Source organism: Schistocerca serialis, chromosome 6 (assembly GCF_023864345.2).
Source record: "Schistocerca serialis cubense isolate TAMUIC-IGC-003099 chromosome 6, iqSchSeri2.2, whole genome shotgun sequence".
In the NCBI taxonomy this organism is placed as follows: Eukaryota; Metazoa; Arthropoda; class Insecta; order Orthoptera; family Acrididae; genus Schistocerca; species Schistocerca serialis.
The window spans coordinates 704,329,265-704,473,443 of NC_064643.1; positions in this window are offsets into that span (position 1 = coordinate 704,329,265).

Here is a 144,179-nt window from a genome sequence, read left to right on the forward strand (position 1 = left end):
CTTGTCAGTGTTTCCCATAATTCCTTTCCTCACTGCTTCTGCCGTGAGCCATCTAATTTTCAGCATTCGTATGTAGCACTATATCTAAAAAGCTTAGATTCTCTTGTGATCTGATTTTCCCACGGTCCATATACAGGGAAACGTATACGAACTGGCTCTCAAGTAAGGAATGTAACGACCATTAGGATAGTGATGTGAGCCACTGTACGAAGTTCCGAAGTCGTAAGAGCAAATAAACAGGTGATATAAAGCAGTCAATTTTACCAGAGGCATTAATAAGTTAATGGATATTCACCATGGTTATTTCCCAAGTAGAAGAATAGATTAAGCTCCCACACAATCGACAGGGGTCTCCACTCTGAGATAATCAGCCCCAGAGGATGAAATTCTTGTCAAGAACTGCTCTGTTTGTGCTTTTAAAGCAAATCTGGAGGACTTGCATGAACTGGCACCAATAGCTGCAACCAGAGTGTCAAAATTAAACCCCAACCTGTAAATTCATTGCATACAGGGTGTTACAAAAAGGTACGGCCAAACTTTCAGGAAACATTCCTCACACACAAATAAAGAAAAGATGTTATGTGGACATGTTTCCGGAAACGCTTAATTTCCATGTTAGAGCTCATTTTAGTTTCGTCAGTATGTACTGTACTTCCTCGATTCACCGCCAGTTGGCCCAATTGGAGGAAGGTAATGTTGACTTCGGTGCTTGTGTTGACATGCGACTCATTGCTCTACAGTACTAGCATCAACCACATCAGTACGTAGCATCAACAGGTTAGTGTTCATCACGAACGTGGTTTTGCAGTCAGTGCAATGTTTACAAATGCGGAGTTGGCAGATGCCCATTTGTTGTATGGATTAGCACGGGGCAATACCCGTGGCGCGGTACGTTTGTATCGAGACAGATTTCCAGAACGAAGGTGTCCGGACAGGAAGACGTTCGAAGCAATTGATCGGCGTCTTAGGGAGCACGGAACGTTCCAGCCTACGACTCGCGACTGGGGAAGACCTAGAACGACGAGGACACCTGCAATCGACGAGGCAATTCTTAGTGCAGTTGACGATAATACTAATGTCAGTGTCAGAGAAGTTGCTGCTGTACAAGGTAACATTGACCACGTCACTCTATGGAGAGTGCTACGGGAGAACCAGTTGTTTCCGTACCATGTACAGCGTGAGCAGGCACTATCAGCAGCTGATTGGCCTCCACTGGTACACTTCTGCGAATGGTTCATCCAACAATGTGTCAATCCTCATTTCAGTGCAAATGTTCTCTTTACGGATGAGGCTTCATTCCAACGTGATCAAATCGTAAATTTTCACAATCAACATGTGTGGGCTGACGAGAATCCGGACGCAATTGTGCAATCACGTCATCAACACAGATTTTCTGTAAACGTTTGGGCAGGCATTGTTGGTGATGTCTTGATTGGGCCCCGTGTTCTTCCACCTACACTCAATGGAGCACTTTATCATGATTTCATACGGGATACTCTACCTGTGCTGCCAGAACATGTGCCTTTACAAGTACGACACAACATGTGGTTCATGCACGATGGGGTTCCTGTACATTTCAGTCGAAGTGTTCGTACACTTCTCAACAACAGATTCGGTGACCGATGGATTGATAGAGGCGGACCAATTCCATGGCCTCCACGCTCTCCTGGCCTCAACCCTCTTGACTTTCATTTATGGGGGCATTTGAAAGCTCTTGTCTACGCAACCCCGGTACCAAATGTAGAGACTCTTCGTGCTCGTATTGTGGACGGCTGTGATACAATATGCCGTTCTCCAGGGCTGCATCAGCGCATCAGGGATTCCGTGCGATGGAGGGTGGATGCATGTATCCTCGCTAACGGAGGACATTTTGAACATTTCCTGTAACAAAGTGTTTCAAGTCACGCTGGTACGTTCTGTTGCTGTGTGTTTCCATTCCACGATTAATCTGATTTGAAGAGAAGTAATAAAATGACCTCTAACATGGAAAGTAAGCGTTTCTGGACACATGTCCACATAACATATTTTCTTTCTTTGTCTGTGAGGAATGTTTCCTGAATGTTTGGCCGTACCTTTTGTAACACCCTGCATACAGCGTGACTCTCCTATGAGTCATCAGCTGCATTTCCTCTGGTGCTTCAGCAGATATTTGCAATTTAGATTCTGTGAGGTGTAGTAGGAGTCAGCCCAAACAAATAGTGCTCATTACGTCTTTCATGTGACATCCAGTTTCGACAGAAGGCGTCGGTCTACTTCCCACTGTAAACCAAAGGTTCTTTAAATCAAAATTTTACATGCCTGTTAGACAGAGCAGTCGCAGACCAGTTTAGCTCGATGTTCTTTGTATCAACAGGTATTAACAGGAGCAGTAAAACGCGAAGGATTGCCAGTGTTGCAGCAGCGGCAGCACGTGCTGTCACCTGCCACCATGCAAGCAGCTCTGCTCAGTCGCTGCTGCAGATTAGCGCGTTCTCCGAGTTTTAATTCCTCTGCTAATGCATATTGAGATAACAGATATCGCAATAAACTAATCTGCGACCTCTCTAGGGGATGTTGTTGTTGTGGTCTTCAGTCCTGAGACTGGTTTGATGCAGCTCTCCATGCTAATCTATCCTGTGCAAGCTCCTTCATCTCCCAGTACCTACTACAACCTACATCCTTCTAAATATGCTTAGTGTATTCATCTCTTGGTCTCCCTCTACGATTTTTACCCTCCACGCTGCCCTCCAATACTAAATTGGTGATCCCTTGATGCCTCAGGACATGTCCTACCAACCGGTCCCTTCTTCTAGTCAAGTTGTGCCACAAACTCCTCTTCTCCCCAATTATATTCATTACCTCCTCATTAGTTATGTAGTTTACCCATCTAATCTTCAGCATTCTTCTGTAGCACCAAACTGCGAAAGCTTCTATTCTCTTCTTGTTCAAACTACTTGTCGTCCACGTTTCACTTCCAAACATGGCTACACTCCATACAAATACTTTTAGAAACGACTTCCTCACACTTAAATCTATACTCGATGTTAACAAATTTCTCTTCTTCAGAAACGCTTTCCTTGCCATTGCCAGTCTACATTTTATATCCTCTCTACGTCGACCATCATAAGTATTTTTCTCCCCAAATAGCAAAACTCCTTTACTACTTTAAGTGTCTCATTTCCTAATCTAATTCCCTCAGCATTTCCCGACTTAATTCGTCTACATTCCATTATCCTCGTTTTGCTTTTGTTGATGTTCATCTTATATCCTCCTTTCAAGACACTATCCATTCCGTTCAACTGCTCTTCCAAGTCCTTTGCTGTCTCTGACAAAATTACAATGTCATCGGCGAACCTCAAATTTTTTATTCCTTCTCCATGGATATTAATACCTACTCCGAATTTTTCTTTTGTTTCCTTTACTGCTTGCTCAATACACAGATTGAATAACATCGGGGAGAGGCTACAACCATGTCTCACTCCCTTCCCAACCACTGCTTCCCTTTCATGTCCATCGACTCTTATAATTGCCATCTGGTTTCTGTACAAATTGTAAATAGCCTTTCGCTCCCTGTATTTTACCCCTGCTACCTTCAGAATTTGAAAGAGAGTATTCCAGTCAATATTGTCAAAAGCTTTCTCTAAGAGTACAAATGCTAGAAACGTAGGTTTGCCTTTCCTTAATCTTTCTTCCAAGATAAGTCGTAAGGTCACTATTGCCTCACGTGTTCCAACTTTTCTATGGAATCCAAACTGATCTTCCCCAAGGTCGGCTTCTACCAATATTTCCATTTCTCTGTAAAGAATTCGCGTTAGTATTTTGCAGCTGTGACTTATTAAACTGATAGTTCAGCAATATTCACATCTGTCAACAGCTGCTTTCTTTGGCATTGGAATTATTATATTCTTCTTGAAGTATGAGGGTATTTCGCTTGTCTCATACATCTTGCTCGCCAGATGGTAGAGTTTTGTCAGGACAGGCTCTCCCAAGGCCATCAGTAGTTCTAATGGAATGTTGTCTACTCCCGGGGCCTTGTTTCTGGGGGACGGGCACGCAAAATTCCGATTTGAAAATCATTCTGTTTCCAACGGGAACAAAACCGAAACTTTACGTCGAAACACGGTATCACAAGAAAGACGTAATGAGCAGCATTTGTTTGGACTGGTGCCCACTGCTTACCAAAAGAACGATACCGCAGATACGCCCGAAACACGAGAGAAAAAGGGCCTGAAGACTCGTGGAAGAGAAACCCACTTTATGGAAACACCAAAAGCAAAATGCATTCGTATACGCAATACGGTGTAGGAAAATCATTGGCATCCAAAATAGCTTTCATTCGTCTTGAAATGGATAGATACAGATCCTCTACGGTTTTCAAGGGAGTGTTATACGATTCTTCTTGCAAAATCGTGGCAAGTCCAGGTAACGACGATGGAGATGCGTAGCCAACAGGAACTCTTTTCACCAAAGTAGACCACAAGGTTAAATAATATTGAGATATGGAGACTGTGGTGGCCAGAGGAGATGCAACAATTCATCCTCGTGGCTCAAATATCCAGTCCCGGACGATGCGAACTGTGAGAACTGGGGCGCTGTCGTTTTGGAACACAGAATAAACGCTGCGGAACAAACATTTACCATAGGATGAACCTGATCGACCAAAAATGTTCTCATGATCTTTGGCAGTAATCCCACCTTGCAGAATAATGATGGGGATCATGGAATACTACGATATGGCTGCCCAGTTCATCACCGAACCTCCGCCATTTTCTTTCTTAGGACGTAAACTCGTAGTTGGTAACAGTGCGAAGCAATACTCATCCCACCAAATGATATTCCATGAGCCGAAAGTCCGGGTCTTATAGCTTCGGAAGCACGTTTTCCTGTTAGGGGCCTTTGAAATACTGATGAGTGATCGTTGAAATCTGCTCGCCCTGCATTGCCCTGTTTATCGATTTCCGTTCTTGTTGTTTTAGTGGTGACTAGCTTCGCGAGTGCGACATTCAGTTCTGCAGTGATTTTCGCACCTGTCTTCCTCTGAGTTTTCATCACAGTCCACTTCACTGACTTTGAACACACACTTTCGTCCTCATTTTGATTTAGCGAATGATGTTATTCCTCTTTCCCTTATGCGGTATAAATCTTCGATACGTTACATCTTAAAACACAAAACCCTTCGGCTGTCTGGTTTACAAAAGCATCATTTTCTAAATCCTCATCCCCGACATAACGAGCACACAACTACTCAGAACACTTTTCAGACCACTACGTAACTTGTAGTGTACCGAGAATATTGCATTGTGTCTTTCTTGTCATATGAAATAGCGCAGTCTGCAGGGTCGGCTAGCATCAGCACTTACCTTCAAGCACACGTTTCTCCCCATTTTTCCATAGTTTTGTCCAACACCTGTAGGTGTGTATTTTGTGTAACTGTGTTCAGTAACAGTATCAATAATAATGATAATAATAATAATAATAATGAAGACTATTCCTTTGCCTCCTCTGCTGTTCAGATTCTTCCCTATTCGGTCAACGAAGCTGCTGATTTCATATCACACTCGATTGGTGTCCTTATTGGATATTATAGTCTGGATCTAGACAAACTTTTGACAGTCTTTTGCGGACTGGACTCCTATACCTCCCTTATACTTTAATCGTACTTCGAACAAGTTGGAGAAGGAGGAGAGTTAGTTTGACTGACATATTAAACACTCGGAGACGAAAAGACTCGGTCAAATTTAGGAACATAGATTAAGAGTTAAAATTTTATGACAGCGTAAAACGACTACGACACATCATGCAGATCATACAGGAGAGAAGATTAAGAGTTTGAGGGCGCATGGTGAGGATGGATTACAAAATGTTGACTACGACGATATGGATGTCATATATTTAACCGTTGAGAATTGGATGAAAGAAGTCAGGATGGATTAGAAGGGATTGGTGGGGAAAAATCACCACACGGTAGTGCAAGGTAGGTGCAGACTCCAGGAAGATGATGGAATATCATACATTCATTTCAGCATCAAAGCCAGGAGAAAAGAAATAGAGGAAACACGAGGAGCGAGAGAATGAAGTAGTCAGAATAAAGAAGACTTGATGAGCAGGTCACTTGTGATCCTAACCAATTAAAAAATACTGATAACATTCATCGTAAATTATGTGTCAACGAATATTGTAATTTGTTATCGCAAACTGACAACACTGTGGCCACGTTTGTTGCTGTTTTATTCATTTGTGTCATTACAAAGTTTCATCATGAAAGATTCGTGTATGTGTAATATGTGTGTAGCTTCGGCAGTGATCTACCGTTTTACTGCATCAGCCTCGAATGGGAAGTCGTGGTTTATTTTTGCTGACCGCTCTTAATTGGTCGCATCCGTAAACAGTAACTCGTCGTGTTCCCGCGCTTATGCAGCGGAAAATGCCAGGCGGGTATTGCTCGCTGATAAACAAACCGGTCAATCGATTAATGCTCTCCCGGCAAAAACAGGAAGGGAAAAAACTCACAGCCTATCAAAATTCTCGCTTATCTGTCGTTGTACTGCCATTTAACCCTGTGATTTGTTGCTAATGAAAAACTTTTGCCTCTCTTTATTTGGCACGATTTGCGATGCAAGCTACGAGTTTTCAGTGCAACCACCCTTTATCAAATAACACTGAATTAATGTGGTATATACCCAATTTTACTTTCATGATTTTCGCTAAATGGAAGGAGGCTGTACTATTGCGGCATACTAAATTAATTTTCAAAATTCTGTCACATATAGTATTGCGATAAAAAACTTAGCTTCAGACGGGAAATTATAAAAACATTTCTAAAGGGCTTCAGGATGTATTGGTGACCGTCTTTAATTTACTCATGTTTATACGGTAGCGGTTCACTTTCTTCTTAGCATTCATTAACAACTACAGTGGTGTGCAAAATTTAAGGACTGAGCTAGTTTTACCATGATGTGTCAGTGCCAAGTACCACAGCTTGACGAAATTTAAAAGTGAACAGTCGAGATCGCAATTACATTTCTTTATTAACCGGTTCCGGCTTATCTACAAGCCATCTTCAGAATTTTTTGGCCCTGCAAAGGTAGGAACAACAAAGTTGCAAACTGTACTATTACGTATGGTCTTAAAATAAGATATAGAAAAACTGTGCTAAAATTTTACAGGCAGTGTTATTGTGTAAGGCGTTAAAAACAGAGGAATGTTACAGCGTTTACGCCTGCGGTTGGTGCTGGCGGCTCCTCGGATTTTTCGTGACACCACGATCGTACACAGAATGACGACTGTGCAGCCTCGGGTTAAATAGAGTGCAATTCGCGCACCGACTATAGCTTACGTCATCGCCAGCCTATGGCAAACGCTTCACTAGAACTGTATGCAGTTTGCACAGTAAGTTTGCGTAGCCACATACGAGTACATAAGATGTGAAAAAATCTCCAAGCATGAGGCAATTAATAATTTAGAATAAAATAAGTAAACCTACAAAACAACACAAGAAGTAGTGTAATCTATTGACACTCATGTGAACGACAAACACGTCGTTCTTACAATGTTTTGTCGATAAACGAATAAAGAAGAGAGTGGTAATTATACCCACATAGATATTACGTAAATAGATAATGAGAGCTAAAAATATATTAAAAGGTACAACCATTAAAATATATACACGCCGTATACAGGGTGGTCCATTGATCGTGACTGGGCCAAATATCTCACGAAATAAGTGTCAAACGAAAAAACTACACAGAACGAAACTTGCCCACCTTGAAGGGGAAACTAGATGGCGCTATGGTTGGCCCACTTGATGGCGTTGACATAGGCCAAACGGATACCAACTGCATTTTTTTAAATACGAACCCCAATTTTTTATTACATATTCGTATAGTACGTAATGAAATATGAATGTTTTAGTTGGACCACTTTTTTCGCTTTGTGATAGGTTGCGCTGTAATAGTCATAAACATATGGATCACAATTTTAGACGAACAGTTGGTAACAAGTAGGGTTTTTAAATTAAAATACAGAACATACGTACGTTTGAACATTTTATTTCGGTTGTTTCAATGTGATACATGTACCTTTGTGAACTTTTCATTTCTGAGAACGCATGCTGTTACGGCGTGATTACCTGTAAATACCACATTAATGCAATAAATGCTCAAAATTATGTCCGTCAACCTCAATGCATTTGGCAATACGTGTAACGACATTCCTCTCAACAGCGAGTAGTTCGCCTTCCGTAATCTTCGCACATGGATTGACAATGCTTGACGCTTGTTGTCAGGCGTTGTCGGTGGATGACGACAGCAAATATCCTTAATCTTTCACCACCGAAAGAAATCCGGGGACGTCAGATCTGGTGAACGTGCGGGCCATGGTATGGTGCTTCGACGACCAACCCACCTGTCATGAAATATGCTATTTAATGCCGCTTCAATCGCACGCGAGCTATATGCCGGACTTCCATCATGTTGGAAGTACATCGCCATTCTGTCATGCGTTGAAAGATCTTGTAGTAACATCGGTAGAACATTATGTAGGAAATCAGCATACATTGCACCATTTAGATTGCCAACGACAAAATGGGGGCCAATTATCCTTCCTCCCATAATGCCGCACCATACATTAACCCGCCAAGGTCGCTGATGTTTCATTTGTCGCAGCCATCGTGGATTTTCCGTCGCCCAGTAGTCCATATTATGCCGGTTTACGTTACCGCTGTTGGTGAATGACGCTTCGTCGCTAAATAGAACGCATGCAAAAAATCTGTCATCGTCCCGTAAGTTCTCTTGTGCGCAGTGGCAGAACTGTACACGACGTTCAAAGTCGTCGCCATGCAATTTCTGGTGCATAGAAATATGGTGCGGGTGGAATCGATGTTGATGTAGCATTCTCAACACGTTTTTGAGATTCCCGATTCTCGCGCAATTTGTCTGCTACTGATGTGCGGATTAGCCGTGACAGCTGCTAAAACACCTACTTGGGCATCATCATTTGTTGCAGGTCGTGGTTGACGTTTCACATGTGGCTGAACACTTCCTGTTTCCTTAAATAACGTAACTATCCCGCAAATGGCCCGGACACTTGGATGATGTCGTCCTGGATACGGAGTAGCATAAATAGCACACGCCCGTTGGGCATTTTGATCACAATAGCGATACATAAATACGATATAGACCTTTTCCGCAGTTGGTAAACGATCCATTGTAACACGGGTAATGTATCACGAAGCAAATAACGTCCGCACTACCGGAATGTTACCTAATACCACGTACTCATACGTTTGTGGCTATTACAGCGCCATCTCTCACAAAACGAAAAAGGTGGTCCAACTAAAACATTCATATTTCCTTTTGCACTACACGAATAAGTAGCAAAGAATGGGGGTTCATGTTTAAAAACACGCGGTTGATATCCGTTTGACCAATGGCAGCGCCATCTAGCGGGCCAACCATAGCGCCATCTGGTTTTCCCCTTCAAGCTAGACGAGTTTCGTTGTTTGTAGTTTTTTTGTTTGATGCTTATTTCATTTACTGGGTGGTGCCCTCTGGTAGGAAATTAAAACGACGCAGTTGCCTAGGCAACGTGAAGGTTGAGATAGCCGCCATGATATCATAGAAGTGCGTACTGAAAAAAGACGCCGTTGTCGTGGTAACGTAATGGCCTAAGTGGCAGCTGAGAAACCAAAGAAGTACGCTTGGGGATGCCGACTGTGATCGAGTTATCGTTTCAGGTCGATATCTTCAAAGACGTTTCTGCCAACGACTCTTAAATAAACACTGTAGAAAAGTTACGTAATATTTTCCAGCGCCATTATTGAGACTAAATATGGTGACACAAGAACCACGAGGCAGGGCTTCTAAAAACTTGAATATATATGTGACATTCTGTCGTTAGTAATATGATGATAGAAGGCTACACAGGTTTTAATAGTATTAGGACACATGAATTTTATTCTGTTAATTTACAGAAATGGAAATACAAAACATTAAACAGACAGATATGCACCAGTAGACTTTAACTTAGATGGACGCAAAGTACACTATAAAATGAATACTATGTGAAATAAGACGCTTGTTCATAACAAAGTGGCGCTGACATTCATGTGAGACCTGAATAAAAAGAAATAAAATGATTAACTTTCCTAAAACCAAGATAAGATAGGACGTATGGCATCAGTTGCAAATTAAAAGAGGGAAAAAACAGACCAAAAAATATTCTGTAGATGGTTTGTAGATAAGTCGAAACCGGTTAATAAAGAAATAGTATTGCGATCTTGACTGTTCATTTTTAATTATAGCATCGGGTCGCTGTTCGCCATGGACTATGTTGTCAAAATTTATGAGCTCGATGAAACTTGATTCATTCGTAGGAAGACCTGCTGCGGTATGGTACAGTACAGTGAAACTTCTTTCTTTAAAAGTGTGAATCTGTACTTAAATTGCTAAATGACTGAGAAGATGAAACTTCTACGTTATCTGATTCTGAAACAGCTGAGTAAAACTGAACGCACTGAGCGTACTTTCTCTTTACTTTTTCTTATCACGTCAACACTGACTCTCAATATTCTAGCGCAACGCAGTCTGACTGCTGAAAAAAATATTACAACCTGACTTCAAATAATTAATACAAAAGAATGGCCCTGAATAAGAAGCAGTCCTGACAATAACCTATACATTTCATTAGGCACTTACCTCACAAAAATCTTCATTACGCGAACTACTGCAATACAGCGAGCGTCAATACTGCCAGCAAATAAAAGATTCGAACTACTAAAGTCACTAACTACTAATAGGCACGTAGTTAGCCAAGGAAAGGTTTTGTTGCAAGCCAAATAATATATTTTGTACCTTAATAATGCGACATCCAGTTCAAACACGAATGTAAATCGTCACTGACATCCAGTACAAAGATATATAAACATGCAGATCGTTAGCTTACGCTAACACTTCAGAACTCTACCCTCCATCAATGCAACATTCTCACATTTAACATCCATCACTGCTGGCTGTTCACCTCCAACTGCCCAACAGTATTTCCATCACTGCAGGCGACTAATTTCCTACTGCCCGACGGCCGCGGGGGTCTCGCGGTTCTAGGTGCTACACTCTCGAACCGCGCGACTGCTACGGTCGCAGGTTCGAATCCTGCCTCGGGCATGGATGTGTGTGATGTCTTTAGGTTAGTTAGGTTTAAGTAGTTCTATGTTCTAGGGGACTGATGACCACAGCTGTTAAGTCCCATAGTGCTCAGAGCCATTTTCCTACTGCCCAACACTGCTGGCGATTAACTTGTAACAACGAGTCCAACCAGCCATAGAGTCTCTTACAAAGAAAGCGCAGTCAGAGATCCAATGCAAAGCGCTACACAGTGCTGCCAACGCAGAAGCAGCCCATGAATCAGCCCACTTACATCAGTACAGTACAGTACAGAAGGTAACAGACTGATAAATTCATTGAGAGGAACTGGAAACACACTTTTGCGCAAAGTCAATAATTACACTGAAGTCAGTGCTATTTATGATGGTCGCTCGGGCATTACAAACGACGAAACTTGGTTCTTAATAAGGCATGTCGTCACCACAGAGGTCAGTGCATGGTCTGCAACGTGCTCCCATGCCTTCCACGAGGATGGGAGGTTGTGGTAGGGTGTTCCACTCCCCAACCAACGCCTTTGACAACTGCTGGGTGGTCGCTGATGCTCGTGCACGTGGTGCAATGCGTCTCCTCGCGTGCCTTATAAGATACGAGGGGCGTTCAGAAAGTAAGATCCGATCGGTCTCGAAATGGAAACGACTATGAAAATCCGATAAAGCTTTGCACAGATGTGTTGGGTAGTGTCTCTAGTATAACCCCAGTTAGCATCACGTCGCTCTTCTCATTTCTGAGCTCGCAGTGAGTGCGTAAAGATGTCTAGAAAATAGTGTCTGCCGCCAAGTACGAGGGCCTGGTGAGAAATTTCGCCTGAAGCTATGCAGCTAACATTACATAACTGTCGTGCTGTTTCGTCTTCACGACAATTCTCAGCCGCATTCTGCAGGGGCAATGAAGCTGCTCCTGCATCGTTTTCAAATGGAAATGTGAGATTACCCACAATACAGTCCGCAATTGTCTCCCCCTGAGTTTCATCTCTGGTCACATGAACCGCTGTCTTTGAAGACAACATTTTGACACAGACAACGAGGTGTAGGCCACCGTGGAGAATTGGCGGAAAGCACTGGCGGCTGCCTTCTATGATGAGGCTATTGAAAAGTTGGTACAACGCTATGACAAAAGTCTAAGTCAGAACGGCGACTACGTAGAGAAGTAGCTAAAAGGTGTAGCTAATTGTTACAAGTAAAACATTTCTGATGTTCACTGTGGTTTCAATTTGGCAATCAATCGGAGCTTACTTTCTGAACAGGCCTCGTATTAGACGGGGGAGCTGGCAGTTATGTTTGGTGTTCTAGCTATGGAAACCCCTGGCAGTCCAATCCTAACAAAAAAATGTTCAAATGTGTGTGAAATCTTATGGGACTTAACTACTAAGGTCATCAGTCCCTAAGCTTATACACTATTTAACCTGAATTATCCTAAGGACTAACACGCACACCCATGCCCGAGGGAGGACTCGAACCTCCGCCGGGACTAGCCGCACAGTCCAAGACTGCAGCGCTTCAGACCGCTGGGCTAATCCCGCGCTGCCCAATCCTAACAAAAACCGTCATGGACAGTTTTGGTAATCACATCTCGGAAAACCCCACTCTCTTCCAAGACTGGATACCAGTTTGGTGATGCGCTATGGTTATGGACGGATACTAAAATACAACATCGAATAGTCCTCAAGCAGCTAAATTCTAAACACAACAGTATGAAATGTACCATATAATTTGGGGCTAGCTCCATAAATTATTTACACCTAATCATGTGCATCAAGGATCACATTCGTTCTTTCAAGATTTACAGGAAGCCTGCTGCCACTGACATTATAATACCTGACAATTTTCAGCACCCAGCGATCCACAAACATGCTGCCTTTCATTCAGTGATGCATCGTTTAATGCTCAGAGTTCTCTTGCGAGCCACTTCTGACTGTAGATACTGCTCATAATAGCATCGAGACCGCTTTGTAAGTTACACTATCTAGTCCCATGCTCCATTTTCCCTTATCTCAGTTATTGTAGTTTCACTGGCAACATTAAAATTTCATTTATGTAATTACAGTTGTTTTCCTTACCTTTTTAGCCTCGCTTGTTATATCGCACTTCTTTGTAATACTGGATCTTTATCTTGTTCTGTCGGCCTCTCGGCCAATTTTACTAAATATGTTTCAAATCATTTCTTCCCTCAGAACGGTTGTTATAATTTGACATGTAATTCATTATTCAATGTGTCACGTGCTTTTTCTGACGTAGGTATTTTTAGAGCACATTTTTCACTGAAATGATCCCTCTTCTTTTAATCCTAAATTAAACATTTACGATTGTCATCTTTCGAAATCTACTAAGACATTCTGCAGTTATAATATCTTAAAATCCTTGGACCCACAAAAATTTGAAAGCCGCACGTATTTCTTTGAGTACCCAACGATGGCGTAATAGCCGGAAACTGGTTTGTAAAATAATAAATATTGTTGATTATTACAACAGAGTCGCCTGTTTTTTAAATCTTAGCAGATTCTTTAAGTAAGTCATTGGAGTGGATACGGAGCGTTCAACCGAACCTAGGCAAAGAGTGTCTGCTCTCTGCATCAGAAACACACCATGCAATCCCACGTGCGGGACCTGCGTAGCAGGGATACTTCTTTGCCCATTTGCAATCTCAAGGCTGAGAGAAGACTCTCTTGATTCCGTGTTGCTTAATTGCCAAGAGACGTTTCCTTTTTATTATCCGTGCGTGTGGTAACCTGCACCATTTTTCCAGTTACTCGTGTTCAACGCTCTCACACGTGTTTCTCATCTCGCTCAGACCGTCGGTGGCCTCCAGCTGTGCCTTTAGAGTTTTTGATCCAAGTGCATTCTAACTCAGGTGACCTGACAATCAATCTTTCAATTCCAGATTTTCAGTCTGGCTTCTACGTTCACAAAGTGCTCGTGGTTCTACTGTCTCATGCGAACGAGTTATTCCGCGCTCTCTCCATTCCCCTGCTTTGCCTCTGCCAGCTGCACGGCAGTGGCAGCGTTCAGTTAATTACTCTGAGATACTTTCTAATATCCAGGGGACTCTGGCTCTGTACACTCTCCATAGACGCGCGAGCACGAGGTCCCGGGTTCGATTCCCAGCGGGGTCCGGGATTTTCAACTGCCTCGAGATGACTGGTCGTTTGTGTTGTCCTCACCATTTACTCATGATTCAAGTGGCGAGTTTGGACAGAGCAAAGGTTTGGAATTTGTACAGGCGCTGATAATAGCGCAGTTGAGCGCCCCACAAACCAAAAATCATCATCATTATCTCCATAGATGTGCCAAGTGCTTCCACACAAATTGTCGAACTTGCCTCGTTCGACAAGTCGACTTGCATGGTTATTAACTCTCCATATCTCAGGTGCATAAGGACCGTGAACACAAAACGAAACTGCTCTACAGAATGTAGTGACAGAAACAAAACAACGCCGATATCAGTGTCGATAGCAGCATAAACAACGATGGAGACATAAAACAGAACACTAACACCGCAATAGATACACATCCTAGTCGTAGGTATAAGGTTACGTCACAAATTCATGGGATGTTATGTACAATAACTTTATCTACATCTACTGTATACTGTTTTTTCCCAATGAACACACACACGCCGCGAGGGATTAGCCGAGCGATCTGAGGCGCTGCAGTCAGGGACTATGCGGCTGGTCCCGGCGGAGGTTCGAGTCCTCCCTCGAGCATGGGTGTGTGTGTTTGTCCTTAGGATAATTTAGGTAAAGTAGTGTGTAAGCTTAGGGACTGATGACCTTAGCGGTTAAGTCCCATAAGATTAAAAAAAAAAAAAAAAAAAAAAAACACTGCTGATATACATGACCCTAACACTGCATACAAATATTTTAACATATTCCATACGGCTATGCGAGGTTAACTTTTCTCGAATAGTGTCTAATAATTTCAAAACCCTCAAAGTCATAATGAAGGCAGCGAGCAATGAAATCGAAGCCCCACTCTCAGCGCTAACTAAAATTAATACAGGAATAAGGTCGCTCCAAGCTGGGCACAAAAATGTAGTGAATGAATCCCACATCAACATCTACGTATTAACTCTTCAATTCACGCTCAAGTGCCTGAAGTGTATCTGGGATGTTGTTGTTGTTGTTGTTGTTGTTGTTGTGGTCTTCAGTACTGAGACTGGTTTGATGCAGCTCTCCATGCTACCCTACCCTGTGCAAGCTTCTTCATCTCCCAGTACAGTACCTACTGCAACCTACATCCTTCTCAATCTGCTTAGTGTATTCATCTCTTGGTCTTCCTTTACGATTTTTACCTTCCATGCTGCCCTCCAATCCTAAATTTGTGATCCCTTGATGCCTCAGAATATGTCCTACTAACCGGTCCCTTCTTTTTGTCAAGTTGTGCCACAAACTACTCTTCTTCCCAATTCTATTCAATATTTCATCATTAGTTATGTGATCTACCAATCTAATCTTCAGCATTCTTCTGTAGCACCACATTTCGAAAGCTTCTATTCTCTTCTTGTCCAAACTATTTATCGTCAATGTTTCACTTCCATGCATGGCTACACTCCATACAAATACTTTCAGAAACGACTTCTTGACGCTTAAATCTATACTCGATGTTAACAAATTTCTCTTCTTCAGAAACTCTTTCCTTGCCATTGCCAGTCTACATTTTATATCTTCTCTACTTCGACCATCATCAGTTATTTTGCTCCCCAAATAGCAAAACTCCTTTACTACTTTAAGTGTCTCATTTCCTAATCTAATTCCCTCAGCATCACAAGACTTAATTCGACTACATTCCATTATCATCGTTTTGCTTTTGTTGATGTTCATCTTATATTCTCCTTTCAAGACACTGTCCATTCCGTTCAACTGTTCTTCCAAGTCCTTTGCTGTCTCTGATAGAATTACAATGTCATCGGCGAACCTTAAAGTTTTTATTTCTTCTACATGGATTTTAATACCTACTCCGAATTTTTCTTTTGTTTCCTTTACTGCTTGCTCAATATACAGATTGAATAACATCGGGGAGAGGCTACAACCCTGTCTTACTCCATTCCCAACCACTGCTTCCCTTTCATGACCCTCGACTCTTGTAACTGCCATCTGGTTTCTGTACAAATTGTAAATAGCCTTTCGCTCCCTGTATTTAACCCCTGCCACCTTTAGAATTTGAAAGAGAGTATTCCAGTCAACATTTTCAAAAGCTTTCTCTAAGTCTACAAATGCTAGAAACGAGGGTTTGCCTTTCCTCAATCTTTCTTCTTAGATAAGTCGTAAGGTCAGTATTGCCTCGCGTGTTCCAATATTTCTACGGAATACGAACTGATCTTCCCCGAGGTCGGCTTCTACCAGTTGTTCCATTCGTCTGTAAAGAATTCGTGTTAGTATTTTGCAGCTGTGACTTATTAAACTGATAGTTCAGTAATTTTCACATCTGTCAACACCTGCTTTCTTTGGGACCGGAATTGTTATATTCTTCTTGAAGTCTGAGGGTATTTCGCCTGTCTCATACATCTTGCACACCAGATGGTAGAGTTTTGTCAGGTCTGGCTCTCCCAAGGCCGTCAGTAATTCTAATGAAATGTAGTCTACTCCTGGGGCCTTGTTTCGACTCAGGTCTTTCAGTGCTCTGTCAAACTCTTCACGCAGTATCGTATCTCCCATTTCATCTTCATCTACATCCTCTTCCATTTCCATAATATTGTCCTCAAGTACATCGCCCTTGTATAGATCCTGCTAATTCCCCGATGTGAGCAATATTTTCCACCCTTGTTAGCATATATGTGTTATATTCAGTCTCTGTGGGGAAAGAATATGACTAGTTGCACTCAATACCAAGTCGGAATGCGTACATGACAGTATTTTGGATATATACCTTCGCAATCACAATACGAAGTGTGTCAGTTCTTGTATTGATATTCAAAGAACGCGGAGGTCGCAAATGACTGCTTGTGATGCCCGGGCACGTTTCTGATGGCGGCCGGCCGAAGTGGCCGTGCAGTTCTAGGCGCTGCAGTCTGGAACCGCGAGACCGCTACGGCGCACGTTCGAATCCTGCCTCGGGCATGGATGTGTGTGATGTCCTTAGGTTACTTAGGTTTAACTAGTTCTAAGTTGTTGGGGACTAATGAGTTGAGTCCCATAGTGCTCAGAGCCATTTGAACCATTTGTTTCTGATGGCACTCTCAAGAGACAAGTAATTATTTTAGTGAGATCTAGACCACCAGTTTTGAATGTAAGAGTATTGCTTGTTGAAACTACCTTCGCCCGGAACTTACAAACTTTTGAACTTGAGTTCACAGTCAGTTCAGTAAACTGCTTTATGTGATAACCCCTATCCATTGAGCCGATTTTTCTCTTCACTACCGAGAAGTCCCTAGCACAGGGTAAAAATGACTGTCCATGTATAGGGAAATAATGATTAATAGTGAGGAATGGCACTGAGTCTGCCAAAGCGAGGAAAAACCTTACACTGGTACGATTCTTATTTTGCCCGGTGCAACTACCTGGAAAGACAAGTAAATGTTTAATGTTTTTTGCGATGTTGTTTATGAAGAAATCTAATAAGGACGAACACAATTCATTGGCTGTCTTCTCTGGCGTTCTTTCATAGTAAACGTAGAATTGTGATTCACTGATCTTCAGGTAGTGTATATTAAATACATTCACAGTATGCTGACGATAGTAGAAGAACTCTTGAACCGGTATACTTGGTAGGCATAAATTCTGCATGAAGTCAGTAACAATTCCTGCTACTTGCTCGTCATCACTGCTTTTCCCCTCATTTTCACTAAAAGAAAACTTAACTGTCCGTCTCTTGTGCAGAAAGAGTTCTGCAGTAGCCCACTCGTTTCTCTATGGCATTAAGCGCTGTATTTTTCATTTTAGTTGACAGTTTCTCGCATTCGCCTGAAAATACTCATATTTTATTGCCATTTCGGCATCCTTCACTTGAAACTGTTCATACGTAATTTTTACATTAAGCTGCTCGTGCAGATAAGGGTGCTCTCGAGAGCCATAGTGTGTCATTTTTTGCGGGTACGAGTTATGTGTTCAACAACAGCATTTATCTTTCCACCAATTTTCCCACTGACTGAACGATTTTTACCTCATTGGTCGGTAGATGACCAGCTGAATGCGAGTAGTTCGCTAATCTTTCGTGCTCTCACGTTCGGCACGCCATGCATTCTTAGGAATGCTTGCTTACGTAACTCCACTTTTCCGATACTAGAATCCACAGAAGTTTTGCTCTAGAGTTCTTAGTGGAATCATTTTTCTCTTTTCGCGAACACCTTCTTCCAATACCTTCGACAGTACTCACCCCTTGGACATAGCAGTTTTGAGCATCATTTGAGTTCGTATCATAAAAACTTTTGAAGATCTCTATCCTGGTGTTTTCATTAATTTTCTCAAAGTACCGTCGAGAACATCTGTAGAGTGAGATAAATATTCTGTGTGAACCAGCATTTTGCTGACTACTGACGACTGCGGAAACTGTACATACCAATGTACGAGGGTTGGACCTGTCACTGTCCTTCAAAGTAGTCACCAGCGTTGTGTAGAACACGTTGCCAGCGATGGGGAAGGCGTAGTATACCGTTAACAGAGCCTATTCTGTTGATGGTGCAAATGGAATGGTCTACTGCCTGTCGAATCTCTGGAACAGTTCTGAACCGAATGCCACGAAATGGATCCTTCATCTTCGGAATCAAATCAAGTTCACAAGAACTTAATTCCGGGTAGTATGGTGGATGGTACAGTACTTCCCAGTCCCATCGACCGAACAGAGCAGCCACAGCTTGCACTGTATGCGCCCTTGCATTGTCGTGCAAAATGATGGGTAGGTTGCGCAGAAAGTGTCGCCGCTTCTTTTGCAATGCTGGTCGCAGGTGATGCTCCAAAAACGAAAAGTAATACTGTTCGTTGACGGTCTGCCGTGGAGGAACGTAATGCGTTAGGATAACACCATCACAGTCGTACTCGAGAATCACCCTAACTTTATAGCGCTCCATCCTGTGCTCACTATAAATTGTGCCGGTAAATAATTCCCACATCGAGTGCGGGACAAGTGCTATTTCTATTACCAACCGATAGAACTCTCCTCACAGAACAGGCTGCACTCTTAAATCAAAACCGACAATTTCTGGACAAGTGTTGCTTCTGAAATTAGCGATTCACTCACATTTCATAGCACAAGGTTAGTGTAAAAAACAGTTCACAGATTAATATATCCCTCCATTGTCCGAACGTCGTATCTTTCATGCTATTTTCTGAGATACGAGTCTATGACAAAGAGCACTATAACAGACCTGTTGATTTAGTTCACAGTCCGAGCTGTGCAGTATATAATTACTGTCTCTGCTGCTTCTGCACGCGTAGCAGACAATATGTCTCACTACTTCCTCACTTACATTGTCGTCGATTATTACAACTACTTAACGATACAATACTAGTCTCTCTCTCTCTCCTCTCTCTCTCTCTCTCTCTCTCTCTCAGAACGCTAACGAAATTCAAACTTTTTAAACTTTTACCTACCCGCATGTATTTCAAAACACATGCAACCACTCGCAAGGTCATGCACTACATACGAACACAACGAACATACACTTAGTTTCATTTTTTCCTTGCGACAGTGGAAAACGTTGTTCGAAAAGTACATTAAAGTAGCTGTGATACCTTCGTTCCAACTAAAGATTTTGGGAGGCACTCCTTGATTGTCACGTAAATGCCAGAACTGATAACCCCTTCGCATTCATTCCCAATTGGGAACCATTCAGTTCCACCAACAGCGTGTCTGGTAACGCTCTGGAAACAGTGTGAAGCTGTAATGGGCGGCATCTAAAGCATTCCGGTGTGCTCCTTAGAGTGGAGAACGAAAAGTGCGAACAAAAAAACAGTTTAGATATATACGTACAATACATTACAGCACAGGTGCGAGTCCGCACATACATACACACACACACACACACACATATATATATATATATATATATATATATATATATATATATATATATATATATACTGTTCGTAATCACGTTTCCGGGAGATCTACGTGAGCTTTTAGGCAATTCTGCGGAACAGGTTTATCACTCTTACATACTCATTAGCAACCCGTATGGTGATTACCTGAAAGTTATTAGGGCTCTACACGGAATTGAAAAGAACGTTTTTCTGCTTGAAAATAAAAAAAATGTGGTGCCATATCTTCAGGCTTTTATACAAGCAGAAAATTGTTACTCAAAAATAAAATTTCTTAAACGTGATTAAGAAAGGAATTTTGGATTACTATTCGCTGCTGGTGCGGCTGTTGAGGTATTTGCGGGATGAAAGTTGGGGAGCGGAGGGTGGTCGGCCTGAAACTAATTGATGTCCAGTGATGTCTTCTGCTTGTGTGGAGCTGTGTCTCGCTTTTTATTATGGGTGACACAACGGACTGTAAAGGATGCCGATAGATTTGCATTTCTGACCAATCACTGGCCCCCATTCCTCCCTCCAAATACCCCAACAGCGATACTAGAAGCAAACGATAAACAAATAATACTCATTGGTAACAGAAAATAGAAATAAGTAATTCAGAGATTGCATTTGTATCATTTCATCCCATTGAATCTTCAGGGGTTTCACCCGTATCACCAACTCCTGTAATTTTAGTGCAGTTAATTAAGTCTTGGCGTAAAAAATAAGAATAATGCAATTTTATTGCCCTGTTTCACGAAAAAACGAGCACCGAGGATTACGCAGTCCTGGAGGATCCCAGATTTTGTCATGCGCGCAGTCGTGTCTTGGTAGGGAGACCTACAAAAAGATACGTGTTGGAAGCAAATGTTTCACACTTGCAAAGTGGATCTCGGTGGCGTTCGGCGCTGGCGAGTGGAGTTCTTGCCGCGCAGAGAAGAGTGGCGGAGGAACGGCGGGCGGCTGTCTGTCTGCCTGGGGCGTGGCCCGGTTGTGTGCGTGGGCGGAAGGGCGGATGGAGCCCTTTGAAGGGAGATTCGGCCGCAGCCCTCGCGGTCGGCCGTTGCCCGCACGTGGCGGGCGCCAGCCGCCGAGTTTGGAAACGGCGAGCTCAGCAGCTCGCGTATACCTTTGTGAGGATGCAGATAATACAACCGCTCGCGGAGGGCGGCGAGAATTGGATTCAGACAGAACAACGCTGCGGCTTACGACGCCTTACAGTTCTGCGGTTTTGCAGCGCGCACGGATATCGGCAATATTTCGACACCTAAGGTAATGTTATGCGTGCTCTGCATTGTGCCACCACTCACCACTGCAGTTAATACTTAAGACAGTGGTCGTCGAACTGCGGACCGCGGACCGCGTGCAGAGCGTATCAAGTATTCGGGTGGTACGGGGTTCTAAGCCGGATCTTTTAATGATACGCACATAGTAACTAACAACACAAATGAAAAAAAACATCAAATAACGTTACAAGTTTCTTAAGAGTGTAGTTTTCGTGCCCGATAACAAACACAGGTACTTAGACAGTAATATATTGCGATGTGCCTGAGTTTGACGTTGGTGAATTGACTAGTGAGCGAAGTGAAGTAGGTCGGTTATATCAGGGGTAAGTTGCGTTGCCATTGCGTGGTTAGAGTTGTGAGAGGGGTAATGTTTTACCGTTTGTCTTCCAGTACTAACAATTCACTGGCAGCTAAAAATTTGCTTGACGCGTTCCTGAGAGACAATCTACACTCCTTCAGAGCTAACTATGTAAGCCTAGGCCATATGCGACTGAAGGCAAAGAAATAGTATCGACAGCAACTGAGAGATGTACATCTACATCTACATCTACATACATACTCCGCAATCCACCATACGGTGCGTGGCGGAGGGTATCTCGTACCACAACTAGCATCTTCTCTCCCTGTTCCATTCCCTAACAGAACGAGGCAAAAATGACTGTCTATATGCCTCTGTACGAGCCCTAATCTCGCGTATCTTATCTTTGTGGTCTTTCCGCGAAATGTAAGTTGGCGGCAGTAAAATTGTACTCCAGTCAGCCTGAAATGCTGGTTCTCTAAATCTCCTCAGCAGCGATTCACGAAAAGAACGCATCCTTTCCTCTAGAGACTCCCACCCGAGTTCCTGAAGCATTTCCATTACACTCGCGTGATGATCAAACCTACCAGTAACCAATCTAGCAGCCCGCCTCTGAATTTCTTCTACGCTCTCCCTCAATCCGACCTGATAGGGATCCCAAACGCTCCAGCAGTACTCGAGAATAGGTCGTATTAGTGTTTTATGAGCGGTCTCCTTTACAGTTGAACCACACCTTCGCAAAGTTCTACTAATGAACCGATTATTATTATTATTATTATTATTAGTGTTTTAGGGCGCACAACAGCGAGGTTATCAGCGCCCGCAATGAACCGAAGACGACTATACGCCTTCCCCACAACTGCCATTACATGCTTGTCCCACTTCGTATAGCTCTGCAATGTTACGCCCAAATATTTAACCGACGTGACTGTGTCAAGCGCTCCATTACTGATGGAGTATTCAAACATTACAGGATTCTTTTTCCTATTCATCTGCATTAATTAACATTTATCTGTAATTAGAGTTAGCTGCCATTCTTTACACCAATCACAAATCCTGTCCAAGTCTTGTATCCTCCTACAGTCACTCAACGACGACACCTATCCCGTACACCACATAATCATCAGTAAAACAAGCCCCACAATGCTATCCACCCTATCCAAAAGATCATTTATGTAGATAGAAAACAACAGTGGACCTACCACACTTCCCTGGGGCACTCCAGATGTATACCAAATATATTAACAAATGGCGGCTTTGATCCCCGCTGGTACACCATACAGGTCAGAACATTGTTGTAGAAACAAAAAAATAAAACAAAATAAAAAAATGAGCACGTCAAATTCAAACGAACGCAATACCCCAAGATTGGCTATCATTTACAGAAGCTCGAAATTTAGCCCGAACTTCAAGGCGATATGCATATAACAGTTTCCAGAACGAAACATTGTCTCGAAACCTGGCAGAAAATCCAAAGAGATTCTGGTAATACGTAAAGTATGCTAGCGGAAAGACACAGTCAATGCCTTCTCTGTGCGATAGCGATGTAAGTACTATCGACGACATAGTTACGAAACCTGAGTTACTAAACACAGCCTTTCGAAATTCCTTCACCAAAGAAGAGTAACTAAAAATTCCAGAATTCGAATCAAGAGCAGCTGCCAACATCGGTAGTGAAGCAACTTAAATCACTTAATAAAAGCAAGTCTACTGGTCCAGAGTGTGTACTAATTACATGCCTTTCACAGTATGCTGATGCATGCTCCTAACAATCATAGACAATCGGTGGCACGACGAAAGATCTATATCCAAAGACTGCAAAGTTGCACAGGTCACACCAGTATTCAAGAAAGGCTGTAGGAATAATCCAATAAATAACATGTTCAAATGGTTCAAATGGCTTTGAGCACTATGGGACTGAACATCCAAGGTCATCAGTGCCTTAGAACGTAGAACTACTTAAACCTAACTAACCTAAGGACATCACACACATCCATACCCGAGGCAGGATTCGAACCTGCGACCGTAGGGGCCGCGCGGTTCCAGACTGAAGCGCCTAGGACTGCTCGGCCACACCGGCCGGCAAAATAATGGGTCCACACTATTAACGTATATATGTAGTAGAGTTTTGAAACATATATTGTATTAAAACACTATGAATTACTTCAAAGCCGGCAGGAGTGGCCGTGCGGTTCTGGGCGCTACAGTCTGGAACCGAGCGACCGCTACGGTCGTAGGTTCGAATCCTGCCTCGGGCATGGATATGTGTGATGTCCTTAGGTTAGTTAGGTTTAATTAGGTCTAAGTTCTAGGCGACTGATGACCTCAGAAGCTAAGTCGCATAGTGCTCAGAGCCATTGGAACCAATTACTTCAAATAGAACTGTCTATTGACACAATGTCAGCAAGGATTTAGCAAAGATCATTGTTGTGAAATACCAACAGGCTCTTTACTCAAATGAGGCGTTGAGTGCTGACGACATGCGATTTCAAAAATGGTTCAAATGGCTGTGAGCACTGTGGGACTTAGAATCGCTCGGCCACGTCGGTCGGCCATGGGATTTCAAATTGATTCCGTATTTCTGGATTTCCAGAAGGCTCTTAACACTGTACCTCACAAGTGGCTTATAATCAAATTGCGTGTTTATGGAATATCGTCTCAGTTATGCGACTGGATTCGTAATTTCTTGCTAGAATGGCCGCAGTTCCTAGTAACTGACGAAAAGTCATCGACTAAAACAGAAGTGATTTCTGGTGTTCCCCAAGGTAGTGTTGTAGGCTCTCTGCTTTTTCCTTAATTATATAAACGATTTAGAAGACAATCTGAGCGGCCGTCTTAGATTTTTTGCAGATGATGCTGTCGTTTGCCGCCTAGTGAAGTCATGAGAAGAGCATAACAAATTGAAAAACGATTTACCAAAGAAAACCGTATGGTGCGAAAATTGACAATTGACCCCCAGTAATGAATAGTGTGAGGTCATCCATATGAGCGCTAAAGGGAATCCGTTAAATGTCGGTTACATGATAAATCAGTCAAATCTAAAGGCCGTAAATTCAAGCAAATACCTAGGAATTAGAATTACGAACAACTCAAATTGCAAAGAAAACATAGAAAATGTTGTGGAGTAGGCGAACAAAAGACTGGATTTTATTGGGACACTACTTAGTAGATGCAATAAATATTCTAAAGAGTCTGCTTATGCTACGCTTGTCAGTCCTCTTTTGAAGTACTGCTGCGCGGTGTGGGTTTCTTATCAGATAGGATTAACAGAGTACATTGACAAAATTGAAAGATATTATCGAGAAACAGGGTAGAGTGCCATGGCCATTATACAGGATATGGGGTGGACATCATTAAAACAAAGGCGTTTCTCATTGCGGCGGGATCATCTCGCAATTTTTCAATCACTAGCTTTCTCCTCTGAATGCGAAAATATTTTGTTGATACCGACCTACAAAGTGAGAAACGATCACCATAGTAAAACAAGGAAAATCAGAGCTCGCACGGAAAGACATAGGTGGTCGTTTTTCCGCGCGCTTTTCGAAATTGGAATAACAGAAAATTATTGTGAAGGTGGTTCCATGAACGCCTCCCTTGCATTTAAGTATGATTTGGAGAGTATCCACGTAGGTGTAGATGTAGATGTGTGTCTTGCATTGATCAGCTGCTATGGTATAAATTTCAAATGGGAGCAACAGGAATTCATGAATGCGGACCATAGAGATGGTCATCTTCAAATGCAGTACTGTCTTGTAGCAAGGATTATGAAATTAAATGAAAGCTATTTTAATAAAAGGTAATGAGTAGAAGGGAAAAGACGTTAAAACATTTGTAAACGTTTACAGTCCTGTCTCACACTGCATAAAGTATTTAAATATGAGTACAGCTACCCTTATAATCAATTAATCACCCTCTCACACACACAACACTTCATCAGGCAATCACAGTTTCATTGATTTGGACTCGCTGAGGGTGTTAGCAATCCGAAACAGAAAACAGTAGACAAGAAGTGTTCCGAAGGTGCCGACTTCAAATGATTCGTGGTATCGCGCCCTTGCCGGCCGGAGTGGCCGTGCGGTTCTAGGCGCTACAGTCTGGAGCCGAGCGACCGCTCCGGTAGCAGGTTCCTAGGTTCTAGGCGACTGATGACCTCAGAAGTTAAGTCGCATAGTGCTCAGAGCCATTTGAACCATTTTTTTATCGCGCCCTTACTATGGCGACTTGGGATCTCGTAACACGTCGGTTAATAACGAGATCGGCAATATTCGCCCCGGGGTGCGGCTCCACAGTGTCTGTATTGTCTCTGGAGGAAAAAAGAAAGCTTGACTTCGGCTGCTTTAACATACACTCGTATAAAACTTCAGCTGAGCTGCTGTTATGAGTTTAATATCCGCAACAGGTTACATTAGTTGGTTATCTTTGGGTGACCTATATATAAGAAAGACGCAGAGACACACACCACCAAAAGCAGTTGTCGTCACAGGAAAAGAGCATTTGGGAAACTGTTACTACCATGTTCATAGGAGTCTACGACTTTGCGAGTGTTTACAGAACTAAGCACCTTCCGAACAGGCCATTAAGGCCAAACGGTACCGACCGCCCGCCGTATCATCCTCAGCCCACAGACATCACTGGATGCGGATATGGAGGGGCACGTGGTCAGCACACCGCTCTCCCCTCAGAAGAGCTGAGTGCACCCCGCTTGCCAACAACGCTCGGCAGACCGGACGGTCACCCATCCAAATGCTCAAAAATGGTTCAAATGGCTCTGAGCACTATGGGACTTAACATCTGAGGTCATCAGTCCCCTAGACTTAGAACTACTTAAACCTAACTAACCTAAGGACATCACACACATCCATGCCCGAGGCAGGATTCGAGCCCCCGACCGTAGCGGTCGCGCGGTACCCGACTGAAGTGCCTAGAACCGCTCGGCCACACCGGCGGGCCATCCAAGTGCTAGCCCAGACAATAGCCCTTAACTTCGGTGATCTGACGGGAACCGGTGTTACAACTGCGGAAAGGCTGTTGGCTTACGAGTGCATTGGTAAACACGAAAACAGTGTACCTTCTCTTCATTGTTATTTCAGCGGATAAAACTGATCTTTACAGCCGAAGTTTGTGTGTAATTAACCTTTTTACGGTCAAAATTTATGTAGAATATAATTGAAAAATAAAAGGTCAAAACTGGTCTTCCTTTGTCTCACCAAATGTTTCCCATGAACCTAACTAGATCGATGTTTTCACGTGGATCAGATTGCAGTGTTTAATTTTTGAACGATTTCATTACGATGTAAGTAATAGGATAAAGTACAACAAACCAGTACCGAAATTCATTTAGTCTTCTGACTGCGAAAAACACGAAGTATGGCACACATGTTTTCAACTTAACATTTAAAGATAGCTTTGACATACTAAACATCAAAATTCTCTACACTCTATGACGTCTTCTAGGGCATACATATGACCCACTACATTATGTACAACTAGCAGAATTACTATGATAAATAACAAAATTAAATTAGTTACTTCAGACACTCTTGGAATGTCGAAGACAGTGGTTTGATGTGTAATTTCTGAAACATACACACTATAAACACATGGCGCCCCATTTTATCGTTCACAGCCTTCTATATATCCACTCCATGTTGCGTCGTGTATCTCCCCAAGTTCCAAAAGCATCTCACTACTTGCTAGCACTAGACGTCCCTCGCCCAAAACTCCGTATTTGTAGGGGGACGTAGACATCCCATCAGTCAGGAAGGGTCAACGGAAGTTTCCATGTACACAGTGAAACAAAACTCCACCGACAACGGTCCAGAGATTGTTCATGGGTACCCATTGAGTATTTGGGTATAAGGCCCCTTGTACCTCTGTATCTTCATTGCACTGAATACACTGATGAGCCAGGACATTATAACCGCCGACCAGCTATCGATATAAACCCGTCCAGGCGATACCAGTGTCACCTGGCGAGGAATGACTGCTAGTCAGACACACGCACGGTGCATTGCAGGATCAGTGAGCGTGCTGTCCGCACGTAGAATGGGGAAGGCGAGCGATCTATCTGAGTTTGACCGAGGACAGATTGTGATGGCCCTGAGGCTCGGCACGAGCATTTCGGAAACTGCACGACTTGTCGGGTGTTCGAGGAGTGCTGTAGTGAGTGTCTTCGACACGTGGTGAAACCAGCGTGAACAGACGTCCAGACATCTGAGGTTGGGCAGTATACTACTATCCGAATTGTGTGGTGTTATTGTCAATGTTCGTGTAGAACAAGGAATAATTAAATTGGTTCAAATGGCTCTGAGCACTATGGGACTCAACTGCTGAGGTCATTAGTCCCCTAGAACTTAGAACTAGTGAAACCTAACTAACCTAAGGACATCACAAACATCCATGCTCGAGGCAGGATTCGAACCTGCGACCGTAGCGGTCTTGCGGTTCCAGACTGCAGCGCCTTTAACCGCACGGCCACTTCGGCCGGCAGGAATAATTAAGATGACTTATTCTCAATGCCAATGGTAAATGCAGTTGTAAATGCAGAATACTCAATTCTACTATAGTCCGTGAGACGAGTGATTGGTACTGACAGTTCCGGCGGGCAGACGGCACTGTTGCATAACGTGGCTCACAGCACGCGGCGCCCTGTCTGCTACACGCATTCTCTAGCAGCAGAAATAAAAGCGAGACAAAATACAAGTCGTATTGGTACGCGTGAATTTATTTAAAGTTGATGCTTGAAATATATTAACTCGAAAACTGATAAGGGCTATTTAGTACAAGTATCTAAGATGCTGAAACATAATAAAGTTATTTGTTAAACTTCACAACTGAAATGAAAACTATTTTCGAAAGTTGTTGAACATTAGCAGTTTTGGTTTCCATTGTTAAGTATTAGCATTATTAATTTGTTCTACTACAAGCTACAAAATAATTGGTCAGTGTATTAAGAGTTATAATCTGAAGAAAGTACTCACAATATGATGATCTGGTTGTAGATCGATAGCAAACTCCCTCCTTACATTCCTGAATACGTTGTAGTTACTGTAATGGAAAAACACCACTCACATCACTGTCATTATCTGATTTGACATTGTCTTCCTCAGCACTACTCGAACTATCACTGCTCTCTCCCAGATTTATAATTAAATTTTCGATGTATTCTTCCACAACCCCTTCGGTTTTGGCCGCCTCTCTGATGGCACTTGCAGTGCTGTTTACAATTTTAGCCCACGTCTCGCTTGTCACTTTATTGATATCTGCTGGAAGAAGAGTTTCCACTTCAGAGATCGTGAATTTTTTATTGTTTGCAGCAATGTAATTTTTTATCTGCGCCCACACTCCTTCAATTGCATTGAAGTGACAGTGGTATGGAGGAAGCCGAACGATTTCATGCCCGTGCCTTTTAGCAATCTAGTCAATTACATATGTTGGAAATTGCGGTTTCTTTTGTGCCACAATTTCGAGCAGTTCCGCCTTCCTTAAATCTTCTCTGAAATCTACTTTTCGCACCGTTTCAACCACTGAATGATATGGTCTTTTTTTGTTGCCAAGGATGGTGCCTTATCGTGAACAACGGAATGATAAGGCGCATTGTCCATAACAATCGCTGATGGACTTGTCAGATTCGTCATAAGCGATGTCTCGAACCATTCTTGAAATACTACAATGTTCATTTCTTCATGGTAAGCTCCCGTCTTTTTTGACCGAAACATTTTCAAGCAGTTTGGCACAAAACCTTTCGATGTTCCTGCATGTAAGACAATAATACGCTCTCCTTTGCCAACAGGCACTGCCATTGTCTCCTCGGGCGTTCCATCATTCCAGCCTCTACGTGAAGAAGGGCTGGCATTGACCCAAGTTTCATCTAACCACACTATACTTTCGAATTCCACACCCATGATCCTGCGCAGAAATCTGCACCGCCATGCAACTACATCTGTCCTTTCCATTGATATTTTGCGTCCGTTAAACAGTGAATAGCTGAAGCCTATGTCTTTCAACACTGTACGCAATGAAAATTTGCTCCCTTTAAAAAGATCGTCTTTGTGAAGCGACACCTGTAATTTAGATAGAGTGGGATGTTCCCTTCTCTTATAATAGCTGTATATATGACGACGAATAGCGTCTTTCTGAAAATCGTCCAAAGCTGTCACCTGCTTATTTCTCGGTCGCTACTTTCCTGGTGTGTGCAGCTTTGTTGTGCCACTCTCGTCACAATCTACACAATACTGATCTTTCCCTATCTTTACAACAGTGTTCTTACTCATTTTCAATGCTGCTGCAGTTCTCTTCACAACCTGAACAACAGAAATTAAGGGTCCACCTTTGTCCTTTTCTTTCTCAAAGTAATCCCTCACAGAGCACACGAATTCACGGGCCTGGGTGTGTAGCACACTTTTCTTCCTCCGTTTCACTTCTTGTGTTGGGCTGGTACTACCCGCCGCACTAGACATTGTTTACAACGAAACATAAACAAAGAAACACTAAAAACAACAAAAACGAAATAAACTGCGAATTCAACTTCAGACAAACGACGAACGACCGCACCGCCTGCACGCGAGACACTGGTAAGTTTCATAAGCGCGCGCGACCGGGTTTCAGAGCGGCAACGTGGCCCTTGCTACCCGCTCCAAGTCAGGCCGTCATTGGCTGCCTGCCTGCGGTCGCTAGGCAATGGACAGACGCTACCGAGCTGTCAATACCAAAGACTCGTCTCCCAGACTATAACACGTAATCATATTCTCTGATATGAAAGGTTGCAAATTAGAAAGTGCTACACTATTATAGCCACCTTAATGGAGCTTTGCTATTTTCAATAAAAATAAATGTACTTTTCATGGGCGCCTTAGCCCCAGACACTTTAGTTTTTTGAGGGCCTGTCGTTATTAGTATATTATGTACCTTATGTACCTTTCGTCATTTGCCGACGCGCAGGTCCGCTCTGAAACATTAAGCTGAAATGCTGTGTTTAAGTGCAGCAAAATCTTGACGGTTATGTGAAAGGCTTTGATTGTCGTGCGAGTAATGTTAATTTCTTTTCAACTGCGAGTTTAAGCAGTCTAGCATGTTTGTGTTTAACGTATTAGACACGAAATGTAGCAAAGCTAAATGTCGCGCACATCAAAATCCGAGCAACTTCATTGTTTCTGTGAGGTTCACATTGAAATCTTGTTATAGAACTGATTAAAATTCCTTGCAAGCTATGTTCTATTTACATCTGAATTACCTTTGTTATTTATCTAGTGAATCGTGTGAGACGTGATCCATGGTGGCTGGTTCAGGCTAACACAAAAAGTGTTTCTGCAATGAAATATTAATTCACTTTCAAGTGAAACACTTAAGCAGATAATTCTCAGCGAGTGAGTTCCTATTTTTAAGCCGTGTGGCGTAATGAAACAACTTAAAATTATGTTCTCGCCCGTAATGGGGTCTTTGAAACAAAATCAGCTTAGTATATGGAACTGCAGATTATTCAGTAATAATTATATGATGCGTTTCCCTAGGGTATTGAAAGGAAAATACAACTTTACGCATTTATAGAATTAATTACTCTTATCGAAAGAATGATTTTTTTACAGTATTAGTAACAAACACATACCATTCTCATCACGAAACGTCAATGACGTCCTTCTACAATCAAGAACCAAACAAAGAGCAGATAGTTTTTCCTCTTTCTTCCTCATTAGAGGACTGTCTATTCATTTTTATCTTTTTTTTCAGATTATTCTTGAAATACATAGTTTTCGTATTAATAGTAATTTTCATTGTTCTTTTTCTGTACATTTTACAATATTTCACTGCAATAATCACAACACATTGTCTTTATGGCTTTTATCAATATTTTCGTTATAACGACTTTTGTTTATATCGCCGCACTAGTTTCCTAAATTTTCACAATAACGTCATGGGGATGGCAAAGCAGCCACCCTTCATTTCAAATGTCTGATTTCGTAGACTGGGAAGACTGATAAAATAGGACAGGCGGTGAAATGTGGCGGAACCAGTGTAAGATGTTAATGGTGGGCTGAGTACAAGCGTGTTTGAGCACACAGATCACTGAACATTCGTTGCGATAGGCGTCTGCAGCCGACGACCGACGTGTGTGCCAATGTTAACATCATGAAGTCGGAAACTGCGACTGAAATGGCCACCTGACCATAGATACTGGACGTTGGTGCAGTGGCAGAACATTGCATGGTGTGATGACTCTCGATACCTTCAGCTTCATGCCGATGGGAGGGCGCGAATCCGTCGGCTTCCAGGGAACACCCGTAGACGCCTGTGCTGTAGAACGGGGACAAGCTGACGGCGGCTCCATGAAGCTCTGGGGAACATTCACGTGGGCATCAGTGGGTCCAATGGATCTCGTGCAATGCACCATGATTTCCAAGAAGTATCGTACACTGGTTTTAGACCACGTACATCCCTTCACGACGACCAGTTTTCCCGACGGCAGTGGCACATTTCAGCAAGATAATGCGCAATGACGCAAGGTCAGGAGTGTGATGGAGTAGTTTGAGGAAAACAGTGACGCTTTTCAAATGATGTGTTGGTTCCCAAATGCGGCCGATGTGCACACGATCGAACACATCAGTGATTGAACGTGGTGTCAGAGCTTATCAGTCCCCCGCCAGAAATTTACGGGAATGAGGTGACTTGTGAGTGCAGATGCGGTGCCAGCTCTCTACAGCGACCTACCAGGGCCTCATCGCTTCAATGCCAAGACGCATCGCCGCTGTTATCCATGCCAAAGTCGGACAAACCTGCTATTAGGTAGATGGTCATAATGTTTTCTCCGGTCAGTGTATAGTGTACAATAGAGCAAATGTCAGTGGCATGCACTGTGTGTCTTATTCCCATTCTTTCAAGATACCTACTGTGCCCATTTTGCTTTCCGCATTGAACCCAGCATTGAGCAGCGCTCTATTCTGTCTCGTGTTTGTTTCCCGGCAGTGTTAGTTGTGCATTAACAATGATACCCAGCTGAGTGAACTGGTTTGTTAATGTAGAGTTGACCGATATGCATCTCGTGTATGGGTTCAATGCATGCAAAGAAAGAGCGGAACAACGACGTGTACAGCTAAGTACTTCAGTCGAAAATTTCATGATCGCGGCTGCAAACCGCAATTCTAAAACCACCACGAACGTTCAGCAAGACTTAATAAGCAATTTTGAAGAAGAATTATTAGCACTGTGTATTATGAGTAACCCGCATGTATTGCAAATTATAACGGCAATAGTGGTAGAAAACAGAAAAAAACATCATTGCAACGTATCTTTGTTGCGACATTTGTGTCAAGAGGCAGTTATCTCCAATTAAAGTATTCCGTAGGTGAGGTCCCGGTGGTTTACGAAACGATTGAGACACTAATTTTCTTTTACTGTACCTCATTTATGTCTCCTCCTATCTTAACATTTCGGTTTTCTTTGGAACAGAGGACTGGAAATCCACAGGCTTGTCACGTAACTAAAATATGTATACATACAGGACCAGAATTAGAATACGGATAGTCGTACACACTTACATAGAACACCACGGTCGGTGCACTGCCACGTCATTTTGCAGCATACTGTAAATGCTAAAATCCGAAAAAAACCTATGTTTCTGTTGTGTAACAGCATAGAGTAATCAGCTGGGAAGTAGGTGCTTCAGTATTTTGCGTTTCTAACGATATCATAGGACCACATCAGTCACATTTCTTAGATTTGTAGGCCTTAAATACGACAGATCGGTGTTTAAGAGAGAGAGAGAAGATGTGTGGCAGACTGTTCGTGGCTTAAACGTCCTGCTGGAAATTTACAGCCGTCTACGAATGAGCGTGAATGTTCTGGGAGTGCGTATTAGCCGCTGCTGGTTGAGGAGAAACGACGCCAGTCGTCCTGGTGTTATCACGTGATTTCAGCTGCCAGCTAATTAGTCTACGCCCTGAAGAAACGCCTTTGCAGTGCGGACCAAACGTCAATTGTTTTAGTACTTGAGCATTTCAAGTATTTCATAAGAGGACGCCTCAATACACTCAATAGGATTCAAATGAGAACAGGTATTAATGCAAGATACGCCAATAGTGAAGAACACATAGTGCTCGAAATGTCGACTGTTAAGATATCAAACGTTATGTAAAATATTATATTGTTAAGAAATGAAATAATAATTTGCCTCAGTATCTGTTGATAAATGCAAGTTGATACCCGAGGGAAACTTCACACCGCACCCACTCAGATTTAGTGGTAAGATGACCCAGATGACCGTCGCAAAAAAGCTGAACACAGATCGAGCATGAAAACAGGAAGGTGTACTGAATTGTGAAAAAAAAAGTAAAATAGAAACAGTGAACGGCCCAAGCTTAACTAGTCCAATATTGAGCGAAAACGAACTGTCGCGGCGTCGTGGTTAAAAGTGGTTACGGTGTTGGACTGCAAAGCGAACGAGCCATATTCAAAACTCCCTCGTGCCATTATTTTAATTTATTTTTTTCACAACACTGTGAACTGTCCGTCCCGTCATTCAAATCTTTGTTCTCTTTCTGTAGCCTTGGCAGCTGGCAGACTACAAATTGTTCGTGGAGTATGCGTCTGGTGGTAAGGATACGTTACAGTCGCAAGTAAAAGTGATGAATAGTGAGAAGAGCAGGCGAGGTACAGCACAGAAGTCTCACAGAAATGAAAACAAGTTATAAACGGGTGTGAACTGTGTTACAACAAAGGAAAAATCCGGGATGGTATGTAACAATGTGTGGTTTCAGTTGCCTGAGCCTGCAATAGCTTGTGTGTGTTGCGTGTCTGTTGTCCGTTTTTGACGAAGCCCTTACTGGCCCAAAGCTTTATTTGTGACAGTCTTTTAGTTGTGACTATTTGCGACTCAGCATCACCGCTATATGGTGGGGTAGCAACTTAATAATGTTACAACAAAGGAACTCAAGAGTCAAAACTTCGAAAACGGAACGCAGCTTTAAAAACGTTAAAAACATATTTTGACAGAACAGAGAGAAAATGTGTGATAGGGAAACTGTTACGTTCATTTGCTGCAGCAGACGTGGAAAAGCTATTATATTTTCATCATTTCCTTGAGAGCGATCACATTCTCATCACATTCATACGAGCACCTATATCGGGCAAGGAGGCACATCTCACTCACTTACCAGACACACAAATGAGGTGCGTCGATAAGAGATTCATATCATACTCGTATGACACACGTCATCATCATCATCTTGGACAGTTTCCAGCCTGTGGCCGGGTCTGTGTGGAACATAGGCCTCTCCATCGTCTTCTGTCTTGCCACCATCTCTCCATTTTCACCTTCCTTCTGGACGCATTCCTCTACTCCTTTCAGCCATCTATCTCTCGGTCTTCCTCTTGGTCTCTTTCCTTCCAGTTTCATCTCGTGTATCCTCTTGGATATCCTTTTCTCTTCCATTCTCTTAACGTGTCCATACCATCTCCGCCTTGATTTCTCTATCTCCTCCTGCGGTGGCTCCACCTTCATTTGTGAACCTCTCATTTCTTAACATGTCTATCTTTGTCACTCCAATACAGTTTCTCAAGAATTTCATCTCACTAGCTGGTACGTTGCTTGTCTTTCTTCCTTTCGTAACCCAGGTTTCTGCTGCATATGTCAGGATCAGGGCATAGTAGGAGCGGTATATAACCTTTTTACTGATTAGGGGTACATCCTTGCTCCATATCAGACTTCCGTCACTTTCTAAATGCTTCTGCTTTTCTCCCCTGCTCGTTTATTTTTGCGTCGTTTTATCCATCTTCCTGTATCAGGCTTCCCAGATATTTGAAACTCTCAGCTCTCCTTAGTAGTTCCCCACCAGTTGTTATTCCAGTTGTTCCTCTCTCCTTCTTTCTTGTTGTGATAATCATCTCATTCTTACTTATACTAAATTTCTTCCCATATTCTTTAACTGTTCATTCTCATACGTCCAACTGCTCTTGTACTTCCTCCTCCTTATTCCCCCAAATCATCAGATCATCTGCAAACACCATAGCTATCATCTTCCTTTCACCAGTTACTTTTGCTACTGTACTCATTGTACCATCCATTACCACAATGAAAGGTAATGGTGAAAGTGCACTTCCCTGCCTCAAGATATTCTCCTATACAGTCCAAGCTGATCTCTCTCATTCCACATTCATACAGCTGACACTTCCATGCTACATTTCCCTTGTCCTCCAAATAATCTGCTTTGCTACTCCTGTCCACACTTTGCTTCTACGTACACTATCGTACGTTTTTTCAATGTCCAGAATTGTCATTAGTAGATCTATTCCATATTCAAAGTGCTGTTTCTGCAGTTGTCTTACAACTGACACATGAACTTTCACTAATTCCGCGTATGGCAAACCAGATGTGTTTACCTGAGGAGGATTCGGTTGACTTGTCGCCTTGTCATCAACGTTTGCGATTCCCATTCGAAAGCCACTTACTTTCGGCTGCTAATAGAGCAGTTGTGCAGAATCAACTGTCAGTATAAGTCCCTTTCTTACTCCTCGCTATTGCGAGCGAACGTTACACCACGACATAGACCAAAATTTGAATACAGCGGAAACAAGTAAAATAGAAAAAAAACTGCCTCCAGGGAGATTTGAACACGGGTCACCGCTTTGCTGCCTAGCACTGTGACCACTATACCAAGACGCCGGTGCTCTTCCAGGCCTTTTTGCGTTGTAATTCTTGTTACTGGATCGTTCACTGTTTCTGTTTTGCTTTCTTTCACAGTTCAGTACACTATCTTCCTGTTTCCATGCTTGATCTGTGTGCTGATTGCCACTAAATCTGAGGGGGTGAGATGGGGAGTATTCCTTGCCAGTCAGTATACATGAAAACGATTAACAAGTTTTTCATTACGAACTAAAAACAAATTGAATTCGCGTAATAAATGGGTCGTTGAATGTGAAAGGAACCGCTGCTGTCAGCTTCTGCAGCTACAGACAGCTGAGAACCCAGCCGACGCGAAGCTAGCTGCAGGATAGGAGTGGGGAAGCTGCTTCCGCTAGCAGAACGACCGGCTGTCTACTTGCCACGCGGCATTCTGCCGACGGAGGACATTCCGCAGAAGGCGTGCAGTGCGCCATCGCCGTAAAGGGGACCGCTAAGCTGGTACTACCACGTCCCTGGGCTGCATTTCGTTTGCAAAGTGTCTGGCATCTGCGCACTGCAGGGAGCAATAAAGGAAGGAATCCTTTCCAGAGGGAAGTAGGGAATAACACGTCTCAAACCGCCTCGATACACTGACTTGGCATTCTGCTATTGACCCCCATTTCAGACTTCAGAAATATTCTGAATCAAATTACAAATGTATTCCAAGTCATGGTCTGCCACTGGGTTGAAGAAGACGTCACGAAAGATGTCAGATTCATTAAATTTTAGCATGTTTGATTTGGTTACAATCTTTTAGACAGTGGCTTACCTCCACCATCAGAGTTTCTACTGACGTGATATTTTTTTCGTGATTCTCTGCTCATAATTGCAGTGCATTCACAGCAGTGAGAACAACTTTCAAGAGCTGTAAATGGGCCCAAAGGATCGTTGTTGTTGTGGTCTCTAGTCCAGAGACTGGTCTGATGCAATACTTCATGCTACTCTATCTTGTGCGAGCTTCTTCATCTTGAACTAGCTACTGCAACCTACATCCTTCTGAATCTGCTTAGTGTATTCATATCTTGGTCTCCATCTTCGATTTTTACTCTCCACGCAACCCTCCAATACGCATTTGGTGATCCTTGATGCCTCAGAATACGTCATACCAACCGATCCCTTCTTCTAGTCAAGTCGTGCCACAAATTTCTCTTCCCCCAAATTCTGTTCAGTACCTCCTCATTAGTTACATGATCTACCTATGTAATTTTCAACAAGGATATAAAAAAAACAATTGCTCAAAAGAAGAACACAAGCACAGTGATCCGTGGTGGGGTTGCTGGCGTCGCCTTTCGAGTTCCTGGCGCCACAAGCTCTATCTGTCGTGTTATGTCCCTCTGGTTTGAGGCCATTAAGATCATTGCTCGAGGTTGTTGATGGGGGACGGAGCGAGTTGGGGGAGTCGTAACGCAGTGAGGAGGACGGTGTAACAGGTCCGCCCGGAGCCCAGGAGGGCCTCTCACACCATGCGCAAGCAGTTAAGCAAGCGTCTACGGTACGGAGTCCGGCGCGCAGTTGCTGGGCATGTTTGTGGGCCGATTTCAATTCGTGGCTGACTTCGAGTGCCGCCTTCGTGTGTAGCCTGGCCAAACAGCTCTGGGACGTGGCACTCCGATAGAGTTGAAGCAAGTTTCTCTATGCTAGTACTAATGAAAACCTGCCATGAACTTAGGTCATTAACTGCACTATTTGAAACAGAGTCAGTGTTGCACGCAACATCCTTTACTACCAAGCTAGTGTCATCAGCAAACAGAAATATTTAGGTTACCGATAATACTAGAGGGCTTATCATTTATATAAATAAGGAACATAGTGGCCCCAACACTGATCCCTGGGGAACCCCGCAGTTGACTGTACCCTACTCAGAGCCCACATGACAGTCATTGTCAACACTGTGAATAATGACTTTTTGCTATCTGTTGCTAAAGTAAGAGTTGAACCTATTGTGAGCTACTCCCCGTATTCCATAATGGTCCACCTTCTGGAGCACTATTTTGTGATCAACACAATCGAATGCCTTAGTTAAATAAAAAAATATGCCTAGCGATCGAAACCTTTGGTTTAACCCATCCAATACGTCACAGAGGAAAGAGAATACATTATTTTCAGTTGTTAAACGACTTCTATAGCCTAACTGTACATTTGATAGGAAATTGTGTGATATAAAATGATAAATTATCCTTACACACACAGCCTTTCCAATAACTTTACCACTGATGGCATACAAACAGGTCTAAAATTGTCTACATTATTCTTTCCTCCCTTTTTATAAAGTGGCTTTACTACTGAATACTTTAATCGTTCAGGAAACTGACCATTCCCACATAAAAAATTGCAAATATCGCCAAATACATGGCTAACATGTGCAGCACAGTACTTTAATATTCTGCTAGACACTGTAGCATAACCATGAGAGTTCTTAGTCTTCAGTGATTTAAGTATTGACTCAATCTCCTCCATGTCTGTACTACACAGGAGTATTTCAGACATCAATCTCGGAAAGGCATTTGCCAAGGAAGTTAGATGATTCCCTGTTGTAAGATGGCAAGAACTATGCCCCTTACATGAATTCATTAAAGATCACCTAACTCACGTTGAGCGAACACTAGGGCTCAACAAAAATGACTGACAAGGCACAATGCACCTTGGAGAGGTGGACGTATTGGAATAATTAATGTCGGTTGATGGTTTTAAAGTAATTCACACGACATGAAAACTTTGTGGAAACGCGTCGATTTACTGGAGGCTAGTTTACCCCAGGGAAGTACTCAGAATTTACCGTGGCCGCCGGGGGAGCGGCTAAGGGAAGCGACAATAGGCAGCTTAGGGCGGCTCAAGCTCTGAGAAAGCGGCAACACTGGCAGAAGTCTCAGTAGAGGTCTTCCGTTTCCAGCTTGCCTAGAGTGCGGACGTGGCGTTCTTGATTCAGCTTGCCTGAGAAAGAGTGAGCATCTCTGCAGTTTAGGACTTAGCAAAGGGAACGATTGAGCTTGGAGATAGGAAGTTTTGGTTCAGCTATGTACTGAGCAAGGAGTGAATAGACGAGCGCAGCCTTGCAGCACCACGAGGTCGGCCGACGTCCACACAACAACGTCACGCTGAATTCGATGATATTGCGCCCGCTCCGGCCACTGATTAATTTGTTGGATCACGTCGGCAAAGTTTCCATGAGGGTTTCATGGGCCATGTATCGTAGAATTCTTCTCGCACTTCGCATTACGCCTGGGTCAGTCGATAGGAATTATTTTTGATTTATCGCGCTTTACTCCACACAAACGCAATTTATTACCACTGCCGGCCGGAGTGGCCGAGCGGTTAAAGGCGCTACAGTCTGGAACCGCAGGACCGCTACGGTCGCAGGTTCGAATCCTGCCTCGGGCATGGATGTGTGTGATGTCCGTAGGTTAGTTAGGTTTAAGTAGTTCTAAGTTCTAGGGGACTTATGACCACAGCAGTTGAGTCCCTTAGTGCTCAGAGCCATTTGAACCATTTTTTTTATTACCACTGCCTGTTAGGAGAGTCATGTAATGTGATGATTGAAGGTCGTGAGTTAAAATAAATCTGTGCTAATCGACTGCATATGTTTTCAATCAAGTAGTTGAAATCCCAAGTCACTTTCTTAATTAATTTTATGTTCAACATTTGCATCTGGTGTTCAATAGCTGAATATAACATCAATGTCCACCCCTTTTAATTAAAAGGGATCAATTCTGAATCAATTAACGTCAACACTGCCACCGCAGTTCAATCAGGAGTCACAGCGCCTTATTACTTTCTTTGCATTATCCGACATTGTGGCAGTTTTGCACTCTCTGTTGATCTGTTAGTCAATTACCTGGGGTGAGCACACACCAAAGCCAGATAAGTGACGGCTGGGGTGTTACACTGTAGAAACTAAATTTTTATTTGATTCACCTGAAATGTTCAGAAAATGATTTTTAAATACCGTGTATATACCTGATTTATCAGTAAAAGAAATATTTTTGCTAGGAAATGACCTTAAATCGTCGAACTTATGCTGTTGACCACACACTTCCTTCACAGCTGATCATATGGTTTTAATTTTATCCTTTGAATTAGCTATTCTATTTGAATATCACTTACTCTTTGCCGTCTTAATAACATTTTTAAGCACCTTACGATTCTGCTTGTAATTGGCTGCTGTAGCATGTTTGTGACTACTTCTAATATTTTGATACTATTCCCACTTTGTTGTACATGATATTTTTATCCCACTAGTCAGCCACCCACCTGTGCTGACTATTACCGCTAGTACCCAGTTTAGAACTTTATAATGGAAAGCAACTCTCAGAGAGCATGATAAATGTGTTAGGAAAGCATTATATTTATCATGTATGTTATCGGCGCAATAAACATCCTGCCACTCCTGTTCCTTGACAAGGTTTAAAAAACTATATTGTAACAAATAAGCCCTTGGTCACAAATATTAAGTCAAAATTAACCTGCTTTCGACGCTACTATGAGCGTCGTCTTCAAAATTAGACTAACTGTACTAAAACGTTAGGTATATAGTACACTCCTGGAAATGGAAAAAAGAACACATTGACACCGGTGTGTCAGACCCACCATACTTGCTCCGGACACTGCGAGAGGGCTGTACAAGCAATGATCACACGCACGGCACAGCGGACACACCAGGAACCGCGGTGTTGGCCGTCGAATGGCGCTAGCTGCGCAGCATTTGTGCACTGCCGCCGTCAGTGTCAGCCAGTTTGCCGTGGCATACGGAGCTCCATCGCAGTCTTTAACACTGGTAGCATGCCGCGACAGCGTGGACGTGAACCGTATGTGCAGTTGACGGACTTTGAGCGAGGGCGTATAGTGGGCATGCGGGAGGCCGGGTGGACGTACCGCCGAATTGCTCAACACGTGGGGCGTGAGGTCTCCACAGTACATCGATGTTGTCGCCAGTGGTCGGCGGAAGGTGCACGTGCCCGTCGACCTGGGACCGGACCGCAGCGACGCACGGATGCATGCCAAGACCGTAGGATCCTACGCAGTGCCGTAGGGGACCGCACCGCCACTTCCTAGCAAATTAGGGACACTGTTGCCCCTGGGGTATCGGCGAGGACCATTCGCAACCGTCTCCATGAAGCTGGGCTACGGTCCCGCACACCGTTAGGCCGTCTTCCGCTCACGCCCCAACATCGTGCAGCCCGCCTCCAGTGGTGTCGCGACAGGCGTGAATGGAGGGACGAATGGAGACGTGTCGTCTTCAGCGTTGAGAGTCGCTTCTGCCTTGGTGCCAGTGATGGTCGTATGCGTGTTTGGCGCCGTGCAGGTGAGCGCCACAATCAGGACTGCATACGACCGAGGCACACAGGCCCAACACCCGGCATCATGGTGTGGGGAGCGATCTCCTTCACTGGCCGTACACCACTGGTGATCGTCGAGGGGACACTGAATAGTGCACGGTACATCCAAACCGTCATCGAACCCATCGTTCTACCATTCCTAGACCGGCAAGGGAACTTGCTGTTCCAACAGGACAATTCACGTCCGCATGAATCCCGTGCCACCCAACGTCCTCTAGAAGGTGTAAGTCAACTACCCTGGCCAGCAAGATCTCCGGATCTGTCCCCCATTGAGCATGTTTGGGACTGGATGAAGCGTCGTCTCACGCGGTCTGCACGTCCAGCACGAACGCTGGTCCAACTGGGGCGCCAGGTGGAAATGGCATGGCAAGCCGTTCCACAGGACTACATCCAGCATCTCTACGATCGTCTCCATGGGAGAATAGCTGCCTGCATTGCTGCGAAAGGTGGATATACTCTGTACTAGTGCCGACATTGTGCATGCTCTGTTGCCTGTGTCTATGTGCCTGTGGTTCTGTCAGTGTGATCATGTGATGTATCTGACCCCAGGAATGTGTCAATAAAGTTTCCCCTTCCTGGGACAATGAATTCATGGTGTTCTTATTTCAATTTCCAGGAGTGTACATTAATAAAATTAAAGTTTGTACTGACTCGAAAAGATGCAGTACTTACAAGTCACATATTAAAAAAACTTTCTATTGCTATTGGATTAACTTTCCTACATAGTTAGTAATCACATGTGACATTTGTTTGAGTACAGAAGCGTTTTAGTGTTAAAATTAGTGCATCATGGCTGAAAGACAATTCACCCTTTTACTGACAGAATGCCCATCTAGTAATGAAGAATGAATAAAAATATTGTCTATGGCTGTGCTACTTTTCCCCTGCACACCAGTTAGAAAAAACACAGAATGCATCAGATCATATGAATTTAGGAGATCTACCAACATCCTTTTCCTTGCACTGTCATATACAAAATTTACTTTGAAGTTACCACATATAACTTCCTACAAAGCGAATCAAGAACTCTTTCTAGCTTGAGCAGAAATGCTCTGAAGTCAGGATTAGGGGACCTATAATCAACAACAATTAGAAGTTTAATTTCACTAAATTCAACTGCCCCTGTACAACGTTCCAATACCTGTTCAGCGTAGTGCCGTGATACGTCTATGGACTCAAATGGAATACTGTTTTTTATGTACATACCCACTCCCCCATCCCTCAAGGGATTCATTGAAAAACAACCAGCTAATCTGTATCCTGGTAAAAGAAGCCTCTGAATTGTCAAATTATTTAAGTGGTGTTCCGACATACCAATCATTTCAGAGTTAACATTTACAAGCAGTTCACTAGCTTTATCTCTAATACCTCTTATATTTTCATGAAATATGCTAATTCCTTATGTACTAGGAAACGTGACATCCTCTGAAGGTGAGCCCTTAGAGGGACTTCCTTTAAGCGGGTATACCTATCACCTGACTTCAATCTAAGACAGGTGCAGCTCTAACACCAACTACTACAGGGATTTTCCCATGAGTGATCCCACCACCACGCACTACACTGTCACCTATGAGCTTTGCCAGCCCCCCCTTTCCATATCCATTGAGGTGCAGGCCATGCCTAGTGAAATCCGATAGACCCAACTGGTACCACTGAAAAGTGACCCATACCCTCTGCCATCAGCGCCCTCTCCAGCCCCATATAAACGCACCTAACAGCCGTATTAAGATGAGGCCGATCGTGACGCTTAAACAGTTGCACGAAATGCACGTTAGGGCCACCAGTTAGAGTGGTTACCATTACCAGGGCACCAGCTACATCATATTCCCCGTCCCTATCAAGACTGATCCCCGCCCCACTCAGCATCACTACCTGATCCTCCTCCGTAAAATTCCTACATAATTCCCCTATGCCGTCAGTCATCTGAGCCAACCCTGCACCAGGCTTCACATAGCTAGTGACCTGGTACTCTCTTCCCAACACTTGCTGCAACTGCTGGTCCACACCTCTACTGTGCGAACTACATAACAGCAGAACCTTCTTCTTTCTGTTAGACTTTGCAACTGACCTAGGCCTCCTAAATGCTGAGGACTGCTGCATGTTCCCTACATATACAGATACAAGAGGCTCCTCTGCACTCAGCTCTGACAGTTTGTCAAATCTATTGCATATTAACAAAGTATAACTGCCTGAATACCCCCTCCTCCTAGCTTCCTTCTTGCCAGCTGCCAGTTCCCATTCCCCACCACCCTTCACACTCTTCAACCTATTTAATTCCTCCTTTGCGCGTTGTAACTGCACCTGAAGGGCACAGATCTTACGCTTCTGCACCACTATCAGCTTATTTCTACGACAGATTCTGCATTTACAGGAGAGGATCTGGCTAGAATACCCACTAGTTTCCCCACTGCATTCCCCCCAATGAAAATGCTTTGAAAAAATCCCACACAGTAACCCACTACTCACAAACCTACGACAGAGCCCACACTTCTCGCTCATGGTAAAATATTACAATTACTGAAAAAACTATACGTCTACGTTACCTAAGTTCGGTTACACCTGTAGAAATATTTATAGTTACAATATCGGTCTCGCCAAAAGCCTACCTGTATCAGAGGTATTTATGTCAATAAGGTAGTAACGGGAAATGACACGTGATGGTACATTACACATGATGGCACCTTTCGCCTTATATCACTTTATCCATATTTGTAGGTTTCACACATTAACCTGCCTGACATCAGGAGCAAAACGAACAAAGAAATATATTCTTGTCGTATGTGTTAAGGAATAACTTTGTGAAAAACTAGAAAATATTTGAGTAATGAATGGACTCACATTAAAATTTGCAAAAAACAGAGATAATTCAGACAAATATATCAAGAAAACAAAATAACTTTTAGCGGAAAGAAAACTAGACATTTTTAAAATTCAGACATTTTAAAGGAAACAATTAAATTTGTTTTAAGATTTATTGTGCTAAATTTAATAATTCTGAAATTAATCCTATAAACGTACACAAAATTAATGTGTCGATACGTTGACTACTCCTCGATGGAAAAAATACAGTTTATTCCCACGGTAATAAACCTCCCGAAGACAGATTTTTCTGCTTGTACCCTCTCGAGATTTTGTTAACATACACTCCTGGAAATGGAAAAAAGAACACATTGACACCGATGTGTCAGACCCACCATACTTGCTCCGGACACTGCGAGAGGGCTGTACAAGCAATGATCACACGCACGGCACAGCGGACACACCAGGAACCGCGGTGTTGGCCGTCGAATGGCGCTAGCTGCGCAGCATTTGTGCACCGCCACCGTCAGTGTCAGCCAGTTTGCCGTGGCATACGGAGCTCCATCGCAGTCTTTAACACTGGTAGCATGCCGCGACAGCGGGACGTGAACCGTATGTGCAGTTGACGGACTTTGAGCGAGGGCGTATAGTGGGCATGCGGGAGGCCGGGTGGACGTACCGTTGAATTGCTCAACACGTGGGGCGTGAGGTCTCCACAGTACATCAATGTTGTCGCCAGTGGTCGGCGGTAGGTGCACGTGCCCGTCGTCCTGGGACCGGACCGCAGCGATGCACGGATGCACGCCAAGACCGTAGGATCCTACGCAGTGCCGTAGGGGACCGCACCGCCACTTCCTAGCAAATTAGGGACACTGTTGCCCCTGGGATATCGGCGAGGACCATTCGCAACCGTCTCCATGAAGCTGGGCTACGGTCCCGCACACCGTTAGGCCGTCTTCCGCTCACGCCCCAACATCGTGCAGCCCGCCTCCAGTGGTGTCGCGACAGGCGTGAATGGAGGGACGAATGGAGATGAGAGTCGCTTCTGCCTTGGTGCCAATGATGGTCGTATGCGTGTTTGGCGCCGTGCAGGTGAGCGCCACAATCAGGACTGCATACGACCGAGGCACACAGGGCCAACACCCGGCATCATGGTGTGGGGAGCGATCTCCTACACTGGCCGTACACCACTGGTGATCGTCGAGGGGACACTGAATAGTGCACGGTACATCCAAACCGTCATCGAACCAATCGTTCTACCATTCCTAGACCGGCAAGGGGACTTGCTGTTCCAACAGGACAATGCACGTCCGCATGTATCCCGTGCCACCCAACTTGCTCTAGAAGGTGTACGTCAACTACCCTGGCCAGCAAGATCTCCGGATCTGTCCCCCATTGAGCATGTTTGGGACTGGATGAAGCGTCGTCTCACGCGGTCTGCACGTCCAGCACGAACGCTGGTCCAACTGGGGCGCCAGGTGGAAATGGCATGGCAAGCCGTTCCACAGGACTACATCCGGCATCTCTACGATCGTCTCCATGGGAGAATAGCTGCCTGCATTGCTGCGAAAGGTGGATATACACTGTACTAGTGCCGACATTGTGCATGCTCTGTTGCCTGTGTCTATGTGCCTGTGGTTCTGTCAGTGTGATCATGTGATGTATCTGACCCCAGGAATGTGTCAATAAAGTTTCCCCTTCCTGGGACAATGAATTCACGGTGTTCTTATTTCAATTTCCAGGAGTGTAGAACTGCCGCCGAATGGAAACATTGGCGTGGACTAAGTCACCATACACTCAGTTCCGAAACTCACAAGTGCTGATCCGCAATTACTACGTCAAATCAGCCGCCGTAAAACAATGCGGCTTTACTGAAATGGTAAAGTTCGTAAGGCAGACTTCTACCGGCCGGTAACACACCGCGACGACGTCTGCGAGCATCTGTGAGCGTCCCTGCAACATCACTACCTGGAAGCAACTCCTAAAACTTATATGCGTTTAGACTTCTTAGCCAATTAGGCTGTACTTACAAAATCCTTACTTTTTTCTCACCCACATGAATTCATGATGGTCCAGTTCCCTCTGCAATTAACAAAGCGACACTGGTAGCGAGACGCGGCAGATCGTGGGAAATAATTTCAACAGTCTATGCTGTTACAGCATTCCCAATTGTTACAGTGGACTAGTATTTCCGAGAAATCTGCCCAATCCCCCAACCGCTGTTAACGAAGGGAATAATCACAACTGCCCCTATTGTCTCGGCCCCGCCTTACCTATTACCTCGGTCTGCCGCACCACAATAAAGGTATAATAGATCTTTGGGTTAACATCCAGGTCAAATAATTACACTGTCTACAATCCGTAATGGGAGGAAGAAAAGAAAAATTTAGTCTAACTTCCTTTCGTCAACAAGGTAATAGAGACGGAGCACACGCTGAGAGCAGTGAAAGGTGGGGATGGAAACCGGCGCAGCACTTTCAAACAGACCTTCCCGACATTGAACTGGAGTGATTTAATGATATCGCTGTAAACTATGTACGGAAGGACGAGGATTTAAATCGTCGTACTGCCAAATACGGATCCACAGTGCTAACAACAGCGCGACCTCCCTCAGTATATAATCCGTGCCGTTTCGCATTTGAAAATATACGTCACCCCATCAAGCACCCCAGGACATCTGCACCTGCCAGATTTTGGCTTGGCAACATCAATTTCTATGAGAGCACCAATGTACACAAGAGAGCAGGAACGGTATTTATGTCGCGAACACACCGGTAACTACCACTCGAAGATGTACTGGGATAGCCGTACGTCTCCGTTCACTATCACCCACGATATGACATCTGCGCACCTGCCCCACTTCATCGGGTGAAATGCGCGACACTGTCATCGACTTCGGAGACCGAACAATGAGTTACCGCGATGTACGCGTTTCGCCCTTACGTGTAAATTGTAGAAGGAAGACGAGTAACACCTAAAATGCAGCCGGCCGCGGTGGTCTCGCGCTTCCAGGCGCGCAGTCCGGAACCGCGCGACTGCTACGGTCGCAGGTTCGAATCCTGCCTCGGGCATGGATTAGTGTGATGTCCTTAGGTTAGTTCGGTTTAAGTAGTTCTAAGTTCTAGGGGACTGATGACCACAGCTGTTAAGTCCCATAGTGCTCAGAGCCATTTGAACCATTTGAACCTAAAATGCAGACAAATAATTTTTTGCACCATCCAAAATTTTTCGGCATGTAATTAATATCCGTTGATAACGTGTACTGTACTTCTAATTTTCAGTTTGTAAGCTTTATTACAGAAATTTTATTTAATATGTAATGGATGTAATAATATACTTATTTGTGAATATATATAGTTGATTACAATTATAATGTAAAACTGTACATCGCTGGGCAATAGCTAAGGAAACTTTTTTTTAATGTATTCATAGCAACGAAGAAATCGCTCTATCTTTGCCGTTGTTGATGTTTGCGTATGGAGAGTCTCTGTCGCGCTTCAGCTTGAGTCGTGAAAGAGTGCCGGAAGTGTTTGTTGGGCGCTCCCGCCGCCGCGGTGGGCAGCTACGCTCTCGCCAGCGTAGACGCGCCTGATTAGTTAACCCGCGAGTATTGAGAGAGCGGAAGGAGTGGACAGGCCGAAGAAGCTGCAATTCCAAGTGTTGCCCGTCCCATAATTATTTGTGGTTCTGGAGACTACTCAGGGATCTTCTCATCGAATAGCAGCAGCAGTAGCAACAACGGCAGCTCAGCATTGTCGTCGACTACATTCTTCGTCGTCCGCACAGCTACAACATCGTAAGACTGTTAAGAGTCAAAACATAACTAATATTGTGGAGCCACTACCCAGTGGCGTTTTTTTCTTAAATTATGGCTAACCTGAGTAATAATCAGCAATAGCTATAGCTTGTAGGGCACCTGTGTTGCCATTGTCCTCAGACATCATTACCAAGCAGAGTCCCTTTCCTTTCCATGAAATCACCAAGTGTAGTGGAAATATGGAAATTAATTAATTATTTAATGATAGTTTTCTTTGTTTGCTAATGACAAGTTTCAGTCGAAGTTTTCTGCCTCAGTAGCTGTTCATTCTAGTATTGCATAACAGAGGCTTAACTAATTGTCAACTTTTGAGTATTTTGAGTAACATAAAGTTTCACAGGCCAAATTAATAACTAGAGATACACCACAGCGCAGTTTCATTTATTCTGTATGTAGCTTAGCGAGTGATTTCTGCCATCACGGTATGTATTTCATTATTGTCACATTAAAAGTAAAATCAGTTACTTCTCTCCTTGAAGTAAATTTAATTCAGTCTTTGCACTGAGGTTACTGAAACTCAGTATTTGCATAACATAATTTTAGCTACAGTCAGTCATTTATTTAGCCAGCAAATTCATTTAACTTTACTTTCAAAATTTAGTCTTTCAGAATAAGTAACTGCAAATTCAGTGCTTTCAGGTTCATTGATTCTCTGTTACCAAGAAGTGATTATTTGCTCAGTTTTATTTAACGTCAACTTTCTTAAGATAGTGGAGATTCATTGCTCTAGGGGGCAGGCGATAGTTTAAATCCTTTTTTTTAGCTAATCAGTATTTTTTTGTAATATCAGTATTTTTGTACTAAATTTTATGTAATACCCCTTCCTCCCATGTGTGGTTCGTGAACGACTGCACTATATTCCACCAATTTCCAAATTATGGTCAGTATTTAGATTAGTATAGAATAGATTCTGCCTTCAGAATGGTCTTTCGCCCACTTTTCTACGACTAACGGGTGTTATTTTCCTTCGGTAACAATAGCCCTACTCACTGTAAAATTTCATTAGGCACAAGCGATCTCAGTCAGCTATATCGCTGTCCAGTAGGCCGATTAGGAAGGGGGAGGCTACAGACGGACAACACTCCCCAACGGGCAGCGCCTTCGGTGTCGGAAGTGTGAAGCACGGCTGCCGTGGCCCTGTCAGCACCCTGAGATACTCGTTGTGGCGTTCGCTGTGTTATTCAGTGGTTTGGTATTTAACTAATTTGTAAATGAAAATGATAATCTTATTTCATTACATTGAGTAATGACTAAATAATTTTTTCTCCTGGCTAAATATTTGGTCAAGTTGCTAAAGAAATCCAAGTTCACGTTGTGTTAAAGTGTTGTCTGTAAGCTGTGGAAATGTCACTAAATCACAGTTCATACAACAGATTCTATACAACTGTTCATTATGATTGATACAGTTATCTTCAGCAAAATGATCATTAAAACCACCGATTATCAGCCGCGCACAACACTGACGTATGTTAGCTGAAACAATATTCTTCGCAACTCGTGCGTAATTAATTTCGGCTCCATACATCAGCAAGAAAAAGTTTGTTATATGGATCGTGCTATGAGCTCTGTTTCTATAGAACCAATCTGATTCGAACTATTTCTATTAAAATGAGTTCGGGACCACCGGTGCACATTTATTTTTACACATTTTTATTACCTTCGGCATTTATGTGTGCAGAATTGCGTAATTTGAATTTGACGCTGAGATAATTGTTAATATGATGGCAGACAATTGATAGAGACTTTATATAGTTAGATCAACTTTCCTTTTAACATGATAGGCATTTGAAATGCTTATTAAACTTTACTTTCATATTGTGCACTATTTAGACTAATTTTCATAAAGCAAACCTTTGACTTTTTTCATTAGAAAAACAGATAAAAACGCGATGAAAACTGCTATCATCAATCGCTTCGCTTCTTGCAGCGGAAAAAACAATTAAGGCAGATAATGCTTGTTGAAAGAGGAATTAAAGTTACAAATAATTATTCACTCATATTTACAATAATAACTAACTCTATTCTCAGGTAATAATTTACAAATAATTACAATTTCTTAACAGACAATAGTTTCATATGCGTCTTGCGTCCACAACCTATAAAAGCCAACCAACAAAAGGTGAAAACAAAGGAAGAGAAACGCAGATCATAAAAGGAATTTACAATTATCATTGTCTTTGTATGATACACATTGATATGTCCAATTACATCATAAAATATTATATAAATAATTAATATTTATTTCACTGTTTTTTTTTCATATGTCGGATAGATAATGATTATAACTGTTAGAGGCATAATTTCCTCTCGTCGCACTGTAGATAAAATTTATCTCCTGGATGTTACATCGTGATAAGGATGGGGGAGTGCATGAGCTGTCTGAGGTTTCCCGCCATTCGTAGCTCCGTGGACACTTCGATAATGGACTCCCAAAAGGACATCAGATTACAGAAAATTTTTGTTATGTCATATTGCATCTTATGTTGGCCGACACTAGACGTCACAGACCGTGAAAAGTTCAAAGGCCTCTTTGGGCTGCAAGGCAGAATGTTGAGCAACGCCGGTGACCACACATCAGAGGGAACCACGAAGGACCGTCCAACAAGCCAGGGGGCTGGATTTGACGGAATGCCCGATAACAACACTTTCCTGGCCGAACAATGGAGCTGCAACACGCCTCTGTCTGTGTGCCATACAGCAGTAAAACTCTTGGTTTTAGCCAATTGTTAATTTTCTCCAGTAAATGATCGGTACTGTGATAAAAAATAAAGGAGATTTCATTCCGTGTATTTCTGTAGTCATAGCGTCGAGCCGCGCACATCTGCTTTCATGCCACACAGCTAATTCGCTGCAAATAATAATCTGCAGCTGTGATCCTGTAGTAAAATAGTCTGTGAATTGGCCAGAACTGCGAATTAATGAAAGACGCAGAATTAGAAAATAAAAATTAAATGAATAATTTAATAACTTAAGGTTTGTAACTGATATAAAAGACAGAGAACTATGTCCAACACCGTTTCTCCAAGAAAGGACATCTCAAATAAACTGGAAGTGCTCCTACGATACTCATTCAAAATACGAGTACATACAGAAAATACCACCATCAAATGCAGTAAAGTTACGTTGAGAGCGTTATGAGAATGGTAGCAAAATCCCCAAGATAAATTCTAATCAAAGGTACGCAAAAGCTAAATCCATATCCTAATCAAAATAGGTGAAACATTCACTAGCTCGAAACAGTTTAGAGTCTGTAAAGACATTGCTTTCCTTTTTCTTTTGTGCATTACCTTGTCATAGTACGCATGTAACATTTATTTCTACTACTCTTTATTTGTTAATACGTGCCATTGTTTCTTCATTAATTTTGCTACTATTCTATATTTTATATTGTACGAATAAGAATGTTGTGGTTTTATATGCTTTGTAAATCTTTGGTTAGGCTAGGAGGAGTACTGCGTCAGAGAGGGAGCGAAGACTATCGATAGAGAGCGTGCGAGTTGTTGTGGTATCGTGGCCGGTTCCCGGGTGGAGAAACGTTACAAAGTGCGGCGTGGAAGACTGTGATGCTTGGAGGAACAATGAATTACAGTACGTCCGCTGTGTTAATATGAGATTGTGCGCTATTAAGTGAACAGTAAAACCTGAAAAGTATATCGAGTGTTTGCGGTGACGATTATACATACTGTGTGAACTTGTGACAATTAGCCGTGAACCAGACACCATTGTCGTATGGGGACACTAACTGTTAGAATTGCGTGAAAGTGGAGCAAACCAAAATGTTAAGTAAAATAATAGTGCTGTGGTTTGATCAAGAAACATTTATTATATCATCCAAACTGTCTTAAAGACGACGACGTAAATTGAACTGATGTTTAACGAACTGTTATAGTGATAAACACATGTGACTGTTTTCCTGTGACAACACGGTGAAAGAACTGTGCGAAGTATTGACATTAACCGGCTATATATCGTAAATACTAAAGACATTGCATAAATCCGACCTACCCGCACCGCGTGATTAATAAACTTTTAATAATAAAACGTCGCGCGCGTAACGACAACGCACGCACTGGAACTACACTCCTAGAAATTGAAATAAGAACACCGTGAATTCATTGTCCCAGGAAGGGGAAACTTTATTGACACATTCCTGGGGTCAGATACATCACATGATCACTCTGACAGAACCACAGGCACATAGACACAGGCAACATAGCATGCACAATGTCGGCACTAGTACAGTGTATATCCACCTTTCGCAGCAATGCAGGCTGCTATTCTCCCATGGAGCCGACCGTAGAGATGCTGGATGTAGTCCTGTGGAACGGCTTGCCATGCCATTTCCACCTGGCGCCTCAGTTGGACCAGCGTTCGTGCTGGACGTGCAGACCGCGTGAGACGACGCTTCATCCAGTCCCAAACATGCTCAATGGGGGACAGATCCGGAGATCTTGCTGGCCAGGGTAGTTGACTTACACCTTCTAGAGCACGTTGGGTGGCACGGGATACATGCGGACGTGCATTGTCCTGTTGGAACAGCAAGTTCCCTTGCCGGCCTCGGAATGGTAGAACGATGGGTTCGATGACGGTTTGGATGTACCGTGTACTATTCAGTGTCCCCTCGACGATCACCAGTGGTGTACGGCCAGTGTAGGAGATCGCTCCCCACACCATGATGCCAGGTGTTGGCCCTGTGTGCCTCGGTCGTATGCAGTCCAGATTGTGGCGCTCACCTGCACGGCGCCAAACACGCATACGACCATCATTGGCACCAAGGCAGAAGCGACTCTCATCGCTGAAGACGACACGTCTCCATTCGTCCCTCCATTCACGCCTGTCGCGACACCACTGGAGGCGGGCTGCACGATGTTGGGGCGTGAGCGGAAGACGGCCTAACGGTGTGCGGGACCGTAGCCCAGCTTCATGGAGACGGTTGCGAATGGTCCTCGCCGATACCCCAGGAGCAACAGTGTCCCTAATATGCTGGGAAGTGGCGGTGCGGTCCCCTACGGCACTGCGTAGGATCCTACGGTCTTGGCGTGCATCCGTGCGTCGCTGCGGTCCGGTCCCAGGTCGACGGGCACGTGCACCTTCCGCCGACCACTGGCGACAACATCGATGTATTGTGGAGACCTCACGCCCCACGTGTTGAGCAATTCGGCGGTACGTCCACCCGGCCTCCCGCATGCCCACTATACGCCCTCGCTCAAAGTCCGTCAACTGCACATACGGTTCACGTCCACGCTTTCGCGGCATGGTACCAGTGTTAAAGACTGCGATGGAGCTCCGTATGCCACGGCAAACTGGCTGACACTGACGGCGGCGGTGCACAAATGCTGCGCAGCTAGCGCCATTCGACGGCCAACACCGCGGTTCCTGGTGTGTCCGCTGTGCCGTGCGTGTGATCATTGCTTGTACAGCCCTCTCGCAGTGTCCGGAGCAAGTATGGTGGGTCTGACACACCAGTGTCAATGTGTTCTTTTTTCCATTTCCAGGAGTGTATTATCATCGCGCCAGTGCTGCCAGCTGATTCGACTACAACGGAGACGTGGACCACCGCCGTAACTGGAATATTAATGAAACAGGAGGATCCATCATTATCTTCACACCACAAACCAGGATTAGCTTCACACATCGTCCGCGCGGACCACCGCTGACGTCATGGCATTGCCTGCAGCAACAGTTAGGACATCATCATCATCATTTAAGACTGATTATGCCTTTCAGCGTTCCGTCTGGAGCATAGCCCCCTTATAAAATTCCTCCATGATCCCCTATTCTATGCTAACATTCGTGCCTCTTCTGATGTTAAACCTATTACTTCAAAATCATTCTTAACCGAATCCAGGTACCTGCTCCTTGGTCTGCTCCGACTGCTCCTACCCTCTACTGCTGAACCCATGAGTCTCTTGGGTAACCTTGCTTCTCCCATGCGTGTAACATGGCCCCACCATCTAAGCCTGTTCGCCCTGACTGCTACATCTGTAGAGTTCATTCCCAGTTTTTCTTTGATTTCCTCATTGTGGACACACTCCTGCCATTGTTCCCATCTACTAGTACCTGCAATCATCGCTCATATCCGTAACCTCAACCTCGTTGATAAGGTAACCTGAATCCACCCAGCTTTCGATCCCATACAACAAAGTTGGTCGAAATATTGAACAGTGCACAGATAACTTATTCTTGGTACTGACTTCCTTCTTGCAGAAGAGAGTAGATCGTAGCTGAGCGCTCACTGCATTAGCTTTGCTACACCTCGCTTCCAGTTCTTTCACTATGTTGCCATCCTGTGAGAATATGCATCCTAAGTACTTGAAACCGTCCACCTGTTCTAACTTTGTTCCTCCTATTTGGCACTCAATCCGTTTATATTTCTTTCCCGCTGACATTACTTTCGTTTTGGAGATGCTAATCTTCATACCATAGTCCTTACATTTCTGATCTAGCATTCAAATAGCACTTTGCAAACTTTCAATCGAATCTGACATCACAACTAAGTCATCCACATATGCAAGACTGCTTATTTTGTCTTCACATATCTTGATCTCACCCAGCCAGTCTATTGTTTTCAACATATGATCCATAAATAATATGAACAACAGTGGAGACAGGTTGCAGCCTTGACTCACCCCCGAAAGTACTCTGAACCATGAACAAAATTTACCGTCAACTCTAACTGCTGCCTGACTATCCATGTAAAGACCTTTAATTGCTTGCAAAAGTTTGCCTCCTATTCCATAATCTCGTAGAACAGACAATAACTTCCTCCTAGGAACCTGGTCATATGCCGTTTCTAGATCTATAAAGCATAGATACAATTCCCTCTTTCACTCATAACACTTCTCCATTATTTGCCGTAAGCTAAAGATCTGGTCCTGACAACGTCTAAGAGGCCTAAACACACACTGATTTTCATCCAATTGGTCCTCAACTAATACTCGCGCTTTACTTTCAACAATACCTGAGAAGATTTTTCCCACAACGCTGATTAAAGAGATACCTCTGTAGTTGTTACAATCTTTTCTGTTTCCATGTTTAAAGATTGGTGTGATTACTGCTTTTGTCCAGTCTGATGGAACCTGTCCCGACTCTCAGGCCATTTCAATTATCCTGTGTAGCCATTTAAGACCTGACATTCCACTGTATTTGATGAGTTCCGACTTAATTTCATCCACCCCAGCTGCTTTATTGCACTCCAATCTATTGACAATTTTCTCCACTTCCTCAACTGTGGTACTACTTCCATCATCATTCCTATCTCATTCTACCACGAAATCTGAAACATTGCTTATCGTATTTTCACCTACATTGAGCAACTCTTCAAAATATTCCCTCCATCTGCCCAAGGCATCCACAGGATTCACCAGCAGTTTTCCTGACCTGTCCAAAATACTTGTCATTTCATTCTTACCTCCCTTTCTAAGACTGCTAATTACACTCCAGAATGGTTTTCCAGCAGCTTCACCCATAGTCTCCAACCTGTCTCCAAAGTCTTCCCAAGATTTCTTCTTGGATGCTGCAATTATCTGTTTGGCTTTGTTTCTTTCTTCAACATAACTTTCTCTGTCTACCTGAGTTCTAGTATGTAGCCATTTTTGATACGCCTTCTTTTTCCTTTTACAGGCTGCCTTGACTGTGTCATTCCACCAAGCTGTTTGCTTCATCCTACTTTTACACACTACTGTTCCAAGGCATTCTTTAGCCACTTCTAGTACTGTGTCCCTGTACCTTGTCCATTCCTTTTCCAATGACTGTAACTGACTACATTAAACTAACTGGTACCTTTCTGAGATCGCTGTTATGTACTTGTGCCTGATTTCCTTATCCTGAAGTTTCTCCACTCTTATCCTCCTACATATGAACCTGACCTCCTGCACTTTCGGCCTCACAATCGCAATTTCACTGCAGATTAAATAATGATCAGTGTCATCAAAGAATCCCCTGAATATACGTGTATCCCTCTCAGCCTTCCTGAATTCCTGATCTCTTATTATATAGTCAATGACAGATCTGGTTCCCCTGCCTTCCCAAGTATACCGGTGAATGTTCTTATGTTTAAAAAAGGAGTTTGTGATTACTAAGCCCATATTGGCACAGAAATCCAAGAGTTGTTTCCCGTTCCTGTTGGCCTTCATATCCTCTCCAAATTTACCCATAACCTTTTCATACCCTTCAGTTCGATTTCCAATCCTGGCATTAAAATCACCCATGAGCAGAACACTGTCCTTGTCCTTTACTCTAACAACTACATCACTGAGTGCCTCATAAAAACTATCCATCTTATCTTGATCTGTCCCATCACAATGCGAATATACTGACACAATCCTAAATTTGTTGCTAGACACTGTCAAATCTATCCACATCAGTCGTTCGTTTACATACTTTACTGCAGCTACGCTGGGTTCCATTTCTTTCCTGATGTAAAGCCCTACACCCCATTGTGCTGTTCCTGCTTTGACTCCTGACAGGTAGACCTTGTATTCTCCCACTTCTTCTTCTTTCTCACCCCTTACCCGAATGTTGCTAACAGCTAAAACGTCCAGCCTCATCCTACTTGCAGCCTCCGCCAGCTCTGCTTTCTTCCCAGAGTAGCCCCCCATTGATATTAATGGCTCCCCATCTCATTACCATTTGTTTGCCAAGTCGTATCTTAGGAGTCCTTGTTTGTCAGTTAAAGGTGGGACTCCGTCACCTCCACAGGTCCGAGGCATTTTACTCTGATTGTTGCCAGCATCATATTTAAAGTACCAGGGAAGCAGGTTGCTAGCCTTACTTGCCCCGAGTCCCATTGAGTTTTACCCCTAACGGTTGAGGGACTAACCGGTGGATTTGGTAGTCTTTGCCGTATGAGCACAAAGGTGACCACGACTCAGAATATGTCCGAGATGCCCAGCCTTATTCCAAAGTAGCTGGTATCACGACTGTCGGGATTCATGGTGTGAGTTAGGACATTAAAAGAAAATTATTACGCTCTCTCTCATTTCAAAATTAAAGACAATTGCAGTTAAATTATCTACTTTAAAAATACTGTCACGCTATCAAGGTTCAATTTTGTTTCGTTCCAATAAATATTCTTTCCATTACTTCGTCTTGTTGACAGCGTTGAAAACCGCCAAATTAAAGTTCAATTAATAATTTTCTTTCAAAATTCTTCTCAGATACTTTGCTGCTCATCGTAATTTTATTTTAATGTTTGTTTGTAACTTCTTTTGGAGGGAGTAAATATTTTATTTTTTGTGCAGTAAAATTAGCTACCGTAAAATTACGTATATTACCAGTTGATGCGGTCCGCCATTACTGCTTGAAAACTGACCAATAGTATTTTTGCACCTATTTTCTCATTGGTTGTCAGCTTCAAAACAAAAATACGTATTTCGTGGACATCTAGCAGATGCGCGATTTCTATCTAGGCTCCTACAATAATTTTTTTTTTTTTTACTTTTGCAGGTTTACTGGAATTATATTGAATTTAATCTTTCATTTGGCCCCCGTTAAAGTGATTTAGTTATTTATCACATCTATATAATAATTGTACTGAATTACCTAATTTATTTTTTTTATAATGTAAACATTGGCATACCATATTTAGATTAAAAATGACGTCTTATTGGCTCCCACATAAGATTCTGAACGTTCTGACAAAGACTGGCAATTTTTTTTTCGTCCATGACTAACAAGGGTAGTCAGATTCCTTGTATAGGTCATGTTTTATTATTTAAAGGTTTTTATTTTTAGAACTAGAGAACCAGGTTCTTTACAAGTCCAACAAGATGATTTATCAAATACTCACTCACTGTACAAAGAATAGTAGCTCATACCCTGTCTATTCTCATTTCCGCAAATCAAGCAGAAAAGCCCTACACTGGAGCACGTTCAAACTTTAAGAAGTATGAAGTGCCTTCAGAAGTTAACCAGTCACCCATACCACTGAACCATTCAGTTATGTCTTCTTCAAGAACTCGACATAAAGCGTCCAGAATCACTCCCTTGAGCTCTTCACTCGGAAGGTCCCAGTCTCCACTTGAGTCCTGTCGTGTTCCTCTACTGTCTGCTTTTCCTTTGGCTGATGGTCGTCCCCACCAAAAATACATCGTTCTCTAGCTCTACAGATATGACTTGACTCAACATGACAACTTCCTGGTCTAAAATAATATATTACAAAAATATTTATATGTAGAAATACTATAAACGTTCAGTCACACTCAGTAAAGAAATATGTATAGGTTTTTCGATAAGTACATAAGCCAGAATTCTTGCACAAGTGTCCTCACGATAAATGACAACCGATTATCGCTAAATACTGTAGATATTGCTTACACAGTTGTTTGGGTCTGCTTGTCAAAAGCGCCTTTTGACACTCTTTTACAAAGGTGATATCAGCTAACACATGCGACTGAACACTTCTTAAATTACTGTGACTTTGTATTATGAATTGTAATTAATATTTAAACTAGATTATTGGCGAAACAGTAAACTGTTCACTAAATAAATACACAAGTATGGCGAATCTTGAGTTACTCAAGCTGTATGCATTCTTTATGTAATTGTTGAGGATACGATGTTCTGACAAACAATTGCAAAAAGATATAAAAGACGTGATAAGTCAACAAATAAAATAGATATAGATGAGTGGTTTCCTGTGATGGCAGCTGTAGTGCAATGCAGTCATCTGAGATATTGCATGTTGAAATCGCTTCAGGTGTTTAAAAGTTGTTAATTCACAGGTTCGGTGTGAAAATATTTATTCACTGTGAAATATTAACTTCTGTAACTTCAAAGACATTGAAATATAGTTTTGTCACTGGAAGTGCCTTATTCTTCTTAGTTCGAAAACGTATTCAGATTTGCTTTAATACCTGAGTATGAATTATCATACATTCTTGTAGAGCTGTAAGAAGCCATCAATCAGCTTGTCTCACAGTCCACCAATCTGGTAGTTTCTCATTCTGCTAAGCGATGCAAACATCGTCGAAATTCCCAGGTTATGGATTTATCCATTTCTAACCACACTGTTTGTGTTTGTACTTCGATTCGCCCCTACTGGTCACCTATCAGAACACTGGAACACCCCCAGCGCGGTTTGAACTCTGGTCCTGCAAACGTTCAGTAATGTAACAGTTACATCTTACCTCGTACGAACACTGGATGGCCAGTTAGGTTGCCTACGTACATGTTACATTAGATGCTAGAGCGATTAATAATTTTTCCGTCTGTGGTCAGCTCTGTTACAGAATTCCTACTGTTTCTTAATACAGTGTGTTTTATTCAGTGCAGTTGTGCAATAGTACTCAGTGAGCTGAGTACATTATTGTACCTGTAACCAGGTCATGTGGACACGCATAATTGGAACATTTGCTTGACATGCACTCTTCTAGCGTTCTCGTATTACTGCTCTGTTTTCTTTTGCAACAACTGTGTAGAAATCTTGCTTTTTCTTGTCAGAGTGAGTGCCATTAATTCGCTTTGAATACAAGGTTTAAACTATTGTAAGACTTTTCTGAAAGCATTTGTTTATTTTGTGGTTACTTCAGATTGTCTTGATGCTTGTTATAACAGATTATATGCCAGTCGATTATAACTGTGTTGACTGATGGACTCTCAGCGTCCTTATTTATAAGAAGCTTTTATGTAAGGGTTGTAACGGCTATAGCAAGCATGCATGTGGTACTCTGGACTAGTGTGTTATGTTTTATGAATATTTTTTAATTGTACCTATTTTGATGGCCAGCCCTCTTTAATTTAATTATTCCAGTTGTTTTACCTGTCTTCAAATTTTGCCTGGTTGAGAGTGTATCAGTTTGCAGATGAGTGTTTTTCCGTTTTGCAACAGTGCCCCTTTAACCGTTGACATTGTACGTAAAATTATTTTTCTGATACATTAATAAATAAAAATATTAGCTATTATGACCACTCACGGCTCAGTCGTGTCCTACCACTCCCTATTACGTCGCTTTACGTCGGATGGATGTACAGCACTCAGTTAAAGCAGCTAAGACAGAGCAGCGGCCAAGACAGAGGAGCAACAGGGAAGTAAACTATTTTGTGACATATTACTAGGTCACATCGAGGAGCGAAGTATATAGTTTCATCTATGTGTTTTGTTACTTTAGTTCTGGAATCTCCGCACGCTAATTAAATATTCAATAGACACAGTTCTGCCGTTTTCGTTTGTGTCGGAAAATAAACAGACTCTGCGACATTTTGCAGGTTTTTAACCAGGAGAGAGTTATTTAGTCACAGCTGTGTGCTTTTCTGTTTTAGTTTTTGAATTTCCGTGTATTGATGTTATTTATTAGACATTGTTCTTGCGTTGTCGTCACAGTCTACAGAAGAGTTACGTAGCGCGTGTCGATAGTCCTTTTCAGTGTAATGTAGTTTTCCAAGGTCCTTAGTATGGATAGGCACTGTGACTGCTGCGTGCAGATGCGAGCCATGTTGGTGACACTTCGTTCTCAGCTCTAGGCTGCACTGGCTTTGAATACACAGCTTGAGGCTGCAGCGGATGGGCATCACTGTTGTGGGCCGGCTGTAGGGATCCAACAGACGTCCAGCACGACTCACCAGTCCGCCGACTGGTCCGCACGGGTCGCCAGCCCAATTACCGCTCGCACCGAGGTTGACCCCTCATCTGTGGTCTAGTGGGTGCTTTCGGCGGGATGTGGCAATCTGTGAATCACTTCCCAGGAGGCCGAACATAAGGCCTCGTTTAGTCTGACAAACAGGTTCCATGTACTGTCCGTGGCTGACTGTCACTCAGACAGAAGCAGTTGCCTGTCCTGTTTCGGAGGAACCTCTCAGCCTGCAAGATCCGAGCAATCACAGAGGGTGGGATTACTGATAGTTAGGAGCTTCAATGTTACGCGCTTTATGGGGCTTTTAGGGACATGGCTGACAAGTAGGGGAAGAAAGCCAATGGGCACTCTGTGTGCATGCCGGCTGTAGACATTCCAGACGTGGAACGAGTTCTCCCGGATGCAATGAAGAGCACAGGCTGCAGCCAATTGCAGTCGGTGGTTCTCTCCAGTACCAATGATGTGTGCCACTTTGGGTCGGAAGAGATGCTCTCTGGTTTCGAGCGGCTATGAAAAGTGGAACAGGCTTCCAGTCTTGCTTGCGAAATGAAAGCAGAGCTCACCAATTGCAGCACAGTCGACAAGATCGATTGCGGATAGCTAGTACAGAGCCGAGTGGAGGCTCTGATTTAGGTGCCAGACAGTTATAAGACCGCGAAGGATGCAGATTCCTCGACTTGCTCCATAGGATGGTGGGGTTTCGGGTTACCCTAAAAAGGTCAGGAGTCCATGACACGTAGGAGGCAGCCGCGAGGGTAACAGGGGCTATGTGGCGTGCACTAGGCCATTTTTTAAGATAGATGGTTTTATAGAAACACAAAAAAGCTTGAGTCTCAAAGGGTGTAGGTCGAACACAGGCGGAACGTAGATCTAGAAACCGTTGGTATAACTGTTCGAAACTGTCGTATCTGTGCTGGGAAAGAACCAGAGCTCCAATTGCTTATAGAAAGCACTGAAGCTCAAATCGTTATGGGCAATGAAAGCTGGCTAAAATCGGAGATACGTTCAGCCAAAATTTTGCGAAGGACCTGTGTTCAGAAAGGATAGGCTAAATACAGTTGGCGGTGCCGTGTTTGTTGCTGTTAGAAGTAGTTTATCTTGAAGTGAAATTGAAGTGAAATTGAGCAGAGATCATTCTTGGCAAGCGGAATAAAATAATAATTAGATAATTTTACGACTTCCCATGTGGTATACACTCCTGGAAATGGAAAAAAGAACACATTGACACCGGTGTGTCAGACCCACCATACTTGCTCCGGACACTGCGAGAGGGCTGTACAAGCAATGATCACACGCACGGCACAGCGGACACACCAGGAACCGCGGTGTTGGCCGTCGAATGGCGCTAGCTGCGCAGCATTTGTGCACCGCCGCCGTCAGTGTCAGCCAGTTTGCCGTGGCATACGGAGCTCCATCGCAGTCTTTAACACTGGTAGCATGCCGCGACAGCGTGGACGTGAACCGTATGTGCAGTTGACGGACTTTGAGCGAGGGCGTATAGTGGGCATGCGGGAGGCCGGGTGGACGTACCGCCGAATTGCTCGACACGTGGGGCGTGAGGTCTCCACATTACATCGATGTTGTCGCCAGTGGTCGGCGGAAGGTGCACGTGCCCGTCGACTTGGGACCGGACCGCAGCGACGCACGGATGCACGCCAAGACCGTAGGATCCTACGCAGTGCCGTAGGGGACCCCACCGCCACTTCCCAGCAAATTAGGGACACTGTTGCTCCTGGGGTATCGGCGAGGACCATTCCCAACCGTCTCCATGAAGCTGGGCTACGGTCCCGCACACCGTTAGGCCGTCTTCCGCTCACGCCCCAACATCGTGCAGCCCGCCTCCAGTGGTGTCGCGACAGGCGTGAATGGAGGGACGAATGGAGACGTGTCGTCTTCAGCGATGAGAGTCGCTTCTGCCTTGGTGCCAATGATGGTCGTATTCGTGTGTGAGCGCCACAATCAGGACTGCATACGACCGAGGCACACAGGGCCAACACCCGGCATCATGGTGTGGGGAGCGATCTCCTACACTGGCCGTACACCACTGGTGATCGTCGAGGGGACACTGAATAGTGCACGGTACATCCAAACCGTCATCGAACCCATCGTTCTACCATTCCTAGACCGGCAAGGGAACTTGCAGTTCCAACAGGACAATGCACGTCCGCATGTATCCCGTGCCACCCAACGTGCTCTAGAAGGTGTAAGTCAACTACCCTGGCCAGCAAGATCTCCGGATCTGTCCCCCATTGAGCATGCTTGGGACTGGATGAAGCGTCGTCTCACGCGGTCTGCACGTCCAGCACGAACGCTGGTCCAACTGAGGCGCCAGGTGGAAATGGCATGGCAAGCCGTTCCACAGGACTACATCCGGCATCTCTACGATCGTCTCCATGGGAGAATAGCAGCCTGCATTGCTGCGAAAGGTGGATATACACTGTACTAGTGCCGACATTGTGCATGCTCTGTTGCCTGTGTCTATGTGGCTGTGGTTCTGTCAGTGTGATCATGTGATGTATCTGACCCCAGGAATGTGTCAATAAAGTTTCCCCTTCCTGGGACAATGAATTCACGGTGTTCTTATTTCAATTTCCAGGAGTGTAATTGCTGAAAGGTCCAAAGGAAACCAGAGTCTAATTTCAAACACATAGCCAATGCACATAATAATAGTTGGTGGTGGCTTCAACTTTCACTCGATATTTTGGCAAAAACACATGTTTAAGTCCAGAGGTACGCATAAAACATTATCCTTAATTGTGCTAATCGCATTTCCCGAAAATTATTTCGAGCAGTTAGCTCATGAGCCCACTCGAATAGTAAGTGGTTGTGAATACACACTTGAACTCTTGAGTAATAAATAATCCTGAGCTAATAACGAGCATGAAAACGGATACAGGGATTAGTGAACACAGGGTTGCCGTAACAAGAGTGAATACCGTCACTCCCAAATTCTACGAATATAAGCAGATGAAGGCTCGCTTTATGCCTTTCTGAGAGACAATCTCCACTCTCTCTAAATTGACAATGTAATAGTAGACCAAGTGTGGCTTGAAATCAAAGAAGTAGTATCGACAGCAATTGAGATATTTACACCAAATAAATTAACAATCGACGTAGCCGATCCTTCATGATACGCAAAACAGGTCAGGATACTGTTGCAGAAATAATGAAAAAGCATGCCAAATTCAAACGAACGCAAAATCTCCCGAATTGGCAATCTTTTACAGAAGCTGCAAGGTACGTAGCTTCACATGTTGCACGATGACGATATTGTGATCTTGGGAACGACAAAGTATGGATAACTAATCTCGGGTTTTGAAAAAAAATTACTTCTGACAACGTTTATTGAATCTGTGTATTAAAGTGAACAACAGCGAAGTTAACGGGTTTCTAATTACGGATATGACTGTTAGAATACGCAGCCAGTTACTGAAAGCTGACAGTGTGTGAGCACGTTTTGTTGAGGAACAATTTAAACGAAAATATACCTAAATTAGAGTTAGTTATAAATACCGAGAAGACACAGGTCGGCTAAGTACACGCAGCGAATAAACAGTTGCCCGTTACACAAGTTTCAGTACAGCGGTAGGGTCCAGTATCAGCAGTTTATTGCAAAACCGCAACCATAACTTACCCAAACTCTAGCGTTGGTTTCCGTTGATTATTAGCTCGAGGAATAAACATAGCAACGGGACATACTGGGCCCACGTAACACGAATTAGCTTTGCAGTGTAGCCTCTAGTCCTTGCCGGCAGGTGAGGTTACAGACCGCATTGAGAAAGTATTGAGCGAGAGGGAAACTGTCTTCAGATCCACCAGGAATTTAAAAGATTGTTTAAGAATGCCAAACATATACAACATCCTTTGGCTACACCCGGTGTACATACGTAAAATTGCTTTTAGTTATGGAACTGGATTTTACTGGTACCACGACACGAGGTGTTACAACCGTCTGGCTGAACACAAGAGGAATTGCCGCCTGGGACATAGGGTAAGTCGGCCGTAGCAGAACACGTTTACCAAGAAGGTGATCATAAAACAGAATTCAGTGAGACGAGCGTCAGATCGAAAATATCACATTCTCGTGCGTGCATCTATGGAGAGGCTATTGACATTTATAAGCACCGTAAGAATTGGGTTGTAGAAATATATCCGCTACCAGTCACAATAAAAGGTTGTTTATTCGTCACACGACCGGTTTCGGGCGTGCACCCATCTTCAGGTCTTTATACATTCATGTACATGTTTGTACCGTTGGAGATCAAAAAAGATGAAGCCCCATTATTACAGTTATGCTGTGGTGATAGTTTTGCCACTTAGTTACATACACACTTATGATCATTTTCAAGTCCATATGTCAGTTTTACCAAGTATAGCTCCATATTACACTTTATGATGTGCAATGTATTTCATGAGTGCATATCATGAAGTGTAATATGGAGCTATACATGATAAAACTGATATGGACGTGAAAATAACCATAAGTGTGTATGTAACTAACTGGCAAAACTATCACCACAGCATAACTGTAATAATGGTGCTTCATCTTTTTTGATCTCCAACAGTACAAACATGTACATGAATGTATAAACACCTGAAGATGGGCGCAAGCCCGAAACCGGTCGTGTGACGAATAAACAACCTTTTATTGTGACTGGTAGCGGATATTTTTCTACAACCCCATAAAGGAACAGTCACAGAGTTCGACAGCATTCGCTATGGATAAAATTCGCCGTAACAATTTTAACACAAAAGTAGGTGTTTAATCAGGTAAATATAGGATTTCAGCGTTGTACCCTGAGAATAGCAATCGATTACCTTCAATCGTGAATGTTGATAGTACCAGAGATAATCTCGGAGCCGACGTTACATGGTGGACTGTGATGCCCGCTACACTGCCTCGAGTTCGGTCCCAGGCGACCGCTTTACCTCTGAAGATGTCTCCCGCAGTCTAAGATGAGACGTTGGGAGAGGTTTTTATACACTGATCACGCCGTGTCAGCCCCTAAGTTTCACGTAAAGTCTGGGTATTTTTGATCGGACATTGTACGTGCTTCTCTCGCATCAGTATGTCAGTGCGAACTGTACAAATCAGGTTCCTTTCACGGTGTGCTGGTACAATAGCTTCATACTTAGCTATCACATTCACCCGCTCGGCTGTAGAAAGATCCATACCCAGAAACTGGAAAATTGCAAGAAAAAAACTTTCAAACGTGTGTGAAAACTTATGGGACTTAACTGCTAAGGTCATCAGTCCCTAAGCTTACACACTACTTAACCTAAATTATCCCAAGGACAAACACACACACTCATGCTCGAGGGAGGACTCGAACCTCCGCCGGGACTAGCCGTAAATTGCAAGAGTCACACCAATATCCAAGAAAGGAAGTAGGAGTAGTCCGCTTAATTACAGACTAATATCACAAACGTCGAATTGTAGTATGATTTTGGAACGTATACTGTGCTCGAAAGTTGTGAATCACCTCGAAGGAAACGATTTATTGACAAATAGCCAACACGGATTCAGAAAATATCTTTCTTGCGAAACTCAACTAGCTCTTTATTCTCACAAGTAAGGAGTGCTACTGACAGGTGAGGTAAAATTGTTTCGACAGTTTTAGGTTTCCGAAAGCCTTTTGACGCCGTTCTTCACAAGCAACTTCTAATTAAATTGCGCACCTGTGGAGTATCGTCCTAGTTGTGTGACTGGATTCTTGAATTCCTGTGAGAAAGGTCACAGCTCGTAATAGCTCAAGGAAAGTTACCGACTGGAAGAGAAGTAATATCTGGCGTTCCCCAAGGAAGCTTTACAGGCCCTCTGTTGTCTGTCTGAAATAAAGAGTCATTTTCCAGGTATTTACAGAACGCTATGTCCGTCGCGTGTATGAAGGGTGTGTGACGTAAGCAGGATGGCGGCGCAGCAATTGTACAGTTATTACGCGCGCACGAGAGTGAGTCTATAAGCAGGCATTCTAGTGCGGTCCAAACGTGCTGTTATATAGTCATGGTGGATTCCACTGCCGAGCAAACTTTGCAGCCAAAAGTGTAGCACTGTGTTCTTGGTCATACAGGGACACGTGGTGGATGGTGAGTGGTCGGCATCGACAGGTTTGAATGTAGCGCCAAAAGTGTGGCAGCGAACGGTCGACCGTTGTATGATTCAGCTCTGAGGCAGTCAATTTTGGCGCTAAATTGTGGCAGCGAACGGTCGACCGTTGTGTGATTCAGCTCCGAGGCAGACAATTTTGGCGGGAAACGTGCGGAGGCGACGAATACAAGTGGTGAGTGGACAAAGGGGCGCTGTGACGTTAAACTCGACAAGTTCCAGCGTGTCCAGCGAAAACATGTTTACGACATGGGAGCGATCGCTGGGCTCGCCCCCCGCCCTGGTGGCCAGCCGCCTCATGTGACAGGCGTAGGCAGTGTCTCCGCACGCTGGCCAGGGGGTGGCGAGGTTATGAACTAATTCAGTTGGAGTGCAGACGTCGTGGTGACTGCACTGCGATGTCAAAGATGTGTGTGCTGACTGTGTTGGAGAACAAGTGATGACCGTACTGCTGGAAATATAGTCTTCAGTTCCTTCCCCCCTGCAAAATCAAAGGACTTGACATACGTTACTACAAGAGCAGTTTATTATTTGACGCAATTATGATAGGCTACCAGTGAAAAATGATAAGTGAGGGAGAAAGTTGGTGCCTGTGATCAATCATGGTATGGGATTTGAACTTGTGATATATTTTTGTTATGGATGTAAGGAAAACGTTTTCGAGACATTATCGTGTTGGAATTTTAATTTGGTGCAATTTTCTAGTGGATGTAGGCCTATAATAATAAATAATAATAATAATAAATGATAATGAATGACAATAAATTATAATGAATGATAATAAATGACAATGAATGATCATGAATGTTAATAAATAATAATGAATAATAATAAACAAAAGTAAGGTTTTGCAGCCATTATCGTGTTGGAATTTGAATTTGGAGGGAATTTTCTAATGGAGGCAGGTCAATAATAATAAATGGTAATAAATAATAATAAATGATAATAAATAATAATAAATGATAATAAATAATAATGAATTTTAATGAATGATAATCAATAAGACAAGTACAGTGTTTACATGCTTTATCCTGTTGGAATTCAAACTTCCCGCCACTTTTCCTTCTGGAATCTTAGGTTAGTGGACTATTCTCCCGCCAAAATTCAATGTTCCCGCCATTAAATTCTGGAGGTTAGGTTAGTGGACATAGCACAATTGGACTATTTTCCTGCCAAAATCCGCCATCTTTAATGACGTCATGCGAATTTGCCAAATCTACTTGCCACCATCTTGGATGACGTCATCGCCGCCATCTTGAATAAATTTGGCAACAGTGGAGAGTGGGATGACACGAAGGTTGCCCTACTACTCATCTTTTCAGAGTTGGTTGTGGGACTCGGCTGTTCGTTACAGGTTGTCAAATAAAACGCCTTTCAGCCATCTAATTAACAAACTATTATTTTATTTGGCCGTCAGTTTTGGCGATTTACTACGCTACATTTAGGCCCCCTGACCGGCGTGTAGACGATTCCAGCTTTGATTCTGCTCAAAATAGGAGCCAGCATTCAAATACTGTTACAGTCCGATCCACGAACGATGGCGGTTCGCGCATGTCGAGGCACGAACGGGGATTGCATTCTTGACGATTCCGAGCGAGAGTTGCAGTACGCGCTTGTGCGTGCTTTGCCCTTGAAGAAAGCTTATAGCCTGGATATCATGTCTCTTACGCAGAATTTATGACTTACCACCACAATCAGCGATGACAGCTCGCAACAAATGGAATCGAAATTCACTAAATAACTCGTTAAGATCACGTTTTATACTCGCATTAGCTAAGCTACGGCATTCGCAGCAGAGCGGTCAGAACATACTGAACGTTGTTTCGCTGTCGGAGCATACGTGACGTAGGTGCGCAGAACAAGGCTAAACTGGACCGCCATCGTTAGTGACTCCGACTGTATCCATATGAAGCAGCAATCTAGTGATAGCAGTATTTGAATGCTGGCCCCTGTTTTGAGCAGAAACCGAGGTAGGAATCTTCTTACACGTCGGTCAGGGGGGCTGAAGATGGCGCGGTAGATCGCCAAAACTGGTACCCAAATAAAATAGCAGTTTGGAAATTATATGTCTGAAAGGTGCTTGATTTCACATCCTTAAAACAAAGTCGTTATCCGCTGCGGCTAGACCTTCTCGTGACATTCCAATCACCAACTTTCTCGTCATAGTGTGAAAATATTTTATTTGCGCCCACATACACTGGGGGAGGAATTAAAATCCATGGAGAAGAAATAAAAACTTTGAGGTTTGTAATTGTGTCAGAGACAGCAAAGGACCTGGATGAGCAGGTGAACGGAATGGGCAGTGTCTTGAAAAGAGGATATAAGATGAACATCAACAAAAGCAACACGTGGATAATGGAATGTAGTCGAATTAAATCGGGTGATACTGAGGGTATTAGATTAGGAAATGAGACGCTTAAAGTAGTAAATGAATTTTCCTATTTGTGGAGCAAAATAACTGATGATGGTCGAAATAGAGAGGATAAAAAATATAGATTGGCAATGGCTAGGAAAGAATTTCTGAAGAAGAGAAACTTGTTAACATCGAGTATAGATTTAAGTGTTAGGAAGTCATTTCTGAAAGTATATGTATGAAGTGTAACCATGTATGTAAGTGAAACGTGGACGATAAATAGTTTGGACAAGAAGAGAATAGAAGCTTTCGAATTACAGAAGAATGCTGAAGATTAAGAGGGTATATCACATAACTAATGAGGAGGTACTGAACAGAATTGGGGAGAAGAGAAATTGTAGCACAACTAGAAGAAGAGATCGGTTGGTAGGGCATATTCTGAGGCCTCAAGGGATCACGAATTTAGTAATGGAGGGCAGCGTGGAGGGTAAAAATCGGAGAAGGAGACCAAGAGATGAATACACTAAACAGATTCAGAAGGATGTAGGTTGCAGTAGGTACTGGGAGATGAAGAAGCTTGCGCAGGATAGAGTAGCATGGAGAGCTGAATCAAACCAGTCTCTGGACTGAAGATCACAACGCAACAACGTAGGGGGAAATGATTATCATAATAAAATAAGAGAAACGAGAGCTCGCAGGGAAAGATTTAAGTGTTGTTTTTGCCGCGCGCTGTCTGATAGTGGAACTGTTCAAGAAATGGTTCAAAAGACTCTAAGCAGTATTGGACTTAACATCTGAGGTCATCTATCCCCTAGAACTTAGAACTACTTAAACCTAACCAACCTAAGGACATCACACACATCCATGCCCGAAGCAGGATTCCAACCTGCGACCTCAGCGATGTTCCGGACTGAAGCGCCTAGAACCGGCGACACAACGGCCAGCTGTGGAACTGTTGATACGAGGATTAACCTTGGTTGGATGAACTCTCTGCCAGGTAGTTAATTGTGGATTGCAGAGTAATCACGAATGTGCAGATGTAGGTAGCGACCACACTGCCATCTTTTAACAGTAGCGGGAGAAGTTGTCGAGATGGAGAAGGAATAATAGGTCAGGGAAAGGCTGTACTGGTGGAGTCAGGTCTAAGGCCCTCGGCAGAGGGTCCTGCGCCTACAGCTGCTCGCCATCGACCCACAGCCGGGCAGCGCCTGCCTGCAGACCGCTCGGCCCCCGTGGCCGCCCACAGCAGGTGTAGCAGGTGTCAGGGGGGGACCCGGCAGGTGTGAGGGCGGCGACTGCGGCGCGCTCTGGCGGCAGCTCACCGCGGCTCAGCCGGGACGCCGCCAGCGGCCGACCAATTAGAGCGCCGGCGCGTGCGCTGCGACGCGGCGCCGTGACGCTCCGGGACCGGACCGGACCGGACCGGACGGTAATGCTGTGTTAATTAGTGCCAGTCGCGCCCGGCCTCACCTACAGCCCGCTGTAATTGAGACCGCGCGGGCGCTGTTTTCTGGCGGCGGAAAGGCCGGCGCAATTAACGTCGGAAATAGCTTTTTCCCACCCTCCGTTCCTTGCCTCGTCGCTTTCTAGAATCGGCGGGTCGTACAAAAGGGCCACGCACGAGAGCGGAGACTCCGAGCCATCTTTTATTCGCCGCCAGAGTCTTTTAATTGGATTGGCTTTTCATTTTTCCATGCTAGATGTACCTAGGAACAGCTCTATCCCACAAAGGTCCTGCCGGTGACGTTCGCTCAAGTAACATGGTCACCTGTGTCCTCAGAATGCCCAGTACCTTGCGGTGACCTCATCGTCAGCCTGGAATACAGGAAAGGCACCTCCACTGTTTCTTGGATTTATCCCAGCCGACGGGACAGTCCGCCCCTTCTGTGCTCGCATCCGGGACAGCACTGTTTCATTTTACGATATTTCCGCTGATAACGGTTTTGTGTTAGCAGAAGAGCCAACAGCGTGTTACGACTGGAGGCCGAATTGCACGCGTTTTAGCTCACGCAGGCTGGCGTGAGGAGGGAAGAACTATACTGACGTGAGGTCTGGAACATGACATGGAATGAGAATTCAGAAAGCGGACGTAATTAGTTTCGTACTTAACTTAAATCCATTAATGATGAATGTTGTTCTTGACGGTACATGATTCACAATATTATCTGTTCAGAATACATTCTTGAAGTAATTATAGTAACTGAATATGGTGTCTTGCTAGGTCGAAACAAATGACGTAGCTGAAGGCTATGCTAAACTGTCGTCTCTGCAGATGAGAGCGTATGTAGACAGTGAACCACCGCTAGCGAACTCGGCTGTACAACTGGAGCGAGTGCTAGGGAGTCTCTCTAGACTAGACATGCCGTGTGGCGGCGCTCGGTCTGCAATCACTGATAGTGGCGACACGCGGGTCTCACGTATACTAACGGACCGCGTCCAATTTAAAGGCTACCACCTAGCAAGTGTGGTGTCTGGCGGTGACATCACAAGCGGCACACCCATCTTCGAGGCGAGTCGACTGATTAACCCTTCATTACTCTGCTGGGATTTGAAACAACGCAATCGAAAATTTCTTACAGTGGTCATCAGATGACGCACAATTTCCACTCGAGTACTTGGGTAGGTTACTTGTCTAACATTCTGCGTGGTGTCTGTTTGTTCTATATCGTGTCTCCCTACCACTTTCGCGCAACGACGCTCTGAGCGTGTTTTTTAGGGAATTGACTAGTTTGAACCTGGGACCTGTTGCTGGTTAGGAGACGCCAGACCACAAATGACATGCAGAGTTCACAAGAGTTCAGTGAGACTAGCCATGATTTAACCAAATACTTAATGATTTCAGAGTCAGCTCCACTGCACTCCCTGTAAAAGAATCTTAATACTAACTAAATTTAGTGGAAGGGGTTCAAGGCTTTCCTATTTTTAGTTCGCTGGTAAAATAACGTCGAAAAAGCAGTTAAGTTTACCATTGGAAATTTTATTCTACTCACAAAACATTGTTTATAAATTGCACTATTGATATAAGGAAATGTTTTAATACAGGATGGTAAAAACCAACTACGTTCAACAAAAATGTGAACGAATATTCCCTGAATGGGTTTCCAAGTTATATAACGGATCGAAGGATGACCTATGCCATATCACATCTATAATCTGGGTTTAAATTAAGATTCACAAAAGAGAAAACTATCAAAATGGTCTACAGTGACCCTCAATTACCTTTAAATACTTATCTAACTTGTCGTAAATTACAGTGGCTGATGTGGCTTCTCAATAACTATGTAACAGAAAAATCATCACGTTTCAAATTTTTACTTCAAGTGGCCAAGGTGAACACCATGAGCTTTAATTGACGATCGACACCAGTATTACGCAAACAAGGAGTGTAACAGATGAGACTTTTGCAGTTCTGAGTGAAGCTTTATGCGCTGTTATGCGGCATCGCGTGCGTTCATTACCTTGTCGGTGTTCGTCAGGGGACGGCGGACAGCACAGCTCCGCTCACCTCGCCATCTCGGAAGCAACTCTCTCCTAACTTCTCCTTACTACAATTTACCGAAGTTGGTTTAAAACAACTATCTGGCTGTGTTTTCATCTGACCAATGAGGGTCTCAATGTTAACCTTAAGCTCCGCCTACAAAAATTCTGTCTATCCAATGAGAAACGTGATACGTTTCGTGGTGGGGCAATGTTTTTAAAGTTTGCAACATAACAGAGACGCGAAAAAGTCTCACGCTAAAACTTGCAGCTGGTGTGGTCCTTTTAGTGTTATTGTAAGATCTATACTGTTCTTCTGGAGGGCTCTATCTTTTAACATGGGCTGGGGGGTTGGTCCTAGCGGTTAGCTGGCGACGTGGGTGTCTATCCCTTATCGTAGGGCCTTCCAGCTTAACATGATTCTGCTCTAGGCTTCTGTTCTCGTTTCTCCCCTCGGAACTGCGTCTGTCTCACGGTGGGAAGGTATGACATGCATTTAAACATTCTTGTGTTAGTCTGTGGTATTCCATTTGCTCACTCGTTACTCGTATTACTTTGGTTAATTTACTGTCACGATTTATTCAGAGCTATGTGACATACTACTGGATTTGCTTATCATGTCAGGGTTTTCATGGAAGGTGTTGGATTTGCCTGACACCTTACATATCACCACCCTTCAAACTTAATTTTTGTACTGAAGTTAGGCAATGATTGAATCGTTGTCTAAGCCAGTCAAAAATTATTCCGTTATCTAAATTTTGTTGCCTGCTGCTCAGCCACGTTATTCTGTTCTATGCTAGTTTGTATTACTAATTTATATTTTTATATTCTTCCACATTATTATCAAAAATATGTTTATATTGACAAGGGAAGAATATTTTTATTCTATTATAATTATTATTTTTTTAATCATTTTCTTTCTTTATTTAATTGTGAAGTTTGTTCTTTAAGAAGTTTGTTATCGAAAGTGAGGAGTCTTTCACATCGATTTTCTTAGAAATATATTTTTTTATAAATGTAGTAATTAAGTAAAATCCATTCCTAACATATTTTCTAAATATCATGTACAAGTAAAATGTTTTTGTTTCTAGATACTCATTTCAACATTGTTACTCTAACAAATAAGAATTATTTCCAAGAATTGCTTTGACAAAGAAATATACATACACAAGTACTGAGATATTATCCTAACAAATGGTACAAATGTTAAAAAAAAGGGAAATCATAAAACAAGATGATTTTTCATTCTTTGTTTTTATAAGGAGAAAATAAATAAAATATAGTTATTCTTTTATTTTTATGTGGAGAAAATAAGTGGTATATAGTTTTAGTGTTTATTATGCCTTACTTTTGTTCTTTAATTACTGTCCATTTCAGAACTAGTGAATTATTTTTATCGATAGTATATTTTTTACTTAAGTCCATAGTCAATGACTGTTATTTTGTAGTTTATTAGCTGTCTGGTGTGCTTAACTTATTCAGTTTTTCACACATTTATTTTGCACAATTCCTACATCACATAATTTGATTTCACACATTCACACAATCCTATGAATGTTTAAGCATGAGGTTGGCGAATGTTTTTGGCACGAAGGTAATGGACTTGAGCGAGATGGATGTGGGCAAGTATTTGATGTACAGCTTCGTTCGTCGTTCCTTGTTGGCTTTGCAAGTGTGTGTTGCTGTTGTGGGGGTCCCATAATGGAATGGAGCTATGAGTGAAGAATCTCGTGGTTTACTGGCGTGAAAGTCATCATTATGTGTCGCTGAAAGCGGCCGTTTTTCGTTATAATACTTCACAGACGACTAGTTTACAATAGGATAGGGATTTGGGAAGGTATGTCGTCTATTCTTCACCCATCTTCTTTCTTGGTCTCAATCTTGCAAATCTTCAACTTCTGTTCTTCCTGCTTTTTCTCTACTTCTTACTTGCATCTTGGTTCTTCTCTGGGCAGGATATGGAAATATTTATTGATAACTTGTCACTTTGAAATTCTCCTCTTAGTAACAGTTTGATAAATTGTTTGGTCGTGTCATTTCTACTTTGTGGACATTTTCTTCAGTTTCGTGCATCAGCGTGCTGTTTAATAGCAGTAGTGTGACTTTTACACATTTTTTTGCCGTTTTTTTGCTCGCTCTGCTGAGTCGGGGCGTCCCGGGGTTTATGACCGGTGAAAGTCCGGTGTTTGCTAGTCAGTCCCTGCACCGGTCCCTTCCGTGTTCCACCACTCGGTGGTTCCATCTTCTGTCCCAGCAGGGTTCTTCCACCCTGTGGTTCAGCAGATTTACTGCCCACTTCAGCTACCCTCTGTTGGTCTCGCTGTCCTTTCCCTTCTCTCGACGCTTCTGCCTTGTAGAATCGTGTCTTGCTAATTACGTCCTTTTCTTTCTTGATACTTCTCGCATTGCAACTTGTGGGTCGTTGCATCTAGTCTTTGTTGGAGTTTTTGCAATGGTTCTTGCAAAAAGTTTTACGCATAATCATCTAACATATGTCTAGTACCTACATTGTTTTACGCCTTCTTAAAAAGCTTTACAAATTTCGGTGCCCTTTCCATGTTGCAATTCTAAAATATGTTGAGTCTTAACTTCTACAAAAACCCTCAAATCCGTTTTTTTATTTTTTGTGTAGTATCATGGTGTATAGCACTTTAGTATTTCATGCTGTTAGACTATCTACACTTTATCCCTTCACCTTAATCTATGGTACTACTGGTGTTATTTTTGTTTTTGTTTTTATTGAAACTACTTTCTTTCTCCCACCTTCCTCTCTCTTCATTCTTTCTCCTGACGATCTTATCTGCAACATAATCTTGAAATATTGTGCTGATTATTTACCAGTAATAAAATTAATCTTCAAACTTGTACTGAAAGTGTTTAATACTGCCAGTCTTAGGTAAAAATACCTCTGCTTTATCTCGTAAAATACCCTCTAATTCTCTTTTACTGTGTTCCGAAATACCTTGAACTTCATGCAATTTTTCGTCGATTTCTTTATGAACTTCTAACATGAGTTGAGGCGATTCCCCCTTTTGTGCATACCATTCTAATTCTTCATCCTTTTTATCTCGCATCATTCTTAATTGTTTGTTTATAACTGGTATTTCTTCTAATTTTAGCTTTTGCTCAAAGAGAAGTGTGACATTCCCGAATGTTACGCTACCTTTCCCCATATCTATTATCGCTCGTCTCTCATTTAAAAAATCTGCACCTATAATCCAATCTACAGTTAGTTTAGGTATAATCACGAAGTTGGCTTCGATCTTTTGACCTTGACACGAAAGAGTTAACGTTGTTTGTCTCGTAACTTCCGCAGCATTGTTTCTAATAGGACCTCTTACTTTAATCTTACGTGTTTTCAGAACTGGCAAATCCTCATTGGCATTACACTGCATGAATAAATTTTCTGAGATCGGAGTCAGTTCACTTCCGCTATCAATTACAATATTGACTGGGATATGCTTTACCATGGCCTTCACAATTGGTTGAACTTGAAAGGGTTTGTTCTGTTCTTCTTCTTCTTCTTGCATCAACGAATCCGCCACTGCATCATAAATGAGTCTTTTTAGGAATTTCCCATGTGAATTCGAACTTTCTCTAGGATAAGCTTCGACTGCTACTTCTCTCTCTTTCAGTTCCTCGTCTGTATTTCTTCCTTCATTTACGCTTTGCCGGCCGCGGTGGCCGTGCGGTTCTGGCGCTGCAGTCTGGAACCGTGGGACTACTATGGTCGCAGGTTCGAATCCTGCCTAGGGCATGGGTGTGTGTGATGTCCTTAGGTTAGTTAGGTTTAAGTAGTTCTAAGTTCTAGGGGACTTATGACCTAAGATGTTGAGTCCCATAGTGCTCAGAACCATTAGATCCATTTACGCTTTCTGCAACATCCTCTACTTTTTCCTGATCCTCGTCTATCTACTCCTTCTTCGTCGCTACTTCCACATAATCTCATCTAAATGCTCTAATTATCGCTTCATAACTTCCGTCATTATATACGTTGGGTTGTAGGCCCACTCATAACTTATTTTCAACTTCTGTCGACAGTGCATTATCCTCATTGAATTCGCTTTCCCTGGTTTCCATCTCAAATGGCTCTGCAATAGTCATTACTTCGTTCTTTCCTCCTACATTCGTTGTGCATGCCTCTGGTAATTCATCTTCCTCGACAGTATACTCCCAATTAATTTCGTGCCAACACGATATTGTTATTTTCTTGTCTTCATTTTCATCTGGTCCCTGCGGATTTGTTTCTTCCTTCTTCTCTTCTCGTGATAAGATTTTACTTCTCTGTTCAAGGTGCTGCAATTGTCCTGGGTCGGTGCGTCATTCTCTTTGGCATGGGCGCTTAGCTGTCAATTCGAACGTTTTTCGGGGTTTGATGGTCTGACCTCCACCTTTTCTATCTGTATTCTCTTTTCTTGCTTCGCTTGTTGCTATTGGTTTCTTTGTTGATAATTTGTCGGTCTATTTGCGCTGCAATACCAGTTCCGGTTGTCGTTATCCCCTCTGTAACAGTTGTTGCCGTTCCTGGGTGAATTATAGTTGTTACCATATTCTCTTCAAAATCCATAACCGGTTCTTTGTTGAAATCTATTGTCTTGTCTTGGTGCGAAGTTATCACGTGGTTCGTAATTATTCTTTCTTCGTACTGTGTCTTGTGGATTCCACTGTTTTTTGCTTTCGTTTTCACGTGCGCGTCGTCTTTTTCTTGCGTCATCTTCCGAAAATATTATCTCTAGTTCCCTTAGAATACTTTTAAATGCTTCGACATCTTTGCCTCCGCGACCTACTAATGATTGCTGGTATTTCAATGTTAGCTTCATCGCGCATAATTTAATAAACTCTCCGTCACTGTATGGTACATCTAAGCATTGAATTTTCATTGCCATTAATCCGAAAAATTTCACGGGACTCTTCTCTCCTGAATTTTCAAAATATGGGTTCTATAATAATTCGTACTTCACTCTGTTCTGTGCTTCGCTGTACCAATATCGTGAGAGAAACTTCTCTCTGAAATCTTCATACGATCGGCATGTCGCTGCAATATTCTGCATGGTTTCAGCGACTGTTCCTGACATGTGTGCACATATAAAGTCTCATTTGTGTGCTAGCGTCCAGTGTTCTGGTAATCCTATTCGGAATTGACCAATAAAAGTTCGTGGATGTAATGATTTTCCTTCTCGAAAGTGTTGAAATTTTCTGACTGTGGGGAAATGACCGTTGTCGTACTTCATAGTTCCATATGAAATTTGCGATTCTTCGCCACTTTTGTTTCTGATCATTTCTCCCGTCGTTCTTTCCGGTTGTGTTAGAACCATTAGATATTATCCACTGTAACTTTCGCCTACCCTTGCGTAGTATCGTTGGAGTGGTACGCAATAATTTTCTTCCATCAGTTGTGAACGTGTAGCTGAAAGCAATGCACTGTACTCTTCGCGACCTGGCTTTCCATTGTCAGGTATTGGTGCGGTATCTTGTCTGGCTAACCTTGCTGCTTCATTGCACGATCCAAACTGTCTTGAAACATACATTTGTGGTTCCTTCATGTGTTTGTGATGACGTTTGTTCATCAAAAACTTCGAAACGTGTTTGTTGCTGTGCAGGCTGTCTGATTTCACATATGTTACTTTCCGCCTGTGATTGGAATCGCAAATGCGTAATATATTCGTTAATTGCTTGTTTTTCCGGTGCTGTTACAGATACGGATGTGGTTGCAGACTCTGTGCTTGTTCGATCCTGTTCACTACGCTCTTCAATGGTTTGCAACAACTCTGTTCGCAATTTCTGAAATTGTCGCTTCGTTTGCGCTTCTATTTTGACAATGCGGTTATCATATCTTTTCAGTGCGGCTTTTGTGATACATTTCTGTAACACACTGTTTTCAACAACTTCACGCGCTGTACCTGCTGCTTGTCTAGTAATTTCGTTTATCTGTTTCTCTAGTTTCTTGACTTCTCCCTGGGTGTTGTTACGTAATGTTTTGATCTCGTCCTGAATTTCATTACTCAATGTTTGTACGTCCGCTTGTACCTTGTCAATGTCTGTTCTCAATTGATTGTGACCTGTTATTAAGTTTCCTATCACTCCTCGAGATTCTTTTGCCTCGTCTTCAATATGACTTAGGTGTAACTGAATTTTTTTGTTTCGTTCTTTAATCTCACGCATTTTTCTCTTGGTTTCTGCATTCTGAATTTGAATTTGGTTCGCTATGTCTTTATTTTGCCTAGTCATGGTTTCCGTATTTTGTTGTAATAATTCTGCCAGATTGGTGGGTCCTATTGCGTTTTCTTCCGACGTCCTACGCCCTGTGTTTTCGCCCAAGTGTTTGTTCGTGACCGATTGCATTGAACTGTGCTGTGACACGTTTCTGCTCGCATTCCTTGTACTCTGTGGTGAGGGAGCTCTGATTACTTGTACTATGGGTTCTACGTATTTCAGACGCAAGTTAGAATCCTCATCGACTGACTCTCTACTTTCCTGATCCTCTGTCGTATGCTGACTTACATTTTCTATGCCTTGACGTACATTATCCTCGTTATGGTGCGTTATATGTCCTATTTCTCACGATACTACATCGTCTGTTGTACTGTCCTCTATTCTCTGTCCATTTTCGTGCTGGGTCTCTACCTCAATTCGGTCAAGGTCTCGGTTTGCCATTGCTAATCTTTCCGAATACCTTATTTTCTGTTTTAAAAGCAATTCACATGCCCTACTTCGTGTCAACATGCGCTCATACGATCTCACGCGTTTCATAAACTTTTTGTTCACACGACTTGACACTTATTATACCCAAGACTGACAATCCATTAACTTACTTGTTGGGTCAGAACCAACTTGTCAACGATGTATCCGCCACCTGTGCGCTTGCATAGAGGCGAAAATTTAATTCTAACAATTTTTAAAATTCATAACTTAATTATGCAATTGTCTCTGCTAGAATGTCTTTGAAAGGCATAAATAGTTGAAAACAGTAGCTGCAGCGATAGATAGTGAGATATTTTTTTGCAAAAATTTTTCAACAGGATATTTTTCTGACCTAGTTAGGCATGTGGAGGACCTTCAATCATGGTATTTTACCATCCTGGCAGGGTCGCCATTTTCTAACATTCTGCGTGGTGTCTGTTACTGTTTGTTCTATATCGTGTCTCCCTACCACTTTCGCGCAACGACACTCTGAGCATGTTTTTTAGGGAATTGACTAGTTTGAACCTGGAACCTTTTGCTGGTAAGGAGACGCCAGACCACACATGACATGTAGAGTTCACAAGAGTTCAGTGAGACTAGCGATCATATAACCAAATACTTAATGATTTCAGCGTCAGCTTCGCTGCACTCCCTGTAAAAGAATCTTAATACTAACTAAATTTAGTGGAAAGGGTTCAAGGCTTTCCTATTTTTAGTTCGCTGGTAAAATAACGTCGAAAAAGCAGTTACGTTTACCATTTACACTTGCACAAGCCGTTGATGACTTGATTGTAGTTACCCTCTACTTAGCTTCGTTTGTGGGGCAAGACTGACGCGTTTCTCGTCCCCGAATGTTCATCAAACTCCACTACAGTAGTGGCCTTCCTCGATTTTCGCAAATAATGTAAGTGAATTGTAATACAAATTGCGTTTTGTGTAATACATGAGTTGATTATTTATAACTTCGTTCTTTACTAAATACCTTTCAAACGTTAACTGTACATCAAAAATGCTGAAATGTAGGAAATTTCCGCAGTATAAGGAATTTTCGTCCAAATCTTGAAGTGAGGTTCAAAAGTAAACGAACACAAGCGTGGTATGTGCTACGTCCAAGAATAGGAGTACCAAATATTGGTGCTGTACACACGGTACATTTTTGTGCTTATAGCACTTTGTTCCAACGTGTGAGAGGTGCTTCAACAGTGAAGAAGATACTGGATGAACATTTTGTTCCAAGTAGTACACGTAAGAAAACTATAAATTAGAACTTAAAATTATGACAAGGTAAGTGCATTTGTTACTTCTCTTGTTTTGGCAGTGTCAGCATTATGATGAAAATCATACAACTATTCAGAACTTTGAGACAGTAATGGAAAAATGTGAAGTTCGTGTAATTCACTTTTTTTATCAAGGTCCCTTAATAATTTATTCACTAATATTGGAACAAAAACTTCTTTTTATTTCCAAAGAAGAAATTTAATATGGGGGTTGCACTAACCATACCACATTAATCGTTTTAAATAAGCTAAGCACCATCGTAACTAAGAGTTACAACCACTTAACACAATGACACGGATTTATCTGCTTTAATGTTAAAATGGATTGCGAGTGCTGGAATGCAAGAATGATGAAGAAGCACGAAGTTTGCAGAAATATGATGTGCTGTGAACATGACCACTTTCTCATCAGCTGCTCTGTGGATACGCAGAACACACTGATGCTAATTCTATCACCCCAGATCAAGTAAAATGGTGTATTACACCTCCCCCCCCCCCCCGTGAAGTTAATAGATTTCTTTATAAATATGATAGCATCCTGAACTCGTTAGGGGCCTCGCCAGTTGCTAATGGTTGCAAGACTTGGGCGTTTCAATTGGACAGTTTACTTCATTGTTTGCTGAATTATAGATTCAGGTGTGGTAAACATAAGATATATTGAAACACTATACTATTTACTTAAAACACGTCAACGTCGAGATTACAAACAGCTAGAGAATTAATTTTACATAAAAACAAGAAACATGATCAGAAATATGAGCGATTGTTACAGTCGTCACCAGCATGATGCTGGACAGTTACTGTTGATGTGGTACCCATTCACACGAAATACGTTTTCAACTCTGATCGTAAAACTTTACAAATACATAAAAAAGAAGATTATGAATCCGAACAGCGCACACAACAGATCAATAAATAAAGAAAGGAGCAGAAAGAATCATCACTATAGGCACTGATTGTTCCGTTGGTTCTTGATAGAATATATTGTGCATTATAGGTGAAATGCACACAACACTGGAGTGATATTCTACAACATATATTATATTTTACATGAACCGGCTTTCGGTTGTTACGCCATCATCAGGTACAAAGATAAGTATAGGTGCAGTGAAATTTTGTTGGATTAAAGATTTCAAAATACATCATGTACAGAGTATCTCCATTTCCAGAGATGAAAATGTTAATGTTAGAATTACCTCGCTTGTTTTATTCCTATTCTAAAATTAAAATTTTAATCTTTTTGAAAGGAGATACATTGTACATGCACTAGTTCAAAATCCTTGATCGAACGAACTTTTGCTGCACCACGTACTCACTTTAGTACCTGATGATGGCATAACAGCCGAACCTGGTTCGTGTAACAAATAATAAATGTTCTAGAATATTACACCAGTATTGTGTGTGTTTCATTCATAACATCATCAGAGGGGTAATGTCTAGTGAATTAACTGAGTGCCGAAATGGAACATGAGTGGTTACGCAAAAAGATACTTTTGAAACTAGACTTAGATTGCAGAAAAAATGATTACTAGTGCTTCAAGCCTGTAGATCAGACTATGAAAAGTGAAAGCGGAGAACCCAGAATTAATTCCTCTTCCTTCCATATCGCGATCATCGAAGTACCGTGACTGCACATGAGACAGCGCCACTCTGCAGTGACTGCTAACTGTTGCTGGCACTGGCCGATGTGATGTGATCCTGAGCGGTCGATCTCATCGTCTTCCTGACTATCGGTTACAGATGCAGAACTAGAATCTCAGATAACTGGTAGAAGGCTGAAGTCAAGAAAAACACGTGAAAACGCCGAATCTGCAACAAAAAGGGGAATTCCACGAAAACCCAAAATACAGTACATCCTTAAATTTTCGTAGTCTTCCTTTATACCTCGTAAACCCACCTGGCACTATCGTTCTGGCCAATTCGGGAAAGGGCCTAAGTGCTCCTCCAATGAGGGATCTGGAAGTCTGTTCACTAGCTATCAGCATCACGTAACAGATGTATTTGCCAATGGGATTCTTGTTTATAGGAACGAGAACAGGGTTACGGACTGCCCCCGTGGTCAGATTTGTTCCGAAATTCTGGAAATTTTCTAAAGTTTCGCAGAGCGTTCTCACAGATAGGGCAGAGTTTGAAAAATTCGCAAACCCTCGCACGACAATAGTTTGTGGAAACCGTGTATGGAGCCCAAAACGCAGCCACATAACGGCAAGTGGACAGCTGAGGATCCCACCGGAAGTTTGGCACCAAGTGGAATTCCCCGCCCTGGTACAGCTGGTTTTTACATTCTGCTACAGAGGACGCAAAACCACACTTACATCGCCCATTCTTCGAGGTACCTGCAGGATAATACCTGAAAGGCTAGCTCGGCTGCCCATTTGATCGGCAAACGTGAGGTCTGTACCCTGAGTTACGGGCAGCTCCTCAAGAGTGTGCGAAACGTTCCACCTGTGTCTAAGGCAAGAGACATTAAAGAGAGGAACTATTACAAGAATAAAATTTTAGATTAGGCACAAACAGATGAGGTATTTACTGTATTTTACAAATCCTTAACATATTGCAGCGCGTCAGCAACTGTGAAATGTACAGAAAATAAACAATTTTTTCAGCCTTCAGTTGCAAGGTAATTTTTACTCGTTTACCTAGGTTTCGATTCCAGTAATGGAATGGTCCTTATATCTGGCCGGCGTAGCTCCGTCTACGTTCGCCTTAATGGTTTTAATTTCGACAGACATAATCTTATGATTATGCGTCTTTATTGTTTTAATTTTTAATCTGTGACATGGCCAGTGTTTGGCTCTCAAAATAATTTAATTTTTTGTTCTGAAGAAGATTCCATTACTGGAATCGAAACCTGGGTAAACGAGTAAAAATTACCTTGCAACTGAAGGCTGAAAAAATTGTTTATTTTCTATTTACTGTATGTTGCTAGAAGCTGCGTCATAATCACTTGTATAATCAACGCGGAAAACAGTTGAGAAGTCGACAAATACAAACCGAATCGGAAAGTAAACGAAAGAAGAGATCTTTGCATGTAAATTCAGTTTGAAGATAGGATAAAATGTGAGGAGTCCTGAAACACTGACCATTCAATCTGTTAGACAGTCAGTGAGAGTACTCCGCAAGTTCCTGCTGCTAATAAGCCGAGTACACCGTTAGTTTATTATATTTTTACGATCATCAAACAGGAGCGACTTCAGTAATGGATAGGGAAAAAAATGGTTCAAATGATTCTGAGCACTATGCGACTTAACTTCTGAGGTCATCAGTCGCCTAGAACTTGGAACTAATTAAACCTATCTAACCTAAGGACATCACACACATCCATGCCCGAGGCAGAGTTCGAACCTGCGACCGTAGCGAATAGATAGGAACTGTGACCGCTGTGCACGGATGCGAGCTGAGTTGTTGATCCGGCGCTCACAGCTCCAGCCTGTGTTGGGTTCCGTCACACTGCTTGAGGCTACTGCCGAGGGGCATTACTGTGATTACTGTGTGCGGGGGGGGGGGGAGGGGGGGGGGGTCGGATGCGGGTATGCGATGGACGTCGAGCACGTCCCACGTGTCCCCCGATCGGTCCACCACTGTGGCCGCCCCGTGTGCTGCCTGCACTGAGGTTGATCCCTCACCCGTGGACGAGTACATTCCAGAGTCTGGCAGCCAGCAAAAGGCTTTCCGAGGGGCCGATCGTTGGACCTCCCCGTTTCGTTTGATGAACAGGTTTCGAGCGTTATCTGTGGCTGACGAAATCGCTGAGCCGGATGCAGTCGTCCACCCTGTTCCAGAGGAGGCTTGTCGGCCCGCAAGGTCTGGCCATTCACAGAGGGTGGGTTTTCTGGTAGTTCGGATCTCCAACGTTAGGCGCGTAATGGGGCCCCTCAGGAACATGGCTGCAAAGGAGGGGAGGAAGCAAGTGTGCACTCGGTGTGCGTACCGGGGGGAGTCATTCCTGTTGGGGAAGGGTGCTTCCGGATGCCTTGAAGAGTACAGGGTGTAGCCAACTGCAGGTGGTGGCCCATGTCGGTACGAATGACGAGTGTCCCTTTGGATCAGAGGAGATTCTCCCTGGTTTCGGGCCTTTAGCGGAAATGGTGAAGACTGCCAGTCTTGCTTGCGAGATTAAGACGGAGCTCACCATATGCAGCATCGTCGAGAGATTCGACTGCGGTCCTTCTGTGCACAGGCGAGTGGAGGGTCTGAACCAGAGGCTCAGGCGGTTCTGTGACCGTGTAGGCTGCAGATTCCTTCACTTGCGTTATCGGGTGGTGGATTTCCAGGTTCCGCTTAATAGGTCTGGAGTCCACTACACACAGGAAGCGGCTACACTGGTAGCGTGGACTATGTGGAAGAGACTGGGCGATTTTTAAGTTACAGGGTCTCAGGAAACCACAGAAAGAGCGTCCGTCTAAGAGAGGGTAGGTAAAACACAGAAAGCTAGTAGTAGAAAGGATCGATATTGTAGCTGTAAATTGTCGTAGCTGTGCTGGGAAAGAACCAGACCTCCAGGCCTCATAGAAAGCACTGAAGCTCAGATAGTTATAGGTATGGAATGGCCGGAAATAAGTTCACCCGAAATTTTTTCAAGTGACATAACAGTGTTCAGAAAGGATAGATTAAATACAATAGGTAGTGAAGTATTTATTGTTGTCAGAGGTAGTTTACCTTTAGTGAAACTGAAGTAGATAGTTCGTGAGAAATAGTATGGGTAAAGGTTATACTTGACAAACGTACTAAACTAGTAACTGAATCGTTTTACCGGCTCCACGACTCAGAAGATATAGTTGCTGAACATTTCAAATAAAACTTATAGTCTCATTTAAAATACGCACGCCACTCATACAATTGTAGTCGGTGGTGACGTCAATCTACCCTCGATATGCTGGAAAAATTGTAGTTTTATAGCCGGTGGCAGGCATAAAACGCCATCCGAAATTGTACTGAATGGTTTCTCAGAAAATTATTTTGAACAATTAGTTCATGAGCCCACTCGAAGCGCAAATGGTTGTGTAAGCATACTTGAATTCTTAGCAACAAATAATCCTGGACAAATAGGGAGTATCATGATGAACACAGGGATTAGCGACCACAAGGCAGTTGTTGCTAGGCTGAATACCTTAACACCTACAACCATCAAAAAGAAACACAAAGTACACCTATTTAAAAAGAAATCTCATAAATTTGCTATTAACGCCTTTTTAAGAGAGAGTCTCCACTCCTTCCGATCTGATCACGTACGCGTAGAAAAGATGTGGAATCATTTTAAATAGATAGTATCGACGGCAATTGAGAGTTACATATCACATAAATTAATAACTGATGGTACTGATCCCCCTTGCTACATAAAACGGTTCAGATCGCTGTTGCAGAAGCAGCGAAAAAAGCACGAAAAATTTAAAAGCAAGCAAAATCTATAATATTGGCGAAGTTTAGCAGAAGTTCGAAATACAGCGCGTACTTCAATGCGAGAGGCTTTTAATAATTTCCACAACGAAACTCTGCCTTGGAATCTGGCCGAAAACCCAAAGAATTCTGGTCATACATAAAGCACAACAGTGACAAGACGCAATGAATACCTTCACTGCGCGATAGCAACCGTGAAATCACTGATGACAGTGCCACTAATGCGGAGTAATTAAACACGGTTTTCCGAAACTTCTTCACCACAGAAGACGAAGTAAATATTCCTGAATTCTAATCAAGAACAACTGAGAAAATGAGAAACATAGAAGTAAATATCCTCGGTGTAGTACAGCAGCTGGAATCATTTAATAAAGGCAAGGCCTCCATTCCAGATTGTATACCAGTCAGGCTCCTTTCAGAGTATGCTGACACAATAGCTCCATATTTATCAATTACATACAACCGCTCGATCACAGAAAGTTCCGTACCTAAAGGCTGGAAACTTGCTCAAGTCATACCAGCACCCAAAAAGGGAAATAGGAGTAATCCTCTGAATTACAGGCCTATATCACTAACGTCGATTTGCAGTAGGGTTTTGGAACAGATACTGTGTTCGAACATTATGAACTACCTCGAAGAAGACGATTTATTGACACATAGTCAGCAGGGATTCAGAAAACATAGTTCTTGTGAAACACAACTAGCTCTTTATACTCATGAAGTAATGAGTGCTATCGACAGGGGATGTCAAATTGATTCCATATTTTTAGATTTGCAGGAGGTTTTCGACACCGTTCCTCAAAAGCGTTTTCTAACCAAACTGCGTGTCTATGGAATATCGCCTCACTTGTGCGACTGGATTCATGATTTCCGTCAGAAAGGTCACATTTCGTAGTAATAGACGGAAAGTCATTTAGCAAAAGTAATAGCCGCCATTCCCGAAGCAAGTGTTTAAGGCCCTCTATTGTTCCTGATCTACATTAACGACATACGAGACAATTTGAGTAGCCATCATAGATTGTTTGCAGATTATGCTGTTATTTACCGTCTTGTAAAATCATCAGATGACGAAAACAAATTGCAAAATGGTATGTGCGAAAAGTGGAAATTGACCCTGAATAAAGAAAAGTGTGAACTTATCCACATGAATACTAAATGAAATCCATCAAATTTCGATTACGCAATAAGTCACACAAATCTTAAGGCTGTAAATTCAACTAAATACTTAGGGATTACAGTTGCAAATAACTTAAATTGGAACGATCACATTGATAATGTTGTGGGTAGAGCAAACCAAAGACTGCGATTCATTGGCAGAACACTTAGAATTGGCAGCAGGTCTACTAAAGAGACTGCTTACACCACGCTTGTCCGCCCTGTTTTGGAATATTGCTGTGCGGTGTGGGATCCGCATCAAGTGGGGCTGACGGATGACATCGAAAAAGTTCAAAGAAGGGCGACTCGTTTTGTTCTGTCGCGAAACAGGGGAGATAGTGCCACAGACATGATACGTGAATTGGAGTGGCAATCATTAAAACAAAGGCGTTTTTCGTTGCGATGGGATCTTCTCATTAAATTTCAATCAGCAATTTCCTCCTCCGATTGAGAAAACATTCTGTTGGCACCCACCTACATCACGATAAAATAGGAGAAATCAGGACTCGCAGCGAAAAATTTAAGTGCTCGTTTTCCCGTTCGCCGTTCGAGAGTGGAACGGTAGAGAGACAGCTTGAAGGTGGCTCATGGAACCATCTGCAGGAATTTTGTTGTGAACAGTAGTGTAGTCACATAGATATAGATTCCATGAGTTACGACGAAGCCAAGACACTATCCAAAGCCTAAGGCTATTGGGATTCATTGGTCAAGGAAGTTGTGAAGACACATTCCGCAGACAACCGCAATACCGAGACGATTGTTTTCTTCTCGACAAATCGTAAGAACCACTGATTTCATGTCTGCACCCTTATGGGATTTACAGTTCTGAGTTTTCACTGCTTGTCATTCCATCACATGCCATTCATCTTCGTAACTAACCGCTTTATTATGTATTATACGATTTAGTCATAGATTCACCATTATTATTGCCCAGATATCGGAAGATGAAATATTTCTGCTGTACCGGATGCACTCCAGAAAGATGATGGAATAAAGCGATTCTTGTTATTGTGTCGGTCGCCGTGCTTGGAAGGTGGACCGAGGACTAGCTGTTAGAACCAGAAGTGAGTTACATCAGGCATTGCTCAGCCTTAATTCACCCATGTTGGTGCTAACAGAGCTCTTCTGCTGTCGATCAAATTACTTGAAGAAATACGGCAACCGGATACTTCATACAACTTTGCTTATGCAAAAACTTGGTCCGGGCTTTCACTCATTTTCAAATAATATATTGTAGTTACTTCATGATCAGAATTTCATCGAATGCATTTTTAACGCAGCAGGTGCTTCTTATTCTGTATTTTACCGCTCGTTATTCAAATTTGCATGTATACCACAAACACTTTTATTTTCGCTGATACAGGTCAGCAATCGCCATGTAGCCGATTTATATAGATATGTGTTGCGCCAACTGAAAATAAGTAAAACCCCGAAGCTCTTCGTGGTTTATAGCAGAGCTAATGGCAGAGAGAAGATTAATCTTCTTTGGACACCTCCAACAAATGAATGAGAACAGCCTTGCAACACAAATATTGCTGTATTTCTGTAAAGAATCAACAATAGCATGGATTACACAAACAACAAATGCCCTAGAAGGGCAGCCCTAGTAGTGACTGTCGGAACTGTGAAGGCACAAATGCATGTCAGGGATATTACGCATCATCATGTATTACTCCTCATGCTTCAGTGCTGTGGTGACATTTTTCAACATGACAATGCACGTCCATGCAATACACGTATCTCTGCGAGCTTTCTGCGTGATGTTGAGGTACTAATGTTGAGATACTACTATGGGCAAGCAGGATCCCAAGATCTGTCCTCCAAAGGATATATCGAGACCAGGTCCGACATCAATTCACTTCTAGCGTCAATATCCACTATATAGAGGGCAACATAACGCAATTGTGAGCCAGCCTGCCTCAGAAGAGAATACGACGGCTTGGAACACGCATTCCACCCGAATTAGAGCATGAATGCAGGCCAGAGGGTATGAAAATTCAGACCAATAAGTGGGTTCATAATGCCAAGTTTTTTTTGTAAATTTGACTCAAAACTGTCATCACTGAAATAACATTGCACACCCTTTGAACGCCTGACGTTCCCTTATGTCCTTCTGGGTGCTTCTCTTTCTTTCGTCAGGGAGTGTACTTAGGCTGCGACATGAGATGTGACAAAGATAATGATGCATATGAAAAGCTGCAGAAATTTCAATTAATATGTGGAATAATAAATTGATCATATAACTACAAAACTTGAAAAGATACAATTAGATTTTACATAGCTATGGCAGTACGATTGCTGCTGCATGGAATCTTGACATGCACAAATTAAAAGACAGATGAAAGCAAAATATCAGCAGGAAAGACGTTTTGACCAGAGGCTGCACAGGAAGAAATTTGATAAGGAATGAAAATGTCAGAAACGAGATGAATTTACGTGCTATTAATCAACATGTATAAAAGGCATTGTCGTGACTGATTGATTCATCATCCTTCAATCCAAATTCTAGGGATAGAATCTTTAAACTTGATAAGGATGATGATTTTATACTTTAAGCGTCGTTTAAGAAGAGTCTTTCGAATTTCCATCAGCAAGGGGGGTGAAATAGGGGATGAAAGGGGTTTCGAAAATATGTCGCTATTATGACAATTTTGAAGCTAGAACAACGAAAAATGGTATTTGGTTTCTCGGTCAGAAATATAAAATATACATGTTTACAGTATTTTCGGAAATTCATCACTAGGGGGTAAAATAGTGGACGGAAGTTTTTTTGAAGGTAAATCGTTATTAAAGAATTACTGAAGCATTTTTAAAGCTACATCTATGAAAACTGGTATGTGACTTCTCGGTTAAAAATAGAAAGAGATTCGTATTTCAGTGTATTTGTAAATCAAATCCTTAGGGGAGAGTAAAAATTGATGAAAAGTTTTCTGAAATTATTTCATTATGAGAGCATTTTAAAAGCTAAATCTACGAAAGTCTGTTCTTGGGTTCTCTGTTAGAAACAAAAATATAAGTGTTTCACTGGTTTTGAAAATTCATCCCATATGCGGGAGAAATAGGGGCTGAAACTTTTTAAGGAAACATTTCATTTTATTCCGTTTTTTAGGCAAAATCTATGAAAATTCTTATTTCGATAATAACTAAATTCGCGTTTCATTACTACTGGAAATTGGAGCCAAATGGAGGTGAAATTTTTAATGAAAATATTTCATTGTGAAATCATTTTTAAAGCTATATATTTGAAAATTGGTTTCTCGTTATAAATGAAAAAAAATTGTTTCACCGTTTTCGCAAATTCGTCGTCTAATGGGTGACACAGAATGAGACTCTTTCACTGACTCATCATCGTCCTGGACAAACCGTTAACGGTAGAAACCTGATATTTGGAGAGGGTGTGGATCTTATATTTCAGGCATCGTATAAGAAGGGAATGTTCGAAGTTACACTCCTAAGTGAGTGAAATAGGGAGTGAAAGGGGTTTTGAAAAATGTAGCTATTAAGAAAATTTTGAAGGTAGAACTACGAAAAATGGTGAGTGGTTTCTCAGTCAGAAATGAGAATATACGTGTTCCAGCATTTTTACAATTTTAGCCACCAAGGGAGTAAATCAGTGGGTGAATGCTTTCTTTTTTGAACATGAATCATTATTAAAGAATTACTAAAGCAATTTTAAAGTCACATCTTTGAGAATTTGTGTGTCGTTTCTCGGTTAAACATAAAAAATTATGTGTTTCAATGTATATAGAAATCAAACCCTTAAGGGGGTAGAATAGAGGATGAAAATTTTTATGAAATTATTTCACTATGAAATAATTTTCAAAGCTAAATATATGAAAATTTGTATTTGGCTTCTGAGTTAGAAATTTTGTTAAGAAATACATGTTTCACTGCTTTTGTAAGGTCAACACATAAGGGAGTGAAATGGGAAATGGAAATTTTTAACAATATATTGCGTTAAACTAAAAAATTTTAAAGCCATATCAGTGGAAATCGGTATTTCACTTCTCAGTTTGCATGGGGGCTTAATTAAATATGATTGAAAATAATTTTTTAATTTTTTGGTCGCTGTATGTCCGATTACGCTATTTCTCGTAAACGGTTGGCCCTGACTAGTATTATTACGCTATCTGACTGCAAAGAACAAGAACAAAGAATGAAATGAAAATTTCGTTAACACAATTAATTAATTAAGTCCCCAGCAACTATAAAATCTACGAAGCCAACAAAGCACAAGTGTAGCTGTTCTGTATGTGGTAGTATGACTCAACGCACATCTGGCACGGTTCTTCTTCAACAAAACAAGAATTTTAAATACCAATTATACTGACGTGATAAAAGAAAATTAGAAAAACTATAATTACGCAAGAAAACTAGAATTACACTCTAATACAAGAACACAAGCCAGATGCTTTGTTGACTGAACCTGTAATGATGCATTATTTCAGACACACAAACAATAAAGAACATAGTGGTTTTTACCTTTATATATATTGACGAAATGCACTCTGATCATTACAATATCTTCATTAGAATAACATCTGCTATCTCTCCCATCAAATAACTGGATAAAACATGGAACAAACACTCCTTACTACAACATCTCGACAAGCCTTGCCCACTAGCACATCTCAACACGAACTGTCTTCTACGAGCTCTGCCCACGCACTGACTACTACGAGCTCTTAACAAGCACTGTCTTCTACGAGTTCTTAACAGGCACTGACTACTACGAGCTCTCGACAAGCACTGTGGAGACGGCTTAATAATACTCTTTGGCGCAATCTCTGGCGCAGTGGCTCAGTGTAGCCACCTTTCATATGCCCCTCCTCCACAGGCCAGAATTTGATGGTATTTTTGCCACCATTGGTGGTGAAAATACCACCAAATTCGTCCAGAAAATTACAGACAAAACAAAAGATAATATTAATACCTAAATATCACATAATTAGTTAAAATTTTGGCTTTGCACTGACCTTTCAATAACCTAATATACACTCCTGGAAATTGAAATAAGAACACCGTGAATTCATTGTCCCAGGAAGGGGAAACTTTATTGACACATTCCTGGGGTCAGATATATCACATGATCACACTGACAGAACCACAGGCACATAGACACAGGCAACAGAGCATACACAATGTCGGCACTAGTACAGTGTATATCCACCTTTCGCAGCAATGCAGGCTGCTATTCTCCCATGGAGACGATCGTAGAGATGCTGGATGTAGTCCTGTGGAACGGCTTACCATGCCATTTCCACCTGGCGCCTCAGTTGGACCAGCGTTCATGCTGGACCTGCAGACCGCGTGAGACGACGCTTCATCCAGTCCCAAACATGCTCAATGGGGGACAGATCCGGAGATCTTGCTGGCCAGGGTAGTTGACTTACACCTTCTAGAGCACGTTGGGTGGCACGGGATACATGCGGACGTGCTTTGTCCTGTTGGAACAGCAAGTTCCCTTGCCGGTCTAGGAATGGTAGAACGATGGGTTCGATGACGGTTTGGATGTACCGTGCACTATTCAGTGTCCCCTCGACGATGACCAGTGGTGTACGGCCAGTGTAGGAGATCGCTCCCCACACCATGATGCCGGGTGTTGGCCCTGTGTGCCTCGGTCGTATGCAGTCCTGATTGTGGCGCTCACCTGCACGGCGCCAAACACGCATACGACCATCATTGGCACCAAGGCAGAAGCGACTCTCATCGCTGAAGACGACACATCTCCATTCGTCCCTCCATTCACGCCTGTCGCGACACCACTGGAGGCGGGCTGCACGATGTTGGGGCGTGAGCGGAAGACGGCCTAACGGTGTGCGGGACCGTAGCCCAGCTTCATGGAGTCGGTTGCGAATGGTCCTCGCCGATACCCCAGGAGCAACAGTGTCCCAAATTTGCTGGGAAGTGGCGGTGCGGTCCCCTACGGCACTGCGTAGGATCCTACGGTCTTGGCGTGCATCCGTGCGTCGCTGCTGTCCGGTCCCAGGTCGACGGGCACGTGCACCTTCCGCCGACCACTGGCGACAACATCGATGTACTGTGGAGACCTCACGCCCCACGTGTTGAGCAATTCGGCGGTACGTCCACCCGGCCTCCCGCATGCCCACTATACGCCCTCGCTCAAAGTCCGTCAACTGCACATACGGTTCACGTCCACGCTGTCGCGGCATGCTACCAGTGTTAAAGACTGCGATGGAGCTCCGTATGCCACGGCAAACTGGCTGACACTGACGGTGGCGGTGCACAAATGCTGCGCAGCTAGCGCCATTCGACGGCCAACACCGCGGTTCCTGGTGTGTCCGCTGTGCCGTGCGTGTGAGCATTGCTTGTACAGCCCTCTCGCAGTGTCCGGAGCAAGTATGGTGGGTCTGACACACCGGTGTCAATGTGTTCTTTTTTCCATTTCCAGGAGTGTATAAAATACAGTAGGCAATACAAATTCTTTTCATACATGTGGCTTTACATAATAGTTTGCACAATACACAAAAAATCAGTTTATACAAATGTTCACATAAAATACTTTTAATGATTAGTTTATACAAAAAAAAAAGGACACCAACAGGTAACATCTTTTCAGTAAAAGCAGTCCATCAGTGGCACCCAGTAAAGTTTAGCAGTTACAGACACCAACAAGTGACATCATTTCAGTAGAAGCAGTCCATCAGTTGCTCCCAGCAATGTTGAGCAGGTGCAGACACCAACAAGTGACATCATTTCAGCAGAAGTAGTCCATCAGTTGCACCCAGCAATGTTGAGCAGGTGCAGACACCAACAAGTGACATCATTTCAGTAGAAGCAGTCCATCAATTGCACCCACCAATGTTGAGCAGGTGCAGACACCGACAAGTGACTTCGTTTCAGTAGAAGCAGTTCCATCTGTGGCACCTAGCAATGTTGATGAGGTACACACAGCAACAAGTCACATTAGTTCAGTAGAGGCAATCCATCAGAGGCACCCAGCAATGTTGAGCAGGTGCAGACAGCAACAAGTGACTTCATTTCAGTAGAAACAGTTCATCAGTTGCACCCAGCAATGTTGAGCGGGTGCAGACACCAACCAGTGGCATCATTTCAGTAGAAGCAGTTCCATCTGTGGCACCCAGTAAAGTTGAGTAGGCGCAGACAGCAACAAGTGACATTATTTCAGTAGAAGCCGTTCCATCTGTGGCACCCAGCATTGTGGAACAGGTGCAGACACCAACAAGTGACATCATTTCAGTAGAAGCAGTCCATCAGTGGCACCCAGCATTGTGGAGTAGGTGCAGACACCGGCAAGTGACATCATTTCAGTAGAAACAGTTCTAACAGTGGCACCCAGCAATGTTGAGTAGGAGCAGACAGCAACAAGTGACTTCATTTCCATACAAGTAGCTTCATCTGTGCACCCAGTAATGTTGAGCAGGTGCAGACACCAACAAGTGACATCATTTCAGTAGAAGCAGTCCATCAGTTGCACCCAGCAATGTTGAGCAGGTGCAGAGAGCAGTCCATGATATTCACTATCACTGATCACGCTGTTCATTAGAGTATATAAGCACAAATTAAACATGTCCTAGTGGCATCAATCATGTAGAAAAGTACAAGTAACAGTCCATAATATTCACTATCACTGATCACACAGTTCATCAGCAGAAATTAACCATTCCTAAGTGTCACACATTACGTTGAAAAGTGCAGGTAACAGTCCATAATATTCACCATCACTAATCAGACAGTTCAGGCATGAACAATAGTTTGAATACACATACAAATGCTTTTACAATGCTCTTACACTTAACATACAAATTGTAATAAACACACAAATGATATCAGATAATTGTCATATTAACTATTACAAATACTCAAATATCAGTAAACCTATAATATTTATGGGTGTCAGTGCAAGCCACTACAAACAAATAAAATAATATTTACGTGATAGGTGGGTAGGATTAGGAAAGGAAAACACACAAAACACACTCATTCATCTTTCATCCACATTAAGTACTACTGTGTAATTGAATGGTGTTAACTGTGTAAATGTAATTCTGTCAAAATCTGATGTTCATCATGTGTATCAAGTAGTAGTGGCAGCAATGTATAACAGTCAATAATAGTTAGGTCAACGTCATAGTCATCATGTCAAGACCAATGTTTGCCAAGCCAGATCAAATGTACTGTAGTTGAACAACTGTCAGTGAGCCAAGATATGCAAATACTTCCTCTCTTCAAAAAAAATATATACTGCTTAGTGATTTAACAAAATGTGTGTATAGACTATCTTCCTTCTACTTTAGTGTTCTAGTCCGCTATCTTCATCCTCCTTGTTCCATAAGACCAACAAAAAAAAAAAAAAAAAATATGCATCTCACTTACTTTACCTCTTATATACGAAAACTCCAATAATCATCAGCATCACATAATCTCAATAATACCTCAATAATACCTCTTCAATACGTCGATACATATAAACCTTATCATCAATATCATTTACTTTACCTCTTGTTCACAAAAACTCCAATAATCATCAACTTCACATAATCTCAATAATACCTCAATAATACCTCTTCAATACGTCGATACATATAAACCTTATTACCAATCTCATTTCACTTCCATAACAGCTCTTTCCTCTAGTCAGTCTCCTCGAACAAGTACAGATAAAATCGTAATGCAAACTTCAGCTCATCATCCCATACAATCTGAAGACACATTGCCAACACACAACCTCTGTGTAATCCATCTGACCCAAATCTTCTGCTCATTATGAATTATAAACAAAGAAATGCATACATGACCTCTAACAGACTTAGTTCGAATAACTCTCAGTAATTAAGTACGATTACGGAATGTGAATGATCACAATATTTCACAGTGTGTACACCACTTCAAGAATTATGGCAGAAGCAAACATGTAGAGTACTTCTTGTATCAAGTGTCACTTCCTATTTCAATTGCTCACGAAAAATGCCGTGTAATAACTGTTAATGGTCTAAACCTAGTAATGGTATGTCATGTCGTTAGCTTCCTTCCTATTAGCATAAAGTTATACAGCTTCCATAAAACCTCCAGCTCATGTGACTTCTATGAAGTTTCTTGTACTAATGTCGTTCGTCGAATTATAGCAGTTCATTTTCTTATCTTAAAAATATAAGGCACTTAGCGTAAGCAAAACAAGCAATAGCGAGTAAATATACCAGTAGAGAACAGAATGTCAAAAAGTGGTTGCAGCACAATCCTTACAACGAGGCTCTGCCAAGCGAACAATCTGTAACCTATACCATAGTGTAACCTAAACTCTATGTTCGTACACTGTACATCAGCATTTCTATACACCAAATTAAAGAGTAGTTATGACAACAACAGAAATGTATCAATATGCAATCCATACGCATAGCAGCAACAGGTCATTAGCATCATATCAGCATAAGCAAATAAGTGTCAATATGTAAACTTAATAAGTAAACATGAAGGCGCAAGCAGATAAATCACAAAGTATAACTTACATACATAATCACAGTCAGCACAATTAATCAGGTTACAATTATAATTTAAATAAATAAGCACAGCAGGCACATAATAGAAAAATATGACATCAGTGAAAAAGCAGTGCAGCCAAGCGATGCATAATATACACAAGTTACAACCCAGTTCATTAATAATCATTGCCAAATCGGTTAACGTACGCAAGCACGTCGCTTCACACGTAAATTCATAGAACATGAAATTAGCACAAAGTATGAATCACGTAATCGCGAGCAGCAATTTACGTCTAAAGTACGTACCTAAGTGGAAATATGTTACCTGAAAAATAAACTCAATTAATAGTGGCCTTTTTAGTTTATTAGTTTCTTCTTCGAAATTACTTTCTTCCTGAAAATTTCTCGATAGCAAGTCGTCTTAACGTCGGACACGCACAGAATTTACCTGAAGTTCTTAAATATTTTATACAACCGTATCCTGAAAAATACTGAATGTTAATAACATAATTCATCAAGTCACTATAGCTTTATACTGAAATTAATCGGAGAAATTAGACTGTGTATTTGTTTACGGATGTCAGTGCATTCGCACTGAGCGCTCGATCAGCTGTAGGCGCGTGACGTGGGAAGCAATTGTTTGCGGTCAACGACTGCCTTGTGTGGCGCGCAGACTTGACTGTTGCTTTGAGTATGTGCCGCCGCCAAAACACAGCGCGGTATCCTTGTACTCTCCGCATGTTTACATGTAGCTGTTAGTTTCTCACAAGTATGTCATTCCACAAAAAATTTTTCAAAAGTATATCATTCCACAAAAATTTTGGAAACTACGAACCTCACGTTTTGTGGTAGGTACAGCATAATTACGAATAGCGTCTAATTTTTTTATTTTTTGATCAGGAAGAATACCTTCTGTAGAAATAAAGTGACCGAGAAATTTCACCTGAGAACGACCAAATTCAGATTTTTCTAAGTTCACTGTAATGCCAACTTTTGCAAAAATACGTAATGATGAATCCAAAATTTTGTTATGCTCAACTCCAAGAATGTTAAGCAATAAGAATATCGGCAACATATGAAGTGATATTGTCACGAAGATAAACAGGTAAAATTTCATTTAAGCTACGAATGAATGCTGCTGAAGGTACAGTAAGTCCAAATGGTAATTTACGAAATCACTTTTAGGTACAATTAGTCATATCTGGTTATTATTTACTTACTCACTAGATAGATTTATAGTCGAAGAGTTGTTTTGACAAATGCAAAGAATAGTAAAAGAGTAGGCAGCGGTACAGAAAACTAAAAGAGAAATAGCACCACTACAGCTCGGGGCCCTATGCTCGCTACGGCACATATTCACTTAGTGTAGTGAATCCCCTGAGGACATTAATAGGTTCAAACAGTAATTTTCGAAATCTCATTTAGATAAATAGTCAAATCCGGTTATTGTTTACTTACTCACTAGATAGATTGATAGTGGGAGAGTTGGTTTGACAGATGCAAAGAATAGTAAAAGAGTAGGCAGCGGTACAGAAAACTAAAAGAGAAATAGCACCACTACAGCTCGGGGCCCTATGCTCGCTACGGCACATATTCACTTAGAGTAGTGAATCCCCTGAGGACCTTAATAGCTGCACATAATTTCTAGTTTGTGACTTTGTGGCACATCTGGCGAAAGTGCGTACGTAAATTGATCTAACCATGAACATGGATGTATCTCATTCTTAGAATTACGAAAGATCTTAAATTTCCGAACAGTCAAAAAGTGTTTATAGTCTAAGTTTCCGCCTCGTGGCGACAAAGACCTACCGCGTCTGTCCCAGTCCGAATGTCGATTATTGTCAAGTTCGCGCGCCTGGCGCTCTCTTGTTACTTCTCGTAAATGAAATAAATTACTTTCTTCATACCCCTCTGCTATCTGTGATTCTAAGTTCCTTCTACTGACCTTTCCTACTATTTCGCCTTCAATTTGTTTGACTTGCTTTCGTAATGCCTCAAATTCCCTTTTCACGCGTTCATTAAATTTTCCCTGATTTTCAACATGTTTATTTATGTTCTGGTACTCTTCGGTTTCTGCGAATGGTAATGGAGCTGTATCATCCGAATCTCTGTCCCCATGTAAACAAAAATTTGTCAATTTATCTGATATCTCCTCAACTCTTTCCGCTAAATCACCTATTTTTTCCTTCTGTTTATTTTCGTCTTCCGTAAGTGTCGCGACCCGGATTTCAGTATTGACACATTTGGTAGTTAACTGTTCATATTGTTGTGTTAGATTATTTATTCTGTCATTTGGTACGGATTCTTCGATTCTCTCAAATATTTCTTCCTTATCTTTTGCACGTTGTAAATTTAACTCTGAAAATTTCTGTACTATCACGCGATCTTTTTCTTGCTGTTCCCTGCCCTGTTCCTCTTGTCTGATTTCTGTTGATATTAAACTATTATTATCAGCATTCAAAATCGGCTGTACTTCTTCTCTAATTTCTTTCTTTGATTCATCATTCGTATTTTTGAAACATGTCCCTATTCGTGAGCATAACCGTGTTGTCATTGCTTCCATCTCAGTTCTAATTTCAGATCGTAACTGTGATCCCAAATTTAATATAGCACTCATTAACTGCTCCATTTCTTCTGTCGTTAACCACGCAATCTGAGAATTTTTCGATTGTGAAAAATTTTGAACTGTTTCCGGACTATTTTCCCTGCTTATTAAATTGTTTACAACACCATTATTCATCATACTGTTGTCCTGTGTTGGCGAGTTCGCCATGTCAACAATTTCGTTATTCTGACTATTCATCATTTTTGCGTGTTTCATTGACCGCGTAATCATTTACAAAATATACAAAACTCGTCACTATATGAAAATTGCACACAATGACACTTTATCTCCAACAATACCATTCACACAAAATATTTCCCTCAAACGCGATTAACGAACAATTGAAATAATTGCACAAAATTGTCAAACCCGTTGACAAGACAACAAATTTAAATAAATTTTGAAAAATACCATTAGAAGACTGCCAATTACCAAATCTACACATGCAATATAAACTACAATTACTAAACTCAAATTACTACAACAATACTACAGTGCACTATTTTTACAATCAGAAGATTCCAAGGGACGATCCGAAGCAGCGGTCGCCACGTGCATGGGGGCTTAATTAAATACGATTGAAAATAATTTTTTAATTTATTGGTCGCTGTATGTCCGATTACGCTATTTCTCGTAAACGGTTGGCCCTGACTAGTATTATTACGCTATCTGACTGCAAAGAACAACAACAAAGAATGAAATGAAAATTTCGTTAACACAATTAATTAATTAAGTCCCCAGCAACTATAAAATCTACGAAGCCAACAAAGCACAAGTGTAGCTGTTCTGTATGTGGTAGTATGACTCAACGCACATCTGGCACGGTTCTTCGTCAACAAAACAAGAATTTTAAATACCAATTATACTGACGTGATAAAAGAAAATTAGAAAAACTATAATTACGCAAGAAAACCAGAATTACACTCTAATACAAGAACACAAGCCAGATGCTTTGTTGACTGAACCTGTAATGATGCATTATTTCAGACACACAAATAATAAAGAACATAGTGGTTTTTACCTTTATATATATTGACGAAATGCACTCTGATCATTACAATATCTTCATTAGAATAACATCTGCTATCTCTCCCATCAAATAACTGGATAAAACATGGAACAAACACTCCTTACTACAACATCTCGACAAGCCTTGCCCACTAGCACATCTCAACACGAACTGTCTTCTACGAGCTCTGCCCACGCACTGACTACTACGAGCTCTTAACAAGCACTGTCTTCTACGAGTTCTTAACAGGCACTGACTACTACGAGCTCTCGACAAGCACTGTGGAGACGGCTTAATAATACTCTTTGGCGCAATCTCTGGCGCAGTGGCTCAGTGTAGCCACCTTTCAAGTTACGTACAAAGAAATATGTGTCAGGGGATGAATGTTTCTATGGAACTATCACAACACGAAACTTGGATTCTGATTACTAGATTCACATTTTGGTCAGAAGTACATTCGGCAAAGACCATGCTTCTATGGTCTTAATTAGCGAAAAAAGGTTAGAAGGTGTTGTAATTTTTGAATAACATTTCATTACAGAAAAACAAACAAAAATGTGCAGACCGTACAGTCTACGCGAGCGAAGCCAGGCAAGCTAAGCTGTGAAGAATAAACTGAATGCAGAGAAAGGTGCAACCAACATCTGAATAGACTAGAAGAGGAAAGGGTGCCCAAGAAAACCCGTAACTACAATGTGAAAGAATGCAGAGATATAGGCAGCATAAGGAAACGATAGACATAAACTTTTTGAATATGTATAAGGTGTATGCATGATCTCCGTATGTAAGACGACGACTGCGAGAGCTTATTGACTGGCCTTTGTCTTGCCTTGGTCTAGATCACAAAGTAAGTGACGGTTTAACGTCCTGTCGAAAGTGACTTCTGGGAAGATGCAGCTGTAGCTCGAACTAGGTGACGACTTCGATATACGAGTACGACAGTGATTCTAGTGTAAGTTCCAGTTTCTCGTTTCTCACGATGACTCACTGTCCCCAGAATCAAACGCCTCGTAACCTCGGCGGTATATCCGGAAGCAGTGTTGCCCCATCACGCAAATACCACGTCACGTGAGTGAACAGCTGGAGTACCGCTGTGACATGCTGTGTCGGTGATCGGTCACAGGATCGATTCTGAAACATTTCGCACGTACATCTCACGAAGTCAGATGCACTCTGAGGTAGATTACTTTTAACATTTTCGTCAGTGTACCATTTAGAGTTCACAATGAAGCTATAGTGTCATAAAAGTATCTAAGCGAAGTAACATCGCAGCACATTATGAACACCGAGGTAATCAGAGATGACACAGCATATTTTTCTATAATGTTAGAAAAGATATCTCTGGGCTCCTCTGAAATGATTGTGCAGTTTCAAGTATTTACACTAAGTTTGGCGGTAGGATAAATGTTTGCTTGTGTTCTAAGGATAGCTGTGATAAGGAACTGGGGAAATACTGAGAACGGCGCAGGTGCCTTCATCACTAATTCTCCACTCTTTTAAACAGGACAGTGGCAGAATTGCCACTTATTTACTCTTGAGTTTTTAGTATTCTACATCACCGTATAAACTTCTTCATTTTCATTGTGTTCAATCCTCTTATACATCACGATTATCCTTTGCATCTACGTTGTCTTATAGCTACTGTCTTCTGACTTCACTTCGAAGTCTAGAATTTGGCTTGAATAATTGTTCAACAATTAAAAGTCCAGTTAATACTTTGCCTTGCCGGTATCAGTCATTTCGAATTATGTGTTGTGTTCGTTCGTAGATTCAGAAGAAAGTTTTCGGTATACTGTGTAAAAAACGTGTCGCAAGATGTCAGAACCTTCTTTCCTATCATTCCATTCACCAAGCCTATTACGTTTAAAAATCATTACCTTAATGTAAGACCTTAAGATCCGTTCCTTGCAAACACGAAATGCAACATTAGCAGTCCATCTTTCTCTGAAGAGTTCATCATGTGACAGAGTGTTGGAGAAATAATATCGCCATAGAAATGTATTCCAGTCTCTTTCCTGGCACGCAGTTTAAGTTATGTAAGAGAGCCCAACTTTCATCTGCCTTTGAAATATTATATGTGTATTTATTGAAATATGTCCTATTGTGTCTCCACTTCTTCATAAAGGCAATTTCAACTTGGGGATGTAAACCTGGAGAGTGATACATGGTGTTTCAGTTGTGACGGATGTAATTGAGCCTGTGTGACATTCATAGCAACTCATCAAGTTACCTACGTAAATATTTATAACTATGGCACCATTTGTTACTTCGGCCGCTTGCACTGGTGTTACCCGAAAATCCAGAATCTATTTTAGTTTACTCTCAGACTGCACATTTCTCGCTTCAAACTCTGTAATATCTGCTTCACATTCATATCTATTACGTCACACGCTCCAATACATAGAATATTATCTAGGTTCCTCTTCTTGCTGACAACTACTTTGTGAGTAGAACCCACCAGGAGAATGAGAGAGGAATCTAAAATATTTCGTAAGTGAAATAACCACCGCAAGAATATTTAAGAGGAAATGGATGACGTAGCGATGTATGTTGGGCTCTGCATCGTTACACTATCCATCATTATTGACCCATCTGCATTTTGAGAGTAGCCGCGAGGGATGCCTTGGAAAGCTTGAAACTTCTTTAATTAATAAAATAAATTTTTTGCTTAAATTGCAGTAACTGAGAAGGGGAAACTTCTACGTTATTTATTTCTGAAACTGCTGAGTGAAAATGAATGCAAGTGAATCTGCTTAAACTGCTGAGGGAAACTGAACGTACTGTCTCTTTCATATTGTTTATCATCTCAACACTGACCCTTAATATTCTAGCGCAACGCAATCTGACTGCTCAAAAATGATAAACTGACTTCAAATAATTACTACAAAAGAAGGGCCCTGAATTAGTAGAAATCATAAGAATAACCTATACATTTCATAAGTCACTTACCTCGCAAAAATATTCATTTCACGAAGTACTGCAATACAGCAGCCAGCAGCCAGCAGCCAGCCAAATAAAAGATTCTAACTAATGAAGGCTCTAACAAATAACAGGCATGTAGTTAGCCAAGGAAAGATATTTTTGTTGAAGAGCAAACAATGCATTTACCTTAAGAATCGGGCCACCAATTCAAAAATTATATAATCATCAGTAATAAATCTCAATGACGGATATACATTCAGACCATCCAGTCGCGCTAATACTGCAAACCGCCACCACCGCTAATTATTAACCTCTAACCTCCATCACTGTTGACTACTCACTCCTAACTTCCATCACTGCTGCCTGTTCACCTCCAACTTCCATCACTGCTGGCAGTTGACCTCCAACTGCTATCACCGCTGACTGTTAACTTGCAGCTGCTAGTGTGGCCGGCCACAGAGTCTCTAACAGAGCGCGCACAGCGCTACCAGAGTTATTAATGCAATCTATCACGCTGCCAACATATAAACACGTAAACAGGCTACTTACAAGATATGCGCCCATCTACTACCTTCTTAAAAATCATAGTCATTATGAGTCTGACTACTTGTGTAGGATGTCTTTGGTAGCCGCAACCTATGACTGTGTAACATATAAACAGTGGGCAAAATAAAACCAAGGATCGCTTGGTTTGTATATAAGGGAGTTTATTACCACGCCACGACTATCCTCATGGTATTTAATTAGTTTTTTTGCATAAAACATAGATCTTACTAAATATTTTGTATAGGCAAGTAAGCTTTAGAACGTAAATATAATGTCAGTAAAATTCTTCTAGGTATGTGACAGCAATCTTAATGTCTAAAATTTTCCGAAATTTCGGCCACGGTTGCAAATGGCCTTCATCAGGGTGTTTTTGCTAACTGCTGACTGAGAGAAATTTTGGTCTTTGTGTACTGACGGAAAGGCTGTTTTTGTGATCTAATAGGGCACTAAGGATGAGGAGGAGGAGTGTTCGAGGTTCTTCATTGGTGTCTGCATTACTTCTTTTCGTTGGTGGAGACAGACGTTCTTCATTGGTGTTTACCGAATTGCTTGCCTCTGTTGGATATAGGCGAATGGGAAACGGGCGGCAGTTGAGACGTAGCAACGTTTACTTGCTGCCTGGCAGCGGCTGTGGCGCTCCAGTATTCTGCGTATTCTGCCTGCGGCACGAACGCCTCTGTGTTGCTCCGCGTGAGCTGCCGTACCGTAGCGCTGACACTGCTGGCAGCCAAGACGCCGCAAGCCTCTGTTCATGGTGACAGGTAGCTTGGCTGTTTCTGTCAGCTCTCTGCTCTCCCTGCTGAAGGTAAGAGGCTGTTTCCCCAGTACGCGGGCTTCTCGAAATTGTATCTCTTTACCGTACTCAGCCATCTGTTCTGCAACCGCTGACTTCGTGTGTTGTCTTAGTCGAATGTATCGTTCATGTTCAGATATCCGCGTGCTGATCAGTCGTCCCGTCTCATCTACATACACTAGTCCTGACTTGCATCCGATTTCGTAAACTCCTGCGGCACGCATGTACCGTTGATCCAAGAACTTCTTTTATTCCGTTGCTGCTTGGAAAAATCGGCTTGATAGCTGCTCAGCGGAGAATTTTCCCCACACTTTCAGACTCCTGGAATATATGCTACTATGGCGATGTTTTGTGCTTTCTTCCGCAGTTATTTATTGATTTCATCCTTTGTAGCCATAGTTTGTCTATCTCCATTCCATAACCATTGGCTCGAAAAATGGATCTGAGTTTTTGTAGTTCAGTCTTCACAAGATCTTCGTTATTAATCCTGTGGGCCCATTTGGTTAAAGGGTAATGGTGGGATGAGGCATGTAGATCCCGTCCGTGCCGGTGCGCCTTATACAAAGGGTGTCCCATTTATCTTGACCACCCTAAATAACTGTTTGTCCAGATGCAAATTACAAAATGTTTCAAACAAACGTTCTTTATCCACAACACAAAAGAGGTGTAATTAAAAGTTTAGTCGACAGAGCTAAAAGGATCTGTGCTCCGAAATACCTTGACGCCAAGTTAAAACATCTAAAGCAGGCTTTTGAGAAGAATGGGTACCCTAGTAAGGAATTAAATAGAGTTGTGCGACCGAATAACAGGAGGCCTAAGGACAACGATAGAACACAGCGATGGAAGAACAAGGTTTCTCTACCCTTCATCAAAAAAGTAGTGGATCAAATCGGAAAGATTTTAAGGAAACATAACGTTCGACCGATATTCAGACCAACTAAGAAAATAGGCCAAGCACTTCGTTCCGTCAAGGATAAACGTCCCCCTCTGTGTGCAGGTGGTGTGTACAAGATTCCGCGTACATGTGGTGGGGTCTACACTGGAAGTACAAAGAGAAGTGTGGTTCAAATGGCTCTGAGCACTATGGGACTTAACTTCTAAGGTCATCAGTCCCCTAGAACTTAGAACTACTTAAACCTAACTAACCTAAGGACATCACACACATCCATGCCCGAGGCAGGATTCGAACCTGCGACCGTATCGGTCGCGCGGTTCCAGACTGTAGCGCCTTTAACCGCGTGGCCACCACGGCCGGCAGAGAAGTGTGATTACACGGTTGAAGGAACATAAAAGTCTTTGCCGCCTATTGAAAACAGACAAGTCAGCCGTGGCGGAACATGTTCTTCAGTCGGGTGATCAAGTAGTGAAAGTTTCGGAAACCGATGTTTTATGTACTACGATGAAATATTATCCACGGCTATATAGAGAAATCATTGAAATATATAAACATGGGGATAATTTTAAAAGAAAAGAAGAAGCCATGAAACTCAGCGATATATGGACAATGGCGCTTCACAATCGATAAGAAGTTTTTATCTTTGACGTACTATGATCGATGTTCTTGTTGTTGTGGTCTTCGGTCCTGAGACTGGTTTCATGCAGCTCTCCACGCTACTCTATCCCGTGCAAGCTTCTTCATCTCCCACTACCTACCGCAACCTACATCCTTCTGATTCTGCTTAGTGTATTCATCTCTTGGTCTCCCTCTACAATTTTTACCCTCCACGCTGCCCTCCAATTGGTGATCCCTTGATGCCTCAGAACATGTCCTACCGACCGATCCCTTCTTCCAGTCAAGTTGTGCCACAAACTTCTCTTCTCCCCAGTCCTATTCAATACTTCCTCATTAGTTATGTGATCTACCCATCTAATCTTCAGCATTCTTCTGTAGCACCACGTTTCAAAAGCTTCTATTCTCTTCTTGTCCAAACTATTTATCGTCCATGTTTCACTTCCATACATGGCTACACTCCATGCAAATACTTTCAAAAATGACTTCCTGACACTTAAATCTATACTCGATGTTAACAAATTTCTCTTCTTCAGAAACGCTTTCCTTGCCATTGCCAGTCTACATTTTATATCCTCTCTACTTCGACCATCATCAGTTATTTTTCTCCCCAAATAGCAAAACTCCTTTACTACTTTAAGTGTCTCATTTCCTAATCTAATTCCCTCAGCATCACCCGACTTAATTCGACTCCATTCCAATATCCTCGTTTTGCTTTTGTTGATGTTCATCTTATAACCTCCTTTCAAGACACTACCCATTCAACTGCTCTTCCAAGACCTTTGCTGTCTCTGATAGAATTACAATGTCATCGGCGATCATCAGAGTTTTTATTTCTTCTACATGGATTTTAATACCTACTCCGAATTTTTCTTTCGTTTTCTTTACTGTTTGTTCAATATACAGATTGAATCACTTCGGGGAGAGGCTACAACCCTGTCTCACTCCCTTCCCAACTACTGCTTCCCTTTCATGCCCCTCGACTCTTATAACTGCCATCTGGTTTCTGTACAAATTGTAAATAGCCTTTCGCTCCCTGTATTTTACCCCTGCCACCTTCAGAATTTGAAAGAGAGTATTCCAATCAACATTGTCAAAAGCTTTCTCTAAGTGTACAAATGCTAGAAACGTAGGTTTGCCCTTCCTTAATCTAGCTTCTAACATGAGTCGTAGGGTCAGTATTGCCTCACGTGTTCCAACATTTCTACGGAATCCAAACTGATCTTCCCTGAGGTCGGCTTCTACCACTTTTTCCATTCGTCTGTAAAGAATTCGCGTTAGTATTTTGCAGCTGTGACTTATTAAACTGACAGTTCGGTAACTTTCACATCTGTCAACACCTGCTTTCTTTGGAATTGGAATTATTATATTCTTCTTGAAGCCTGAGGGTATTTCGCCTGTCTCATACATCTTGCTCACCAGATGGTAGAGTTTTGTCAGGACTGGCTCTCCCAAGGCCGTCAGTACTTGTAATAGAATGTTGTCTACTCCGGGGGCCTTGTTTCGACTCAGGTCTTTCAGTGCTCTGTCAAACTCTTCACGCAGTATCGTTTCTCCCATTTCATCTACATCCTCTTCCTTTTCCATAATATTGTCCTCAAGTACATCGCCCTTGTATAGACCCCCTATATACTCCTTCCACCTTTCTGCTTTCCCTTCTTTGCTTAGAACCGGGTTTCCATCTGAGCTCTTCATGTTCATACAAGTGGTTCTCTTATCTCCAAAGGTCTCTTTAATTTTCCTGTAGGCAGTATCTATCTTACCCCTAAAGATATTCGCTTCTACATCCTTACATTTGTCCTATAGCCATCCCTGCTTAGCAATTTTGCACTTCCTGTCGATCTCATTTTTGAGACGTTTGTATTCCTTTTTGCCTGCTTCGCTTACTGTATTTTTATATTTTCTCCTTTCATCAATTAAATTCAATATATCTTCTGTTATCCAAGGATATCTACTAGCCCTCGTCTTTTTATCTACTTGATCCTCTGCTGCCTTCACTACTTCATCCCTCAGAGCTACCTATTCTTCTTCTATTGTATTTCTTTCCCCCATTCCTGTCAATTGTTCTCTTATGCTCTCCCTGAAACTCTGTACAACCTCTGGTTTAGTCAGTTTATCCAGGTCCGATCTCCTTAAATTCCCACCTTTTAGCAGTTTCTTCAGTTTTAATCTACAGATCATAACCAATAGATTGTGGTCAGAGTCCACATCTGCTCCTGGAAATGTCTTACAATTTAAAACCTGGTTCCTAAATCTCTGTCTTACCATTATATAATCTATCTGATACCTTTTAGTGTCTGCGGGATTCTTCCATGTATACAGCCTTCTTTTATGATTCTTGAACCAAGTGTTGGCTATGATTAACTTATGCTCTGTGCAAAATTCTACCAGGCGGCTTCCTCTTTCATTTCCTAGCCCCAATCCATATTCACCTACTACATTTCCTTCTCTCCCTTTTCCTACTACCGAATTCCAGTCACCCATGACTATTAAATTTTCATCACCCTTCACTATCTGAATAATTTATTTCATCATACATTTCTTCAATTTCTTCGTCATCTGCAGAGCTAGTTGGCATATAAACTTGTATTACTGTTGTAGGCGTGGGCATCGTATCTATCTTTGCCACAATAATGCGTTCACTATGCTGTTTGTGGTAGTAGAGTACCCGCATTCCTATTTTCCTATTCATTATTAAACCTACTCCTGCTTTACCCCCCATGAACCATGGACCTTGCCGTTGGTGGGTAGGCTTGCGTGCCTCAGCGATACAGATAGCTGTACCGTAGGTGCAACCAAAACGGAGAGGTATCTGTTGAGAGGCCAGACAAACGTGTGGTTCCTGAAGAGGGGCAGCAGCCTTTTCAGTAGTTGCAAGGGCAACAGTCTGGATGATTGACTGATCTGGCCTTGTAACAGTAACCAAAACGGCCTTGCTGTGCTGGTACTGCAAACGGCTGAAAGCAAGGGGAAACTACGGCCGTAATTTTTCCCGAGGGCATGCAGCTTTACTGTATGATTAAATGATTCCGGAGGTAAAATAGTCCCCCATTCGGATCTCCGGGCGGGGACTACTCAAGAGGATGTCGTTATCAGGAGATCGAAAACTGGCGTTCTACGGATCGGAGCGTGGAATGTCAGATCCCTTAATCGGGCAGGTAGGTTAGAAAATTTAGAAAGGGAAATGGATGGGTTAAAGTTAGATATAGTGGGAATTAGTGAAGTTCGTTGGCATGAGGAACAAGACTTCTGGTCAGGTGACTACAGGGTTATAAACTAAGACCGATTGTAATGTTTTATCCTTGACAGGGTTTATCTCTCATATCACGTAAAATGCAGACCACGCCCACTTTCCACGGTATTTAGTCCTTTCTTCTATGTCCGACTCGTCAGTCGGAAAGACTCAGCACAACCAGGCGCCCCTCCGAAGACGTACAACGTAGCTTTAGACGAAACGTCAGGGATAGAAGAGTTCCATGTACCACAGCCATACAACCCGGAAGAATTCTCAGCAGTTGAAACATCCGGTCGTGATAGCCTTCATTGTAGGATTAGTCGACTCTACGGGGACAAATGTTTCAGAATCACTCAGATGGCTGGAAGTTTCACGTAAGAAGAAAGTACATTTACTTTGTACTCTAACCTTTCTCTTGCGTTACAGAGACTTGTTGTCCATGCTAGCAAGGTATCGGTAGATCTGTGGAATGAAATAGATTACCTGACGTTTATGTCGATGGAGTCTATAATGGAAGTAATTGATAGTAGGCAGAAGAAGAAGTTTGATAAATTTAAAACTAATGTGCTAAGTACTAGTAACTTTGTCATGTCAGATACTGTAATTAATAAATCACAGAGAGTATTGTCTCAAGATGAAATTTCGGTCCTTGCAAAAGGAGGAAACTTTGATATTACACCTACGAATGTACCAGTTGAGGAGATACTTGCGAACGTTGAAGCAGGGATACGAACCCTCCCCAAAGAAACTGCAAATGCGAATCGAAACCACCAGGGTCTTGTGCCTCAGTAAACCTTTGGAAATTAACCTAACGAAAGGTGAGGGAAGGCCTCTCAGAGATTTAAATGCAGACGAAGGGATGGTGGTTCTTCCTTCTGATATAGGTAACGATACTGTTGTTATGAATAAAGAGGATTGTAGAAGTACGATTTAGGATCTTTTAACGTCAGGACAATATAATAAACTTAAGAAAGACCCTACATCTAGCATACCAAGGAAAAGAAATATGCTGATAAAGTCATCTGCTTCAGTTCAAAAGGAGGAGAAGGAAGGTCTGTTGAGGAGTGAAGCTATGAGTTCCAGAGTTTATGGCCTACCTAAAGTTCTTAAGATTAACTTTCCTCTGAGACCCATTGTCAGTGCTATTAATTCCCCAACGTACCAAATAGCAAGATGTCTGGCATCTTGTTTACAATCACATATTGGCAGAACTGATTCTTATGTAAAAGACTCGCGTCATTTCATTGAGAAACAGAGGGGTGTAGCTTTGGCCCCTGAGGATATTCTTGTCAGTTTTGATATAGCGCCTTTATTTACGATGATTCCGCTTAACGAATTTATGGTTTACATAGCGGATGTTTTCCCAGCAGATTTGACTGCTCTTTTCAGACACTGTCTCAGCTTTAGTCAGTTCCAGTGGGAGGATGAGTTTTATGAGCAGATTAATGGTGTGGCCATGGGTAACCCATTGAATCCAACGATCGTCAATTTTTAGAAGAAAAATTCGAACAATTATCTCTGGAAAAAGCGAATAAGAAACCATGTCGATGGTATAGATACGTGGATGATATATTTGTCGTTTGGTCACACGGCAAAAAATATATAGAGGAATTCTTTTGTTATTTAAATAGCATAAATCCTAGAATCCAGTTTACCCTGGAAATGGAGAAAGACAATGCAACATTCTTCTTAGATGTCTTCGTTATGAGGCAGACTGATGGCAGCTTGAAACATAAAGTCTTTCGGAAGGTTTCACATACCGACAGATTCTTGCATAAGGATAAAATTTAATATACAAAATTTCATTACCTTACACAACTGTGTTATGCTACGTCGATAGGCCATCAGCTAAATTCTCACACGTTGCCACTAGCTTTAAGTCTTACATCCTATCTTTAAGAGAGTGCAACGGCAATTGCTACTGTGCTCTGCGCGCCCCTATTTACAATCGACTCTGCCACTCACGCAACAACTTTGGTTTAGTGGTGTCAAAGATAGAATCTCTTCTACATGTGAAAAACATTACATGTAATTTTTCATGAAATACATTACAAAATCGTGCTCCACGTACAAGTTGCCCCCTCATAAGTGGTACGTATGTATCGGTACTGTTCTTGCTAAGGTTGTGGGGTAGACAACTAGCAGATATGAAATTACAATGAAATCCAGACCTTTAGCTGCTTACAGACGATGACAAATATCAATGGGGACAGTTGAAAATGTGAGCCCTGACTGAGACTCGAACCTGGGACCTCCTGCTTACATGGCAGACGCTCTATCCATCTCAGCCTTTTTTATTTTCTCTCTGTCCAACTGAGCCATTATCTTTTTTCTTGTTGCTCTATCCAACAGAGCCACTTTTTTAACCAACTGAGCCACTTTTATATCCTGCTTTCACGGCAGAGTTCTATCCGACTGAGGATTTTTTTTTTTCGTGTGGGTACCTGGCAGGTGGCGGCAAAGAGGTTAGGGGTCAAGAATTCTGAGGCCTGACCAGATGCCGTCCCCATACCTGTCATCCGCTCACATTTATTGTAATATATCTTCTTTGTTTTTATTTTTTTTATTTTATTGGCTTTGAGAAGACTTCCCGCAACAGACAGGCGGAGGCAAAGAGGGCAGGTGTGGAAGATCCGAGGCCTGGCCACTGTGCCTGCTCCATGCCTGTCACTGAGTAGCTCCATTATTCCCATGTACTCCATGTTTGTTCCCATATGTACTGTAAATTTTAGAACAAAATGAAGTAGTAATTAAGGTAAAATATATTACAGATTGCCGCTTCAAATGGCGTGCGTTCCTTGCAGAACATAACTCACAACAGGCAAAAGGGTGATAGAAAAAAAAACTAACAAACATTCATACAGAAACATATTCACAATTTAGTTTATTATGCACTGGATGCATAGGTGGTCTGTAAGGAACCCATACATTGTCAACAAATGAAAGAAATTTCGGAGCTGGAGAGGTTTTGCCAAATTAAAACACTTCTCATTTTACAACCAACATAAAGGAAGATTCCAGGAATAAAAAACAGAAAGAATAGTATTCCTCTTCTAATCAATAAAACTGTCCACCTCTTTGTAGCCCATATAAGGCAACCGATAAAAAATTTTGAAACCAATCCTTATATTTGTTATTTTTCTTCAACTTAAAATGTTCTTCTGCAATATAAAACATGTACTCTTTTAAGTTCGAGGTTTTGTTTGTTAACATGTAAGACACAAAATGTCCCAGAAGCCGCGAATAACTGTTATTCTTTGCGGACGGTTGATATTTCCTGTGGGGGTGTAAAGCTTCAGTTATCGGTATATGACTTTCAGCAGTTCTGCTGATAAGTGCTAATTTCTTCCTAGTCCAGCTCCAAAGAACATGTGCGCTACAGTTTCTACAAGCCGACATTTGTCGTAATATGGAGGTGGACTCAATTTGATTTTTCATAATCATGCCGCTGTGGTTTCGTTTACAACGTCGTACCATAATGCACTGAATCTATTTGGTAGAATTTTATTGTTGATATTTTTCCAGACGTTCATCCAGTTTTTAGTAGGACATCTTACCTGAATTGGGTTGTGAAGTCGATGTCTTGTAATATAATCATAGACGGTTCTAGTGTTGGTTTGTGCTGGTGGATGTCTTACATAGCTCCAACCGACATAGTACTTTCGGACATAATCTAGGCTGGCATCAACATGTGCTACATTAACAGAAGCGTTCCCATCCCCAGGATCTAACGAGAGGAACGGAAGATTCGTGATACCTGTCTTAGTGGTATGTGTTAGAAACAGTGCGTCACATCTATATTTAACTTCTTTAACTCCAAGTCCTCTGCAAAGTCGCCGTGTGGAAGGACACTTTAAAAATATTTTGTTTCCGCATATACCAACCCGCTGCAGCTAGTATTTTATGTGCGGTAACCTGCGGTATCGGTAAGACGGCTGCGACATGATATATTTTGCTACGTATGAAGGTTTTTATAAACTGAACTTTGTGCAGTCGCTCTAACGATCGCATGTGATGGTACTTCAACAAGTCTCTGACGTTATTAAGCTTCCGCTCCCAATTGTTCGGAGCGATGAGCTTGGGATTCGCCCTTAACCACAATCCGAGTTGGAGTCTCTCTTCAGTTACATCTAACCAGTGCCCACCTATTGCACTATTGTAAGAAGCATTATTTCGGACTTTTGCGCCAGAGGATTGTGAGTACCGGTATACCAAGCGTCGTACTTCATCGAGCTCTCTACTCGAATTTACAAGAACGCTTATGTCGTCAGCATAATCGTGAGAACTGTCTTAATACTGATAATCTGTAGTCCTCTCAATGGCTGGTGCATTGCCGAAAGCAAAGGTTCCACCGCGATCGCATATAATGCCATAGACAATGGAAATCCTTGAAGTAGAGACTGTTACACTGTAAATGTTTCAGTCAGTTGTCCATTGATTTTAATCCTTGAAAAATCACCACTGATACATTTACGAATGACAGCTATAAAGTGGTCATTGAAATCCATTTTCTGCATGGTGCTGAATAAGAAGCCATGATTGATCCTATCAATGCGGCGGCCCCGACGTTCTTAGCAGTTCAACTACCCCATTCCGTAAAATTTACTTCTGTGTCGTCTTTCACTAGTCCCAGATGGCGCCTATACGCTAATTAAAATGAGATCATTAAGTTGAACGGTTATACCCAGACCAGTTTGTAAAATCGCTTGAGGTCGACACGCAATACACTCTCTGAATAAAACCGCCGTTCCTTCTACATTTCCGATGCTGATGATGATTTCATAACCTGTTGTGTCCGCTACTCTAGGTGTTACAACCTCTTGTAACATGGCAACATCTATGTCAGCGGCATAAAGAGAATCTGTCAAACACTGTGTAAGTAGGCTGTTTAGGTTTTCTTACTGGTAACGCCACGTAGCGCTCTGTATGAAAATCACTGGCTGTGCTGTGTGCAGTCTGTGGCTAGTTTGCATTGTTGTCTGCCATTGTAGTGTTGGGCAGTTGGATGTTAACAGCGCGTAGCGTTGCGCAGTTGGAGGTGAGCCGCCAGCAGTGGTGGATGTGGGGAGAGAAATGGCGGAGTTTTGAAATTTGTAAGACTGGATGTCATGAACTGCTATACATATTATGACTTTTGAACACTATTAAGGTAAATACATTGTTTGGTCATTATCTAAATCTTTCATTTGCCAACTGTGCCTATCAGTAGTTAGTGCCTTCAGTAGTTTGAATGTTTTATTTAGCTGGCAATAGTGGCGCTTGCTGTATTGCAGTAGTTCGAGTAACGAAGATTTTTAGTGAGATAAGTGATTTGTGAAAGGTATAGGTTAATGTTAGTCGAGGCCATTCTTTTGTAGGGATTTTTGAAAGCCAGATTCCGTTGCGCTAAAAATATTGTGTGTCAGTTTAGTGTTGATCAGAAAAGGTAAAAAGCGAAATGTCTGAGTGCGTTCCGTTCTGCTCAGCTGTTTGAAAATCAAATAATGTAAGAGTTTTATCAGCACAGTAATTAATTAATTTTTCTAAGGGGACGTTCCATATGTCGACCCTTAGCCGAGGATACCTCACTGGAATCTTCTGATTTTTTCTTGTAGTTTGTATAATTATTGCAACCTTTGTTTATTGCTAGCGCGTAATTGTAGAGAGAATTTCCTTTGTAGTTGTAGTTTTCCATTCTTGTGCAGTAAAACAGTTGTGGCATGCATGTAGATTTGCACCAAGTATTTCGCAGCTGCGCTTGCTATTAACGAGATATTATTTTCAATGCTATGTTAATGTGTTTTCTTATTTTGCTCTTCAAATTGTGCTTTTCTGTGTTGTCGTGTGAAATATTGTGACAATAATGGCGTGTGAAAAACGTAATACTAGGCTCCAAAGTAAATTGAGAAATGACAGTGAAGACGGAAGCAGTGTGTTAGCGCCGCCGAGTAATGAATTAACTAATGTTCAAAGTAGTAATTTGGTAATTGTGCATAGGGAAATGGAGCGGGCTGCAAATTATGGTGTCGGCAGTGAAACAATTAGCGAACAGGGAAGCATTATCGATCGATCGGTCAGCAACAGCTTGCCTCAGGAATCCGAAATGACAGGATACAATCTTGCAAATACTGTAGATTCAGGTTTTGCGTCCTCGACGTTTTCTCAAATAAGTCAAGACACATTTTCTGCTTTTCAAAATGCGAATATTGCCGGTTCAAATGCACTGCCGAATAGCACTGAGGAACATGTTTCAGACACCAGCGCATTGTTATTACAATTAATGCAACAAATGGGACAAAAGCTACAAAAGTAAGACACAATGGAACAAAATCTTTAAAAGTTAGACACAATGGAACAACACCAGAGACAAACACAGCAACATTTAGAGACAATGGAACAAAATCAGAGACAAACACAGCAAAAGCTTCAAAAGTTAGACACAATGGAACAAAATCAGAGACAAACACAGCAAAGCTTCAAAAGTTAGACACCACACTTGAACAAACACGTGAAGATTTAACTACTGAGTTACATAACATTGAATCGAAATGCCAAAAAGTCTGTAATGACGTAAAAACACAAATTTGTGAGCAATTTCAACCTATTTTTTCGCGGCATGAAAATGCATTACAGAATCACGAAGCAGCCATAAAAGAACTGCAAACCATTGTTCATGAAAATCATGAGACCTTGTGGGCTAAAATTGACTCAGTTGCATCTACCGATTCGGTTACGCTACTTGCAAAAACTCAGGAAAACTTTAAAGACACAGTGAATACGATTTCAACACAAATGGACACCCTGAAAGTTGGTTCAGAAAAACGCACTGAGGAAATAAGTACCCTATCGGAGAAAGTAGCCGAACTTTCGGATCAGTTCACTAACTTATCTGCAAAGGTAGATGATGATCTGAATGACACAAGACCTGTAGCCATCACTGACACAGAAGAGTATGAACAAATTAAGAAATTCAAACAAAATCAGAATCAAATTAATACGCAACACCAAAGAGAAATCCGGGAAGTACAAGATCAGTTGGCACAAGTAATACAAAAACTACATATTTCAGAGGTTACTCGCGCTCCAGCACGGGAAGAGGGACTTAGAAATACGGAAAAGCCACAAAATAATAACACAGGGCATTTCGGAAATTGTGAAAGAAATTGGCAAGGTGCACCGAATTTTGAGATGGAACCGCCGACACGACGTAACAATGACCGATATGCTACTCGCCGACACGATTATTTTGACTACAAACTGTTCATTACTACACGTAAATTCAAAACGTTTAAGAATTCTGGCAACGACATTCATCCACAAGCATGGCTCCATCAATTCTCTCATTATTTTCCTCCCAACTGGTCTTTAGAACACAGATTAGAATTTATGTGTGGCTATTTAGAGAATGAACCAGCTGTAAGAATGGGATCGGTCATTCACGATTGTCACAGTGAAGGAGAATTTTATCACGCCTTCCTCTCAGCATATTGGTCTCAAGCTACACAAGACTGAGTAAAAAATAGCATCATAATGATGAAACATTTCGAACAATCTGAATTTTCCAGTCTTGTGAAATATTTTGAAGACGTGTTGCCCAGGAATCAGTACCTGTCAAACCCATACAGCCCCTCAGAACTCATCCGCATTTGCTTAATCAAACTGCCTGAACATTTACGACATATTATTTTGGCAGGACGTTGCAAAGACGACATTGAAGCTTTTCAGGGACTCTTACAAGAATTGGAAATTGACACTGACAATCGCGAGACGCGAAAACAGGAATACAACAATTACAGGTCACATCCGTCACAATTCCGTGATGACAGAAATAATAACTGGGCACGACAAGGCTATTCTTACAACGGAAATCGTGAACAAAACAGACACCATCCATATGACAACCACTGGCAGAGTAATACACTCCTGGAAAGTGAAACAAGAACACCGTGAATTCATTGTCCCAGGAAGGGGAAACTTTATTGACACATTCCTGGGGTCAGATACATCACATGATCACATTGACAGAACCACAGGCACATAGACACAGTCAACAGAGCATGCACAATGTCGGCACTAGTACAGTGTATATCCACCTTTCGCAGCAATGCAGGCTGCTATTCTCCCATGGAGACGATCGTAGAGATGCTGGATGTAGTCCTGTGGAACGGCTTGCCATGCCATTTCCACCTGGCGCCTCAGTTGGACCAGCGTTCGTGCTGGACGTGCAGACCGCGTGAGACGACGCTTCATCCAGTCCCAAACATGCTCAATGGGGGACAGATCCGGAGATCTTTCTGGCCAGGGTAGTTGACTTACACCTTCTAGAGCACGTTGGGTGGCACGGGATACATGCGGACGTGCATTGTCCTGTTGGAACAGCAAGTTCCCTTGCCGGTCTAGGAATGGTAGAATGATGGGTTCGATGACGGTTTGGATGTACCGTGCACTATTCAGTGTCCCCTCGACGATCACCAGTGGTGTACGGCCAGTGTAGGAGATCGCTCCCCACACCATGATGCCGGGTGTTGGCCCTGTGTGCCTCGGTCGTATGCAGTCCTGATTGTGGCGCTCACCTGCACGGCGCCAAACACGCATACAACCATCATTGGCACCAAGGCAGAAGCGACTCTCATCGCTGAAGACGACACGTCTCCATTCGTCCCTCCATTCACGCCTGTCGCGACACCACTGGAGGCGGGCTGCACGATGTTGGGGTGTGAGCGGAAGACGGCCTAACGGTGTGCGGGACCGTAGCCCAGCTTCATGGAGACGGTTGCGAATGGTCCTCGCCGATACCTCAGGAGCAACAGTGTCCCTAATTTGCTGGGAAGTGGCGGAGCGGTCCCCTACGGCACTGCGTAGGATCCTACGGTCTTGGCGAGCATCCGTGCGTCGCTGCGGTCCGGTCCCAGGTCGACGGGCATGTGCACCTTCCGCCGACCACTGGCGACAACATCGATGTACTGTGGAGACCTCACGCCCCACGTGTTGAGCAATTCGGCGGTACGTCCACCCGGCCTCCCGCATGCCCACTATACGCCCTCGCTCAAAGTCCGTCAACTGCACATACGGTTCACGTCCACGCTGTCGCGGCATGCTACCAGCGTTAAAGACTGCGATGGAGCTCCGTATGCCACGGCAAACTGGCTGACACTGACGGCGGCGGTGCACAAATGCTGCGCAGCTAGCGCCATTCGATGGCCAACACCGCGGTTCCTGGTGTGTCCGCTGTGCCGTGCGTATGATCATTGCTTGTACAGCCCTCTCGCAGTGTCCGGAGCACGTATGGTGGGTCTGACGCACCGGTGTCAATGTGTCCTTTTTTCCATTTCCAGGAGTGTAGTAACAGAGAAAGATCGCATTTCCGTAGTAATGAATATGACAGAGATTACCATAGAAACAGACAATATGGCAACCAGAACTATTATTATCACGGGAGACAGAATAACTTCAGACGCAATGGTCCACCGTGCAGTGATAATTCAGGGAGAAATTCTCCACCACTTAACCGACAAGAATGAAACTACAGGAACTACCGACATGACGACAGACGATATAATCGTAACGACAATTTGCATCAGAACTGGCGAGATTCATACAGGACAGGGCCCTCTCGACAATGTGAATTTGTAGAACTAGATCTCCAAATCCCAATAACGATGCGCGCAAACAAAGAGACAGACAATGTCTCACACTGCAGGCAGCTATGTGCACCGGCTGGCTCAGCGGAAAATAACATAGACGCTAACCTTGAGAAAAATTCCAGTATTCGTTACCGACGTATACCGCAAGATAATTGCATTCACGTTCAAACTCTGAGTACTATGGAGAGGAAAGGATTGCACCACACTTCACATGTAAAGCCGCTTCTTGAGAGATAATCTGATTTTTGACTTAGTCTTTGCTATAAAATTTTTCACTTTACATTAAAACATTACTAGTATGCTTTGTCAGACTTAGAATCTGTTAACATGCAACATTGTTCGAAGTTAAATATCCAGTCAAGAACCCAGAGAACCTATTTAAACAGAAATTACGAATGCATTGTTATAGTGTACAGAGGACACGGTGTTGTTGTGTGGGTTCATTCTTGCTTGTTAGTTGCACGATTACATAACGACTATAAGGCTCACATACTTAGAACATATATAGGTACTGCTAATGAAATTTTAATGCAACATTTTGGTTTACTCGAAAATACATTCTGGATTTGAAGTACATTCTGAGAGATTAAAGATGACTTAGCATTTGGTTTCTTTGACAGCTACACGATTATATCACGACGCTACTAGTGTGTGACCCAATTTATATTGTTGCTTTTGCGGTGTATCTGTTTTATATCTGCACAGTTTTTCGGTGTTATTCTGGAAAGTAAAACATGTTTTAGTAGTAACTTTTGTGGTATAGCTACAATGAGACAGCCTTTTTCATAGCACAACAATACGTTACATTATAGTACTTTCTTGATCACGATAAGGTACGTAATACCTACGATATCTATACGCAAAGCATTTCACTTTTGTTTATCATGAGGTAAGTACATTGACTTCTGCAGAACTTAGCTTTCGGAGGACGATAACTACGACACTTCCACAGAGATTATCTTTCAACAAGACGCACAGTTTAGCGCTACAGTACACGTATTTAAGTGATTAATTTTGTACTTAAAACATTTATTTTTAAAGATATTTGAAGTAAAATGATACAAAGGTTTTCCGTGATACACTTCATTCCATTGCTGTAATCTGTAACACCTGAGGGTATAATTACATTAATCCTCAGGGGGGTACACGCTTACTTTGTGTACCATGTGTTTGGCAAGCACAAGGAGTCCTAGCTATTATGGTATTTGCTTATACAACTTTACACATCAGTACCATATTTCTCTAACACACAATTACCCAGCTATCTGATTATTTAAGAGAAAAACAAAAACTTTTTTTTACAACGTCAGTGACAGATATTTACGCAATTACACAATTGGATAACTTCACACTTACGAAATTGTATTTCGTCTGTACTTTGTGAACTGTTCATATTTTTTCGGAACCATTGTGATACTATGAGAGCTCTGAATGATGTATTTGGTATGAGATCATGATTTTAAAGTACGTTTGAGGTAGCTGACAGTATTGAAATGAGCAGAGAATTTTTTTTAGGGTTTGAAATTATTGGAGGAAGCTACGACGATTTTGAGAATTGACTGAGATGTTATGATATTATTACGACGACGATATGTATTATGCTGTTGAGGTATGTTTATGATCAATAAGATGATGCTACTGTATATGAGGAATTTGGTTATGCTACGTATTTCTTATGATGAAATATTGAAGAAGTGTCGACGAATATGCATATGTATAATAAGGTAAGGAATAATGAGTAGTGGTTAGGGACTCTGATTTGTGGAAAAGGATGTTGGAAACCAAGAATTGTACTTTAGAATTATGAAATGTGTGTACATGTGTGAATGTATCACAATGCCACTGAAAATTTTTTGGATGCTGTTGTATTTATAGGATTTTGTTTCTACATATTTGTAACGCAAATTATCGACCTGTGAAATTTTTTATATGAGACTGTCACTGTAGTGCCAACTGCTGTCGTAAATATTTTGGTAGGAAAGTTAAGTGACCTTCACGTTATGCGTCGTGGGCACCCAGCTGCGCGATAGTCGCCTGGGAAAAAGCCAGTAGTGTGTGCCTTTCAGAGGCACAGGTGGAGAAAAAAAGAGACCATTAACCTCGCTATTGACATTCCTTTGTAGAAAGCATCGCAAATATGACACGCTCATTACTTGAAAACATATGATTACTCATACTTTGTGCTACTTACTGACATGCTTATGAATTGATGGGAAATATTCGTACATCTGCACACCTGATTACGACAAGTGTCTTTCTACGAGAATTGAGAGAATTTCTACTAACTTATGAAATGCCTCATGACTACTGAATGATTATTTTATGCTCTACTTTGTACATAGTTGCTTATTTTATTTGATATCTGTTTTCCAGGTGTGTTGCATCATTGCTTTTATAAAATAAAATTAAATGCATTTGCTAATGTGAACACTTTCTGTCAACAGATCTGTTAGATAATAATTTTATGATCCACATTCTTAAAAAAAAAAAAAAAAAGCAGCGCTTGGAAAGGAAAGAACAGTAAGGAGGGACTAATAACAGTAACTGCATACATAATTTACTTTTAAGTACTTGGTAATTTTTATGGTAGAATAAGTTGTGGTGCACCACTTTAATTACATAGACATTAAGATGTGAATAGACATTTCCCTTATCTGCATTTTTGTCTTTAGTGTACTATTTTTTCTGCTTGAGCTTTGTCATATTTAGATACAAGTTTTTGCATTTGCTGCTGCTGTTTGCCAGGCATAATGTTACTGAATTTGACTTTGTATTACTCTGTTCAGCCAGTTTTACTATGGATTTATTTTTCTTGTTCGCTGCGCAATGCCTTATATTAGTTGTAATATTGCATTTGATTTGCTAATTTATGCTGCTTGCTTTGCCAATTTGCATTTTTTGTCATTGCTGTTTGTGTTAATTGTTTTGTGCTTCTGCATTACCTCGTCCTTTAGTGTAGCATCTGAGCTCAGTAGATTTAAGTTAGCTTATGATGGGGTAGGCTATATAAGAGAACGAGTTGTGATGAATGGAAAGAAATGCATTGAGAAGCTATAAGAAAATGGTTTGGGCAAAAAAAGTATTTAAAAGAGGATATGAACAAAAAAGTAGGGTTTAGGGACAACAGGTTTAGGTAGGATTTTCTTGGAAATAAACGATGAGGTAAGATAATGGAAAAAAATGAGGTAAGAAATATGTGAACATATAAATACAGAAAGCATGCTTGGATAGGATTTTTTTGGTGGAAAAAAAATGTTGAAATATGACGAAAGATCTATGGAATGAAGTTTTGGGTTGGACTGCAGTAACAAATGTTACACTGAAAACAAACCCTGTCCTGTATTTTTGTGTTATTACACTACGTGAATTTGTGTTTTTCCTGTCTGTATGTGTTTAGCTAGTAGGATTTATGCTGTAGAATTTTTCTGATGATATGTTATTTACCTTGTAAATATGCATAGACATTATTTATTCAGTTTTGTTTTAATGCTCATGTGTGAAGTTGATGTTTCAAAAGTTATTCTGATCTTTTATGTATTTTCCTGTAACACAGATGTATATGTTTATTTCTATTGTTTTTTAAAGCCTGTATTACTACAAATGTTATCTGTATTATTATGTTTTTAATGATGTATTTTGTACCTTTGTTATTGTATTCTTATGTTATCAAATTGTAATTGACACCAGTTCATCAAATTAAGTAACATGTAAATTAAATTTCACTGCACACGTTTCTGTTGGTCATAGTATATGGACAATATGTGAGAAGTAGGGACTGATAGTGTTTGCACGTGTGTTAATAATTCAGCAAGGGACTGATTAACAGCATTGCTGGTTCTAAGGACAATTCCAAAAACTTTGTAACTGCACAAGTGGTGGTTTATGGACTTGCTATATTGTCCACAAGACTCTTCTATGGTGATTGTGCACCTGCACAGTCGCAACAGATGGCTTCTAGCCATCTCTACAAGGACTACAGTGGGTCTACACCTTTGATGACTCACCAGTACCATTATTTCTACGAGGACTGCAGTGGGTCTGCAACTCTGGTGGCCCACCAATACCATACTCTCTACCAGGACTACAGTGGGTCTGCTCTGTGATGACCTACCTACCAATATTCTTCAAAACTTCGACTGACTCTGCTGTGGATTTGCTCTGTTGTGGACCATTACCTGCCTGCATGTCAAGAGTCAGCACTGTCTGTCCTTTGGAAGGACAACACTACTTCTTCAAGACTGCATGGAAATTCACTACTTCCATGTGCATTTTCTTTTACTGCTCAGACTTTGAGAAAAACACTGCTATTTTACTGTGATGAACGATCAGGACTGTCTTTATGGACTGTGAGAAAATTTTAGCTTTTGACCAACATTGTATCAATAAGTGTGTGCATTTGATTTCTTTGTTATTGTAATGATGATTATGAAAATTTTTTTCAAATCTGTATTGGCCACTGCCCGAAACAATTTGCAAAATGTTTTTGTGGGGAGCATGGGGACTATGTAAGTAGGCTGTTTAGGTTTTCTTATTGCTAACGCCACATAGAGCTCTGTATGAAAATCAGTGGCTATGCTGTGTGCAGTCTGTGGCTAGTTTGCATTGTTGTCTGCCATTGTAGTGTTGGGCAGCTGGATGTTAACAGCGCGTAGCGTTGCGCAGTTGGAGGTGAGCTGCCAGCAGTGATGGATGTGGGGAGAGAAATGGCGGAGTTTTGAAATTTATAAGACTGGATGTCATGAACTGCTATATATATTATGACTTTTGAACACTATTAAGGTAAATACATTGTTTGCTCTCTATCAAAATCTTTCATTTGCGAACTATGCCTGTCAGTAGTTAGTGCCTTCAGTAGTTTGGATCTTTTATTTAGCTGGCAGTAGTGGCACTCGCTGTATTGCAGTAGTTCGAGTAACGAAGAATTTTGGTGAGGTAAGTGATTTGTGAAAGGTATAGGGTAATGTTAGTCAGGGCCATTCTTTTGTAGGGATTTTTGGAAGTCAGATTGCGTTGCGCTAAAAATATTGTGTGTCAGTTTAGTGTTGATCAGAATAGGTAAAGAGCGAAATGTCTGAGTGCGTTCAGTTGTGCTCAGCTGTTTGAAAATCAAATAATGTAAGAGGTTCATCAGCACAGTAATTAATTAATTTTTCTAAAGGGACGTTTCATAACTGTAACTTTACCACTGTACTTATACGAGAGACATTAACTGTAGTCAGCTTGTAAGTCTGCTTGTAACTGTTTACTACTGCTCCATATCTTCCGACCAAAGAGTGCTCGGAACCGGAAGAGACCTGGAAGATGCTTTCATGGTTATATTCATGTGATTGTCTAACTTCACCAGAACGTTCTCATTCCGAATGGGAGCCATTACCCTCACTGCATCAGCCACCGCCGTTTCCCCTGTCTGAGATTTCTTAAGGATTTCTCTTGTGCGTGTTTGTTTCCTTTCTAATTCCTGTGTCTCTTTCTGACTTTGTAGTCTAGGGGAACTTTTTTAAATTGTCCTTACTTAATGCTGGGTGATCAGACCTGTCGCTGAATGTAGGGTGGTTTGGGTTTGAGTCCTCGTCAACTAGCATGTCATTACCTAGTGATGACACTGGAACATCATCGGCATTGCAACTTAGTGGTACCTTGGGATGTGTGACAGGCATACTAATTTCTTTTTCATGTGTCTTGCTATCATCTAAGGTCTGGGAATTAGTCTCTCCTGGAGAGGCCTGATTCGAACAGTTCGGCAGGGTAGCCGTTGAACTCTGTGCAGTTGGCAGTACGCTACGTGCAATTGAATCCTGATTTCTTTCATTTTCTCCCTGATGTGATATGTCAGGGCCCTGCCCATTCCCGGCTTCCTGCAATGTGATTGAGTAGGTGTCCGCATACGACAGTTTCCGTTGTCTCCACATACAACAGTTTCTGTTGACGTCGCACATCACCCGCGGAGGTGAGTGCCTAGTGTTCCCTTCGGAATAATTTGACACGGGGACAGGTTGTCTTAAGATGATCCGTGGATTCACGTACTACGCAGGTCCTTGGTAAGCCATCATAAACTGCTAAGACACTGAAGCCTTGAATCGTAATATACGACGAGATATGCTTATCAAGATCAATTCTGACATTTCGCACACCAATGTCAACAATGAAATGTTTAATCAGTAATCTGCAAAACCGTTCCATAAGGCGCTAACGCTTGTTTGATGAGATCGAACTTCACTTCAGATAGGAGGTTGAATATGTGCACAGATCGCAATCTTAAACTGTAAATCATTTATATATAATTTGACATGGTGAAAGGTTGTCTTAAGATGATCCGTGCATCCGCATACTACGCAGGTCCTTGGTATATACATTGCTCAGTGAAATTGAATGCAAGTGTCACTTTGCTATTCTTTATCATTTCAAAACTGACCTACAGAATTTGCCCTGACAATCAGAACTCAATTTTTTCCTATTCATTAATTACTCACAATATTCAAGGATAACGCGATCTGAATGATTTAAAATTGATAACCTGACTTCAGATAATTAATACAAAAGAATGGCCCTGATAAGAAGCAATCCTGACAATAATCTATACATTTCATGTCATTTACCTCACAAAAAACTTCATTACACGATCTACAGCAATACCGAAATCACGAATACTGTTAGCTAAATAAGAGATACTAAATACTGAAGGGTGTAACTACTAATAGGCAAGTGGTTAGCAACGGAAAGATTTTATTGCTGCCGGCCGGAGTGGCCGTGCGGTTCTAGGCGCTACAGTCTGCAGTCGAGCGACCGCTATGGTCGCAGGTTCGAATCCTGCCTCGGGCATGGATGTGTGTAATGTCCTTAGGTTAGTTAGGTTTAATTAGTTCTAAGTTCTAGGCGACTGATGTCCTCAGAAGTTAAGTCACATAGTGCTCAGCGCCATTTGAACCATTTTGTTGCTTAGCAAACAGTGTATTTACCTTATAATATGGCATCCAGTTCAAAACAAATATGTAATCGTCCGTGACATCCAGTTCCAAAAATGATGTAATCATGAATAATATTCAATCTCCAAGTCGGACACGTACAGATCGTCCATTCGCCCTAATACTGCAAACCTTGAACACTGCTAATTATTGACCTCTAACATCCATCACTGCTGACTACTCACTCCCAACTTCCATCAGTGCTGGCTGTTCTCCTCCAATTCCACCACTGCTGGCGATTGACATCCGACTGCAAGTCTGACCAGCCACAGAGTCTCTTACAGAGTGCGCACAGTGCTATCAGAGTTATGAATGCACTCTATCGCACTGCCAACTTAAACATGAAAACAGACTACTTATAAAACCAGAGTTGCTGATCGCAAGTGAACTAGATTCACCACTGGACTGAAGAAATTTTGCTAAACCGCCTGTTTTTGTCATAATCCGGGTACAAGTTTCAACGTCTCGCACTTTAACATACACTGCATTACCAAGGAAATCATGTGAGAACCCGTGAATGTCATCATCTTGTAAACGTATCTTTTCGAACAACCAGTCGTCGATTCAGTAAACTTTCGGTCTGTCATATACGAACGGGAACGAAAATTTCAATGTGGACTTCCTAATTTGAGTTTCCATACCTGAATGGCTGTGTTGTACTCACACGCTACAGCGACACACGGCCAACGACGTGCCCACTCGCGGCGAGCTCCGCACGCAGCGGTGGCTAGGCCAGCACTGAACTGTGCCCAACGAGGACACAGTGGATAGTGCGACTGCAGGGACTTGTCTCTGGCACGCTCCCCGTGAGACCCACATTTCCAACCTACCGTCCACATACTACATTTGTAGTGCCCTTGTTTACTATACTCATTACTAGCCCAGTCAATCTACCGAATCCCGTAAGAGTTTCAGCAGTGTGAGTCCATCCGTACTGAAGAAGATCATTGGCCGGTACCGTATTTATATCTACATCTACATCTACATCTACATTTATACTCCGCAAGCCACCCAACGGTGTGTGGCGGAGGGCACTTTACGTGCCACTGTCATTACCTCCCTTTCCTGTTCCAGTCGCGTATGGTTCGCGGGAAGAACGACTGTCTGAAAGCCTCCGTGCGCGCTCTAATCTCTCTGATTTTACATTCGTGATCTCCTCGGGAGGTATAAGTAGGGGGAAGCAATATAGTCGATACCTCATCCAGAAACGCACCCTCTCGAAACCTGGCGAGCAAGCTACACCGCGATGCAGAGCGCCTCTCTTGCAGAGTCTGCCACTTGAGTTTATTAAACATCTCCGTAACGCTATCACGGTTACCAAATAATCCTGTGACGAAACGCGCCGCTCTTCTTTGGATCTTCTCTATCTCCTCCGTCAAACCGATCTGGTACGGATCCCACACTGATGAGCAATACTCAAGTATAGGTCGAATGAGTGTTTTGTAAGCCACCTCCTTTGTTGATGGACTACATTTTCTAAGCACTCTCCCAATGAATCTCAAACTGGTACCCGCCTTACCAACAATTAATTTTATATGATCATTCCACTTCAAATCGTTCCACACGCATACTCTCAGATATTTTACAGAAGTAACTGCTACCAGTGTTTGTTCCGGTATCATATAATCATACAATAAAGGATCCTTCTTTCTATGTATTCGCAATACATTACATTTGTCTATGTTAAGGGACAGTTGCCACTCCCTGCACCAAGTGCCTATCCGCTGCAGATCTTCCTGCATTTCGCTACAATTTTCTAATGCTGCAACTTCTCTGTATACTACAGCATCATCCGCGAAAAGCCGTATGGTATGTCGATGGTCATATCATATAAATCCGAAACAACAGATACCTTTGGTGATCTTGCAGCTCTCGAAGAATGAAATTACAGTGATATGAATACCTTTAGCTGCTTACAGGCGTTGTCCGAAAGAACAGATACCCTCTTCATATAGATAAGACTTACCAGCCAATGATCTTCTTGAGTGCAGGTGCACACACATTGCTCGAACTCTTACGGGAATCGGTAGATTGACTGCCGCGAGTAATGAGTATAGTGGGCAGGTGCCTATAAATGTAGTTTGCGGATGTTGTTGTTGTTGTGGTCTTCAGTCCTGAGACTGGTTTGATGCAGCTCTCCATGCTACTCTATCCTGTGCAAGCTTCTTCATCTCCCAGTACCTACTGCAACCTACATCCTTCTGAATCTGCTTAGTGTATTCATCTCTTGGTCTCCCTCTACGATTTTTACCCTCCACGCTGCCCTCCAATGCTAAATTTGTGATCCCTTGATGCCTCAAAACATGTCCTACCAACCGATCCCTTCTTCTAGTCAAGTTGTGCCACAAACTTCTCTTCTCCCCAATCCTATTCAATACCTCCTCATTAGTTACGTGATCTACCCACCTTATCTTCAGCATTCTTCTGTAGTACCACATTTCGAAAGCTTCTAGTCTCTTCTTGTCCAAACTGGTTATCGTCCATGTTTCACTTCCACTTGCGGATAGTAGGTTGGAAATGTCGGTTTCACGGGGAGTGTGCCAGAGATCAGTCCCTGCAGTCGCACTATCCTCTGTATCCTCGATTCCTCTGATGGACAGAGCGTCTGCCACATAAGCAGGAGATCTCGGGTTCGAGTCGCGGTCGGGGCACACATTTTTAACGCCTGTAAGCAGCTAAAGGTCTGGATTTCATTGTAATTTCATTATTCGAGACCTGCAAGGTCACCAATGTCTGAAAGAACAGACACCGTCTTCATATATTTTCAGGTATGGCCCAAAACAAGAAAAAACTGTTTAGTAGACATGTGCTCTAAAATGCATACCTAAAGAGAAGAGATATGTTTCATAGCAACGAAGAGGAGAAAGTGTTCACAGCTGTTAAGGTATGCATTTCAGAGCACATATTTACTAGACATTTTGTCTTGTTTGGGTCCTTACTAACTCCTCCAACAATATGGAAACCGAAGAGCTTGCAGTAGAAGAGAACTGTTTCGAAGTATCGAGGTGGCCAAGGGCTCATAGTTCTTAAGGTAAATATTTCAGACCAGATGTTTACCTGACATTTTTTCTTGATTTGCTCCATACCACCACCTGTGAAATTCACCTACACCAGAATCTTAGCAGGAACGGTAACGGTACATGTACTCCATTGTCAGGGATATCAGAGTGATTTTCGCTTGTTGCTTTCAACTTAGGCGTTTCCTGATCAGGGTTCCTTACCTGAAATTGATACATTTACCTTTTCCGTCATCACTGAGGCTCTTTAACGTGATCTTGAAATCATCCTTTACCATATTGTGAAACAGTTGTGTTAGTCACCATCGAGACAAAAGTTAGAGATGGCAATATTTGTAGCCAAACATGTGATGGACGTACAGTCGTGGACTAAACGAGCGAGACCCCTCGCCTTTCCGTTATGCTGATCCGCACAGCTTTAAAGTCTGCTACACAGGCAAGGCGACGAAGTGTTACCAACATACTATGCAAGTTCGCTCAGCTGATGTCTGAGATAGCTAGCACTGGAGAAACTCGCGCTTCGAAGATGCCACAGCATAGTCTGACACCACTCCGTGGGAAACGAAATACCTCAAGTGTAAGCCAACGTGTTGTATTGGCGTATCTGTGACTATGACTTGGATCTAAATTGTGGTTATGGATAGTAGGTATGCTCAGATTGCGAATCTGACATCATGAATAAAGACAAGGGGAAATGAATTAGGCGTCCTTCCTCTTCCCTAACATCAAATATATTTTAGTTATTCTTTCTTAAATGAACTGCGCAGAAAATCATTCACCAGAAGTGAATAACTTTTTAGTAACACCAGATGATATTAACAGCTTGCCGCGCGGCTCCTTGCGCCGTCAGTTCGAATCCTTCCTCGGGCATGGATGTGTGTTAGGTTAGGTAGGTTTAAATAGTTCTAGATCTAGGGGACTGATGACCTAACCAGTTTGGTGGCAGAGTTCTTAGAGCCATTTATTGACCTTTCGCGTAAATTTTCTTCACATAAACGGCCGTATCTTTAGATTGCGTTGGCATAGCTCACTTTTTTACACCACCAAGGTACCGTATACCTCAGGAAGTGCGATACATTTCCGCTTATTATGTCCACCCGTACTCGACGTAAACGGGTTTTACGGGTTGGGTAGACAGACAGACCGTCAAGAAAGTGAGACCAGTAGGGTTCCATCTTTACCGATTTACGTGACGAAATCCTAACAACGAAAATAGCTACCACAGTTACTGATGATGAGGGCCGCATAATAATTCCCCCCACTCTTTATTCGAAATTTTCTAGTTGCTGTCGATACATCAGTACATAAATCGTAGCTACGCTTTCGATCCAAATCACGTTTACAGGAATACAAATAAAATCCATTTGCCTATGCACGTGGTAATTCAGATCCCACTATTAATGCTACCGCGTTTTAGATGTGCGAGCATTCCCATTGCTAGCTACTTTAAGGAACACTTCGGCTAATGAACGTTTTCTGGCTGTGGCACGTCTAATATAGATTGGTTGGTTGGTTGGTTTTGGAGAAGGAGACCAGACAGCGAGGTCATCGGTCTCATCGGATTAGGGAAGGACGGGGAAGGAAGTCGGCCGTGCCCTTTTAAAGGAACCATCCCGGCATTTGCCTGGAGCGATTTAGGGAAATCACGGGAAACCTAAACCAGGATGGCCGGACGTGGGATTGAACCGTCGTCCTCCCGAATGCGAGTCCAGTGTCTAACCACTGCGCCACCTCGCTCGGTCTCTAATGTAGAATTCGGAACATTGTAGAATACGTTTAGCAGCTACGTCACCGTTTATTTCCCGGGGTGGTGCGGAATTATCCTACTAAATTTTCTCTCTAATAACAGTTTTTTTGTTATTTCGATAAACATCCCGAATGATTGTCACATAAGCGGTGACATAAAGGTAGACAATTCATGTTTTTAAGTCCAGAAAGCTCTGTGCAACAGAAACTGCAGATCATTTTGCCATTTTCACTGCGAAATTGCCGGCTTACTCATGTCTGTAGTAATAATAGAGGGCTGTTTGGTGGGTTGTCTGCTGGCGTAGTGAAAGGTGTTTGCAACTGCAAGGGAGGTCTGGTTTGTTTTCGGTTCTGATCTCGATACAGGCAGATAGATTAGCAGTAAAGGAATGTTAAGAAATTCTCGCGCCCCCCATACGTTTTACTGCTACCTTTATTCTGTACCGGCGCCCTGTGGATGTCGATATGAAACTCTTATAGAATTTCATACTTGTTACTGCCTACTTTTTCTGCTTCTGTCAGTAATTGAATTGACTTGAGTGTGGCACTGAACGATTTTTGACTGAATTTCGTTATGAATCTTCACGGATTGCTAAATTTGCACACTTTCATGGTAGGTCAGCAACGATAATCCAGTTGTAAGTAGACTGTTTAGGTTTTTTTATTGGTAACGCCACCTCTGTATGAAAATCACTAGCTGTGCTGCGTGCAGTCTGTGGCTGGTTTGCATTGTTGTCTGCCATTGTAGTGTTGGGCAGCGGCAGCTGGATGTGAACAGCGCGTAGCGTTGCGCAGTTGGAGGTGAGCCGCCAGCTGTGGTGGATGTGGGGAGAGAGATGGCGGAGTTTTTAAATTTGTCATGTACTGCTATATTTATATATGATGATATCAAGGTAAATACATTGTTTGTTCTCTATTAATATCTTTCATTTGCTAACTATCCCTATCAGTAGTTAGTGCCTTCCATAGTTAGAATCTTTTATTTAGCTGGCAGTAGTGGCGCTCGCTGTATTGCAGTAGCTTGAGCAGCGAAGATTTTTGTGAGGTAAGTGATTTGTGAAAGGTATAGTTTAATGTTAGTCAGGGCCATTCTTTTGTAGGGAATTTTGAAAGTCAGATTGCGTTGCGCTAACAAAATATTATGTGTCAGTTTAAGCACAGTCATGTATAATTGTTCAAAGGGGACGTTTCATATGTCGACCCTTAGCCGAGGATACCTCACTGGAATCTTCTGATTTTTTTCTTGTAGTTTGTGTAATTAGTGTAGCTATTGTTTATTGCTAGCGCGTAATTATAGAGAGAATTTCCTTTGTAGTTGCAGTCTTTCATTGTTGTACAGTAAAACAGTTGCGGCATGCATGTAGATTTGCACCAAGTATTTCGCAGCTGCAATTAACTAGATATTATTTTCAGTGCTATGTTAATGTGTTCTGTTATTTTTGATCTTCAAATTGTGTTTTTCTGTGTTGTCGTGTGAAATACTGTGACAATAATGGCGTGTGAAAAACGTAATACTAGGCTCCAAAGTAAACTGAGAAATGACAGTGAAAATGAAAGCAGTGTGTTAACGCCACCGAGTAATGAATTAACTGATGTTCAAAGTAGTAATTTGGTAATTGTGCATAGGGAAATGGAGCGGGCTGCAAACAATGGTGTAGACATTGAAACAGGTAGTGAACAGGGAAGCATTAACGATCGATCGGTCGGCAACAGCTCGCCTCAGGAATCCGAAATGACAGGACACAATTTCGCAAATACTGTAGATTCAGGTTTTGGGTCATCACCGTTTTCTCAAATAAGTCAAGACACATTTTCTGCTTGTCAAAATGTGAATGTTGCCGGTGCAAATGCACTGCCGAAAAGCGTAGAGAAACGGATTCCAGACACTAATACATTGTTATTGCAATTAATGCAACAAATGGAACAAAATCAGAGACAAATGGGACAAAATCTTAAAAAGTTAGACACAGTGGAACAAAATCTTAAAAAGTTAGACACAATGGAACAACACCAGAGACAAACACAGCAACAGTTAGTCACAATGGAACAAAATCTTCAAAAGTTAGACACCACACTTGAACAAACACGTGAAGATTTAACTACTGAGTTACATAACATTGAATCGAAATGTCAAAAAGTCTGTAATGACGTAAAAACACAAATTTGTGAGCATTTTCAACCTATTTTTTCGCGGCATGAAAATGCATTACAGAATCACGAAGCAGCCATAAAAGAACTGCAAACCATTGTTCATGAAAATCATGAGACCTTGTGGGCTAAAATTGACTCAGTTGCATCTACCGATTCGGTTACGCAACTTGCAAAAACACAGGAAAACTTAAAGGACACAGTAGATCCGATTTCAACACAAATGGACACTCTGAAACTTGGTTCAGAAAAACACACTGAGGAAATGTGTTCACTATCGGAGAAAGTAGCCGAACTTTCGGATCAGGTCACTAACTTATCTACAAAGGTAGATGATGATCTGAATGACACAAGACCTGTAGCCTTCACTGACACAGAAGAGTATGAACAAATTAGAAAATTCAAACAGAATCAAAATCAAATCAATACACAGTACAAAAGAGAAATCCGGGAAGTACAAGATCAGCTGACACAGGTAATACAAGAATTACGTATTTCAGGGGATACTCGCGCCCCAATACAGGAAGAGGGACACAGAAATACGGAACAGCCACAAAATAATAACACAGGGCATTTCGGAAGTTATGAAAGAAATTGGCAATGTGCACCGAATTTTGAGATGGAACGGCCGACACGACCTAACAACGACCGACATGCGACTCGCCGACATGATGATTTTGACTATAAGCTGTTCATTACTACACGTAAATTCAAATATTTAAGAATTCTGGCAACGACATTCATCCACAAGCATGGCTCCATCAATTCTCGCATAGTTTTCCTCCCAACTGGTCGTTAGAACACAGATTAGAATTTATGTGTGGCTTCTTGGAGAATGAACCAGCTGTAAGAATGCGATCGGTAATTCACGATTGCCACAGTGAAGGAGAGTTTTACCATGCCTTCCTCTCAGCATATTGGTCTCAAGCCACACAAGACCGAGTAAAACACAGCATCATAATGATGGAACGTTTCGAACAATCTGAATTTTCCAGTCTTATGAAATATTTTGAAGACATGTTGCATAAGAATCAGTATCTTTCAACCCATACAGCCCCTCAGAACTCATCCGCATTTGCTTAATCAAACTGCCTGAACATTTACGACATATTATTTTGGCAGGATGTTGCAAAGACGACATTGAAGCATTTCAGGGACTCTTACAAGAATTAGAAATTGACACTGACAATCGCGGAATGGAAACCAGGAACACAACAATTACAGGTCACATCCGTTGCAATTCCGCGATGAAAGAAGTAATAACTTGACACGACAAGGCTATTCTCACAACACAAATCGTGACCAAAACAGACACTACCCGTATGACAACCGTTGGCAGAGTAGTAATAACTACAGGGAAAGATCACCTCTCCGTGGTAATGACTATCACAGAGACAATAAGAGAAACAGACAATATGGGAACCAAAATAAATACTATCAAGGGAGACAGAATAACTTTAGATGCAACGGACCATCGTGCAGTTACGATTCAGGGAGAAATTCTCCACCATGTGACCGACAAGAAAGAAACTGTGGAAAGTACCGACAAAACGACAGACGTGAATTTCATCAGAACTGGCGGGATTCTAACAGAGCTGGGCCCTCTCGGCAAGGTGAATTTGTAGAAGTTAGGTCTCCTAATCCCAATAACGACGCGCGCCAACAAAGGAACAGACAATGACTCGCACCGCAGGCATCCGCGTGCGCCGGCTGGCTCAGAGAAAAATAACATAGGCGCTAACCTTGAGAAAAAAATTCCAGTACTCTTTACCGACGTATACCACATGATAATTGCGTTGAAGTTGAAACTCTGCGTACTAGGAAGAGTAAAGGTTTACACCACATTTCACATGTAAAACCGTTTATTGAAAGATAATCTGCTTTTTAACTTTGTCATTGCCATAAAACTTTTCACGTTACATTACTAGTATGCTTGTCAGACTTAGAATCTGTTAACATGCAACAATGTTTGAACTTAAATATCCAGTCAAGAACCAAGAGAACTTATTGAAACAGAAATGATGAATGCATTGTTATAGTGAACAGACATCACAGTGTTATTGTGTGTGTACATTCTTGCTTGTTAGTTGCACGATTATGGAACGACTATAAGGCTTACATACTTAGAACATTTACCAGTTCTGCTAATGAGATTTTAATGCAACGTTTTGGTTTACTTGAAAATATATTCTGGATTTAAAGTACTTTCAGTGAGATACCAGATGGCACAGTGGTTAGTTTATATGACAGCTACACGATTTTATCATGACGCTACTAATGAGTGACAATTTACAATGTTGGTTTTGCAGTGTTTCTGTTTTATATCTGCACAGTTTTCTGTTTTATTCTGGAAAGTAAAACATGTTTTAGTAGTAACTTTTGTGGTATAGCTACAATGAGACTGCCTTTTCGTAGCACAACAATACGTTACAGCACAGTACTTTCTTCATCATGGCAATAAGCGTAATAACTAAGATATCTATACGCAAAGCATTTCACTTTTGTGTATTATGAGGTAAGTACATTGACTTCTGCAGAACTTAGCTTTCGGAGGACGATAACTACGACACTTCCACACAGATTATGTTGCAACAAGACGCACATTTAGCGCTACAGTACACGTATTTGAGTGATTAATTTTGTACTTCAAACATTTATTTTTAAATATTTTTGAATTACAAAGAAAGTTTTCCATGATACATTTCATTCCATTGCTGTAATCTGTAACACCTGAGGGTATAATTACATTAATCCTCAGGGGGGTACACGCTTACTTTGTGTACCATGTGTGTGGCAACCACAAGGAACCCTAGCTAATATGGTATTTGCTTATACAACTTTACACATCGGTAACATATTTCTCTAACACACAAATTACACAGCCATCTGATCATTTAACTGAGAGATAAACATTTTTTTTACTAAATCAGTGACACATGTTTACGCAATACACAGTTGGGTAACTTCACACTTATGAAACTGTATTTTGTCTGTACTTTGTAAACTGTTTATATTTTTTCGGAATCATTGTGATACTATGAGAGCTTTGAATGATGTATTTGGTAAGGGAGCATGATCTTAAAGTACGTTTGAGGTAGATGACACTATTGAAATGAGCAGAGAATTTTTTTTTAGGTTTTGAAATTATTGCAGAAAGCTACGACGTTTTTGAGATTTGACTGAGGTGTTATGATGTTATTATTACGACGACGATGTGTACTATGCTGTTGAGATATGTTTATGATCAACAAGATGATGCTACCGTATATGAGGAATAAGAAGTATGTTGGAAACCAAGAATCGTGCTTTAAGAGTTATGAAATGTGTGTATATGCGTGAATGTATCACAATGCTGGCGAAAATTTTTTGGACACTGTTATATTTATAGGATTTTGTTTCTACAGATTTGTAACCCCAATTCTTGACCTGTGAAATATTTTTATATGAGACTGTCACTGTAGCGGAAACTGCTGTCGTAAATATTTCGGTAAGAAAGCTAAGTGACCTTGATGTAATGCGTTGTGGCGCCCAGCTGGGCCAGCCGCCCGGAGAAAAAAGGCATTAGGTGGAAAAAAAAGAGGCCATTAACCTCGCTTCTGACATTCCTTTGTAGAAAGCATCGCAAAAACGACACGGTCGAACTTGAAAACAAATGATTACACTGTGGAGCTCTTAATTTATGATATTTACAGAAATGCCTAATGAAATGACGAGAAATATTTTTACATCTGCACACCTGATTATGACAAGCGTCTTTGTACGAGAGTTGAGAGTGTTTCTACTAACTTATGAAATGTCACACGACTATTGAATGATAATTTTATGCTTTGGTTTGCGTAATTGCTTATTTCATTTGATATCTGGTTTCCAGCTGTCTTGCAGCATTGGTTTCATAAAATAAAATTAAATGCATTTGCTAATGTGAACACTTTCTGTCAACAGATCTATTAAATAATTACTTTATGATCCACATTCTTCGAAAGAGGAGCTCTTGGAAAGGAAAGAACAATAAGAAGGGACTAGTAACAGTAATTGCACACACAATTTTCTTTTCAAGTACATGGTAATATTTTTTTTACAATAAGTTGTTGTGGTGCACCACTTTAATTACTTAGACATTAAGATGTGATTATACATTTCCCTTATCTGCATTGTTATCTTTAGTGTACTATTTTTTCTGCTTGAGCTATGTCATGTTTAGATATAAGCTGCTGTTTGCCAGGCATAGTGCTACTGAACTTTAATTTGTGTTACTCTGCTAAGCCAGATTTATTTTTTTGTTTGCTGCGCATTGCCTCATATTAGTTGTAATGTTGAATTGCTTGGTAATTTAGATTTACTGTAGCTTGCTTTGCGATTTTCCATTTTTTTATTGCTGTTTATATTAATTGTTTTATGTGCTGCTGCATTGCGTCGTCCCTTAGTTTAGCATCTGAGCTCAGTAGATTTAAGTTAGCTTAAGAGGGGGTAGACTATATAAGAAACTGACTATGGAGAATAGGTAAAGAATGCATTGCGAAGTTATATGAAGAAGATTTGGGCCCAAATGAGTATTGTACAATCAGAAATAATTATTTTGAAAGAAATATGAACAGAATACAGAAAACAGGCTTAGATAGGACTCATGTCATAATTCCTGTAACACTGACGTATATGTCTATTTCTATTCTTTTGTAAAGTCTGTGTTACTACAAATGTTATCTCTACTATTATGTTCTTTAATGATGTATTTTGTACCTTTGTTATTGTATTCTCATGTTATAAAATTGTAATTGACACCAGTTCATCCTATTATTAACGTGTAAGTTACATTTCACTGCACACCTTCCTGTTGGTCATAGTATATGGACAATATGTGAGAAGTAGGGACTGATAGTGTTTGCACGTGTGTTAATAATTCAGCAAGGGACTGGATAACAGCATTGCTGGTTCTAAGGACATTTCAAGCAAATTTTTTGTGAGTGGACATGTGGTGGTTTATGGACTTGCTATATTATCCGCAAGACTCTTCAATGGTGATTGTGCACCTGCACAGTCACAACAGATGGCTGCTGGCTATCTCTACAAGGACTACAGTGGGTCTACATCTTTGATGATCCATCAATACCATTATTTCTACAAGGACTGCAGTGGGTCTGCACCTCTGGTGGCCCACCAATACCATAATCCCTACCAGGACTACAGTGGGTCTGCTATGTGATGACCTACCTACCAATACTCTTCAAAATTTCGACTGACTCTGCTGTGGGTTTGCTCTGTTGTGGACCATTACCTGCCTGCATGTCAAGAGTCAGCACTGTCTGTCCGTTGGAAGGACAACACTACTTCTTCAAGACTGTGTGGAAATCCACTACTTCCGTGTGCATTTTCTTTTACTGCTCAGACTTTGAGAAAAACACTACTATTTTACCGTGATGAACGATCAGGACTGTCTTTATAGACTGTGAGAAAATTTGAGCTTTTGACCAACAAAGTGTCAATAAGTGTGTGCATTTGATTTCTTTGTTATTGTAATTATGAAAAATTTTTTCAAATCTGTATTGGCCACTGCCCAATCCAATTTGTAAAACTTTTTGTGGGGAGCATGGGGGCTATGTAAGTAGGCTGTTTAGGTTTTTTTATTGGTAACGCCACCTCTGTATGAAAATCGCTGGCTGTGCTGTGCGCAGTCTGTGGCTGGTTTGCATTGTTGTCTGCCATTGTAGTGTTGGGCAGCGGCAGCTGGATGTGAACAGCGCGTAGTGTTGCGCAGTTGGAGGTGAGCCGCCAGCAGTGGTGGATGTGGGGAGAGAGATGGCGGAGTTTTGAAATTTGTCATGAACTGCTATATTTATATATGATGATATCAAGGTAAATACATTGTTTGTTCTCTATTAATATCTTTCATTTGCTAACTATCCCTATCAGTAGCTAGTGCCTTCCATAGTTAGAATCTTTTATTTAGCTGGCAGTAGTGGCGCTCGCTGTATTGCAGTAGCTTGAGCAGCGAAGATTTTTGTGAGGTAAGTGATTTGTGAAAGGTATAGTTTAATGTTAGTCAGGGCCATTCTTTTGTAGGGAATTTTGAAAGTCAGATTGCGTTGCGCTAACAAAATATTGTGTGTCAGTTTAAACACAGTCATGCATAATTGTTCAAAGGGGACGTTTTACAGTATGACTGGTCTTAACGTTGCCACAGACCATTTCGCGGCCGAATGCAGTATAATATTTTGCTAATTCGTAACTATCTGGGGTACCTTGTCTTACTTAAACTGTTATGTTATCTCGATAAGCTGGAATTCATTTCTATTAGTACAGTTTCTTGTGTTGCAGTAGCGCCAACACCGTGTTACTAATGGATGCCGAAATGCACGCAGGCTAGCGTGAGGAGGGAAGAACTATACTGACGTGAGGTCTGGAACATGACAAGGAATATGAATTCAGAAAGCGGACGTCATTAGTTTCATTAATCCATTAATGATGAACGTCGCTCTTGACGGCACATCATTCACATCAATATCAACAGTAACTGAATATGGCGCCTTGCTAGGTCGTTGCAAATGACGTAGCTGAAGGCTATGCTACACTGTCGTCTCTGCAAATGAGAGCGTCTGTAGTCAGTGAACCATCGCTAGCAAAGTCGGCTGTACAACTGGGACGAGTGCTAGGGAGTCTCTCTAGACTAGACATCCCGCGTGGAGGCGCTCGGTCTGCAATCACTAATAGTGGCGACACGCGGGTCCGACGTATACCGACGGACCGCGGCCGATTTAAAGGCTACCACCTAGCAAGTGTGGTGTCTGGCGGTGACACCACACACGTCATACTAATTAGCGTTTCTTCTTTCATGTATATTTTTTATTTAGGTGTTGTGGTTAACACACTAATCAATATTAATATAGTCTTGCACATGATTGAAAACAGTCTGATAAATTTCGGACAGTTTTTCAATTTCACGCGTGTACACAGTATGTCGGTAGCACTTCGTCGCCTTGCCTGTTATGCTGTGTAGCAGACTTTCAAGCTGTGCGGATCAGCATAACGAAAAGGCGAGGGGTTTCGCTCGTTTTGTCCACGACTGTACTTTTGAAAATTCAGTTGAAGAACTCCCACCAATTTTCTTTCTTCTGTTTATGCCTAAGATGCTTTCCTTAGACGGAGAAACACCCCATTCGGTTTCTGGTGGAGTGAATCCTGCCTGCCTGCGGACACAGGAGACACCTGTGACAGGGCCGGCGAGGGCGCGGAGCAACGACACTGAACCACCGACCCTGGCGTGTGGCGGCGATTTACTGAGCACAATAAGAGCCGCCCCCGCAGGTCGCAGCCGGCCGGCGGCCTTTGTGCTTCGGTTCGCGGCCGCCATTGTCTCCGCGGCGCTGCGAGGATTAACCGCCGCGGCGGGCCGGCCGGCACCTCCTGACGCGCTGCCCATTCAGACGTCAAAGAGGCCGCCGGTGTTGGTAGTGGAGGAGGGGTGGGGGAGGCTCATCCCGCGGGCCGTGTCGTCGCCGGTACACGCGCCGCGACAAATTCCACGGGCCACGGCTCCCCTTTAATCCTCGCACGCCTTCCGTTGGTTCACAGCTGAGGTAGTACATACATACATATATGACCTTGTGTATGACATCGGAAGTTCACTGACGCTTTTTGCGGATGATGCTGTGGTATATCGAGTGGTTGTAACAATGGAAAATTGTACTGAAATGCTGGAGGATCTACAGCGAATTGACACATGGTGCAGGGAATGGCAATTGAATCTCAATGTAGACAAGTGTAATGTGCTGCGAATACATAGAAAGAAAGATCCCTTATCATTTAGCTACAATATAGCAGGTCAGCAACTGGAAGCAGTTATTCCATAAATTATCTGGGAGTACGCATTAGGAGTGGTGGGGAAGGGAGTGAGTCAGGGTTGTAGCCTCTTCCCGATGTTATTCAATCTGTATATTGAGCAATCAGTAAAGGAAACAAAAGAAAAATTAGGAGTAGCTATTAAAATCCATGGAGAAGAAATAAAAACTTTAAGGTTCGCCGATGGCATTGTAATTCTGTCAGATACAGCAAAGGACTTGGAAGAGCAGTTGAACGGAATGGATAGTGTCTTGAAACAAGGATGTAATATGAACATCATCAAAAGCAAAACGAGGATAATGGAATGTAGTCGAATTAAGTCAGGTGATGCTGAGGGAATTAGATTAAGAAATGAGACACTTAAAGTAGTAAAGGAGTTTTGCTGTTTGGGGGGCAAAGTAACTGAAGATGGTCGAAGTATAGAGGATATAAAATGCAGATTGGCAATGGCAAAGAAAACGTTTCTGAAGAAGAGAAATTTGTTAACATCGAGTATAGATATAAATGTCAGGAAGTCGTTTCTGAAAGTATTTTTATGGAGTGAGGCCATGTATGGAAGTGAAACATGGACGATATATAGTTTGGACAAGAAAAGAATAGAAGCCTTCGAAATGTGGTGCTACAGAATAATGCTGAGGATTAGATGGGTAGATCACGTAACTAATGAGGAAGTATTGAATAGGAATGGGGAGAAGAGGAGTTTGTGGCACAACTTGACAGGAAGAAGGGATCTGTTGGTAGTACATGTTCTGAGGCAACAAGAGATCACCAATTTAGTATTGGAGGGCAGCGTGGAAGGTAAAAATCGTAGAGGGAGACCAAGAGATGAATACACTAAACAGATTCAAAGGGATGTAGGCTGCAGTACGTATTGGGAGATGAAGAAGCTTGCACAGGATAGAGTAGCATGGAGAGCTGCACCAAACCAGTCTCAGAACTGAAGACCACAACAACAACAACAACGCTTTAGGAGTGATTTAAAATGGAATTATCATATAAAGTTGATCGTCGGTAAAGCAGATGCCATACTGAGATTCATTGGAAGAATCCTAAGGAAATGCAATCCGAAAACAAAGAAGTAGATTACAGTACACTTGTTCGCCCACTGCTTGAATATTGCCCGGCAGTGTGGGATCCGTACCAGATAGGGTTCATAGTACAGATAGAGAATATCCAACGGAGGGCAGAGCGCTTCGTTACAGGATCGTTTAGTAATCGCGGGAGCGTTACGGAGATGATAGACAAACTCCAGTTGAAGACTCTGCATGAGAGACGCTCAGTAGTTCGGTACGGGCTTTTGTTGAAGTTTCGAGAACATACCTTCACCGAGGCGTCAAGCAGTATATTGCTCCCTCCTACGTATATCTTGCAAAGAGACCATGAGGATAAAATCAGAGAGATTAGAGCCCACACTTGGCATACCGACAATCGTTCTTTCCACGAACCATACGAGACTAGAATAAAAGGGAGAACCGATAGAGGTACTCAAGGTACCCTCCACCACACACCTCGTCGGTAAAGCAGATGCCATACTGAGATTCATTGGAAGAATCCTAAGGAAATGCAATCCGAAAACAAAGAAGTAGATTACAGTACACTTGTTCGCCCACTGCTTGAATATTGCCCGGCAGTGTGGGATCCGTACCAGATAGGGTTCATAGTACAGATAGAGAATATCCAACGGAGGGCAGAGCGCTTCGTTACAGGATCGTTTAGTAATCGCGGGAGCGTTACGGAGATGATAGACAAACTCCAGTGGAAGACTCTGCATGAGAGACGCTCAGTAGTTCGGTACGGGCTTTTGTTGAAGTTTCGAGAACATACCTTCACCGAGGCGTCAAGCAGTATATTGCTCCCTCCTACGTATATCTTGCAAAGAGACCATGAGGATAAAATCAGAGAGATTAGAGCCCACACGAGGCATACCGACAATCGTTCTTTCCACGAACCATACGAGACTAGAATAGAAGGGAGAACCGATAGAGGTACTCAAGGTACCCTCCACCACACACCGTCAGGTGGCTTGCGGAGTATGGATGTAGATGTAGTTTCGATAGCCTTCTTCACAGTTAGACATTGGAGTTATTCGTCATCATTATATTAGGGAATATAATGTTACGAGGCAAGTAGAATATTAATAAAAGAGTACAAACATATATGCATTCAACATCTACATGTTCTCTCCGCAAGCCGCTGCACGGTGCTTGGCGTAGGGTACCAAGTACCAGTAGCATAGCAGCCTTCACAAACATAGTCACCTGTAGGTCATTGCTAGCATTGTCAGTTGGTGATAATTTCAAATGTTAGTAAACATTCCGAAAAGTGACATTACACATCTCTATTTTTTGTATAGAATAATGAAGTACTTTTGAAATGAAAGTTATTGCCAGCTGCCACGAAAGAAAGAAATAAATAAAATAAAAAAATAGCGTTACAAGAAATTTTGAAGAAAAATATTTTTATAATTCAACCTGTGGAAGAAAACAGAACCGGTGACATGTTATGACTGAAGATAATATATGAACGTTCTCAAAGTTTATAAATGGATATGATTCAGTTTTTATCGACAAACGCAAAAGTAATCCGAGAAAAGAAATGAATACTGTAAGAGGCATGAAACTGTTCCGCCTGTGCAACGAAAAATGAATTCGAGTTCAGTTAGGCGTTGATGAAACTTCCAGCGAGCATGTTATTAAGTAAATTATGAAATTAATTTTATGAAAGCGTTTTATTTGTGAGTGACTTCGTGCGATGCAGTGCGCGAGTACTTGCATGCCACCAATAGGAGTTTAGTCCTGAAAAGCTCGCCTTAATAATGACGACCAAAATTACTCCCTACCTTCCAAAAATTTTTTTTATTCGCAGCTCTTACTGTCGCTCCGTCACTGCACCCACCACCCCACCAGCCAATATCCTCTATACAAAAGGATCTGTAGGTAATTTCCGTCCAGTATTTCTGTTGACATCGAGCAAAACGTATTTTAGCATGTGATTTTGTGCTACCCACATTTTATTGAAGTTTGCTATACGAGTAAGACTATTGTCCTCAGGATGCAGTGAAAGCATGTTACACGTAACTTCGTTCTTGCGGCTACAGTGTCTATACATTCCATCAAGAACTTCTGTCCATCATAACACTTTCTGAATCAAAAACCAAGAGAGCATAGATGACAAACAGCAGAGGTCTCTGAGATAGAGCAATTAATTTTGTGAGGAAAGTTACCTTGTAATTTTTTTAATCACTCAACACTCATCATTTAAGTAATGAAAACTGTACCAGTTAATTATTTTTTATGCTTAGCACAATGCGTTTCAAGAGTTTATTCTCATTTTCAAGTGCATTTGCTTATATGAGTATGTTTGGTGATGTTTAGATGTGTGATTTTCTGCCTCTCTGGCGCCTTTTTGAAGTCAGACTGCAATCTGAAAATCAGACAAAATGAATCTCTGAGTGTTTTTAAATGGTTATATTAGGAATGATGT